The sequence below is a fragment of the Crinia signifera genome, chromosome 3, assembly GCF_055691185.1.
Source record: "Crinia signifera chromosome 3, ASM5569118v1, whole genome shotgun sequence".
NCBI lineage: Eukaryota > Metazoa > Chordata > Amphibia > Anura > Myobatrachidae > Crinia > Crinia signifera.
In genome coordinates, this window is record NC_139219.1 from 274,281,832 (window position 1) to 274,426,010 (window position 144,179).

A 144,179-nucleotide genomic window follows, 5' to 3' on the forward strand; every position below is an offset into this window, starting at 1 on the left:
GCAATTAAAAAGCACCAACATATTCAAAAGAGATGTACAGCATAGGTGGTTGCAGTTGCTTCACCTTCCAGTTTGGTTCCAAAAAAGCTGCCAGCAGTTCCAGAAGAGTAAGGTAAAAGCTGCTAGGAAATGGATTGAGTTTTGTGACCAACTTTACGAACCCTGGAATTGTCATGAGTGGTACACTGACCGGGGTGAAATATCAGGTACGATATGTCTGGATGAGAAAAAAGTGCAACATTCAAAAAGTTCTCATTTCGCACCAGACTGATTTAGCAGTGGTGGAACTTTTGTGTTGTGAGCCCAGGTTCAAAAATATAATTTGGACCCCCTTCTTCCACCCCAACCCAGGTTCACAGTATGCAACATGGCAGTGGGTGACAGGGAGAGGCAGAGGGTGGCAGGGAGAAACAGTGGGTGACAGGAAAATGGTGACAGGGATGGCAGTGGGCCTTTCAGTCCTCAGGGGGCCCCAATGCACTGCACCTGCTGCACCAATGGTAGTTGGCGTCTGTTTAGCACCTCTAAGTATTTAACATATACAAATATGGGGCAAGGGGAAATTACAAACAGCCTGTCATGCTTCAGCTAAAGGATGTTATATAGAGAGGGCCCAATGTTCAATATAAACACTAAATATCAACAGAATCGCCAACTGCCAGCCCCTACTATCCCATTCCAGGCTCTCCGCCACCCTCCCCGTACCCCCCCCCCCCCCCCCCCCAATCCTGCCCATCTCCCTGAAGCGGAGACGTGCAGAGATTCCTCCACCGAGTGCAGGGGACGTGTGTGCGTGTGAGACGCTTGGGAATCCCCATCGGATGGATCGCCTCTCCACCAGCATATGCCAGCGCAGGGAATCTGGCAATTCCCAGTGCTGAATGAGAGGCGCACCATCTGTAGCTCCTTCCTCTCATCCCAGTGTTTTAAAAATGTTATGTAAAATATAATTTCTGTTAAATATGAAGAGGAAAATCTTTCCTCGTACACTGAGTTGTGGTGCCCCAATTGATTGCTATCCAAGGTATGAGTCCCCAGCTAGCATAGGACAGAGAAGGTACAGCAAGCACAGCTGCATTTAATGTGTACCAGAAATACTGTACCTGCTACACAGGCACAGTAGGATAGTATGTTTTATTTTTGGGAAGGGATAGCAGATATGCCCCTGTAATGTTGTTTTACTGTTAAACAGTGTTTTTAATAGATGACTCACAGTGATACATGAGGTGACCAGGGATAGAATGCATTAGTTAAAGCTATGAATGGCTGGAACTGTTTTAATGGGCATTATTAGTAAAAGTCCTATTATGAGATATATACAGTATACAGAGCAATACATTTATTTTTGGTGCTGATCCTGTTGGCAGCTGTACTGCTGAGCGAGATTAAGCTCAAATTAATTTGTTGCATATTTTTCATTCTCCATGGAGTGTATTAGTCCTCCGCACTTTGTGGCTCCGGCCAGACAGTTTTAATGGGGTGTGTAGTTTACTCATGGGGCTGGCCGATGGTGAATTCAAGCTCTGCAGCAGGACTGGGACCTGTTACCTGTCTTTTGCTGCTAGTAAGGTTAGCGAGCTGACAGCAGGGATCCGTAGTCAGGAGTTGGCTGTGCTGTCCGCCTCTCCGCAGCAAAGGTACCGGAGAAACACTTCCCACAAGATTATTTAACCCATGACTTCAAGTACAAAACGGGGGCTACAAGAAATATTTCTGCAGTTTTTATTTCCGATGAGGGTCCGGGATATGGGTAATCTGCTTGGATGAGCAGAGCATGGTACTGAGGCAGAGGAGCAAGGCAATCATATGGGCCCCTCCAAGGGTCACCAAGCTGTTCAGCAGTCTCTTTTAACTCCCTTGTGTTAATATGAATAAATTTGGCCTATTGGCATTCAACATGCCTTCCAAGCATGACAATGCTGCTTTTTGGGACCTGTTCTGCTATCCCACCCGAGGGCCACAATGTAGTCTCCTGCCCAGCAGCTTCCAGTGCATGGACATGCCTCCAATGTACCAAAATGGGAGTGTGGCTTGAGGATGAGGCATTTCCCACCAGGGCTTTAAATGGTCCTGCAGAGATGGTGGAACTCCTTTCCCTCTATTACCTAATTACTCCCCTTTCCCCCATAAGGCAGAGCCAGAGCCAGTGGTAGGGTTTTGGCAACCCCCTGCAAACTATAAATGCTTTACTGTGTAGTGCCATGGTGGAGGTTAAACTCGTTCCACCTCACCAGAAAAGTTGTCAGGTATGCTAAAAATGATCATGGCTTCCATATTCTTCCTTATTTGATACTAGCTTGCTCGGGTTAGATTGATCATTTCTAATCCAGAGGTGAAAATATTGTGTTGTACAGTAATTCCACTGTAGTCAGGACTAACCGAGGCAGCATTCACCACCAGAGGCCCAGGCTTTGCTTTGAATAAGGCCATGCTTAGGTTCTCTGGAATGGAGAAGGTTTAGCATGCTGTCTCCTTTGGGTGGAAAGGAAGTAGAGCAGGAAGATGGGAGCCGTACATCGGGAGAGGGACTGACCACCTGGGAGTGCCTACTTGATACACAGTGCCATTGCTTGCCTGTGCCTATTGCAAACCATGGAAGCCTACATGTAAAGATTTGGGGAGTTGCCCCAACACCTGTAGCTAAGGAGACAACCGTCATGATGAGGCCATGTGTACTGGAAAATAATATAAAGTAAGTGCTTAAGACCACCAACTATATTCTGACATCAAAATATGGTATACAGTTTCCACTGTTTGTACAGGATACATATGATATCCTGGAGTTTAGGATGCCAGAGTCTAAATATCGACCCCAGCATCCCACTATGGAGAAAACCATGTAACAGCCTAACCATAACCCTCTCACCCTGCAGCCAGCCCATAACTCTTCCGGGTAGTGCTTAAACCTATCCCTGTAGCCCACAACCTAAACCTAATCCCCTCACCCCACAGCCTAACCTAAACCCCCTAAGTGCCTAACCCCCCACCGGCAGCCTAATCCTATCCTTCACTTCCCCACAGTCTAATGCTAAATCTCATCCCCCAGTAGTGCCTACACCTAACTCCACCATCCCCGGCTTCCTGATACTGCTCCCCACATGCTCACCGATTGTGATGCTGGCATCAGCATCCTGATCCTGTTCAAGGATCCAGTGCCAGTCTTCTGATGGAAGTCGGGATGCTGGCATCAGTACAGAAAATGCATCCTGTACTGTACGTGTCTAAAATACCTGAAAATGATTTGTGTGAGTTGGTATGGATCATTATTTATCATCATGCTTGATATGGGGCCAGGGATGGGACCTATATATTTGTCAGGTGACAGTGCCAACAGTGATCACACTAATATATGTTTGTGATTAGGATAATGTAGGTTTTTATAGGACAGTTCCTTTACATTACAAATTCTCTTTCTGCTGCATTCTATACACAGAGAGATGTATGGGGGGAACACAGCTCCATTAGCTGCAAATACTGACTAGTAGTGTGCACCCTCCATTTATATTGGGAATGATTTTGCTTCGTCACATTTGGGTTTCTGAAAGCAGCTGTTTTAAAGGCATGTAAGACGTTTACTGTAACTGCAGGGATTAGAGAATGAAAGTGTTTTCCTTTGGCCATCTGAATTGTGTTGGGAGTTATATTCAGTGTAGGGGTAGATGAATCATAGGAGGAAAATCAATGCCCTTTTTATGCTCCTTCTGCAGAATAAATCCATCTATTTTGTGACAAATCATTGTTTGCATTTTTTTTTTTTAAAGTACAGATTAATTCCCCATTCACATCGCAACAAATTACTGTGTATAAGCCAGTTTGACCTGGTAATTAGTGCGATGTGAAAGGGGTTACTATGTCCCAAAAATGGGAAGTAACACAGCAAAACAAACCAGTTCATTGCCCTGTTGCTTGGCGGTGTGAACGGGTTAAACGGGTCAAGCGACCCATTTCTCGTTCACACTATGGAGGAGGCAGCGCTTGGAGCAGCACCAGCTCTAAGGACTCCCCGCTGCACCACCGGATGACATCAGCGAACTGGCAATAATGCCGGTTTGCTGTGGGGTTGTGAACATCCCAAAATGCAGGTATGCGCCGGGACTGACCCGTTTCAAAGTCCAGGTGCGAACCGGCATTTTGCAATGTGAAAGCAGCATTATAGAGGATTGCCCAGTGCTGGAGACAGAGTATAACAAGGCAAAATCTTATTTATTTATTTATTTATTTATTAACAGTTTCTTATATGGCGCACACATATTCCACAGCGCTTTACAGAAGACAGTTGAACAGTCACATCAGTCCCTGCCCCAGTGGAGCTTACGATCTATATTCCCTATCACATGTACACGCACACAGACATTCTAGGGTTAATTTTTGTTGGTAGCCAATTGAGTACCAGTATATTTTTGGATTGTGGGAGGAAACCAGAATACTTGAAGTAAACCCACGCACACACGTGGAGAATATACAAACTCCACACAGTTAGAGCCATGGCGAGTATCGAACCCATGACCTCAGCGCTGTGAGGCAGTGATGCTAACCATTACACCGTCCGTGATGCCCGTCTTCATCACAGTATGGAAATAGATTTACATTATAGAAGTGGGGAGGCTCCAGAGAGGTAAAAGGAAAGAAATATTTTTTTTTGCTGTTTAAGTTTTGGATAACAAAGGCTGGAGATTTGTACAGTACAGGTTATGGTAATTGAATGTATGCATTAAATGCAGTTCAAATGTGTGTTTGCTGCCTTAAACAGCTCCATTTGTCAGATTCAGTTCATGGGCATAAGAAAGTGCAGATAGGATCTATCGGAACAATATGGCAACCATTAATGTTTCAGTGGCTGTAATTTAATCCCGATGGGGAAGCTGCAAAATATGCCTCTCAAAGGCTGAACCAGATGTTTCCACAACCCAGAAATGGGGGATGGATGAAAAGGATCCCGAAACCATGAAACTTCATTCTCAAGGGAGAGAGATAAATATTCGGTTTGGCCTTGTCAAAAACATTTGGATGTCTGCCTCTCAACATGAAACCACCAGGTGACGACTGAAACGTCAGCCATCTTGGATCTGGAGGGCTCACTTGACCTGTTGTTATCTACACATATTATTTTGCTCATATGAATAAGATAAACATCTGATGTCATTTAGCAGCACCTGCAAAGTCACAGTAGACAATAATGAAAACCATGTATTATTAATAGAGCGATTCAGATTTATTTTGAAGTAGTTAATTATTAATGATATACTTTTATCCTCGTCTTCCTCTATCGCCCCCCAAAAAAATTACCTTATGAGAACAATTTTTGTGGCGTTACATATGGTTAAATAAACAAAATAGATTATAAAGGCTGGCATTTTAGAATTTGAAAGTAATATGTTTTTTAAGGTTTTGCAAGCTAAAACTAGCCTCAAACTGTTCTCTCCTCAGAAGGTGGTAATTAACCATTGTTATTAAAGTTAATGAGGAAAATATTAGGAACTTATGTGTGACATGCACGCACCCAACTATCAATTGTTTTATAGTTTTATGTATATATATATATATATATATATATAGATATATATAGATCTATATATATATATATATATATATATATATATATAGGGGTCGAGAGGACCGGCACTTGGTGAAACCAATGGAGCAACAGTTAGGGTGCCTTCCACATCAGGGGCATATAGAAGCGATTTTCAAAAAAATGAAAACAGGAGGCGGCACTCAAAGAAAACGTGATCAACTTATATTAAAGCATACATGTGCAAAAAATGGTCAGCATACATGCTGACCATTTTTTGCACATGTATGCTTTAATATAAGTTGATCACGTTTTCTTTGAGTGCCGCCTCCTGTTTTCATTTTTTTGAAAATCGCTTCTATATCTATATATATATATATATATATATATATATATATATATATATATATATATGCCCCTGGCAGCATAAAAGGGGTCGATCCTAGGATGCAGTTTAAATCCCGGCGGTCGGGATTCCGGCGTTCAAAATCCTGAACGCCGAAATCCCGAACGCCGAAATCCCGAACGCCGAAATCCCGACACTTTCTCCCCGCGTGGGTGTCCACGACACCCTCGGAGGGAGAATAAATTAGTGTGCCGAGCGTAGCGAGGCAGCGGGCCCGCTGCGTGGCGAGTGCAGCGAGCCCGCAAGGGGGGGGCGATCCACGTCCCCCCCTTGTCGGGATTTTGGCGTTCGGGATTCCGGCGTCGGGATTTTGACCGCCGGGATCCCAACCGCCGGCTTTTCATGACAAATCCGTCGATCCTATTTTGTGTAAATGAATAATTCGCTGGTGCGAATCACCACGGCAACTGGGCGAACTTTAGGGTGTGATGAATTCGCCTAAAATCGCTCGCACATCCATAGAGCGAATTCGGTACAGCGGAGGATGAGTGATCGGCGTAATTCAGGTGCTGTTTTCAACATTCAAACGCATGAAAAAAGCACCCGAATGGCACCTCGCAACCTTCCGACCTAATAGGATCCACCCCAAATGCTTTTGTATTTGAGAAGTACATTTTGAGCTGAATTGAAGGTTAAAAGATATGAATGATGTTACATTTCGATGTTGTACTGGTGCCTATGGAAAGTCCTGCAGAGTTTGGTTGGTGGTCTATTGATTTGTGCTTCTGCTGTGATTTTCATTTGTAATTGAGCAAACTTAGCCAGGTTTTGTGTTTAGTAAATTACTGAGATGCAGTTTTAGAAAAAAACTCTAATCTCGAATGGACTTGAATCGACACGAATGATAGTAAATTTAACCCTTATTACAACAATTTGATTTAACTCTGCAATTTAACATGGACTCAAATAGATGTTCTCAGCATAATATTTGGCCAACAATATGAGCCAATCTACCACGGCCAGGTGACCTAATCAGATGGGTAAATAACATTTCTAATACCCCTTTCACACTGCAGCTCTAAAACATTATATTGACCCCCCCTTGCCAGCGCTCCCCCCCCTCCCCTGGTACTAAGCAGTGCTTCCGCCACTGCCCCCCCCCCCCCCCATGTCCTGGTACTAAGCAGCGCTTCCCCTGCTGCCTACTCCCCTGGTAATAAGCAGCGCTTCCCCCGCTGTCCCCCCCCTCCCCTGGTGCTAAGCAGCACTTCCCCCCACCCCCTCTCCTGGTACTTAGCAGCACTTTCCCCGCTGCCCACCCCTCCCCCGGTACTTGGCAGCGTGCAGGGATCCAGCAGCGGGGTTCATGCTGGGGAGGCAGCGGGGTCCGTTAGGTGAATGGGCAGTGTGCGGCGGGGTCCAATAGGCAAATGGGAAGTCAGCGGCGGGGTCCCTGCTGCGGGTGGGAACTAGTAGGTGCTGGATGCACACAATATTGTATTGTATTCACCCAGATTAAGTTTGTAGGGTTGTAGGGTTCAGGGTTTATTTTTTGCTGTGTTTAAACTGTAATGCTGTTTTCAGCCTTATTTCCCTTTAAATGTAATGTAAGCATATTTATCTGCATTTTTGCACTATTAGGTTGTCATAAGAGAACAGCCACAAATGATAGTGGATAACAGTTGTTGTGTGGTTCATGCTGTGAAAGTGAATGTCAGGAGATGTGTTCCTCCTACGGTGATCTGGGCTCAGTGCTGACTCACAGAACATGTTTTCTGAGGGCTTGTGTCAGCTCTGACCTACATTCGTTATTATCCTTATGCTCACTGTAATGTAACATTCAGGAACTGGGGGAACTCAAATAATTTGGGAACCACTTAGACCTTCTTTCCTCACCCTCAGTTTCATTTTATTAGAAATCCTTACAGTGTTCTCATTAGCCAGATGGCTTTCCTGTAATCATTTTACCAATTGTCTCCATGTCTCTGCTAGAAAATACTTGCTCTGTATTCAAATTACCCTTGTCATACACACTCTGAATACAGCTGACCTCCAATCATCATGCACTTAACGTCACAGGTTTTCCAACCTCTGGTGAAAACAGTTGGCATGTGGATTCAATGTAGTAACAGGTTGGGAAAGCAAAAATCATTGTCCAATATTGGCAAGGGGATATGTTGAAAACAGGCAACTATAAAGATGGTGTGGTATAAAATTTCAACAATCAGAATGCCGACACCAGAATGACGACATGATCTGGATCAGTTCAGCTATGAATGTTGACTTTCAGACCATACATGCCCTATACCAAAGGTGGCCAACTCCAGTCCTCAGGAGCTACCAACAGTAAAAGATTTCCAGATCACAGAATCAAGTAAAGCAATTAGCTTCACCAATGGATCTTTAAAAATGTGTTAGTGAGTAATGAATGCACCTGTGCACCAACTAGGTGGTATGGAAAACATGAACTGTTGGTAGCTCTCGAAGATTGGAGTGGCCTACCCTTGGCCTATACAGTATTAAGTGATTAGAATGTGGACAAACTGGTCTTCTAGACCAGTGGTTCTCAAACTCGGCCCTCAGGACCTCACACAGTTCACGTTTTCCAGGTCACCCGACAGGTACACAGGTGCAGTCATTACAGACTGACACATTTTAAAAGATTCCCAGGTGGAGCTAATTATTTTACTTGTTTCTGTGAGGAGATCTGCAGAACATGCACTGTGTGGGGTCCTGGGGACCGACTTTGAGAACCTGTGTTCTAGATCTACCAACATTAAGGATTTCCAGACCACCTAGCTGGTGCACAGGCGTAGTCGTCACAAACTGTCACATTGTTAAACATGTCCTGCATTTATTTCTAAACTGACACATTCTACAGATCCACAGATGACCTGGAAACATGGACTGTTGGTACAGTAGATCCCGAGGAACGGTTTAGCCACCCATGGTGTAATGTATCAGTAGAACAAGTTAAAACATCTCTGAAGTACAATCGATTATGATCAAACTTATTGATGGCTAGATTGCTAAGTAAAGGGTTACAATAATCAAGATAAAAGGATTATGAAGCCATTTATTATTTTTTACTTACACATGTACTCCAGCATGCAGTATTCCTTTAGTTCAACAAAGCACTCATTAACTGCAAGGCTGAATTACCCATTAAAAGTGCAGACTGGCTGCAAATTACACAGAGACATGCTAAAATATTAATTTATTGAAGTGTTGGCTGTATTATTTTAATTTTCTCATTACCCTAACTAATATTGCATTGCCTCTCTTAAGTATTGCGCCGGAAGGAGCACATTTTTACATTGCTTTCATCTCTAGCACTGAGACAGTTAAGCGTCCGCTAAATACATCACGGTACAGCTGTGTCGCTATCTGACAAAACCAATTCTTAAAGTGAAAACAACAAGAGAAAAAATCCTAAATCCTTGCACCGGTCCTAGCCAGACTTAATAACGCCTTGAGGATTTTGGCTGCATGAACACAAAAGGACAAGTGGTTAAAACTCCGGCTAGGCTTCTTTTATGATTAGGAGAATTAATGGAATCCTTTCAGGGGATTGAGAGACAAAATCTGACTTGTAAAGACAGCAGTCCGCACAATCTCTCATAGGAAGAAGACAAAAACAATCATATGCCTGCCAAGTTAATACAAGATCCCATCTTCACAATCTGTTCTACATGGGGGGAAAAGGGAGTATTGCTGGGACCTCCCATGTACGGGACATATTCTGGTTTAAGGGATGTCATGGGTTTCCAACACCAATTCCCATAATCCTTTATATGCTGGGGGAGATCGCCAGCATGCAGGACAATAAGGGAATGGCTTACAAAAGATTTACTAGCTGTGAGACATTAGCATAATTTTATTTAGTTTCTACTCAACCTAGTACATGTGTTTTTACAATTAGAGGCCAACTTTGTGTTTTCACCTCTAATCTCCATTCAAGGAGATTGTCAGGGGGCACACATTATTAAGTCTTTCTCTCTGTCTGTTTATTAACGGCAAGCTGTTGTAATAAAGCTTTGGCGTATTCAATATACCACTACAAAGAAAGTAATGCTGGATTTAAATACTATATTACATAATATGAGGATCCTGATCCCTGTCGTCATCTCTAATAAGTCTGCTTAAAATGTAATGCTAATTTTATTTGATAATTAATGGCAAGATAATGAATGGTGTGCAAAATCCTAACGAGAATCTGGTTCTGCAAATAAATGCTTATATATGGGGTTTAATAGCTATTTGTAAATACTGTGTTTCATGCTCTAGTCTACTATGTAAATTGCTCTCATTCCTAGTATTATTATTAATAGTACCGGTTATTTATATAGCGCACACATATTCCACAGCGCTTTACAGAGTATAGTTGACCATTCACATCAGTCCCTGCCCCAGCGGAGCTTACAATCTATATTCCCTACCACATGTACATGCACACACAGACATTCTAGGGTTAAGTTTTTTTGGGAGTATATTTTTGGATTGTGGGAGGAAACAGGAGTACCCGGAGGAAACTCACGCAAGTACGGGGAGAATATACAAACTGCGCACAGTTAGGGCCATGGTGGGAATCAAACCCATGACCTCAGTGCTGTGAGGTAGTAATGCTAACAATTACAATTATGCTTGCTGCCATAGTATCATCAGATTGCAGCAGGAAATTGTTACTTTTGGCAACAAAGCTCTGGTGTCAGCACAAGTAATGCTGCCCATACATCTGGCCAATAAATCGAATGATTGCATGCATTTTTAAGCTGACATTCGACGCGATGCGCAGGCACGCATCGATAGATATTATGAGCTGCACATAATATTTATCGAATTGCATGAGCAATCGCATGTGGTTTTTAACCACATGCGATTGCTCGAATGCAATCAGTGGCGGGTTCAGGGAGCTGTGCCGGGATGGGTACCGGAGCGATGGCGGGGAGCCGGAACCTTAATGCTGGGGACCGGAGGGACTCAGCAGCAGCAGGGGAGGCATGGCGGTTTTGTAGCGTGGAGCTTTCAGGCGGCAGGACGTGGCAGCAGATGAGAGAGAGTTCTCTCAGCCAATCAGCAGCCGCCTGAATGTGAGGCCGCTGATTGGCTGAGAGAGCGCTCTCTCAGCAGCCTCAGCCAATCAGAGGGCCGTCCCAGTGTTTCAAAGTCAACTGCTGCCACTGACAAGTCCCGCCGCTTGAAAGCTCCACCACTATGGTTCCCTACTCTGGTCCCGCCTACACAGCCGACACACCACCCCTCCAGCACCCGATGTAAATCACACTTTTCTGGTGCTTCCGGTGCATGGGCAATAGGCACATTCTGTGGACAGAAGTCACTGGATACATATATGGCTGACTGCCAGACACTGCTGCACAGGGTATGGCACACGATCTTTGGTTGGAGGGCCTAAAATCTCTCCAAAGGGTGCAGCAAAACAGAGATGAAGGGAATCAGTGCTCCACCTTCCCTAACTTCAGGCTAACTAGCACACTGATTCATATTTTGGTTGTTTATTGTTTATTTATTTTCATGTACTTACTGTATATAGTGCCAGTATATTCTTTTGCGTTTCATAATTGTGAACAAAACAGTAACAAACCAAAACTGGACAATATCACAGAGATAACGGGGCCCTGATTGCAAGCTTACAATTTAGAGGTTACCTCTGATTTCTGAATGCTGCTGCTCCTGACCAGTACAACAATCTCCTACATACAATTAGATTAGATTAGGCACAGCCCACCAATGCATAAAGTGTCCCTTTTAAAACTATCACCCCCTTGCCTTTGCTAACATCTCCCACACACTTGGGTTTTTCGGCACCCTATACCGTAAGCTCACTGCTCTCACCACCACCAGACACCAATACCAACTTTCCAGAACCTCAGGTGAACATGTGGAGGTGGTGTCGTAGAAGTTCAACATCTGTCGTTTGCATTAAGTTCAGCAAGTATGCTTCTCTTAGAGTCATCCTTAATTTTATGATAGACATATGCACCCCCACAGTCTGGGGCCCCTAAGCAGCTACAGAAAGCTGCCTTAAGGTAGAGCCAGCCCCGCACACGTACCACCCTATTTATCTCTGCTCCTGGCCTCTAAGGTACAAGCTCCCACACGCGTGTTATCCTTCCTAACACTGCATGTCTGACGCACCTGTTACCTGAGCCCATGATCCTGGACACTGACCCCCCTCATACGAGTGTGACTTACCGCTGTGCTCACTGTTTTGTCAATAGTCACCTCCCACATGCAGGGCCGGTGCAAGGCACCGGAACGCCCCAGGCGAGTCGGGGTGGGGGCGCCCCGGTGCCGGGGGGAGGGGGGGTGGTACCTGTGGAAAAAACTTGCGTCCCCGGCGTCCCTGCAGTGCTGGGGCGGTCAGGGGTGTCCGTGCCGCTGGGGTACCTGTGGCGCCGTCATGTGTATAAAGCTGGCTGCGGCCGTCAGGGTCCCTGCCGTGAATAGAAAATAACTAGCGCTTCCCGCGCCGCCGCGCGCATAGCGCTAGTTATTTTCTATTCACTACAGGGACCCCGCCGGCCGCAGCCAGCTTTATACACATGACAGCGCCGCAGGTACCCCGGCGGCATGGACACCCCTGACCGCCCCAGCACTGCAGGGACGCCGGGGCCGCAAGTTTTTTACACATTTTGCTGGGGGTGAGGTGCGAACTGCCGCCCTCCAGGTGCCGGCGCAATAGGCAAATGCCTAGAGCTGCCTAGTGGTGGCGCCGGCCCTGCCCACATGCAGCTATTATGGATATACAACAGACCTGAACCCTTGTACGATAATTCTCCCATGCATCTACCTTGGCCTATCTGCTCTGTGTTTATTACATGAGGTGGCAAATCTTTATTTCTGAAAATATCCCCCTTTAATCATTTCCATTTTTGTTTTAATGAACAGGATTTTTTTTTTTAATCTCGAATGAGCACTAGGCTCTATTTATTACATAAGGTGGGAAATCCGCTCTTCTAGTTCAGCACAAAAGACACTTTATTAAGTAATTGTGAATGAACAGAGAGGCAGAGAGGAATGCATTCTTCCTTTTCTCAATATTAGCCCGACGATATCATTTGCATAAGTCCTTCCCCAAACATTCATTGTGTGCAATGTAAATAGCCCTCACTGAATGCACAATCTATACGTTATTTCTTTATGAGGTGTTTTAATCTATTTCTAAATTTCCATTTTAGATGGAATCATTAGATGATGTTGAACCTTAGCTATAGTCCCCATGTGCAGGACTTATAGGAGCATGGGACTCTGACCCATAGAGATTGCCATCAAGAGCTCATTCTGCTTCACTCTGGATAACGGGTACCCTTACCAAGCCGATCGGTGTATCACCTTACTATGTGTGTGCGTGTGGGTGTGTATGTATGTGTGTGACAAAACGTAACAAAAACTAAACATTATCAACAAAAATGAAGCAGGCGCTAGACATCTACATACTGAACTAAACCCATAAGTCCTCTGAATGCCGCAGCCTCTACTGCAAATTCAATATATATATATATATATATATATATATATATATATATATATATATATATATATATATATATATATATATATATATATATAGAATCCAAATGAAACTGGCACTCCCGGGCTTAGGTGTAGGCCAAAGTGGCTTGCCCCGGTGCCTGCAATAAGGAACCTTGCAGTTCCGTTGATACACTTCCAGACAAAGGGCACTCGAGGACTTCAAAGATGGTGAAAACAAAGGACTGGTTTATTTCTCAGTCATAGGTAATGTCAACGTTTCGGGGTCTCCCCCGTCGTCAGGACAGAAAAGGTCACCTGTAGTGCCAGCACACCTCAAATCAATTCCAAATATCACGGTGCCTTCCCTTGGTATCCCCGGCTTTGGGAATCCACATGTAGTCTGCGTGTTGGGGCGGCACCAGTAAGCATCAATAAACTCACATCCACGGAGTATTAAAGGTCAACGTTTCGAGGATTGATTGATGATGATGGAATAAAATCTTTGAAACGTTGACCTTCAATACTCCATGGATGTGAGTTTATTGATGCTTACGAGTGCCGCCCTACACGCAGACTATATATATATATATATATATATATATATATATATATATATATATATATATATATATATATACACACGCATATACATACAATATATTGATAGATTCGGACACATGAGGAGACTGTGCTGATTAATGTGACACCAGCGGGATTGGACTGGCTCACAGGGGTACAGGGTAGACTACTTGCAGGACACCTATTGGGATTCTCAATATCATGATACCAGGGTTGGTTTTTTTGACCACCGATATCCACACCACTGGTATATTGTATGTACCCCCTCTGTACTATCCCTATTCCAATAACATATTTTACAAATATTTCTGTACTTAGAATATGTACTGGCAACTGACTTATTATGATCTATTATATTTGTGCCATAGAGTAAGTATCCATCCCCTAGTCAAGCACAGGGTGGCGTTTTGTGTAATCATATAAAACAACCTACTGATTCAGTATGACATAATAACAAAGAAACAATAACTCAGAAACAAAATCACTGCAGCACCGTCTATCAGCATTGGAAGCCATGGGCAGAGCAATGTACTGGGGCCCCGACTCACCCACTCATGGAAATTAATGACAATATACCACTACTGTAATCTCGCTTCATCTCTCCACATGATTTGTATGATTGGTGGATAGCTTCAGCCATCCACCACTCAGCATGCTGGCAGCCACTCACTGATTGGCTGCAGGCTGGAAGGCAGGTAGGAAGAGGATGCTGCTTGGCTGTTTTGATTGTGTGTCATTCACAATCTCAGCAGCTGGTCAGCATTCTCTGTCTCCCAAGAAGCTCTGTAGGCAACATTCCACCCTGCTCAAAGGCGCCTAAAATCTGTACCCTGGTAAACAAAAAAAAAAAGGTGGGATGGCCTTATGGGTAGGGGCAATGCTTTGCTGCCATAACCTCCATTTCATCACTCCTGGTGTTCTGAGGATACAGGCTGCCCACCGGAGACCAGTGTGTGTGCAGTGACCAGTGTGTGTGCAGTGTGACAGGATTAGCATTACAGTATGGCCCTTATTCAGATCTGATCGCAGTACAAATTTGTTCTCAAAATGGGCAAAACCATGTGCACTGCAGGTGGGGCAGTTGTAACATGTGCAAAGAGAGTTAGATTTGTGTGAGTTATTTTGTTTCTGTGCAGGGTAAATACTGGCTGCATTATTTTTACACTGCAATTTATATTTCCGTTTCAACACACCCCACCCAAATGTTCCGTTTCAACACACCCCACCCAACTGTAACTCTCTCTATACATGTTACATCTGCCCCACCTGCAGTGCACATGGTTTTGCCCATTTTGAGAACAAATTTGTACTGCGATCAGATCTGAATAAGGGCCATAGGGCCTTATTCTAGTTCACTCTTTCTGACAAAATCCTTCTTAGATGGACAAAACCATGTGCACTGCAGGTGGGGCAGATGTAACTTGTGCAGAGAGAATAGATTTGGGTGGGTTTTACTTCAAAGTGAGTGTAAAAATAAAGCAGTCGCTATTTTCCGTGCACAGAAACAAAATAACTCAACCAAAGCTAAATCTCTCTGCACATGTTACATCTGCCCCCCTGCAGTGCACATGGTTTTGTCCATCTAAGAAGGATTTTGTCAGAAAGAGTGAACTGCAATAAGGCCCATAGTGCAGCACCGGCTCCTGTCACTGAAGAGGAGTTAGAACTATGGTGTTAGTCCTCGGTGTAACACCTTGGTGAGTGACAGCCCACATCTTCCTTGTGATGCCACTGAATGTAAGCTTGCTAGGGCCTTTACTATGTGCACATTGTTCGTCTCCGACCATAGTTAGCCTAAAAATGTACATTTCACATTATTGGGCTTTAAGAGTTTCCCTTCCTGTCCCAACCATAGTACTCACAGCATGGTGAACTGACCGCTGATGTCCCGGCTCTTAATTCCAACAAATGCCAAAGTACAGTAATAGCAGAATTATATGGGGAAACCTCTGCGATACAGCCTGTATTGCCACAAAACTGCTTCAAATTGTATAAAATGTAAGCATGTAAGTGGGTAATTCAATTAATGCTCACGCCTGCATCCCAAAGCTCTCACCTAGAGAGCGACCAGAAGCTATTCTATTGTTTTATACACCATCACTTAAAGCCGATTTCTGCTTGCACCCTTCTGAGGAGTAAGCAGAATATACCCTGTATAGGGCTTTTGTGCATCTTATGTGCAGCACGCCCAGCTCCTGAGAACCGTAACTGCAGGTTAGCATGGTAGAAGCGACTTTCCACTACGAATTCCCTGAAGTTAGGGCTTGGGAATACACCTGTCGCAACCGAAGCGAGGCTGGTTATCCAAACAATTGAATAGCTCCAGTAACTTAAGATTTGACATAAAAGTGTGCAAAACACTACTTAACTTCCCCCCTAAGATTTATAGCACAGAACCATTCATTTAAAGATTATCTGCACAATGTTTTCCAGAACAATTACACGTGTAGCTTAGATTTGTTTGATTGTTATTTGGTCCATGTTATTTTGCATAGTTCCATCAAGCTAGTACAAACAATCAAAGTTCATGTATATTGTTTTGCATACGCTGCAAATACATGTTACTGAGCATAAAATAAACACCGCATCCTGTGTATTATACAAAGGCTCCATGTCCGGATGTGTACACAGCATAATGCAAAACACTTTGCTGGACACTGGTGTTTGCTGTTTTGTTTATTGAAAGAACATTTATGCGTTACTTGGAGTGTAACAAATACATTTCGTTGCATATATTTTAATATACATTAATATGGATCATTTCCCATCTTCCTGTAGCCATCTCTATTCTGCCTGTGCTAATATCACATGTACAGTACTTTTATAGGTAACATTTTTGGAGAGTTTACATTTAAGTTTATGTTGTTTATACTTAACAAAGAACATGTACTTTCTTTTGTTTCTTATATATTTATTGTGGTACCCTTTTTGGTTAAAAAACACAAATAAATTTAAACCATTCTCTCACACACCCACTGACATATTAACTCACACACTCCTCACACACACAGACACACACACACTTTTTTTCTCAAACACACTCTAATGGGGACTACACATGGCGCAATTTCAGGGCATTTTCTAAGCAGGACAGGACGGCACTCTGGGACGGCACTCTGGGACGGCACTCTGGGACTTGGTAAGCTGCGAGCCAGAATGAGGGCCATAATCTTTTTCTCATTCACATACTCCTAGACACACGCTCTCTCACACTGACACAAACTATTCTTTCTACACATTCTGACTCTCCTCATACACACCGACTCACATTCACATATACCTAGACACACACACACACACTCTCTCACACTGACACATACTATTCTTTCTACACACACTCCGACTCGCCTCATACATACAATCTCTCTCACATTCACATATACCTAGACACACTCTCTCACACTAACACATACTATTCTTTCTACACACACTCCGACTCGCCTCATACATACAATCTCTCTCACATTCACATATACCTAGACACACACTCTCTCACACTGACACAAACTATTCTTTCTACACACACTCCGACTCGCCTCATACATACAATCTCTCTCTCTCATAAATGCAGCAACCCGTGATATTGGGCCTAATTCAGGACTGATCACAGTACAAATTTGTTCTCAAAATGGGCAAAGCCATGCATACTGCAGGTGGGGCAGATGTAACATGTGCAGAGAGATTTAAGGGCAGGCTGCTGACGATTTTGACTAAGCTATTTTGGCTTAGTGCACTGAGCGATTGCTTTGCCTGCGCTGCCTATTCTGCTGGGTAATAGCGATGCCACGGGACCACGCATCAATATTGCCTGCAGTGTACACACAGCTTAGCTGCAAAGGCAGGCGCTGGTCCACTGAGCTTTGGGTTGCATCGGATGTGTGATCCAGACCGCACTTCCACCCCAATGCCATGTCGATGCCACCCAATGCCGTGTTGCCATCCCCCGCCGGCACTTAGACTGCGGTCATATTTTCTCACCTGAAACCACAGTTACAGGCATGCACAAAAGTGCAGAAATCAACATTCTACAACCCAAGCTGAATTAGGCCCCATATCAACCTTTGAAACCTAAGGAGCAAGTTATTGCTAACATGCCCATTCCAAAACTATTCTGGATGCCAAGTATGGACTGCAACAGATTATCTGCCATAAATTTTTTTGTTTCTATGTCCCATTTCCATGCCCAGGCCTGACAGATGCTGGAGGGTACATTATCTCTCTCCAAGGTTTGATACATCCCTTTCCCCCTTAAGAAGTGATTGTACTAAGGCTGGAATGGCTGAAACCTGTCTATTCTGACTGCTACTTGTGGGGCCCAGTCAGCTTATGGCCTGGCACTGCTCTTCTCAATTCAACAAAGATAAACTCAGCTATTGTATTAACTTTACAAGAAAGGATTTTCCCTAAATGAAGAAATCCTTTTATTTATTAGTTAATGCATGGCCTCCCTACTCCACATTCTAGGAAATACATTTTTTGGCTTTGCTCTTCTCTTGGATATGACATGAAACAGTCCTGAGGATACAATACTGTTGAATCTAGTATTGATCTGTTAATTCTAAGGTCAACATAAATAACATGTTGTTAATAAAATAGATGAAGAAGCACTGAGAGTATCATTCCAATGTAGAAAGACAAGATATAAGCGATAATTTGCATATATCTAGAGAGCGCCACAGTTGGATGAATTTAATACAAATTTATTAATATAAAATAACACACAATAAAATTGTACAGACAATATAAGCTCATAAAAATACAAAAAAGTAAAAATAATCGATATATTCGCACACACTCCTATTGACGATTTCAAGGGCTGTAATAGACAGCTGATTGTCCTTTAAATTGATCCCTAAATGGATTTGGGGAATTATAAATGTCAGTGGCTTACTCAGAGTATTTATCAATGATTAACCGACCTCAGATCCTTTGAAATTTGAACAGCCGAGAGAAATATTCAGTTGTGCTGTGTATATTCAACAGACAGCTCCAGCACCCCTGTCAGCGGTCGCCGCCTGTTGACAACCCGCTGATGAGATGTTTCACAGGGGGCGAGCCGTCCGTCTCCGGCAAACAGCGCGGATGGAAGTTTGCTGTACTGCCGGGAATCACAGAAGTCAGGACACAGTGCAAACACTCACCCAGGTTGCGGTGGCTTGAATTACCGGTCAGACGCCGGCTGCTTGTTGAAGATAGCAACACACTGGGGAGGTCACTCTGGAACGGCTTGGAAATTTTTAAGGCAGGTTGAGGTAGATTGTTAAGCGGTTGCTCTGAGTCGGCTACACGGAGTGCCAGCTGGTAAAAATCCCTTTAAGGGAATACCCTCAGACATTTGACCCTAGAAAAATTAGATCACATTATTCTAGCGTGTACAAAACTAGATGATTGATTTTAAAAAAAGCATGTTTTACTGGATGTATGCATTGCATAAGGTTCTAAAAATGAAACGAGGTGCTGTTGCCCATGGCAACCAATCAGATTCTGTCTTTCATTTTCTAGGATGCAATATAGAAATGGTACACAAAAACTGATTGGCTGTTATGTAGATTGTAAGCTTGCGAGCAGGGCCCTCCTACATTTTGACTGTCTGTATATACCCTGTTTGTTGTATCACTGTCTCCTTTGTAAAGCGCAACGGAATATGCTGCGCTATATAAGAAACTGTTAATAAATAAATAAAATAAATATGGGCAACATCATCTCTGTTCATTTTTAGAAGCTGTAGTAAATGTATCTCTAATTTCGATTACATCTATAAATTCAGTAAAACCTGGATTGCTTAAGTTTTAGCAGGGCTAGTACTGTTTGTAGGCCTAATGTTTACACCATTGTGTAATTAGTAAGGGCCAAGAGCCATTTATTGCAGTGCCTCAGACACAGATCATCGCTCAGTAAACAAGATGGTTGCTGCTCAGTGAATACGCTCAGTAAACAAGATGGTTGCTGCTCAGTGAATACGCTCAGTAAACAAGATGGTTGCTGCTCAGTGAATAGCACAGCATTGAATATCTTTGCAGGTCCTTGGGAAAGAAGAAGGGACAGGCACAAACCCCACAGGACCGGAGGAGCTAATTATGTCCTGAAATGAAGTGTATGCCATTAAATAGATGGCATCTTTGGACTATTGATTGCAGTTCACAGGGAAATCTCAGCTTGTCGTGTCGAAAGGTTAATGTAATTACATGGTCGGGTGGTGGGATCAGCTACAGCTGGGGACATGGGCTAGCTGAACGCTTAGTCCAAGACATATAAAGTTGTCAAAACATAAATAATTTATCATGGCTTTCTATGGAGAATCTTCTCTTGCGGTTAATCATCTCCACTTTACAATACCGGTTCCAGCTTAGCACATAGCTGATTAGCACTTAATGCTGTCATGGTGTTCATGGCCTTCCTTATCCTTATGGGTTTTTCCTTTGGATATTACAGCTGTGATATTGAACAATGCATGCAGTGCAAAATTATATTGCTGATTTTAATTATTTAATTGCCCAAATATATGTACACTATTTATCATTTAAAGCAGTGGTTCCCAACCTGGGGTACTAGTACCCCTGGGGGTACTTTGCAGACCTAAATAAAAAGGAGCTTCCCGATGTTGGAAAAAATCTCCCATTGCCATTGAGACAAACCATGTTGCATCACTTTTGGTTCTGACGGCAGCATCATTAGCATCTCCACTTGCTTTTGCCTGATCCACTGGGAGCTACCCGCGACTGCCCTCAGACATCAGCGATCTGACACGGTGGAGGAAACAGTGGCTTTAATTCTACAGGTGTTAGTGGGAACCCCGGACACAGCCAGTGGCCAGACACAGAGGGAACAGATTCCTGACCGCACACTACTCCTCCGCTACTCCTTAATATCAGTACACAAATACCACTCACTCCCACTTCACTCAGAAGTTCTTTGGATATTTCAAATTGAGAGGTGTACTCATAATTAAAAAGCCTAATCAAGGGGTACGGGAGAGAAAAAAGGTTGGGAACCACTGATTTAAAGTACTGTATTTACCCTTGGACATTACTGTTCTTGCGCATACTGTATATGCATTAGCACATGCATAATATCGCTAGTGTTTTGGGGAAATACTAGCAAATCCCTCATACCTTGCGGAAGCCTAAACCTATCATTAGCCACATTTTACTGTTATTTTATCTTTTTATACATTTTGTGTGTTACAATAAATACTTGGAAAAGAAAGAAACCTTTATGGACGTATCATTCCGCCACATACCGTGAGTACTGGTACGCAGTCTTTTCAGCTCCACAAAGATACCTTTTTGTGTGTTACTATACCATAACTCATGTGAGTTTGGTAAGCATCCTTCCTTTAGAAAATATATATGGGAAATATGTATTAATTCAGATTCACCCATTGCATGTGTATCCTTGTTCTTCATTTACATATATTCATCGTGATTCAATCTACGACTCACAACGACTGATATTGGGAAGATCATCCTGAGACAAAAGGACAACGCTGAGAGGGCAGTATTATTTTTATTCCCTACACTCCTAGGTGTCCAAAAAGGGGAGCGCCCGTTTGCTAAGCGTTAATCCATATTTTGTAAAGAATACAGAAGCATCCGATACGATGACCACTGACGTTATATTGTTTACTTCTTTCCTCCTTTCTTTGTATGGTGAGTGACTGCACATTTTTCTCATTCAAAAAAAGTGGTCTGACCAAGCAGAATATTGGTACAGTATGTTCCAAACCACTAGCAATCTGGATCTGAACCCTGACAGCTAAGCCCGTGTATATATGTCATTTTTATTGTAAAAGTGACAAAGTCATGCAGGAAGGCCTTGGCTTAGGGCTATTAAACCGTCCGTAGATGGATGAGAAACAAACAGGCCATTGTTGTTAAAAAGAAAAAATGCAAGTAGTGATTATCGTCCATTCACCCCCAGAATTCATGTACATGACAATAGTTTCAAAAGATTTGCAGACCTAATAATGAAAGAATGGAGTTAGTGCAGCAGACTAAGTTTTGGTAGATTCCAGCATGGCTTATTTTTGATTATAGACATTTAAATACAGGTAGGCATGTGATGAAAGATACATATTTTAAACAATGTGGTTGCTACCTTCATCATGTGGCAAAATGCTTAATCATACTGGTGCAGCCACATTGGTAAGTGGACGATGGTCATCTGATAACTGCCAGTAAATGACCTGCTTGAGTTAGATTGGACCACTGTTAGGTACAGCGCTACTTTTCATATTTGGAGTAATTGGAAGATATTGCTGGGTGTGTGACCATATATACATACAGTAGTTGTTCTAGTCTATGAAAGTTTCAGTTGTTTCAGATCAATAGCAACAATGGCAGGTATTCAATGTCATTTCTCGTGATGTGCAACGAATCCTGTTTAGGTTTTGCTGCACATTCGCAGGGTCCCGGAGGGCTGGAACATTTGTGGCCAGCCCTTCCTGTCACCCTATTCAACGCCACAGGGGCTCGCTCCCCCTGATGGCGATTTTTAAGTAGCCGGGGGGTGGCGGCAGACAGGGAGATGGAAGACCTCTCTGTCTGCACCGGAAAGTGTGGGGGGGGAGGGGGGCGGGGAGGGGAAGGAGGGCTCCCGGGGACACAGGCAGCAGAAGAAGATGTTTAATTCCAATTATGGCAAAATCATGCTGAAAGCAGTTCTCCATCCTAGCATTGAATATACTCTCTGCGAATTCCAGTGCAAACCCCATTGAAATACACCAGTGAATTGCAGCGAGCATGAAACGGAGAACTGGCCGGCATTCACTGTTTGCTTTCGGCGAACAGTAAACATTGAATAAGGTGAATCAGATTTTCAGTAAAAAAAATTCACTGCAAGGAGTGAAGACAACCCGATTCGCCGGAAAAAAACAGGGAATCGGGAGCATTGAATACTGCCCAATGTCTTTGCTTGGAACTGATAGCATTATATCATTGATGTACTGTAGTAATACGTTCTACATGTCAGCAAGGGTTTGATCTTGTCCAAGTCGCTGGTAACTAGTACGTGGTAAAACATTGGATTGTGCTGGAATTCCTGTGAAAATATGGAGGGGATACGCTGTCTACCATCCCAAGTAAAAGGAAATAGATGTTGACTGGGGTATCCACTTTTGTTTGAGATTTGTTCCACAAAAGTTATTATGTCAGGTACTGCTGGAGCTACAGGTGCGGACTTTGTTTAGTCTCTGATTGTCAGTTTCTCCGACCCATTCCAGCTACATCAGATAGGGCTTTGTGCTTCACGGAACATTCCGTCTTGTAGCACAGCCTACACAGTCTCCCAATTTCCCTCAAGCCACCAGGATAACTGCCATAATGCCTACGTGTGCCACTTGATGTCCTGCGGCTTTCTGACACCCAGAATGGTAAGCTGTGGGGGCTGCAGAAGGAGTGGAAAATTGGTGGTGGTGGTGGTGGGGGGAAGAGGGGGTGGTGGTGCGTATTCTGGCAGTCCTGGGCCCCACAATTTATGATGATAACCCTCCGCAAAGTCAATATGATCATCTGTGAATCCTTAGTCTAGTCTAAACAACCCATCTCATTTGTTCCAACAAGTATAAGGTCAATCATCTGCCTTTCCCTGCTCATTCGTTTCTGGTTCCAAACATTTACAGCCATTTGCGTGCCATTGTTTTTTAGGGTTTTAATCTCTTTTCCATGAAGTGTAATACATGCACATAAGACAGCTGGTTATTCTTTCAGTGCAGGGTTTCCAGTTAATCTAGCCACTTCTTCCTTGGTTGCACATAAAGCCTGTGCACACATAGATAATACATTAGCACATTATACTTGTTCAGCCATTGTCATTTTACGTAAATCAATATTTACAACAGCATTTTTGTAATATATATTTATTTGCTTCACGCAAACATGGGGTCCAATGTCCGTATCTTGACATCCACAATGGTAAGGTTACACCCTTAACTTGTGGTGCTTATGGAATAGCCTACAAGCCATTGATGTGAGGTCAGGGTAGGCAGGGGAGGCAGAGCACATAGACCAGGGACTGTCAGGGACAGACCAGAGGTGAGGTAGCTATAATACTAGCCAGTGCCTTCCCAGCTATTGACCCTACACCAGTGGTGGGCAGTAAGTGGCCCTCCAGCTGTTGATGAACTACACATCCCAGCATGCCTTGCAGCAGTTTCAGCATGACCAAAACTAAGGCAAGGCATGCTGGGAGTTGTAGTTTATCAACAGCTGGAGGGCCACTTATTGTCTACCCCTGCCCTACACACATCACTGCTGCATGCTGTGCACAAAATAATACCAGGTCGGTTTAGCCTTTGAAATGATAGCCACTTTACGAAAAGAAGAAGAAAAAGAAGAAGGAAGGAGAAATAATTATAGTTGAATTAATTCCTTAAGGTAGGTTACAAGATAATCAGATTTTTACCATGGGGTGTTGTTCCAGGGAGCCCTTTTTAGCTGTATAGTGTGGGTGTGGTATGTTGTACCGGCAGTCGGGATCCTGACAGTCATTATCTCGACTGGCTGGACTCAGACAGCGTGGCTTCGCTTGCCACCTATTATCCCTCTATGGAGGTCATGGACCCTACGAGGGAAAATAGCCTCCGGGAACCCGGACGTCTGTGTTTTAAAAGTTGGGATCCCGACGTTGGGTTAATGACTGTCGGGATTCCGACTATCGGGACCCCGTCCGGCACCCGTATAGTGCCTGGACTTTGGTTAGACACAGGTACTCGATTTTAATCCCAAGCGAGGCTAAAGTCAGACTATATTGACACTAATCAACCTAGAATTCTGGGTGGTGGCCACTGCAGAGGCGGATTTTCCACAAAGCACCCTAGGCACACGCCTTGGGCCCAATGCGTGTCATCATGACATCACACAGACCTGCCCGCACTCCCAAATTTCCTTTAATAGGATAAAAGATGGTTTCTTCCACTGTATGTGGGCAGTCGGTTTACTTTAAATGTGACACAGGTATTGAGCATACAGCCTACTTAAGATTTGTTTGCACTGTCAATGTTTAAGCATTTATCGGTAGAGTGTGCACGCACCAAGGTACTCGATAGATGCCACCTGCAATCAGCAGCAAAAATAGAATGTTATGGATTGTTTGAGGGTAGAGGGCCACTAATTGGTATCTTGCCTAGCGCCGCATGAGGTCTAAATCAGCCTCTGTGATCATATACAGATGGAGCCCCTCTCTTCTTTGCCGGTGCTCGCCAGAACATCCCCACTGGTGAAGAGGGACTCCATCAGCATGGGACACGCGTGCATCTCACAGGCACACGCTTCCAAGGATCTCGGCAGTGGGACCCTGCCCTTCTCCACTTCAGGGAGATGGGCAGGGTTAGGGGGGGTGCGGGGAAGTAGGAGCAGGTGTCGGCAACTGGTGGCGGGGACCCGGGGGAGCTGCGTCAGAACGGGGCACGCAAGCATCTCATGCACTCGCGTCCCCTTCCGATGCCTGGCGAGGATGGAGGACGCTCCATCTGTACCCATATAAGGTAACAATAAGTAACAATCTAACTGCACTTACATTTTATTGAGGCCATGGTCATTGATAACTTCCTGTGGCTATTTTTGCACAGAATTCTATTTTAGGTTAAATAGCCTTGACAACAAACAGATCTATTGTCTGGTCCCCCAGTGTAAAACAAAAGCAACTTGTTCACCAAAGATAAACAATGACTTGCAACACATACTGTAAATGTTTTTAATATTTAACATGTTATAAAATATTTGGTACTTGTTTCCTAGCAAAGGCCACTCCGATTTGCATCGGGGTGGTCGTGTCGGAAAAATCGCGGCGGTCGCATCGCATGCGACCAAATCGCATGCAACCGACGCGATTTTCACCACGCTTCGGGCTCGGTGGCTCGCTGCGCTCGCCATACTTTATATTCTCAACTCCACGCCGACGTGGATAGTGGGGGTATGAAAAGGTCGGAGGACGCGTACCGCCGCCCCTCGCGGGCTCGCTGCGCTCGCCACGCTTCGGGTTGGCGTCAATCGTGGGGTGACGACGGGCCCATATACAATGTGAAATGGGTCATATTGGCCCATTTCACATTGTTTCCTATGTAAAATGGACTTAATCAAGTCCATCTCATCTTATGCCATTATAATGGCACAAGACCGACGCGATGCTCCCGATTTCAATGTTAAAAATAATTTAACATTGAAGCCTATGGCAAAATCGCGGGCATCGCGTCGGTCGCGTTGGGGGTAATATTAATGCACGCGACCGATGCGATGCCCCCGATTTTGCCTTTGCTGGCAAAATGGACCTGATTTTAAAGGAAATCGGGTCCATCGCGGGCATCGTGTACCTTAACTTTAAGGTACACGATGCCCACGATTGTGGCCGTTCTAGGAAACAAGTACCAAATATTTTCTCAATCAGACACTATGAATAGCAAAGTCTTAAACAATAACAATTTGTTTTTATCCATAAATGTATCCAAAATTAAAATAAAATGTTAATAATACCCCTTTCACACGGTATATTGACAATTTTTTAGCCTTTTAAAACGGTTAGAGCTGCAGTGTGAAAGCACCAGTCTGCATTTACAGGTTACAAATAACCGGAATTTGCAAGCTGGTAAAAAGCAGAGTCCTACACGGTTTAAAGCCGTTTTTTACGCAGTGTCAATGGCTCTGAATCGGTATATAGGGCTCAGGCAGTAGCTATAAGAGCGCAGTGCATATGTAATTAGCAGCTCATTACATATGCACATATGTAATGATTGCAGTGCATATGTAATGAGCTGCTCATGACTTGCGCATATGTAATGAGCGGCTCACTCATATGCGCTGCACTCATTACATATGCACTACACTGTCTTATAGCTACTGTCTGTCCTGCTTTCACACTGCAAACCTGCTTGAGACCCGGGATTTATGTGCAGTATGAAAGGGATTTAAAACGGTAATATAACGTTTTAAATACCGTTTCAAAATACCGGGTCTCAAACGTTTAGGCAATGTGAAAGCAGCATAATAGAATATATACAGCAATATTTTTTGTCTAAAGGCTGTTGAAATAACTAATAGAACATTCTTTTTTCGCACAGGAACAAAGTACTCAAGTGATGTCAGGGTCTGCAGATCCTCCAAATATTGGCTTGTCAATGGTAAATGGGAATGTCGGCTGAATGTAGCAGTGTGGTTAAACAAAGTTATGGTTGGTTTATGGAACAGTTTGTAGTTGTTTTTTGGAGACTTATGAATTTATTTAATAAAGAAAAGAGTTTTCATTTATATCTTACTATTTTAAGCCACTAGGGAAAGATAATTGTACCCATCAGATTCTGTCATTTTGCAAACACAGCCTTATTGGTTGGTAGTTTAGCTATCTTCCCCTGTGTATTTTTATTAGAACAATGCAGTGGACACATTTGATACATCCCCCCCCCCCCCCCTATTTTTTCTTAAAATTATGCTTTACCCCTATCAACAAGACGATATTTGCTTTTATTTTCTAAATTGTAATAGAATAACTAGATAAATCCACTTGAAATTACCGTGTCAAACATTTTTCGCCCGCTAATTTGCCGCTCAATACGGGCCCTTTTCTTGTGTGAAAGGGTCAACCCAGGTCAAATTACTGGGTAAAAACCAGTGTCAACTACCTGGGAATTTCGAACCGAGTTGACTCTTTCACACAAGAAAAGAACCCGTGTTGAACGATAAATTAGCGGGTAGAAATGTTTGACCCAATCATTTGCTTTTCTGTGTGAAAGGGGTCTATGTCTAACCCTACCCCATCAACAGCGCTTGAAAATCCATTTTCTCCTAAATTTTGGTCATATACCGCATTTGACTTTTGCATGGCAGATGTCCTCATAATTGTTCTCTATTGTGTTTTTCACAACATTGTGTTTTCCCTGTCGGTCTCCTTCTTGGAAAGGTTCTTTTTTTTTTTAAACTAAACAATTGATATATTTTCACTGACACATCCACCACCAGCGATATAAGTAGCTGCATTCTTTGCAGACAAGACCGCAGCCATAATTAGCATTTAGTACAGCTCGCGAAAAACAGGATAAAACGCTTTTTAGTAACTATATTGTTCTTGTCATGCTTACATAAGGTTTGCAAATTCATTATTGCCATTATGTTACAGTAGATGTGTTCCGGATTCAGTTTGTAGTGTCTCTATAAAATGGCTATATTGTTCTATGAAGAGAATGTACACTGCACACTCAACATAATAAGAGAAAATGACTGTGCATCAACGATCTATTGTACTCATGTTATTCTTCAAGCTTCTTTAGTTATTAAGAGTGTTTAACCCCCTCCTCCAAAACTCATTCCCAGCACAGCGAGACGCAGGCTGAGCTGTGCTCAGACAGAAGCAGAGAATTAAACAAATTGCATTGTTATTTTTCTGTATTCTCTATAATTCAATGCGCGATAAATGAAAAATAGCTTTCCCAAATATCAGCCGCAGACATAGGCCCTTATTCTGATCGGTGCGGATATTCCCGCATTCTTACGGAGCGGTCCGCACGCCACGGCGTTTTGCCGCGTGCGGCCATCGTCCGTAGAAACGCCCACGTGTCCTCCGCATTCGGACGGACTCACTCTTTAAGAACAGGGCGTGTTTACGGACGACATACAAACCATGCGTGTGCGGGAGAAACACTCCGATTCTGCACGGTATTACAGAGTATTACAGAGTATGCTCGGAAATACCGCATCCGAACGGGAGCCAAGCGGTGCTACCGCCCGTAAGCGGAGTATTTACGCCAAACAACCCACTATTATGTCAATTCTGCAATGCATCACACTGGCATTGACTGTGACATGAATATAAATAAATGTGTTTACTTTACCCAAACTGTGTGGTTTCATGAGTACATGTCGAATACACATGTGTATTGATAGTATTAATATTCTGTCATGTCCATTGTTAGCAGTTTGAAAGTGTCTGACAAGTACAGCATATGTGGGGGACTAGTAAGGTTTCCTTGAAGCAGCAATGGTTTCAATTAAAGCACTGACAAGCGGCCTATTAGTCAGTAATGAGTAAAAGAGTAGATTCTAGTGGGTTCAGGTGTTAATGGTTGTAGTCATTAGGCGTACGTTCGCCTACCGCATGAACGAGTGGTGTCCGCAAAGCAATAGTACACTTGTGGACACCGCACATTTCTACCCTTTTTGATCGCGTGCATTCGGAGTGGTTTCCGAATGTACGCCCCCCAACATAAGTGTACTCCCCCGTGTCCGCCCATGTTTCCGCCCCGTTTTGCCCACTTTGAAACTACGCCCATGTGTCATTCCGCATGACGCCCATAATACGCCCCTATTTCCCGAATGATAGCGGTGAACAGTTCTGGACGGGATTTGGCCGAACTGGTACCGAGTCAAGGCGTGGCACATGCGCGTTGCGTTCTCCACGCATGCGCAGACGCCGTAAAGACGCGATCCGAAAGTATGCGGTAAAGTCCGCGTCAATCAGAATAAGGGCCATAATTTCCTGCACGCACTTTATCAAGCGCTTCTATGGTTTGGGATCTCTTACGCTTTTTCACATTTACATGATTTCCTTACTAGTCTGTAAACTCTTTAATGAGACACAATGTAATGATGTTCGATACGACTTGCATTGGACAGCGAGTTTATATTTATATTTTAATAATATAAACTTTTGTGCATCATATTGGCATCTACAAAACAGACGCTGCCAGCAAAGTATGTTTTATCTTCAATAGTCCAAAAGATGTAATACTATACAAAATTGTAGTATTTAGTGAAACGCAACACAAATGTAAAATGTGGGATTCGTGGCGCAGTGAATTCCATAATTGTTCTGTGATTAGTAGCAAAGGGCCAGTGGAACCAAGATTCATGATGTGTTTCATAAAGCACTAGGTTACGCATTTCACAAGGGAAAAAGGCGGACCGTGGAGGCTTGTCTACTCCACAAGGGAAAAAGGTGGACCGTGGAGGCTGGTCTACTCCACAAGGAAAAAAGGCGAACCGTGGATGCTGGTCTACACTCATGGGAGTCTAGGAGAGCACCCAGACATTCCTGGAAATTAGGCACCTATGGTTAGGCCAAAGCTTGGTGTAATTCCCAGTAATGATAACAGTTGCTGTACTTAACAATGATGAACTTAAAAAGGAGTTAGGCTAATTATTCCTGTTCCGCTCTTTTTGGCCCATAATTCCCTGCACCTTCTCAGCTGTGCTGGCTATGTATTGTGCTGCTGTTACCCAAATACCAGGCAAAATAATGCATTTCTGCTTTACTTTTAACATCTAAACTAAAGGCCCACACACATTGGGCGACTCTGAACTAAAAGCCGCCCAGTGTGTACGGGGCAGCCTTGAGCGGTGAGCGCTGATATGTGCTCTTGCATCATCGCTGGCCTCACTGCTCATTTGCTGGTATTACTAGCAGATGAGTGACAGGGTGGATGGCTTTCCATAGCATCCAGCTATGGAAAGTTGTCCACCCACGGGAAAATTGCTAAAACGGGCGAAAAACACTCAGTGTGTATGCACTGTAACTTGCCTTCAAAAGAAAAAAAAGAAAATGAAAGTAAAGATAATACTTTAGAAAAAGTTTGTTTCACTTGCACTCCCATCTAGATCACTCGTCACTTAAGTCTTTTAGAATTGAATGTATTTTCTCGGAATAGATCTGCATTTATGAAGAAATGCACTTAACTGGTGACATACACTATAAATGACCATTCTCTACCGCTCTATTATTATAAACATATAACAGGCTACTAAGAAATATAAATGTGCTGATTTACCAGCAAAAACACAACGCTCCAACTCATGAATTCAGTAACTACTTTATTTTTATTTTTTTTTGTTTGTTTTATTTTGTCCAGAATGCAAACATTTGCATTAACTTTGCTATTTTACAATTTTACAAACTAGGTATAAAAAGACCATAAATAAAGAAGATAAGTTATGCGTACCTAAATTTCAGGGAAGAGGAACCAGTTACTCTTCCCCACGCCCAAAAAAAAAAAGCACAAAAAAATATTACAAATGAAACAAAATAGAAAAACGTAACAAGTCTAAACAATGTATGAACAAAGGAAAAAAATGCTCTGTTAGAACGATTTTTGTCTTAAATTTTTTTCCATTTTTTTTTTTTTTTTAGTATAAGCTAAATTAAAATTCATCATTTGCAGTGACACAAAAAAATATAAATGTCCCTTTTTGTTTTAATATTTCTGGTTAACATTTGGTAGGATTAGGTACACGTTAGCAAGTGAAAAATACTGCTAATGCTCAACTATATCATTCAATAACATTTCCACTCATAACTGTGCCCGAGACCTCCTAAGGCTCCATTATAAGCATGAAATGACTGGATCCAATCGGAATTCGGGTATTGCTAGGTATACAATGCTTGCAATTATATAGAATTTTTGGCAGTAACACATCAATACTGATTAATATGCTTATCACTCTTTGTCTGCAGCTTGTATGCAAGGTCGTGATGTATGTTGGACTATCTTAGGAGATATTAGGGTCTACTGCTGAGTCTGTAATGCTATATAGGCCGAGTCTACCATATCCGAAAATCCAAACTTAAAAATCGAATATTTTGAGTGTGGCTGAGATTTTAATAGATTTGGGTGAGATTTAATAGGATGAGAGATTCAGAAAGTGAGAGATTTGGTAAGAAATCTCCAGGTTTTTTAAAGCGGCAATCATTTACACTGCAAAATCAGTTTGATTTGATTTTGCAGTGTAAATGATTGCCGCTTTAAAAAAACTGGAGATTTCTTACCAAATCTCTCACTTTCTGAATCTCTCATCCTATTAAATCTCACCCTTGGTTTCTGAAACTTACAAATATTTAACAAAATGACGTTCAGGCCGTGTGTATTAGGTGTATAAGAAACATAAATGCGTTAAGTGTCTACATTTGGGTTCCATCCACAAGATACGTCATTATGATACGCAAATATTCCAAAATCTGGAAAAATCAGAAATCCAAAATACATCTGGTCCCAAGCATTTCAGACATGGTAGACTCAACCTGTAACAATATTTTATCCATAATGCCCTCTCAGTAATCCGGAGTAAAGAACAACTGCTGTTTTTACATAATTTACAAGACTTTTCAACATCTGTGTTACAGAATGGAAGAAACCTGATCTGATTTTGTGACATGCTCGCTACCCTGGCCTACACACTTATCAAAATCCATTACAGCTGGCAGCAATTTAATTAATACCATCATTGTTGATAATATTCTTAGCATCACTGGTTGTAACAGCTCACACATGGGGTCTCTATAGGGAGGGCAATAGGCTCTGGTGATAAAACTCACTAAAGTAGTCTTGTTGGCAACAAGAGTTCCTGCTGTTCCCATACCCTCATTGTGGTCAGTCTGACAGCACAGAGGTGCATCATGATGTCGGACGAACACAAAGGGTTAATCACATAAACATAAGTGTATATATATATATATATATATATATATATATATATATATATATATATATATATATATATATATATATACTTAAATGGCAGCTCTGTCTGGTTGTCACTGTTACCAGTAAGATGCTGAAACAGATGTATTGCATATATATATATATATATATATATATATATATATATATATATATATTTGTTTCTGGAAAGGAATGTCATATTACATTGGAGGCCGTTACAGAGGAGGAGCAGGCCTTGATCGGAGTGCATCAGCATTCGTTACCTTATGGATAGCCCATAAGTCCCATTGGCGCATTGTTACGGTTGTAGTTTGGCATACATTAACTCCTTAGTGATCTGCCTCATGTATGCTCTGGCCATTGTCCTGCTGTCTTTAGTATTCAGTGTAACAAAAGAAACCTTCGTCTTGGGTCAGCATCTGAAGTGCCTTTATTCCCTTTATTGGAGAAAATAAAATGGAGAATGCCTGGCCTCAGTAACACCATTTACTGAAGGCAAACACAAAATGCTGGCCTGAAAACATGGCATCAATAGTAAACATCAAATGATTTCCATTGTCCTTATAGTGTGGCCTCTCACGAGGCAGGTTTTTGTTGGGCATGAAGTACACAGGAAGACCTGCTGGAACTTTTTTTTTTTCCTTGCTGGAGTAATAGCAGCTGTGTCTGTGACATAGGAAGTCTGCGGAAGCCTCTCTGAAGTTTGAAAAAAAAAAATCATTTTGGCTTCAGTTCAGTTGTGTCTGTGGACCGTGAGCTCACCATGGATAAGTGTAGGAAGCAGGAGTGCGGTTCTCTGAGGGAGGAAAGAAGGCAAATCTTCAGACGGCTACCATTTACAGGACAAATACAATATTTCTGCATTCCATAAAGGATTCTATGCTTAATTCAATTATGACTAGCCAAGTAATCTATGAAAAGCATCAAACTACTGATGTTAGAATGTTCAATAATTCATATCACCCACCATCAACTGCTCTGATTGTTGGTTCTGATCAAATAAAAGTCCTCCCTAACTTGTGCTAAATCTTAAAAACATGAAAGTGGCGGGAAAAGAAATCACTTGCTGTGCTGCTTGTATACTGAACCCTAGAGCAAGCCATGGGACTGGGGCCTAGTAATGCTATGCCAACAGAAATAAATACGCACCTTTATATGCTTTCCTACATTGGTGCCATTAGGTAGTAGAAACACACATCCGGCAGAACCAAGGACATTCCTGATACCATTTTCCAATCCAGCACATGACCGCAGGATCCTTAAATCTGCCAAAGACACTCAGGATCCAGCTCCCAATGGTTCGTTCTGCTCACAACAATTGTCTGTATCTCCAGCAATAGAAGACATGGTTATTTCATTTGCCCGCACCTACTGAGTAATGTTTGCACCCATTCCAAAAAAAGATGTCCATGTGACATGCAAAAACAATCCACAATGAGATGACTGAAGCCTTGTACATCATATGAATCCAGCAACATGAGCGCCCAGTCCTTTTTCAATGGATGCCTGTATCCTCCTGATGCATGGTCTACTGTAAGTGTGGCACAAATGACTAATTTGTTTTTGTGTTGAATGGGTTTCACCTCACACCTTTGATAATTAAAGTCTCTGTCCAATGGGGTGAGGCTAATAAAAAAAAGTGCAGTTCATCAATTAAAGTGCATGGATGAGGTAAACTAATTTTTTTTCAAGAGTTCTGAGCGTGTAACTTTGTCCCGTTACTTCAAACAGGAACCATCCGGCCTTGCATCTGTTGCATCTGGGTCCTCATTCCCTGGACGCTGCTCAGGATCTTGTTCTGGTGTGCAGGGGAAGTGATACCAATCCGGGTTAGGTCACTAAACAGAACATACAAAAGGGAAAAGTTGTTAAAAGGCCGGTATACCATTATAGGCCACCAATAATAAAGCATGAATCCCAACATATCTCACTAGATGCTTTTCTAGTAAAGTTATCCTTACAGACCCTAGGACAGGGTGTCCCCAGCACTCTAGGAGATGCTGAGTTGCCCCCAGGATCATCTCGTATTCTTAACAGATGCCGTGCGCATGTCCCGCTGTCCCCAAGTTTTCACCCCTGCAGGACACTGAGGCTTGCGGTTGATATGGCAGGATAGCCCCTGAAAACAAGGTTGGTCTGGACAAATGCTGGACAGTTGGGAGATATGATATACCTGTGTGCCACCTTATAAACCGGGGGCACTGAAGTGCAGCATATTAAATGTACTACCCTCGGATCACCCAACATGCTCCATCAATGACCAGCAGACCATCCATAGTGTCATCTCTACAAATGAATACTGTTTACCCATTATACTGCTTCTCTCTCACCCGCCATGCTGACCCCTGCTAGTCCCATGCTCTGGATGGAATATGGAGGTGGATACCTGGGGGACAGGACCTGTCTCAAAGGCCGTAGGTGGAGGACACAACCACTGTGATGTCCGTGGGAAAGGAGCGATGGAGGAGCCATTTTAGAATAGGGCATGACGAGGCACCCCCTCTTAACAGCCATGTGGTAATGCTACAGAATAGTGTGTATACTCACTCTTGGTTCACAAGGACGACTGCTTCCAAGTTGGTGTACCCAGCTGCTGTGAAGTTATCTTTGTATCTGTCCATTTTAATGGCCTGCAGCCAATCCACCAAAGAGACCACCTGGGACCATTCGGGTGAACTGGGGTCTAGAAGAGCAGTGTTTGTTCTGCAGGAGAGGTAAAAATACTAGTTAAATAAATATTACATGCATAATTTGCAGCTGTTATAATATTCCACCACAGGTGATAGCATTCCTGATATGTGGGGATAATAATGTATACCGCCTCAAGAATATAGGTATTGGTGAGTAGACATGGGGCTGTACTCCTACTATGGAAATCCTGGGTGGACTTGTGCGAGCAAAGCCTTCTACACATTCCCATTATACAGTGTATGAGTTATGTTCTAATCAGCCTTCCTGTACTTATACAGCTTATATGGAGCTCACGCAGCCCAATCAACTAGATCCTCGCCAAGTTCTCTAAGAGCAGACAAAGCCCAGCTTGCAGGGGAGATAATCCGCTCTTTAATCAACATGTTCCTGAACAGTCCATACGATGGAATTGTCTAGAATAAGGGGGTCTTTGATGCTGGGTTTGAGGAATGTTATTCTCCGCCATTCACTCTATGCTGGACCTTTGGGGTAATTGCTTTAGCAGATTCACTGCCATGATTAGTAACATATCCTGTAGCTGATGCACATAAAGGCCAGACAACTGCTGTGGGTTTTTCACTCATACAGAGCAAGAAATCAGGTTCTCTTTTAAGTGCAAGCTAGAAACACAATGAGCGCAGAACATATTTTATGTTGGAAAGAGGAAAAAGTCAAGTGTGCAAGTGTCTACACGCTTTAAGCAGTAGCGTAACACAAAATTACAGTTCAGTAAGCCCTGACACACACTGGCTGGCACCTAACTGATATTAGCCCTTTGTACACCACAATCTAACTCATGGATCAAGTTTCAGAAACGCTTAATATACAGTGTTCCCTCTCTCTCTCTTTTTTTAACCCATCTTAGCGGTATTGTATGGAATCACAGAGCTAGTTGGCGCATGGACAGTAGCTTGGAAGCATATAGGGCCTAATTCAGTTCATCTCGCAAAAGCAAAATCTCTCTTTAATGGGCAAAAGCATGTGCACTGCAGGTGGGGGAGATGTAACAGGTGCAGAGAGTTACATTTGGGTGGGGTGTGTTCAAACTGAAATCTGAATTGCAGTGTAAGCCAGTATTTACCCTGCACAGAAACAATATAACTCACCCAAATCTAACTCCCTGCACATGTTACATCAGCCCCACCTGCAGTGCACGTGGTTTTGTCCATTAAAGAAAGACTTTGCTTTTGCAAAACCAACCTGAATCACCCCCATAATTCTATACAATAGGGCCAATCATTTGTTCGCTGTGAGCCTCCTCTGTGACCGCCCAGAAGAATTTCACTTCTTCTCAAGTATCTAATCAATATCTATAAACACAGATACTTAAAAGTCATTTTAGTGTGGTTACAAATGTAAACTGATCGGAGTCTGATTCAGGGTCAAGAGAAGGGAGGGATTAAACAGTTCCTGTTATACTTCACTACTACTTGAATAATTTAACAGGCTGAAGTGCTGATTGACTGTGTGATGGGATCTCCCCATTGGGACTTAGAATGTAAAATGCATCATTATGGCTAGAGAGTATTAATTAATAAGCCCTGTTCCTGTACTGTTGTTCTGCTGAGTACGGTGCAGTATCAGGCAGCTGTAGAATTGCTGTACACCAACCTTGAGCCTTCCAATCCTGTCTTCTTTAAACTGTTCGGGTTTCGGATGAGCTTGTCTAGCATGCTAACAATCTGTCCAAACTTTGGCCGGTCACTGCGTTCCTTCTGCCAGCAGTCCAGCATGAGCTGATGCAGGGCAATGGGACAGTCCATGGGCGGAGGAAGACGATACCCTTCTTCTATGGCTTTGATAACCTTAAATAGAAGTTAGAGAAATATATTGCAGTTACAATATATGTATGTTAGGTTGGCACAAATAAGTCGGTGTTGAGTTTATATGTTCTCTCAGTGTGTCAGTTGGTAAGCCATGTGCTCCAGTTTTCTTTTGTACTCCAAAGACATACTGTTAACCCTAGTGCGTCTTGATTGGTAGGGAATGTAGAGAGTAAGCTCCATTGAAAATTATTGTAAATGAATATCTTTACAGTGTTGCACAATGGCCCTTATTCAGATCTGATCGCAGTTCAAATGTGTTCTCAAAATGGGCAAAACCGTGTGCACTGCAGGTGGGGCAGATGTAACATGTGCAGAGAGAGTTTAATTTGGGTGGGGTGTGTTGAAACTGAAATCTAAATTGCAGTGTAAAAATAATGCAGCCAGTATTTACCCTGTACAGAAACAAAATAACTCACACAAATCTAACTCTCTCTATACATGTTACATCTGCCCCACCTGCAGTGCACATGGTTTTGCCCGTTTTGAGAACAAATTTGTACTGCGATCAGATCTGAATAAGGGCCAATATGTATATGATAAATACATAACAAAATTAATAGAATGCTCTCTGGTAAAACAACTGATTTCATGTGCACGGTGCATGGGCTGAGATAGCTCAGTGAAGTACAGCAATCAATTTAAATGGCACTAAAAGAGTGCAGTCACTAATTTATCTGGTGATAAAGCTCAAATTGTCTGGACTATCCCTTTCTGTCTTATGTTTCAGGATGTGTCGGACCAGCTGACCCTCTTATTATATATCCTAGGCTATCCCTCCTTTTAGCAGGCATGAGAGCATCGTATTTCCAGACGCACCTGGATAGGGTCTGCCCGCTTGACGACTTCTCAGCATGAGAGAATGGGGTAAAAATATCTCCAATGTGCCTTCCAGGACAGAGGAAACCTTTACACAATGCAGATTCCAGATATACTATGGGATCCCACTTTGAATGTTCTACTCAAGGAAACCAAGAGAGTCTAAATCTTGCATCTTCTTCCTTCTTATTGTGCATGCATAAAACACAATGCTAGCTATTTCCCTTGCAACTATTCTTAGGTTTCAGTGGGTCACCCAGAGACAGCTGTCTGAATGTGATCCCTTATGAGGCTATACAGATGGTACACTTAAAAAAAAAGATATGCATAATTTAAAGAGGGCCATTTAGTGAATTATTTTTTTAATGTCCCCTAGAGACAGTCATGTTATTGGCGCAAGAGATAATTACAACAAGCTCACAGTGCTTTACAATGCAGCTTTTATCAGTGGTGTGTTAATGACACATCAAGTAATGCCGTAATATTATTAATCCTGTCTAAAGCTTAGGGTTTTTGCAGTGATGTCATATCATCAAGCCATAGGTATCCCTGTTGTGACATCACTAGCAGAACAACCAATTAAAAGCTCCAATCAGGGATTCACACACATACAACAGCTGTCATTTAATTTTAGGTCTCTTGTTCATACACAAACAGCAAAATGAGAGGACGTTAAAGTATATCTTAATTTGTAGACTTGTGCTGCGATCTGGCATAGAAAAAATACTTACATCTTGATTGGACATGTCCCAATAAGGCCTCTCGCCGTACGACATGACTTCCCACATGACGATTCCATAGCTCCATACATCACTGGACGATGTGAATTTCCTATACGCGATCGCCTCCGGTGCAGTCCATCGGATTGGGATTTTTCCTCCCTGCAAAATGCACAGAAGGCTCAGCGGAGAAAGCACCAGGCATGCCGATAACCCTACTTGGTCACATGACTGGCTTAGTCACTCTTCCTTTTTGCAAATAAAACTTTACAATATTTTTGTCACCTAATTACATAGCCTTGATCCTTTACTGTGCAATTATGTATGATTATTGAATTTATAGTGCATTTCTCCATCAGGACTCCTAGGTGCTTTACATGTAAAGGTAACATGTAAAACAATGAAGGTGAGGCAGAACTACAATAATTACTATAAGGAAATACAACATATGCAGCACAATTATAAATCTAACATAGAGCAAGACAAAATACTAAACAATATCATTATTCATTTCCAAATCATTCATCCTAGGCAACAACGGGTAAGGCAGCCATCTTGGAAACACTATATGGTTCAAGCAGCAAGATTAGCAATACATAAATGCACATCGGATACAGAGAGCGCACCAAATAGCTAGATTAGGAGTCCCTTATATCTGACATCCTACCCACATCAGGTGGTCGAGTATATTACAGACTGCATGGCGAACAGAAAATAACAGCTCTGCAATCTATAGGTTCCCCATGTCAGACTGTGTAAATCTCTCTCCAGATTCCCTGCTTAGGATTCTTGTCTTGGAAGCAGAAATGTAAATCCAGAAAGTGTGGAAAATCGGCTTAGATTTACCATGGTGCAGAGAGCCAGGAGTTTGGGTAAAACAAGAAGTACATCGTGTTCCTTACTCAGTATTTCATTACATATTGCTCCTTGGTAGGAAACCTACCAAGCTGTACATTATAATTAGACCCTTAAGGGACAGATGTATCAAGCTTCAAAAAGTGGAGAGTAATAAACAACCAGCCAATCAGCATCTACCTTTCATTTTTCAAACCCAGCTTGTAACATGGCAGTTAGGAGCTGATTGGCTGGTTGTTTATCACTCTCCATTTGATCACATGTTGATGCTTGATACATCTGGCCCTTAAACAGCTATCATGGCTAGTACGGAGGACTACACCCTATCAAATTGTTCTTCCTTTTAACATGGGCTATGTAATGAAAATAAATATGTCTTGTGGTGTATTTCTCACCTCAACACATACTGACAGCTGCAGGCCTAATCAATTGCGCATCTAGTCTGTCTTACAGAAAGGTGACTGCAAGTGACAGATATGGCCTGTGGTCAAGCTGTCACTATGCCATTTATTTATTAACAGACTATGTTGTATAACTTAAGCCAAGTGCCTCAGCAGCGGTGACTTATGCTGCACTTCAGCAGTGAAGGTGTTACAGATCATATGCAACAAGATCCGTGCTGGTATGCCTTCAATTAATGGAACAGCCAACAAGGGCTTGGCTTCCTTAGCAGGCCTCAGTGCCTGGTTAACTTTGTAAAGGAACTCCTTGATTTTTATCTTTGCTGGATTCACTTGGCTGAGATCCTGCCACTGATACACCTAATTGTTGTGGTAATGCACAAAGTGTGTTCCCTTCCCACACCGTCCCCCTCCTTCTCCTGAGTACTTTTTTGTTCGACTTTCAAGCTGTTTATGTAAACTGCAAGTTATGGAGACCATGGAATGCGGCATGGAAACAAGGTTCTGCACATTGTATATATATGAGGCCAGATGCATTGCCGATGATATACCCCAAGATATCTCTGCAGATGTGCATGAGACCCAGCTAATGCTAATTGTAACATTCATGTGAGCCTATGCCCTAGTTGGCGGCTTTCTGGCTGCAACTGAAGATGTGGGAGGGGGGGCGTGGTCTGATATAGTGGGCGTGGAAAGGGTGTGATGTAATGAACAGGCTGCAAGTGGGTGCTTGGTATAATGACTGCATCATCATAGTCATGCCCCCCCCCCCCCGGTATGCAATGTTGAAGTTACCGGCATTGTGCAGTGGGAGGTGTGGCTACATTGATGCAATTCAGCATGAATTCAGTCATTGGACACCCGGCACAACAACTTTAATCAACTGGGTGACTGCAGCAAGTATGACCTACGCTATGTTTATGTTGAGTACAAAATTAATTAAGACCAAAGGAAACTTAACAATGCTGTAATATATTATATAGAGCTACAGATGTAGCCACGCTGACTGGGGGAGATTTACGAAGATTGGAGTTCTATTTCACATGGGATGTTGCTATGGGCAACCAATCAGAATCTACATATGTATTTAGCACCTTCTAGAAGATAATCAATATTATCTGATTGATTGCCCACAGCAACATCCCATGTCAAAGAGAACTTCCATCTCTGTAAATTTCCCCCATCGTTGCCCAATCGCCACTGCTTGCTCTTGCTTGCGGCGCCAAATTTGCACACGTGGCGCGGAATTGCCACACTGCTATATTGCCGCTTAATGTGTTTCCATGAGTCGTGGGAGCAAATTAGATGCATGAGTTGAACTTAGCGATTGGAGCGGCAACGATGAGCGTGGCCACATCTGTATGCGGTTGATAATCCAAACACCGCTGGTGATGCTGCTCAGAAGGATTAGACTAGATGTCCCTGCTTACCCTGGTTGTATATGCTGCCTCAGGATCATCCTCCAGAACACGGGACATGCCAAAGTCAGAGACTTTACACACCAGGTTGCTATTGACCAGTATATTCCGAGCAGCCAGATCCCGGTGTACATAACTCATGTCCGAGAGATATTTCATGCCGGATCCAATACCACGCAGCATTCCTACCAGTTGGATCACCGTGAACCTGCCGTCATTCTTCTGAAAGAAAAGCTCCAAATTAGTTATACGATACATACAGTAGAGCGCAGAGACAAGTAGGTTGGTCCAGGGTCTGCTGCTGTCTAACAGATCAGATACGCGGGAAGAGACATTGCTTCTCACTTATCAAGTAGACTAAAGCTTGTGGGTGAAATGTAATAGGACGAGAGATTCAGAAAGTGAGAGATTTGGTTAGAAATCTCCAGGTTTTTTTTAAAAGCGGCAATCATTTACACTGCAAAATCACACTGGTTTTGCAGTGTAAATGATTGCCGCTTGAAAAAAAAATCCTGGAGATTTCTCACCAAATCTCTCACTTTCTGATTCTCTCATCCTATTAAATCTCACCCTATATGTATGGACTTTAGTTCTGCTCTAGAAATGGTAACCACAAACTGCACCTTACCAATGCCTGAGACATGTCACCATTTTTATTATATATTCAAATGTATTTATTAAATCACCCATACCACCCCCCATGAAGCGGCAGAGTGAAATGAATAAACGGGGCAATATGGAGCTGCCAGCTCTCTTGAACAACCCCATTAGACTACGTGACAGCTTCCCTTTGAAGATAATTCACATGTTAAAGCTTTACGAGGAGCAACTATTTGTATAGCAGACTGTATAATGGGGCTTTAATCACACGCTTCTTGCTTTGCTGTTATTAATTCAATGCTACACTACAACCGAGGTGTTTTCAAGATGGTCAGCTTAGGCCAAGTTTAGGCAAGTTGTAACACGTAAGGAAACTGGACCATAAACCATAATTGCTTTTTACCAGAATGTGCCATAAAAATTGTCTGGTTTGTGTAACTATTAACTAAACACAGTTAAATGAAGTGGCAGCCTCATCACAGATGCTGCATAACACTGAAAATAGTCCTGTAGCACCAGCATGCTAATGCCTGGGGCCTGTGGCATGATGGGTAACTAGTATAAATGGCAGCACTTCGGTCAGCAGCTGGCGTAAAACAACTAGCATGCATGCAAGCCAAGTGAATCCTTAAATGTATGTTATGCACACAGGACAATCAACTCACCCGAAGGAATGCGTCCAAAGAGCCGTTTTCCATGTATTCTGTGATAATCATGACTGGCTTACCTGTTGTTTAAAGACAAGATTGCAACACCATTAATAACTGGAATAAACTGGGATATACAACAATTAACAATGAATATCTTACATATGCTAAATATTGCGCATTACCTGGCTTTGAATTATTGTCTTTAACTATTTTCTTCCCTTTAACTAAAATTACCATTTTATTGCATTCCTGGCCTAGTATATGAAGCATGGATCGCATGAGGAGTTCATCGTAGGTGTCTGTTTCTTTGCATAATTACAATCTAAATGTGTATGGAAATGTAAGCACTTTCCTGTCTTACAGCCCTATTTTTCATGCAACACATTTTTCCCCTTCTCTTGCTGCTATTAGAGCAAGCAGGCATATTTTAATGCCATGCATGCGAGGACTTTATTCAGATTTTATGGTTTCATAAGTCACCGAGATGGTAATAAGACACTGCTGGAATCTAAATCAGAAGCTTGCAACATCTAGGAAAAATTAGGAGCAGCGTTTTACCGCACACGCACCATTCCCACCTCCCAACGAACAGTACTAAAATCAGCCACGGAGCCCGTTATCCGTGCCCCCGCCCGCAACTCATTGCCATGCTGCCGCAGTCAACCAACATGAGGGCTAACGGAAAGCTGGAAATATTTAAGCAGATGGGAATCATAAAAAAGTGGAATTCATTAGCTGCTAAGGAGAACTGGAAAGCAGCGTCTCACATAAAAACGGAAAATTAACAAGGGGAAGGAAAACACAGTGTACGGCAAACGTTTGTCGGCTGCACTGTGCAATTGCACAAGCTTCTGCCACAGCAGATGACTGCAAATGAGATTTAATGAAAGCTGCTTCGACCAATATGTGCCATCCGTTGCCACTTGTGAGTCCTATGCTACGGGAAAACGTGCCAGTGAAGGTTAAGCTTCAGACTTTGTTTTCCTTCTGTCCAAAAAAAAGAGAGGAGTTGCTGCCATCTGCTTCATGCCTATACAGCCCTGCAATATTTCCCTATGCAGCAAGGATGCTCTGCGTACATCTCAGATACCCGCGCCACCCTCGCCTATGGAGAGGGTATCAGAGTCACCAAAGCCATTTCCCTCTGACATCAGGATGGATGGCTTGGTCTAGGCTGAGCTCCCGCTCCTCTAGGTATATGTGTAGTTGTTCCATCTGTCATTTCACATAGAGATTTTGTATCTGTGACGGGATGATCTATTATGCTGCTGAATATACACAGGAAACCGAAGGAGGTTCCACAGGACAGGCACCTATAAATATTGCAGAAAAGAGCTGCACGTCAGTTTGATGTAATACATCATTCTCGACAGCGATACCTGGGGAAATAATACAGCACTCGCTAGGATCATGTGACGGTCTGAAGGCCTGCCGACTGCTACACCTAGCGGCATGCACTGCAGGCCATAGACAGGTGGCAGATGGCTTCGTATGAGAATAGCAAAGTGTCAATTGTGTATGACTGCACAAACAAACATTCCTAATATCAATGCAGCTTTACCAGCATGCCTTGCTACAGTTTTGCAACTTGGCCATGTTAAAAGTGTTGCAGGGCATGCTGGATACATAGTTCAACTACAGCTGGACGGGCAAATGTTCCCCATCCCTGCAATAAATGGATGGGGATGGATAGATAGATAGGGATGCACAACACTTACATTTAGTGACTACGCCTTCCAGATGAATTATATTTGGGTGATCGAACTGGCCCATTATACTGGCCTCGCTGAGAAAGTCCCTCCTCTGTTTATCCGTGTAACCAGCTTTCAGTGTCTTGATAGCCACATAAATTTCCCTTTTAGCTGGGACCTTGAGACGGCCACTGCACACTTCTCCAAACTCGCCTGTTAAGACACAAAGTTGATTTAGAATACCAGTAACACAGTTTTATAGTCTGCTCAGTCTTAACAATAAATAATTCATCAAAACTTGTCACTTCCAGGTTCCTCCACTCACCTACGCCAATTACTTTCTCAATCTTGATACAAGAAGCATCAATCTCCTTTGCAAATTCACGGACTGCCTGGTTAGGATCCTCATACGTAAATGGGTCAACGTAGGTTTTCACGCCTAGAGAAGATAAGATGAAAACTACTGTGGAATAAGTCACCAAAACAAATTCGGGCCTCATCAGAAAAGCAATGTAATGCCATATTTCAAATGAAAGATTACGAATAACTCAGAGATCAAGTATAAATGAAATGACTTTTCATGAGTCTATATATAAATCATGTCACTTTTATTTTATTTATATTATCATATTTTCAAACTGCTGAAATTTTAAAATCGTTACCTTGATTTAAATGCTTCTCTTCGTCAGCTTCCTGCTTGGCTTTGCTGTACTTGCTCCGCCTGAAGGGGTGAAACACAAAGTGATCAGGACCCCATGCACCTCGCTGCAAACTACAAGACACCATTTAGTGAACTCTATGTTCTTCCATTAACCCTTTGAGTGCCAAAATCTCTGTGAGATGTGTGCAAAATATCCGCAAAAAAAAAAAAAAAATGCCAGCGTCGCTCACATTTGTTATATAAATTCGAATAGAAAAATATTGCTTAAACAAACATTTTGTTCCTATATAAGATAAACATTACAGGTCATCATGATGAATAAAAATGTTTGCTTGCCAATTTTCACACCTATTTTGCCAAATTCACTCGGCACTCGTAGGGTTAAAGTCTCTATGGCTGGGAGCGGTTATCATGACAAGCATACAATATAATATTCTGTAACCTTTTGCTTCCTCATACCAAATGTTAGAAATATTTCAAGACAGAAAGCGGCAACGTAAGTAAATGCACGCGTTCCCAATGTTATTAAATACGCTTTTTGTTTCTTCCTTTTTGCTTTAGGAATGTTCCAGCCTGTACGGATTCTAACAACATTTTAGACAGGCGCTTAAACAGAAGAAGGTTTGGTATGAATAGAAGTCAGTAATTATACTGTATCTAAGGGGCTTTGTCTAAAGAACACAAGGTTGCTGATAAATCACTAATTGAAGGCTGTGAGCATTTAATGATAGCTTCCCAGTGCACATCGGCCACCTGTGTGACCCTTTAAAGACTGTGCTAGGGACACTGCCAGCTGACATTGCTCTCATCATTGTGGGCTCTTCATTAAGCATCAGCGCGATCCACGGGGAAAGCTGCCACTCTGCTACTGACATCCGACCGGTTCATCTCATAATTAAGATTCATAATGGCAGTGCTCATCAACCGAAAATGATTTGATGAACGGGAATAAATGAATGGAGACAAAGGCGACCTGTGGCTCCCATCGTGCAATTGAACTTGTTATAGGGAAGAGAGATAGTAGCATTTCAAGTTCGGCAACTGCTGGGGAGTCACTGTCTGCAAGAGCCTTAGCTAGAAAATGCCAAGAGAGAGCAGCAGTACTCCACCCTCCTCCACATAATAGCCAACAGGTGAGAGGGTCAACCCAGAGGTAACTTTTCCCACAGGACTGTTCTATACACAAGAGACTGGTATGTGTCTGCATTGTGAAATCGCAGCCTTGTGTGAGAAGCCTTCCTCATGCATCATCATCATGTACACACAATGAAAGAAGGTGCACGTATAAGCCAGGTCAACTTTGATCAGCCCTGCAGTGACCCTGATGGATGACAAGGGATCATCTGATCTGGTAGATGTATGAAGCAGTGATAAGGGAGGAGTTATGAGCCAGAGGGGAAGTGGCCCATGGCAACCAATCAGCACTGAAGTAACATCTATAATTTGCATAATATAAAATTATACAGAGCAGCTGATTGGTTGCCACTTCTCCTCTGGTTCATTTTTCCTCCCTTATCACGGCTTCATACTGTACATCTACCCCTCAGAACTGCCTCCTTCTAATGGTGTCTATTAGATAATTAAACAAAAAAGATATTTCCACACCCCACAGAGTCAGTTCATATACTGCTCAGGAGGATTTCCGCTGCTTACATTAAATGGTATGCAGGAGATTCACATCCAGCAGAATAATGTGCCCTGGATGTCAAAATACGGCAATTCATATAAAACAATATTTGTCTGTAATTAGTCTAAACAAACCAAAAAGACAGAACTGGTTTGCTGCAGTACTGCGCCATTTACTAGACTGCACGTGAGCACAGGCCTGGCACACAAAAAGTTAATATAAGGCAAGAAACTTGCACCCTTTAATGCCAGACTGCTTGACTAAAAAACAGCTTCCAGAAAAACTCCCTTAAGAAAGCAGCTTTGGTGTTCTGGGGCGCCAAGCTGCCATGAGACACCATCTGCCTTCTTCTCTGTCAGCAGCTTACATAACCTCATTAAAGTGAACAGGAATAAATGCTAAGAAGTGTCCAGCAGGGTAATGACACAGTGCTAGCAACTGTAACCTGGATTCTGGTCAACTTCTAGCAAGGCCCTGTCCAGTATAACATCCAATTATACCGACGTCTCTATGACCAGCTCTATTGGTCAGTTTTTAGAAAACGTGAAGGTAAAAAATAGTGTTCTGTATACCGCACATGGAATGCACAAGTCTTATTAGACAGATTATGAGCTCACTATGGGACAGATGCACTAAGCTTCAAAAAGTGATAAAATGGAGAGTGATAAAGAACCAACCAATCAGCTCCTGCCTGACATTTTTCAAACACAGTCTGTGACCAGGCAGGTAGGAGCTGATTGGCTGATTGTTTATCACTCTCCATTTTATCACTTTTGAAGCAAATGCACGTAGGACAGAGAGGGTACTGTGTACAGATTTATAGTACACCCCAGCAGGCTGCACACTCATCAGAATGTCCTCTATACATTGTGCTATGAATGTTTTGGCGGAATGTGTTTCATCCTTTCAGACAAACATTCCTGTACGCTGACAATCACAACATGACCCACAGATTACAATCATTGCCATTTCCTTCAATGTTGTTACATTTAACAAAATGAAATATTTAACACCGTAACCCTGGAGGTTTGGTTTAACTTTGCCTAAAGCTGTTTGGCTTTACAACAGGAATCCACACAGTATGCAATATTATATTAATCGGATGAGGAATATCTGTGCGAATCCGCATTAGGAGCCACGAGTCTGCCATTTGTGCACGTCCCTGGCTGTGTCACACTCAGCTCTGCGCCTAACATGAAAGGAAAAATCAAGAAAAGCCCAAATAGTCGCCGTTTTATTTTCGGATAAAGTGATTCGCTGAGGGCCAATTCTTTGTTGTTAGCTGGAGATCGAGATGTGCTGACAATCTCCTACATTAATAAATTGTACGAGTGTCTTTCACACATGAGAAGTTACAATCTCACACAGCAAGAGTGACCCTGAGAGAGGTTGGATATTATGTATTCCGGCTGCGCTAGGTGTCTTGCTTACGAAAGACATCAAAGGCGGACGTGTCTCATACTCGTCTCTATCTATAAACGCTGTGAAGATGGAGACACAAATGTCCTGAAATAGGAAGCTCAGGAATTATTAGAAGTTATTTTCCATCTGAAGCAGGTTTCCAGCTGCAGACATTGTGCTAAATGGCAGTCTGCTTCTACTGCTGCTTTCGTGCTGGGGCGAAGAAAGCTCTTGGTAGGGGTTTGTATTGTGAATGCTGTGTTTAGATGCTAATCAGAGACTTTCTCTTTGTTTTAGGTTTGAACTCTATCCAGGAGAGGAAGGTGCTAAGTTTGGTCTGCATTAACCCTCTACGTGTCAAGTGAATTTGTCAAAATAGGTGTGGAAATTGGCAAATAAGCATTTTTTATTCATCAGAATGACCTGTAATGTTTACCTTATATAGGAAAAATATATGTTTTTTTTTTTACACAACATTTTATATTTGAATTTACATAACAAATGTGAGCGACGCTGGCATTTTTAGCGGATTTTTGGCACATGAGATGTTGGTTCTCAAAGGATTAAGCGATCTTTGTATCCCTTCGGGGAAAAAAATGTTTCTCAAAAACGTCTTAAATATGACCTTTTTTTTTATTCAAAAGAAAAATAAATATTCCGGTTCAACTAGTTTGGCTGATAGAATATAATAATAGATTATAACATTACCAAGCTTCTATTGGCAGCAGTTGCTGAGCTCTTAATTATCTTATTTATTCTCCTATAGTTGTGGGCCTAATTGCTGTATGTTACTGGCAGCCTCTCGCGGGGTGCAGGATATAATCCATTCTGAGCTAATATATATCTATGTACGTAGGGAGTTAGGTTTTAAAAAATAATGTTGTTTTCACTTGGAAAGCAAACACAATAAAAAATGCAGGATTTTTGTTGTAGTTTTGCGACTTGCTGTTTTCATCGCCATCTCTGAAGATTTTCCCAACAGAGCATCGTGTGAATAATTTAACAGTATTTTTAAACGCCACTATTCATTTTAAAGGCTGAAATCAGCGATGTAGGCCACCTACCTTCTGCTTATGACAAAGGCAGCGATGAGAATGACCACAAGGACAATGCTTCCCGCCACAGACACCAGCAGCACAGTGGGACTGGCTCCCTCACCAATCATAGGAGATGGAACTATGCAGAGAGAATAGAACACATTAATGTCACACAGACCGAATCACATTGAGGCTTGCAGATCTCTTATTTGTAGATGGGCAGCAATTGTCTTTACAAATGCAGTAATGACAGATTTCATGGACTTTCAGAGAGTTGTAGTTGGTATAGGTGTAATAAAGGCAGCAAAGACAAACATGTCATATTTAACATATGGTAACCAAAATATTTTTTATATTTGAAAATAATAATACAGCTTTCACACTGCCTAAACGTTTTAAAAACCGGTATTTTGAAATGGAATTTAAAACGGGTCTGAGCCTTTACATTGCAGTAGATTACCGTTTTAAATACCGTTTAACCCCTTCCTGACAGAGCCTGTTTTTGCCTTCCTGACAGAGCCCTTTTTTTCAATTCTGACATGTCTCACTTAAGTGGGGATAACTTTTTTTTGCTTTTACTTATCCCAGTGATTTTGAGATTGTTTTTTCGTGACACATTGTACTTCAAGTTAGTGGTAAATTTTCGTCGATACAGTCTGTGTTTTTTTGTGAAAAATACCAAAATATCGTGAAAAAATGGAAAATTTAGCGATTTGCAAAATGTTAAATTTTCTGCTTGTGAGACAAATAATCTTACCACTCAAAATAGTGAATAACTAACATAGACCATATGTCTACTTTATGTTGACATCATTATTTCAACTTCCTTTTAATTTTTTGGGACACTAGGAGGCTTACAATATGAATAGCAAATTCTCAAATTTTCAAGAAAATTTCAAACACTGATTTTTTTAGGGACCAGTTCAGTTCTGATGTGACTTTGAGGGACTTGTATGTGAGACACCCCCATAAATGATGCCATTTCAAAAACTGCACCCCTCACAGTATTCAAAACAGCATTTTGGAAGTTTGTTAACCCTTTAGGTGTTTCACAGGAATTAAAACAAAGTGTAGGTGAAATTTCAAAATTTCTTTTTTTTTGCAGATTTGCAATTTTAATACATTTTTCTAAGGAACACAGTACATTTTACTAGAGAAATGTGACTAAAAATTGATTCCCCCAATTCTTTTGTTTTCATAAATATCCTATATGTGGCCCTAGTGTGCACGGTGACCAAACCACAGGCTTCATAATAGAAGGAGCACCTACTTGATTTTGGAGCCTCCTTTTTATGAGATTATTTTTTAGGCACCATGTAGGTTTCTAGGCACCATAACATGCTAAAAGTTAGGAACCCCCCCACAAGTGACCCCATTTTGCAAACTACACCCCTCAGGGAATTCAGCTAGGGGTATAGTGTACATTTCAAACCCGCAGGGGTTTCACCAATTGTGGTACAACTGGGCAGTGAAAATGAAAAATTATTTTTTTTACACAAAAATGCAGTTCTGGCTCCAAATTTGTCATTTTCAGAAGGTATGAAGGAGAAAAAGCACCCCAAAATCTGTGCCCCAATTTCTCCCGAGTACAGCAATGCCTCACATGTGACCAAAAAATACCAGTTGGGTGCATGGCAGGACTCAAAAGGGAAGGAGTGATTTTTGGATTTTGCAGCTCAGATTCTGGTGGAATTTTGGTGGGTGCTATGTCGCATTAGCAAGACCCCCCAAGCACCAATACAGTGGAACCCCCCCACAAGTCACCCCATTTTGCAAACTACACCCCTCAGGGAATTCATCTAGGGGTATAGTGTACATTTCAAACCCCCAGGGGTTTCACCAATTTTGATACAAGTGGGCAGTGAAAATGAAAAATTACATTTTTTTACACAAAAATGCAGTTCTGGCTCAAAATTTTTCATTTTCAGAAGGTATGAAGGAGAAAAAGCACCCCAAAATCTGTGCCCCAATTTCTCCCGAGTACGGCAATGCCTCACATGTGACCAAAAAATACCAGTTGGGTGCATGGCAGGACTCAGAAGGGAAGGAGTGATTTTTGGATTTTGCAGCTCAGATTCTGGTGGAATGAATGGTGGGTGCTATGTTGCACCAATACAGTGGAACCCCCCCACAAGTCACCCCATTTTGCAAAGTACACCCCTCAGGGAATTCATCTAGGGGTATAGTGTACATTTCAAACCCCCAGGGGTTTCACCAATTTTGATACAAGTGGGCAGTGAAAATGAAAAATTACATTTTTTTACACAAAAATGCAGTTCTGGCTCACAATTTTTCATTTTCAGAAGGTATGAAGGAGAAAAAGCACCCCAAAATATGTGCCCCAATTTCTTCCGAGTACGGCAATGCCTCACATGTGACCAAAAAATACCAGTTGGGTGCATGGCAGGACTCAGAACGGAAGGAGTGATTTTTGGATTTTGCGGCTCAGATTCTGGTGGAATTTTGGTGGGTGCTATGTCGCATTAGCAAGACCCCCCAAGCACCAATACAGTGGAACCCCCCCACAAGTCACCCCATTTTGAAAACTACACCCCTCAGGGAATTCATCTAGGGGTATAGTGTACATTTAAAACCCCCAGGGGTTTCACCAATTTTGATACAAGTGGGCAGTGAAAAAGAAAAATTACATTTTTTACACAAAAATGCAGTTCTGGCTCAAAATTTTTCATTTTCAGAAGGTATGAAGGAGAAAAAGCACCCCAAAATCTGTGCCCCAATTTCTCCCGAGTACGGCAATGCCTCACATGTGACCAAAAAATACCAGTTGGGTGCATGGCAGGACTCAGAAGGGAAGGAGTGATTTTTGGATTTTGCAGCTCAGATTCTGGTGGAATTTTGGTGGGTGCTATGTCGCATTAGCAAGACCCCCCAAGCACCAATACAGTGGAACCCCCCCACAAGTCACCCCATTTTGAAAACTACACCCCTCAGGGAATTCATCTAGGGGTATAGTGTACATTTCAAACCCCCAGGGGTTTCACCAATTTTGATACAAGTGGGCAGTGAAAATGAAAAATTACATTTTTTTACACAAAAATGCAGTTCTGGCTCAAAATTTTTCATTTTCAGAAGGTATGAAGGAGAAAAAGCACCCCAAAATATGTGCCCCAATTTCTTCCGAGTACGGCAATGCCTCACATGTGACCAAAAAATACCAGTTGGGTGCATGGCAGGACTCAGAACGGAAGGAGTGATTTTTGGATTTTGTGGCTCAGATTCTGGTGGAATTTTGGTGGGTGCTATGTCGCATTAGCAAGACCCCCCAAGCACCAATACAGTGGAACCCCCCACAAGTCACCCCATTTTGCAAACTACACCCCTCAGGGAATTCATCTAGGGGTATAGTGTACATTTCAAACCCCCAGGGGTTTCACCAATTTTGATACAAGTGGGCAGTGAACATGAAAAATTACATTTTTTACACAAAAATGCAGTTCTGGCTCAAAATTTTTCATTTTCAGAAGATATGAAGGAGAAAAATCACCCCAAAATCTGTGCCCCAATTTCTCCCGAGTACGGCAATGCCTCACATGTGACCAAAAAATACCAGTTGGGTGCATGGCAGGACTCAAAAGGGAAGGAGTGATTTTTGGATTTTGCAGCTCAGATTCTGGTGGAATTTTGGTGGGTGCTATGTCGCATTAGCAAGACCCCCCAAGCACCAATACAGTAGAACCCCCCCACAAGTGACCCCATTTTGCAAACTACACCCCTCAGGGAATTCATCTAGGGGTATAGTGTACATTTAAAACCCCCAGGGGTTTCACCAATTTTGATACAAGTGGGCAGTGAAAAAGAAAAATTACATTTTTTACACAAAAATGCAGTTCTGGCTCAAAATTTTTCATTTTCAGAAGGTATGAAGGAGAAAAAGCACCCCAAAATCTGTGCCCCAATTTCTCCCGAGTACGGCAATGCCTCACATGTGACCAAAAAATACCAGTTGGGTGCATGGCAGGACTCAGAAGGGAAGGAGTGATTTTTGGATTTTGCAGCACAGATTCTGGTGGAATGAATGGTGGGTGCTATGTTGCACCAATACAGTGGAACCCCCCCACAAGTCACCCCATTTTGCAAACTACACCCCTCAGGGAATTCATCTAGGGGTATAGTGTACATTTCAAACCCCCAGGGGTTTCACCAATTTTGATACAAGTGGGCAGTGAAAATGAAAAATTACATTTTTTTACACAAAAATGCAGTTCTGGCTCAAAATATTTCATTTTCACAAGGAATGAAGGAGACAAAGCACCCCAAAATCTGTGCCCCAATTTCTCCCGAGTACGGCAATGCCTCATGTGTGACCAAAAAGTGGCAGGACTCAGAAGGGAAGGAGTGATATTTGGAGTTTGCAGCACAAATTCTGGTGGAATTTTGGTGGGTGCTATGTCGCATTAGCAAGACCCCCCAAGCACCAATACAGTGGAACCCCCCCACAAGTCACCCCATTTTGAAAACTACACCCCTCAGGGAATTCATCTAGGGGTATAGTGTACATTTAAAACCCCCAGGGGTTTCACCAATTTTGATACAAGTGGGCAGTGAAAAAGAAAAATTACATTTTTTACACAAAAATGCAGTTCTGGCTCAAAATTTTTCATTTTCAGAAGGTATGAAGGAGAAAAAGCACCCCAAAATCTGTGCCCCAATATCTCCCGAGTACGGCAATGCCTCACATGTGACCAAAAAATACCAGTTGGGTGCATGGCAGGACTCAGAAGGGAAGGAGTGATTTTTGGATTTTGCGGCTCAGATTCTGGTGGAATGAATGGTGGGTGCTATGTGGCATTAGCAAGACCCCCGAAGCACGGTGAAATTATGAACCTAATATTCCATAGATGTGTGGTATAATTTAAAACACTCCTTTATACATAGGCCGGGTTTGTCGGGGCAAGTGTCACACTGGAAAATAGTTTGCTTTCTTATTCCCTTTTTATAGCAAACTTTGCACCTTTTTTGTGTCCTGCCCTTTTTTCCAGTGGAGGGGATTTCATCAGGAAAATGCTGCCCTGGTACAATACGGGGGCCAGTACTAGAAGTACTGGGGCCCTCTGCCTGCTGGTTCCCAAATATTAGGCCCTTTATGACTTCCTCTTGAAAGTGCATAAATGTCCCCCTCTGGCCGGTAGAACGGAATAGCACGTAAGCGTTATACAGTGCCATCTGGATGATATACACGGCCACCTTCTTGTACCAGATTTTTGTTTTCCGCAGGGCACTGTACGGCTTCAGTACCTGATCTGAAAGATCCACTCCGCCCATGTACCTATTGTAATCCAGGATACAATTAGGTTTTGAGGTGTGGGTACTGGTACCTCGTACAGGGACGGAGGTGGTACTGTCTCCGTGAATTGTTGTCAGTATAAGGACATCCCTCTTGTCCTTATATTTGACCAACAACATATTTTCGGTGCATATTCCCCTGCTTTCACCCCTTCTCATTACTTGGGCAATGTGCGTTTTTGGGAGGCCTCTTTGGTTCTTGCGCACAGTACCGCAAGCTGCTGTACCTCTTGAACCAAGGGCCTTAAACAGGGGGATGCTAGTGTAAAAGTTATCCACATAGAGGTGATAACCTTTATCCAGGAAGGGGTGCACTAAATCCCAGACAATTTTCCCACTAACACCTACGAGGGAGGGGGGGCATTCTGGCGGTTGAATTCTTGAATCCTTCCCTTCATAAACCCTAAACCTGTGGGTGTACCCTGAGGTGCTTTCACACAGCTTATACATTTTTATGCCATACCTTGCCCTCTTACTGGGAAGGTACTGGCGGAATTTAACCCTTCCTTTAAAATGTATAAGGGACTCGTCGATACAAATAAATTTTTCAGGGATGTACACCTCTTCAAATTTGGCACTGAAATGATCAATGACCGGCCTGACTTTGAATAGCCGGTCAAAGGTGGGATCATCTCTGGGTGGGCACTGTGCATTATCGGTGTAATGTATGAATTTAAGAATTGTCTCAAATCGAGTCCGGGGCATGGCCATACGGTAAAATGGAGTACTGTACAGAACATCTGTACTCCAATATTGCCTAATTTCTGGCTTTTTTACTATGCCCATATGAAACACCAGACCCCAAAACGTCATCATCTCTACTGCATCTACAGGGGTCCACCTAGCAAATGATGACGTGGGGTTTTGAGCAATAAACTGCTGGGCATATAAATTAGTTTGGTCCACCATTAAATTTATAAAATCATCAGAGAAAAATAATTTGAAAAAGTCAATTTCTCTGAGACCTGTGGAATCAAATTGGATTCCTGGCATGCCCAAAAACTCAGGAACCTGGGGCTCAAAATTGTCTGGTGGTGGGGTCCATACTAGATCAATTATTGGGGGGGGAATCTCAGCTGATCTACGGGGGCGTCTTTGAGGGGGTCCCTCATCAGCAGAGGAGGAAGAGGAGCTTAAGGCAAATCCTTCAAATTCCCCGCTTGCATCACTGCCTGTGTCAGAGTCAGAAGCAAGCATGGCATATGCCTCCTCCACTGAATACATTCTCCTGGATGATTGGGAGGACATTTGGGAGGACATTTGGGAGGACATTTGGGATGCCATTTTTATTTTTGTGTTACCGGTAGTGAAATGTTTCAACACGTGTATAGTGTAGGGGGGGGCACAAACTTTATTTCAATCCGGGGGGTATGTAGTGTGTAGTGTGTATGTGGTGCAGAAAAAAAAAAAAATGCTTTATACCAATAAAAAAAAAAAAAATGAAGGGGTTAAAAAAAAAAAAAAATGAAGGGGTTAAAAAAAAAAAAAGGAAGGGGTTAAAAAAAAAAAAGGTCCTGCGCCAAAAATTGAGCACAGATGTTGGTCAGTAACGTCTGTCACTGAACAGCGCTCAAAGGCAACAGGAATTTGATCAAAAAAAAAAAAAAAATAGATCAACCCTGTGCCGAAAGAGATGATCAGTGATGTACGTCACTGATCAGCGCACAGCGGCCACAGGACACCCACAAAATCACAGTGTGTGTAAAAAAAAAAATTAAAAAAATACCCCACAGCACACACACAAAAAAAAAAGGTGATCAGTGATGCGACACTGATTACCAGTGAGGTGCAGCAGGTGCACAACCTTTGGTGCAACTGACAGGTATATATAAAAAAAAAAACCTCTGTACCCCCAAAAAAGTTGCTGATCACCTCAGATATAGTGATCAGCACAAAAGGCGGGGACAGCAGACACAAAATTTAGCACTCTCTATCACTATCTCTCTCTATCTCTCTATCTCTCACTATCTAACACTATCTAACACTCTATGACACTGCAGCAGCAGCACTCACAGGTATATCTATATATAAAAAAAAACCTGCGCCCCCAAAAAGTTACTGATCAGTTAATTTATACTGATCAGCACAAAAGGAGGGGGCAGCAGTCAGTTATATAAAAAATAGTAGCACAATCTGTCACTATCTCTCTCTATCTCTCTCTATCTCTCTCTCTCTATCTCTCTCTATCTCTCTATAACTATCACACTGCAGCAGCACAAAATATAGCACTCTGTCAGTAGGCCTCTCTCTCTATCTCTCTCTCTATCTCTCTCTCTCTATCTATAACTATATCACACTGCAGCAGCACAAAATATAGCACTCTCTGACACTATCTCTCTCTCTATCTCTCTCTATCTCTCTCTATCTCTCTCTATCTCTCTCTCTCTATCTCTCTCTATCTCTCTCTATCTATCTCTATCTATCTCTCTCTATCTATCTCTCTATCTATCTAGCTAATACTAATACAGTGCAGCAGCACAATATCACAGTATGGCACAATTATTGCACAGGATCCAGGAAGCAATCAGCAGCGATCAGGTAAGTATTGCAGCAAGTATTTCTGGTCAGTATGGCGGCAGGGGGGTACGGTGACCGCACTGCACGCTTTCCAGACCGGAATGGCGTCTGCAGTGCAGTCACCGTTAGTTTAAATCTCCCTCCTTGGCTGTGATTGGTCCGTCGGTCCGACGGACCAATCACGGCCTTTGGGGGCGGGCGGGGTGAGGTGGGGTGACACCAGTGTCACCCTTACACCCCGCGGTGATTGGTGCTGTACTTTACAGCACCAATCACCTCTGATCCCGTGTCACCGGCGAACGTTATTCGCCGGTGACACAGGAAAACGCTGTGAATGGCTGTTCACACTGAACAGCCAATCACAGCGATCGCCGACGGGGGGGCGGCATCGCAGCCCCCCCGGGGCATGCACGGACATGTCTGCTGTCAGGGACAGCAGACATGTTGAAACTGTCACCGCGTCTATAGACGCGGTGACAGTTTAAATCCATGACGTACATTTACGCCATGTGTCGGGAAGTGCTTCCCGACCATGACGTAAATGTACGTCAAATGTCGGGAAGGGGTTAAATACCATTCACATCAGTCAACCCGTTTAATCCCCTGAAGACGTTTCAAGGCAGAATGCAGGATACAGCCTATCACAGGTCTGGAATCTGTTGTTTTTACTAAATACCGTTTCAGAGCCATTCTCACTGCATAAAAAACGGCTCTGAAACATGTAGGACTCTGCTTTTTAAACGTTTTGAAATACTGGTTATCTTTAACCGGTAAATGATCTCTGGCACTTTCCCCCTCAGCCTTAAACATTTTAAAATGGAAAAAAAAACGGCAATATACCGTTTCACAAGTGCGGTGTGAAAGGGGTATAAGAAACACCGTAGAAAAAAGATCTTACCAGTATTTGTAGTGAATTCGAAGGGTCCACTGAAATCGCCATATCCCGCCGCGGTCCGAGCACGGACATGGAACACATAGGCGGTGAGGGGATTAAGGCCCTTTATGTCAGCACTACGTGAGCCGGTCTTTACAATGCGATAACTGCGCTCATTTTGGTCCTGTGCATGAGAAAATACATATATTCTATTACTAATCTGTAACAGTACAGCAATACAAATGCACAGTATTCATTATAAGGCAGTATTCGCTATAAAACAATTGGCATCCAGGCACCGACTCAATAAGCCACCAGCCTCCATAATATTCCTACGTTATCTTTGTGTACATTAAAAGTGATCACATTAATGTAACAACTAGTGAAAATCGTTTGTGAAAACATCACATAGAAACCCAGCCTGGGGAATCTAGCAGGCAATTGAATAACCTCTAGATTCTGTAAAATAAGCTTGTGATATGTGGGAACAAGTATAACATATTGAATAACCAGTGGCATTATACATTGCATATTTACCTTCTCATAATATTTGACTTCATACTCTAGGATGACACCATTGGCGCGGTCCGGTTCCGGCCAGATTAGAGAGACGCTGTGTCTGGTGATCTCCTTTGGCTGTATCTGGGTCACCGTAGAAGGAGCTGAGGAGGACAAGTTTATCATTTTTGTTTAAAACAATGGACTGCTACATTTAGTAACTGATTCAGGTCAATGTATCAGAAGGCAACACACCACTATTATCAACTCCACCCTTTGCTGCAAACAAATATAATTGTGCTTCCTTGCTGCTAAAAACAGCAATGCAGATTTATGTTAATAATAGAGGAATTACATTAATTAAGAAATATAAAACCTTCCACCTCCTGCATTCACAGGGTGCCTCCCTGATGACTTGTGCAATTTAGGATGTGGCCAATCTCCTACTTAATTTGCAACTATGTAAAATGTCATTTTGGGATCGGAGAAACACCCTTCATTTTAGAATTAGTTTTTTTATTTTTTTATTTCATAACCCAACATATTTTTTTCATAAAGACTGAGGAACCAGACCTGGTACATCACGTTGACTCATTAGCAACAAAGTCTAATGAATCAGCAACTAGCCCTGACACCCAGATGACTCCAGTACTGGGAGGGCTGGATGGTGCTAGTAAATAAGAAGATATAATGGCACAAAGTAATGACAGGTTCTAGTGACAGAGCATGTTATTGTAATAAGTTCTTATACAGCAATGACAATCCGCGCACACAGCACTGCTTATAGCACCACAATAGGTCACTGCCCATGACAAATTAGGCTATTACTTGTGATGAGCCATAAGAAGACGATAAAGAGAACAGAGGACAGAGAAATAAGACTGGGTTTGGCCAATTAATCACTCATACAATTTTACAATTAAGATTAAATTACTTTCAAGACAAGCTATATAGCAAGCAGCTCTTAATTCCTTTAAATGCGGAGAACAAATCCCATTCTGTCAGAGCAGTCCTGTGATCTCTATAAAGGGCATTTCATAATGTACTATGAAAACATATTTATTATTATACATGGTATTTCTTACATTGATCGCTGTTACATTACTGGAGTTTTATATTTATACAGCACCTGCCCATTTCCTCTTCTAGATTATAAAACAGCGCTGTTAAACTATTTGACACCTTGTTATAATTAGACTCTGATGGGTAAATTTACTAAGATGGGGTTTCTATTGAAGATGGGATATTGCCCAGAGCAACCAATTAGCTTTTACTTGTTATTTATTTAGCACCTTCTAGAAGATACTATACAGAATCTGATTGGTTGCTATGAGAACCATCCCATCTTCAATAGAACTCCCATCTTTGTAAATTGACCCCATAATGTCCACCATAAAAAAAAACGGAAGGTGGGGTATATCTATGAAGCTTGGAGAACATTATTTGCAAGGTGATAATGCTTCAGCCAATCACTTTCTTACTATCAATTTGCATATTGGAGCTGATTGGCTGGTGCATTATCGCCTTGCACATAACATACTTTATAGGGGTAATTTCCATTTCTCCAAGCTCTATACATTTACCCCTGTGTCTTTTAGCTAATTTTTAGATTAAACTTCTAATAGGGGACACAATCCTAGATTGATTGACCAGCCTGCAATTATCCTACCACCTGTTGGTCTTCTTGGGGCAATTTAGCCGTTGTTCAGTTTAGCCTGCAGTAAATGTTTAGGGGCTGCAGGTTTTGTTTGAAGCAAACATATATGTAAGAGTTCAAAGCTCAGAGGTTAGTGTCTCACAGTGAGCAGGTCCAGATCCTATGTTCACTTCCGCAGCCTGGCTATTAAACACCTATCAGTTTTACTGGTTCCATCAATGTGTTCGACAACATACCCACTGGCAATACAGGGCCAGCTACAAAGACCTGCTTCCCTCGCTCCCAGGTGTTATAAAATGTGTTTCCTGAACACAGATTGCAGTTAAGCAGAACAGGCCTGGGCCCTGGGCTGAAGTCTCCAATGAAGACAAGAGATGCTTGGGAGGAAATAAACAGCTGCAATTAAAGTTCCCCAGCCTCTAGGCAATTACAAGAGAAACAAGTCTTTGTGCACAAGAACCTGTAACCTGACCTGGACTTGCAAAGCATCAAGTTCTCTGTGAGTTCAAACCAAACAACTTTCCACATGTGACATGTTTGATCAACAATGCCAAAATACTCGGAATCGGTTAGCGTTTGTGAATTCGGTTTATCTAATTTTATGGAGAAATGTTTTCCATATAGCAAAACGGCTTGCATGCACAGCAGCCACAGATGACCGATTCCGAAAACACTGATGCCATTACCATGGTAAACTGTAAAATTATGCATTACGCCTCCAAGCAATCATCTTCTGCAAAATTTCAGCATAAAGTATCCCACTGACTGTACATAATTCTCTGACTTCTAGTCCTGAGTACAAGCACAAGTGCAACATAGAAAGCAAACAAACAAAACATTGTACAGAACTGCAACATACAACACAAAATCTAAGATAACAAATAAATAAAACATTCAAGATAACTTCAGCATTCAAAAGAAAATCTAAAAAATAAACATAACATACTACATGATTAACATACAAGACCAGTTGAATACTGACCCGCGAACAATCAGCACTGTTCGCTGTCACAGCTCGCTAAAGAGCATTCAATACGGCCCAATGGAGGGAATTGAAATTAAAATCTAGGTACCTAAATAGGTAAAAGTATATATCTGTAAAAAGTATATATCTGTAAAATTTTAAGCCATTTTCTAATAAACTTCCAGTAAAAAGATTACCCCCATCTGCAAGCCTAAAAATAAAAAAACCGACCCACTCATAAAAGCACTCCAATATACCTGTCCAATACCTTCCACCACAATACCCAACATTTTGATTATTTGTTTATACCCCAAAAATTCAATATCATTACTGGCCTATTAAAAATAATTCAAAAGTGCCTAATTAGTCATTGGGTATCCCAGGGCTTCTGAAATTTGAAAGAGTGATTTTCCCCAAACGTATCACCTGCTCAGAGGTGGTGAAGTGAAATTCGCCATAAACCTATGGAGAATAATCGCTGAAAATATCTGGCGGGCAATTGAATAGCACCGTATCACAGATTGTGATGTGTTATCGTGGCTAATGGAATTCCCAACCCAAAATCAGATATAACAAACAAGCAAAAGGTAACATTTTACAGAACTTTACAAGACAGTAGTACAGTATTCCCCCCTACATTACGGGGAATATAATTAAAGAACAGTGATTAGACACGAGGAATTTCCCAGTATACATGATCTTTTCTTTTCATCTATTCAGGTGAATCACAGGTTTGTCCAGACTAGGTTTATTTCATTATTTTTTAATAAAAAGGACAAATCCTTTACCAAACACACATCCCTACATAGTAGGAGCCACCTATGTCTCTATTGTTGTCTTTGCTAATATGTGTACATGCCTGTTCCACAGTGTGTAATCCTTTCCTAAGCAACGTCACTCTCCATTTCACAGGGAGATATAGCTGAGATCCATAAGCACATTCCACAAAGATTGTTTGTACAGTCGCTGCTAGTCTTGCTCTGTTTTTCCTGACTTCCAACAACATTTCCAAAAAACAAGTTTCCCTTAGGGTGTATTTAACCCTTGAGTCGCCTCATAACACATTGAAAACCACAATGACGCAGGCTGGAATGCTGGCTGTGGATTTCAATCATGTAAATGGAGATTTAACACTCTCTAAATGCATCTCTTTGTATCACGGCCACATACATGTGAAGTGCTGGTTTTGAAGTTGTTGCAAGAGGAAGCGATTAATTAATGACGAGGGAATAGCACCACATTGCCGCCTAGCCCTTGAAAAAAAGTTATTAAAGTAAAAAGTAGATGTTAAAAGCAAGACAGGAAAACACACAGAAGTGCCATCCATCATCTTGTTGAAACACAAGCCCTGACTGTGTGTTTGATTAGTTTGGTGTCTTCCTGATTTTTTAACATTACTCAAACACCGGCTCTGTGCCCCTTCTGTTTCCCTAATCAATCATGAGGCATCAGTAGAAGGGATGGATCTGTCTCCAGGGAAGGGAAAGTACATTTCTGGAGGGTGAAAAGAGGCAGCACACACACTGGGAAACACACAAGAGTTAATGCTGTGTTATGCACAGCAACAGGGTTAGTTAAAGGGCTCTGACGGACAGGCATCCGAGACGTGGGCTGGATCTGAAGTGCATCCTCTACAGCAGGATGACCGTCAGTTTATTGCATGGTTTCTTACAATAATTATTTATAAATGAGGGAAAATAATAATAATAATAATTGTCTTAATTTCTGAGATCCACAAATCTCCCGGAAGAGTGAATAAATTATTTTTGTCTATTCTGGAACATGGTTCTTCCAGAAAATGTTCCGCTAATTATTTTAGACCCCCGTCCCTCTCTCACGCTATCCTCAAGCTGCCTCTTGTTACACCAAGGACACATGGGGAGAAACAGCTGCAACTTGCCAATACCATAGCCCAAAATATTGAAGTAGTCACTTCAGAGACTCTCAAACAGTAGGGGTCAGGGCTATCTGTCCCGCGTAACAAGGCTTTCTTTTCTTTGAAAGGAGCAGGTGATAATATTACTTTCACAATCCTACATTGGTGGCCCGGCTAAATAATACTTATTCAGATGCTGTCCATAGATCCCCCAAAAGTGTAAAGGAGTCACAGATACAACTGAATGCAATCCTGGAATATCTCTGGGAATGACCACAAATAGTCTACCTAACAGGCTATAAATTCCACAAGTGACTGGTGTTAACTACAAGTCAACACAGGCAGTGGCCGGCAGTATCTGGATCTCAATCCTGAACATATAAACTTCACTGCTTTAAAAGAAGTTAATATATTGAATCATGAAAAACAAATGTTTCATTGTAAACTGCAGAGAACAGGATATCCCAGAGCTGGAAAAGCAGAACCCAATGATTCCAATTTCAGTGTATATAACCCATAACACCACAGTGTTGGTAAACTGAGAGATGCGGACAGACGGTTCAGCCTTCGGGGCAAATAACTCCACCCAGACTATTATTATCTTGGCAGAGAACAGCAACATTAAACAGATAAAAGCAGTCAAACAAATAAGGGACATTAATGTAAATCTACCAACTGAACTCTCTGGAAGGAACCAACATGTAAACTGTTATAAAGTACAGAAGATGAATCAGCGGGGCTGCTGCAAAACTTGGCTTCTAAAAACAACTCATCTCTTTCTGAAACCTGTAAGGGATATGACATCATCATATACACCGCAATAGCTGTACAGGGTCATGCACCAATCAAAACACACCAGTGGGTGCATGTGTAAAGGGCAGGTAATTAGGGAAAGCGATTGTCTGTATACAGATTTATATTTTCATCAGACACCACACAGCACAATGGCTATGATCCGTGTGCTTGGCTTATTTCTAAAGAGGCCTCACTTTGAACAGCCACCAGCTGTTAAAAACTATCCGTCGCCTCTCTAAGGGAAAAGGCTTGTTCAATTTATTTACACACTTTCAGTGCTAATTGGTGTATCCTGTGTCCAGCAAGCTGTGATGTGATGGAGGGCAAGAGCAAGAGGGGACTCGTTTGGGTAACTGATCCCAAACGTATTTTGTTTATGTCTGTTGGCAAAGCCAAGATTGTTGAGTCCTTCAACAAAAAAAAAAAAAACCTGAAATGTGTTGGGAAGAGTAGAGCCCCCCCCCCCATGTAAATGGAGGGGAACCAGCGGACCAACAGAGAGACTCTTTCTTTCCACCCTTCAGCTGGTTTTCTTTTTTACATGTAATGGGTGATGGATTGTGATTACAATCCTCTATTTCACTCCACTATTTGTGCACACGCACTCCCCTGCTCTCTCTAAACACACAAATCAACTTTTTGGAAATGGATAGCTTAGCTCCGTAATTGTAATATTATTATTAAATTCTAAGGTTTCGCTCAGATGTGGTAGAGCAGCAGCAGTCCTGGCTGCAGAATACCATTCCAGGCACCCTACCAACCAGGAGCAAGGTCTATGGGACAGCAATGGTGCCGCACACAGAGCCCCCTGCGCTGTGTGCATTGGCACTGGTCGCAAACCCCTAATTAAGCCCATGTAAACCATCACACATACCTATGACATCTATGACAAGCACTACTTCTTATTCAATGTGCGTTTCAATATCTGTGTAGCGTTTGTACCATTCTGTATAAGTAAAGGCTAACACTGCTCCTCACCTCTGTGGAGGAATTCAAGTGTTGTACACACCAGTGGCCACTAGATGGAGCCTGAGGGAGCAATTGAAGTGTTGCTCTGTTCTGGCATGCACAGTCACTGACATCACTGTTATTTTGTGACGGGCTGGTATCCAGTATTTTATATCTACATGTTTTATATTCAGCACAAAACTTTACAATCACAAGGCACACATATTCTGTACAGATAGCAGCATCACAGGTAACCATCACATGACAGATTCCTAGGGATTTATTTACTAAGATGGGAGTTCTATTTCAGATTCTGATTGGTTGCTATGGGCAACCAATCAGAATCTATTTCTTATTTGTTTCGTACCTTCTGGAATATAATAGATCTGATTGGTTGTCCCTAGCAACATCCAATCTGAAATTGAACTCCCAGCTCAGGAAATAATCCCCTAAATGTACAAATATAATTTGTTTTTCAGTACATTTTCTATACTGCATTAGTCATGTTCCAGGTGTCAGTGATGGCTGATTTAGGTAAATATACAGAACAATAAAGGTGCAGGTTACTTTCAGCCATACAGACTTATAACGGCTTATTTACTGGAATAAAACTTTAGCAGAATAAGAAACCTTTTGAAATATGTTTGAATGCTGCATTGTAATGCGTTCCCATACTGTAGACAAATGGGCCTCAGTAACCAGTGAGGGACTGCGCACATCTCCCTGTGTGCCCCCTACCCCATGGAGCGCCTGTCCCAAAGCGCCACCATTCATACTTTGAATTTCTGTCATAATTTGAGCAAGAAAAATATCTCCGCTGATGGGTAAGGGAGCTACCCATGGATCATAACAAAACGAGGAACGATATAATTTGCATATTCAAATCAGCTCGCCTATTAATATAATACATGCCAGGAGGTTTTCACACAGCTCAAGCTGCTAAATGCTAGATGGTCCAGATTCCCAGCAGCCAGACATTCTCTGACACAGGGAGATTGTGTGTCCCAGGCCATTACGCTGGTGCCAATAAGTGCTAACACACCTCTGCCATCAACAGACCCAGCTCTGAACCTCTTTGGTCATATTTCCAGGACAATACTAATAGTTTATATTATTATATAAAGAACAGCGACACTTACCAGCTTGGTTAGTGGTCACGGTAACGGACACAGCTTGGTCTTGAGCAGGGTTCTGCTTGGACACTCCATTCACGGCCCAAATCTCGAACGTGTAGTTGGTGTGAGCCTGTAGGTCAGTGATGGACACTCTGGATGTCTTTAGGCCGTTCTGCAGGGGTGTGTAGTGAACTCCACTCCCGCATGGCCGGCAGCGAGTCAGATCAGCACCACACCTCTTACAGACCACATTATAGGAAACATCGGACCTTCCTCCTGTATTCTGAGGTGCAGTCCACTCCAAATTCACAGATGTCTCATTGACGTTGGATATCAGGTTTTGAGGGGCTGATGGGGGTCCTGTGGAACAAAGGTGTAGATGTTAGACAGAGAAGTAAAGTCTAAACCAGACCATTTCCTCTCAGATCAGCTATGCAGTAAGGAACAATGACATATAGACAGAGACGAGTGAGGGGGCAAAGGGTCCAGGAACACTATGTATACAGAGCTGTTTGCGGAATTGTTTGGGTAGGGTTAAAACTGTGGAACGTGTGGTTTCTAACACCATTGTGCCGTTCCCCATTCTCAGCAACACAGCGCTCGTGAGGGAACCTTTCCAAACTGTTATGTCCACTTTCACGTGGGAAAATGTGCCACATTGAATCAAGATCCTCAGAAAGCAAAAAGTCAGTAATTGGTATGTGGGACGAGGCCCAGGCAGCTTCTGAACACAGGGGCAGTCAAGCAGAAAACTAGGCACGCAGATGCTGGCAGGTCTGAGGAGAGAGATGGGTCAGGAAGATCCCCCTCCCTATATGAATAGAGATGGTATATGGAGAGGAGGGGGTGACAGTTGAACAGCACATCTTGGAGGAGACAGGCAAATGTCTACTGACGTTATCAGCGAGAATGAGCGGATGTAGAGGTGGCAGGTGGGTTTCAATCACTCTGCGGAGATGAGATCTATTCCACATTTGTGTGTTTTTCTAGCAAATACATTTCTAAACCACACGTAATAGAGTCAGGAAACAGAAGATGGAAATCTATATTACTGACCACATCTAAACCATTCAGATTTCATTCATTATTTCACTGATATAGGTAAATAGAATTAAAATTCAATTCATTTGTTTTAAATTCCTATTCCCAGAATCCTTTGCATCCATATAAAGAAAACTTGAAAAATCATTGGCCAAAAAAGCTTTACTGTCCACAATATCCGGAATTCTTTCAGAGAATTTAGCGTTTTTAGAACCATGTTCATATTTGTTATAGTAACACCGCACTCTGTTACCGTTTGAAACATACATAGCCCATCCAAAATGTTGCCTGGGTTAATGAATACAGATTCCAGATTGCCAGACCCTTCCGAGTTCTATTCTCATACTAATCACACCAAGACCTCAACTGACCTTCCCATTTCTCCTCCAGCAACCCTGAATGGCCAGTGGTCGTTCAGTGAGAATAGTAGCATTCCAAGGGCAACGGTTGAGGCTCCCAAATTCATGTACAAGATTCCTTGTATGTGCAGCCAAGCTGTGTTTTCAGTCAATCCTAAATTTTAATATTGTTTTCGTTTAGCTGGGAAACTTTGACGGTTTTCTGTTGGTTGGTTGGGCGAGTTAGGACTGGAGAGGGCGTGTGCTGTGGGCTCAGATTAACTGCAAGTGAAGCCTAGCAAGGAGTTTTGTATTATTATTATTTTGTTCTCGCACTTGATTGCAGAGGACTGTCATTCAGCAGCTAGGAGATGCCCTGAGCAAAATAATTATTGTCTTGCTCAAAATAACATGTAATGAGTACAACACGGAACAAACTCTTTAGGGTTTGAAGATTACAGCTCTTTGCATTTGCAGCCTATGGAAAAGGGATGAGCTGGGCTAAGTATAATTACGGCAGGTTATTATAAAAATACATTATCAGCTATCTGGCTTACAGGAAAACACAAACAGTGCAAAACCACTGAGTAATTTTTCTGCTCGATGCTAAAGATTATACTGCACTATAGGGCAGGCGTCTTCCTAGCCCAGATAAACAGTAATAGTCACTGGTAATGTCTAATGAATGGAAATGGTTTATGAGTCTCTGGACAACCTGGGGTGTGGATAAAACACTTTAAATTATCCAAGTTAAGATTTACAAGCCGGTAAATTAACATGTGGACATGGGTGAGTGAGAAGGAGTCATCGCAATGAGCAGGGTTGAGAAGACTTTCTGTCTTCGGTTTCAAAGCTTGCCAAGAACGTCAGGAAAGTAGTTGGCGATTGATAAATAAAGTAGCAGCCTGTGACAGTTGTAAAAACAAGATCCCTGCTCTCCATCCACATACAATAACCCCAGCCAGAATGTCTCAAGCATAGGAAGTGAGTAATGACCCTACATGGTAGACGGTGGAGATTGGCTGCCCGATGTACATGTAGAAGACAGCAAGGTGCAACCTGAAGATTCAGTTATCTAACACAACCATGACATCAAGGTTCATTCATTTAAAATCTCTTACTATAGGACTGGACCAATCCCGGAGCTTAATATCTCAATGTTACCCTACTATAAATGACAACCAGATCACTACATTTTAATAAGAAGCTTGGGGCAGCACAGTGGTGTAATACATAGATTTGCCACCTCAAAGTATTGTGGGTTTGGGTTTAGTTCTAAACAAGGCATACTGGTGTGGAGTTTGTATGTTCTCTCCATAATTGCACATGTTAACCGCTGAGTACTCTACTTTCCTGAAACAATTCCTAGTGTGTCTGTCGAAGCTAATGTGAATAACAAATATATTCTCTGTATAGCTCTGCATAATATTTGTTCTCTATATAAACATATGTTCATACATTCTAACATATATAGAAAGGTTTCCCCCAACTCCTCCACTAGTTACATCCAGTGAGGTATAAGTCCAGGCAAAATGTAATATCTATGTGCATGTGCAAGGCCCTGGAGCGAACACCTTTGATTCGCTCGGTGGGGGGAGGGGACTGGCGTTCGGCGGTGCAGTGTCTTGTTAGGCAGCGAATATACGCAGCCTATCTAACAGCTCTGAATGAGGCCCATTATTTCACGACTACTGCCATCCTTCACTTACTTATGAAGCAAGCTTTGAAATTACAAATATAACTTTGGATTGTCCTTATTATTATTATTATTTTTCTAGAGAATGGCTTAAAAGCAGTTTATCTACAACAAAAGCTGCGCACCAAATATAATGAACACAATACAGGTAGGGGGATAGTCCACCACAACAACAAACACGGGAGTAGATTCTGTGAAGGCTTCTAGAACCCTAAACCAATCATTTGTGAAGCATTGGAATGTGGTGGAAGACATTGCAACCTGTAATTAATCCACTGTTCCCTAGAGGCAAGCCCACTTCTCTAGAACACTGAAGTGCCATTCCCAATACAATTGCTGGTCTACATTTTTTACAAAGCGGATTCCTATTAAACCAATGACACTATAAACTCTCTTAAGGTCAGGATGGCTCACAAAGAGACAGCTGGTTCTTTTGGCCTTAAATTACGCTGTATGGCTTGCGTCTTGGGAAAGCAGGGAAGTTACGACAGATGTGCCACCAGTACTCTGCCAAGCTAATTAATTGTGTCCATCCGCTCAAGTGCTGACGGGGTGTACTCATGGTGATGATGGAAAAGGAACTACTGTGGTGGATTTCTTCTAACAACCACACTGAGACTGGCAGCCTCGTGCCTCAGTTCCCGCGTGTTATACAAAGGCATACAGCTACATTTATAACATTAAAAATATAAGAAATGACACTGAGTACTAAAGAGATAGAAGCCGTTAACACATCCTTATCAGATACAAATAAGTCTCAACAATGGATCTTTTTGGGTATTTCAGTTCAAGAACATAGGCTCCCTTTTGTCTCATTATGCTGTGTATAGACATATATAATAATGCACAAACATAATGCTTCACATGTAATTACACACTGCTGCCTGATTCCCGTGACAAGCAGCACAACACTCAGTATTCTCGCACAGCTAACCGTCATCTTCGTCTAGGATTTTGCTGCAGCGTTCTCTGAATCAGTTATGCCAGCACCCCTGGAGAAATTCCGAGGCACTGCAGATGCCCTGATAATTGCTTTTCTGTAGATCTGTACATGCTTAGAAGACGGCGGAACAAGAAATTCAGTTGAAGGTTAAAACCGACAGGAATGGCAGGGGACAACAGTTTAGGGTAACACTAGGAAACCAAAAGCCTGCACTGCAGATACTTCCAGCAGGGAAGAAAACGTACTCTGCATGAATAAACCCCACTGAAAGATGTTCACTATGCACGAGCCAGCCAAGGTATACTACGTTTTTATCCGTGACCTTGGGAGAGAATGAAGGATGGCCGATGCTTCTCAATCTGCCCTTACATTACAGCAAGCCAGATCCCGGCGGCAGCAGCAGAATTCACAGGCAGGTTCTACCAGTCATTTCATTAGGGTTCATTACGCAGATAACTGTCAGGATGCATTAGAGGAAGCAACCAAGATTAATAGGGCTGCAATGGCCATTTAAAAAACAATAAAGCCACTTGTGGGAATACCAGCCCGAGCAGCAAATCTGATCATAAAAAAAAAAAAAATATATATATATATATATATATATATATATATATATATATATATATACTGATCAATTCATGAACTAAATCTCCAATATTTATTAATATCAGTTAATTTAGTGTGTGCAGAGCCCCTACAATGTCTGTTTAAACAATGTGGTCACAAGCCATAGGGCACCCCAAAACTAGGAAAGGTGAGTGCTGATGTTTAGTGTATATATTATATATATACTATATATATATACACGTATCTGAGTAACGTAACTCACAGGGCTTGTGAGTGCCGTTACTCAGATATGTGCATATTGGTCGTTTCCCACGGCTGTATCGGGCACCCAAGCAATACAGCCCTGACTGGGGTCATCAGGAGTGCCAGCAGATCTCTACATTATATATATATAGAACAAGTTGGTCCGGCACATGCTTTTCCGGCACTCAGATGAAGCAATTGTATATATATATATATATATATATATATATATATATATATATATATATATAATTGTGCTAGTTGAAGCCTGGAGGGAAGGGAAGGTATTTTCTGCCCAAGTCATGCGCTTCAATACAAAACAAAGAATATACTGCCTGCAAGCACATGGCTTTTATTAAGTTAATTAAAGGGGCACAGTCAAAATATTTTGGGTATTCTGTACATTTGAATGCAATAGTGTTCTATCATCAATGTCTCTGCTTTGTTGATTTGAAATCAACAAAGAAAAGAAAGGTTGATTCATTTGCTAAACGTACTGAATAACTTGTTCTGGGCTTAATGCCTAGAATGGGGCTCATATGTGCAGAGAGGTAGAGACAGGTGACTTGTATGGTGCACAGCTAGCTGCAACCTTACATTTTCAAACCACCTCTTCAATTAAATATAACTACTGAACTGCTCAGTGTAACCTGGAAATGGCTGAAATTAATGATGAGACTAGGGGCGAGATGTACTAAGCCTTGAAAAGTGATAAAATGGAGAGTGATAAGCCACCAACCAATCAGCTCCTGCCTGTTATTTTTCAAACGCAGCCTGTGACATGGCAGGTAGGAGCTGATTGGCTGGTGGTTTATCACGCTCTATTTTATCACTTTTCAAGCTTAGTACATCCGGCCCTAGGGACTTTATGAGTATTTCAAACTAGTGCAATATGGAGGAAATTTAGTATGATGTGATTTTTATTTCACATGGGATGCCGGGCAACCAATCAGATCCTGTCTAATATCTTTTAGAGGGTGGTAAGTACATAAGAAGTAGATTCTGATTGGTTGCCCATAGAACATCCCTCCGCCCAAATATGTTGCTATATAAATGACAAAAGAAATCAAATTTTTGTACTGCTCCCAAATATGCCTCCTCCGCAAATTGCTGGTTCTAAATATAGCACTACAAACCATGCACTGGGTCATATGGCAAGGCTAACACCGTTAAGAGGTCATGTTGCCCATAGCAACCAAACAGATTCTGTCTATCATTTATCGATTGCATGCTAGAAAATGATCAAGGGCCAGATTCTCTAAGCTTCAAAAGTGATAAACTGGGGAGTGATAAACAGCCAGCCAATCAGCTCCTGTCTGACTTTCTTCAAACACAGTCTATGACATGGCAGGTAGGAGCTGATTGGCTGGCTGTTTATCACTCTTCAGTTTATCACTTTTGAAGCTTAGAGAATCTGGCCCCAAATCTGATAAATTTCTATTGGTAATATCAGCTTTAGTAAATGTACCCCATTATCTTTCTTCTGCACTGTGTTCAGGTCTGATCTTGGCATGTATTCATCATAGGGGCTACATAGGCAAGAGTTGCTCAATGCTAATGCAGTTACTTAAAAAGTGACACAAAAAGGGAAAAGTTACAGAGAAAAAACTGCTGTATTTCCTCAGAAAATCATTCACAGGTTTCTTAGTGCACACAGTGTATATTGCTGGCAACATCTGCCCCACGTAAATAAACACAATTATCTACTACCAACACTGCATTCTGTAACCAATTTCTACATCCTTTTCTTGTTGAAACATCAAAATTGTGAGTAAAGAAAAATAAAGTGATATACATTTATACAGCTCTCTGTACAGGGCCAGATGCACTGAGCTTTAAAAGTGATAAAATGGAGAGTGCTAAACAACCAACCAATCAGCTCCTGGCTGACATTAAAACACAGTCTGTGACATGGTAGGTAGGAGCTGATTGGCTGGCTGTTTATCACTCTCCATTTTATCAGTTTTGAAGCTTAGTGCATCTGGTCCACAATGTGTGAGGTCACTATGGCAGCCTCCATGTTCTGCATCAAAAACATAGGAAACCTTCCCTTGCAACACATGTTACACATAAGGCATTTTACATCCAATGTATGCACAGTTAAAAACACATGAAGATGTACATGACGGCTGTTATTTCAGGCCAGTGCTAAGCATTCCCAGACACGAGGAGACTAGTAGGTTTGGATTGTGAGACAGATCAGCTGCGAGTCTCAGGTATGATGACCATTTTTGCTGAGCACAAAATGCCTCCTAGGGATAATGCTAATATTCAGATAAATCAATGGCACTTGCTGGAGACTGTAAAACAGCTGATGTGTGATCACATATAATTCTATATGACAATGAGTCTCCTTATAGCGAGCCCTGGCAGAGAGGTCACAGGGCTGTGGGAACCATTTAGCTGTTCTCATTTTAGTGCAACATAAACCCACGCAGCACAATGGGTGGCACCTCCAAAAATGCCCTATACTTGTAAGGCAGCTGCTGTCAAGTATCTGCTAGATTTTACTTTGGTGTATATAATGACTGCACAGCAAAATAGGAGATAAGGGGCAAATGGCAAAATGAGAAACATGGCTGGACATTGGCTGGAGCACACTTTATTGTTCCTAACCAGTGATAACAAGATATCACTTGTTGCTAAATCTGCTCCTTTAATAGTAATCGCAGGAAAAGCTTATGCAAATCAATGTTGCAATTTCCATGGAATGTTACTGGCAAAAGGTACCATGTGGAAATGCATTAAACTCGCAGGACCGCTAAAAGCACACGTTAGTTGTCATGGATATTGACCCATTTTCCCAATCATACATGTGAAGGAGAAGTGAGGCATCATGTGACTTACGTGTGCAGGGCATAGAAGCCGGGTCAGTGTCCGCGCGGAAAAATCCACGATCGCAGGTGCAGGCTGTTGAGCCTTCTCGAAGGGCAAAGCTGTGAGGAGGACACTTGGAGCACACCAAATCTGATGAGACCGCCTTGTAATATCCAGCTTTGCAGGCTGCGGAAGAGAGAACATTGTATACAATAAGATTACGCATGATGTGCCACAAATTGGAATAAATTATATATCATTACACCATACTTGCTTACTTTTGAAAACTAGTTTCAGGGAGATTATAATCAGCAGTAGAATTTTGCACTGCGCCCCATTAAGGGTTGTGCCATTCTCCACCCAAAGGGAGTGTCTAGTTCCATATATGGAGAGATTGTGAACATGGAACCTAGAAGTGTGGGTGTGAACTGCTACATCTGTTAAAAAGATGTATATCCAAATGTAGATGATCCCCAAAGCAGTTAGTAAGAGCTACTATACTTGGTAATGTGCTGGGAAATGGTGCTGATGATTCAATGTAAACGTATCTATAGCTCATTCCTTTTTCCCCCAAAAATGTAACAGTGTAATGTGGGCTAGGTGACATGAGGAAGATTGCTACACTAATGAAGGAGAGAGGGAGATTGCTGCTATTTCAGGGAGTCTCCTGCAGAATGCAGGAGGGTAGGCAACTATGCATTACACTGGTCCCTTGCACGCCCATTGCACGCAGTGGACACAGTCACATGTAAGCTGGAAATGGTGGCATCTGCTGTGTTTAGGCAATGGATTCACCTCAGTCTGAGCGAGATGTACTAAGCCTTGTAAAGTGATAAAATGGAGGGTGATAAACCACAAGCCAATCAGCTACTACCTGTCATAATTCAAACACAGCCTGTGACATGGCAGGTAGGAGCTGATTGGCTGGTGGTTTATCACTCTCTATTTCATGGGTCCTCAAACTGCGGCCCTTCAGATGTTGTGAAACTACAAATCCCAGCATGCCTTGCCACAGTTTTGCTATAAGGGAGTGTTAAAACTGTGGCAAGGCATGATGGGATTTGTAGTTTCACAACATCTGGAGGGCCGCAGTTTGAGGACCCATGCTCTATTTTATCACTTTTCAAGCTTAGTACATCTGGCCCTCTGTCTGGTAACAGCAGCATCACCGAATATTGATCTATTGGTCAGTTGAGGCGACTTCTAACACCGTAACAAGAGACTGCTTATTGGCAGCATCTATTATTTATCCCAGAACATTTACTGAACTTTGCTTAGTGCCTCGCAAAGTGCTGATGACTTGCTAGGTGTTTGATTAGCTTCACTTGAAAAACAGACTCCAGGGATAAATTGATAAGAATCACAAACCACAGCTTGGCAGACAGATATGCTCAGGTCATGCTACTATCCCCACATCAAACACAGCCTCGTCCCCCTGCGCACAGAATGCAAACCCACTGGAAACTGGCTGTCACTCAGCCGTCACAGATAAACAAAGACAGCTTGTGTACAGCCAGCGCCTGTATGCGAGAAGGCCTCACTTTTCTCCTTTGGACTTGACAACATTTTAAATACGGCTGAATGAACACAGTCAGCCTCTGTGCATTTACCGCTGCATTGCATGTTCAGGGGAAACAAAATGCTGCCCATAAAATGAATACGCTGGATTTGAGAGCAGGGCTCGACATTGTCTCCTTCTAGAAAAACTAGGCCTTGCAAAGGTAATGAAAGGTACAATAGCAGCAAATAGTGAATTATGTTCATTTAAGTCTGTTCAAGAAAAAATGCAGCACTTCAAATAACCATGTGATGTGCAGATATAGAATATCAATGATATATTCAGAGGGAAACCGCTTTGTAACAAATTACTATAGGGCATACAATGTTACACTACATGACATTCTAGTTGGAGGTGGTCAGAACAAGGGTCTGAACGTTGACACAAGCATTAGGTCAACAATGGAAAGGCCGACAGCGCTGGCAGGCGATATTTAATGCCCTACCATCCACTAGGGCGTGGTGGGAGAATAAAATAGTGTGCCTGGAGCATGGCGAGCCATGCAAGGGGACGCGGTTCCCTTTAGACTGTGTCCATGTCGACAATCGGGACAAAAATGCATGTCGTCCTTTTGACCGACCTTCAGACCCTGTCGACCTTACCCACGTTGACCTATTTAAGGTGTTAATCCAATGCATGTCGACATAAAAAAAGAGCCAACACTCCACTCCAGCCTACACTGTAAAATCATTGCTATGCAATCACCCTCCAGCCTACCCTATAAAATCATTGCTATACAATCACCCTCCAGCCTACCCTATAAAATCATTGCTATACAATCACCCTCCAGCCTACCCTATAAAAGTATTGCTATACAATCACCCTCCAGCCTACACTGTAAAATCATTGCTATACAATCACCCTCCAGCCTACCCTATAAAATCATTGCTATACAATCACCCTCCAGCCTACACCGTAAAATCATTGCTATACAATCACCATCCAGCCTACCCTATAAAATCATTGCTATACAATCACCCTCCAGCCTACCCTATAAAATCATTGCTATACAATCACCCTCCAGCAGTGTTCCCTCTAAGCTGTGCGCACGTGCGCGCGCACACAACTCGATGAGCGTGCGCACAGACATTACAACAGAGCGCACAAAGCAGCAGTGGTCCCTTTTGCAGTTGTGGACTCAATTAATGTGTGTTCCACCCATTAACTACATTGTGTGTTGTGTTTTGAATGTTTAAATCTTCAATATCATTTTGAAGTAAAGTTAACACAAATGCTGAACGTCATTTTCCAGTTATATATAAGTGACGCACAAAAATTTAAATTTCCTTCCAAAGTTGCACAGCCAAAATCTTTTGCCGCACACAGCCTTCGTAAAATTAGAGGGAACATTGCCCTCCAGCCTACCCTATAAAAGTATTGCTATACAATCACCCTCCAGCCTACACTGTAAAATCATTGCTATACAATCACCCTCCAGCCTACACTGTAAAATCATTGCTATACAATCACCCTCCAGCCTACCCTATAAAATCATTGCTATACAATCACCCTCCAGCCTACCCTATAAAATCATTGCTATACAATCACCCTCCAGCCTACACCGTAAAATCATTGCTATACAATCACCATCCAGCCTACCCTATAAAATCATTGCTATACAATCACCCTCCAGCCTACCCTATAAAATCATTGCTATACAATCACCCTCCAGCCTACCCTATAAAAGTATTGCTATACAATCACCCTCCAGCCTACACTGTAAAATCATTGCTATACAATCACCCTCCAGCCTACCCTATACAATCATTGCTATACAATCACCCTCCAGCCTACCCTATACAATCATTGCTATACAATCACCCTCCAGCCTACCCTATAAAATCATTGCTATACAATTACCCTCCAGCCTACACTGTAAAATCATTGCTATACAATCACCCTCCAGCCTACCCTATAAAATCATTGCTATACAATCACCCTCCAGCCTACACCGTAAAATCATTGCTATACAATCCCCATCCAGCCTATCCTATAAAATCGTTGCTATACAATCACCCTCCAGCCTACCCTATAAAATCATTGCTATACAATCACCATCCAGCCTACCCTATAAAATCATTGCTATACAATCACCCTCCAGCCTACCCTATAAAATCATTGCTATACAATCACCCTCCAGCCTACCCTATAAAATCATTGCTATACAATCACCCTCCAGCCTACCCTATAAAATCATTGCTATACAATCACCCTCCAACCTACACTGTAAAATCATTGCTATACAATCACCATCCAGCCTACCCTATAAAATCATTGCTATACAATCACCCTCCAGCCTACCCTATAAAATCATTGCTATACAATCACCCTCCAGCCTACCCTATAAAATCATTGCTATACAATCACCCTCCAACCTACACTGTAAAATCATTGCTATACAATCACCCTCCAGCCTACCCTATAAAATCATTGCTATACAATCACCCTCCAGCCTACCCTGTAAAATCACCCAAGTCTCCTGGCATTGCAGTTGTAGAGCAGTGCAGAGAATAAATGACATTACTGTAAGTTGGTACATGTAATATATGTGTATATACAGGTCATGAGACTGGCATCAGAGGACTTTATGCCACTTACACTGTGACAGCCTAAATAAACACCCCTTGGCAACACAGTCGCTTGGAAATAAACATCTGGCAAGCCGGTCACCTGATTAGTAGACTCACAGGCTGTCTATTCTGAATTCTGTGTTACCTATGGAAACCCGGATAGACTTTTCTGCATGAGTTTTCGTAAGAGGTGAAGGTTATTCCCTATCTATGCACGTTTATTCTAACCAATAAAGGACCTATCCTTATGGAACTTGCTGGCCATGAGCCTGTTTGACAGGGACACTCATTAACTATGTGTGCCATGCCATTGTCCCCTTCATTGTGTCCTGTTCATACATTCTCACACAAATTCTCTATTCTCTGTGCCCCAAATTAAAGTCTTTGGTGCGTGCTTAATGCTGTCCTCTGTTTTGTCCCTTGGCTTTTCTGCTGAGGATTTGCTGGGTAAGATTGTGGGGGAATGAGGAGGAGGAAAAGGGTTATTGCAGAGCTTTAGGACCATCTTCTTTGTCCCCAGCTTAGTTCACATGTTCAATACAAGCCCCAAATTCAATATCTGTGGCATGGCTTTGATGAGTTTTCATCCCCTCTTTTTCATCACCCAACAAAAGCAGATCCACAACCGAGATGACACGGCAACACCACCGGGTTAAAGTCTAGGATCAAGACTGGTGAGAAAAAGAATTCTAGTACAACAGAAGGATTCTAGAGCACACAGTCCTGTCCATGTAGATCAGCCTAATAGGAATGCACACGCACACTTCCACTCACACCAGCTGACCTTTCAAACCCTATAGGAAATATACCTTGAATAGACCTTGAATTATATATGTGTATAATTGTTTTGCAATTGATTATAAATATATATATATATATATATATAATATATTTATATTATATATATATTATATATATATGAACAACTGCCAATGGTAGATTCAGGTTTTCAAAGGTCACATGATCTTTCAAAACAACATACTGATGTCTTATATGATATTACACAATTATGGAGAACTAAGCATTGACACTGAAACGGAAGGTCCCAGCATGCTTTGAAAGTCTGATGCTGGACATACAGTGTCAGATAAGATAATTGCCAGACAGTTTATTTTACAGCCCGACACCCAGCATATATCGATCACTGTGGATTGGTCATGGACAAGGGAGGCTCCAGAGCACTGGTCAAAATTTAAATAGGGGAGGCACAGCAACTGCCACCAACTGCCATTCCTAATTGACTCACTGGCTGTGGCTTCCCTATTTGAATTTTGGACTGTGCTGCAGCCCACCCTCTGAAGCCTCCCCTGGTCATAGCCACACATAATTTCATGAAGTATGCCCGGCATTAATAAAGATGTGAACGTGATTCTTTCTCATTAACAAAGCATCCCAACTGTTGCTTTTAGTATAAATTGGGGACCTTAGTATTTCCCAGTATTATACCAAAAGATGCGACATATGGCGAACACTGAAGTCTAGAAGCATTTCCTGTGACATCCATATTCTTACTATACTGGAGACACGGAAAGTCATGCCACTGGTTTGTGACAATATTTTACCAAACCAAGAAAATAAAAAGAGAATTCTGCAGAGAGGAAGCAGTGTCCTGTTACAAAAAGAAAAAAATATATAACATAACAGTGCCGGTTGCCCGGCTGCCTGTCTGCCAGGGCTTCAAGCTAATTAATTGGTTAACTACAGAGTGACAAGTGCTAATCCTGTTATCTAAATCCCTTCCCTTATATTTCCACCCCTGGGTAGAAGAACAAGATTCCTGTCCTGCTGATCAGCACATAAGATATATATATATATATATATATATATATATATATATATATATACCCCTTGATTTTCCTATAGCTGGCTATATATTCAGTCTTGACGATAGCCGGAACACTTTATTACAAAAGGCCCAATGACTTTGTGAAACACCAGTTTCCAATGCCTTGGATGGAAATGCAGTATACAGACTTACTGCAGGTTCTGAAGCCAACAGAACACACTGGGAGTTATACAGTTATGTGGCCTGTGCTAAACATTTAGGCATAACAGATGAGTATTACTTCTAATTCAAGGTTCATTGTTCGTGGTAAAATGTGTGTTACTAAATCTATTTATTTTTAAAATAAATGTCTTAATATTTTTAAATAATGCAGGTCCGAGTCTCTCATATCTGAAATTCCAAAATCCTAAATATTCAGATTTTTTGGGACTGTGACTAAGATAGAGGCACCTTTGTTTTCTGATGGTTCAATGTACACAAAATTCGATCACTTACGCAATTGTTAAAATATCGGATAAGGTTAAGATAGAGGTACCGCCAATCCTGTCAATTTTAAGAAAAAAAGCCACTTTTTTAAACCAGTTCGATAGACTTGACAGTATACACAAGACTTGCGCTAATACCATTATAGGGCTTCTTGATACATTTTCTAATAGCTAAAACATTACATGTACCCGCCATGGCCCTAACTGTACAGAGTTTGTATATTCTCCCAGTGCTTGCGTGGGTTTCCTCCGGGTACTCCGGTTTCCTCCCACAATCCAAAAATATACAGGTAGGCTAATTGGCTCCCAACAAATTAATCCTAGAATGTCTGTGTATGGGCGGGATGTATTAAAATACATCGCCGCCCATCGCGGCCCCCCCGCCGCGATGCCGCCGCATATGTACTAACATATGCGGCTGGCATCGCGATGCGGTGACGGAGGCCCCCCGCGATACCTGGAATGTGGTGCGCGGGGGGTCTCCGTCACCTCTCTGCCCCCTTCTGCATCCCTCACGCCGGGGACAGCTATGCAAGCTGTCCCCGGCGCCTCTTCCTCCCCCCTGCAGCCGGAAGGACGTCCGGCTGCGTCACTAGGGGGAGGAAGGTGTTACCTTCCGGGTCCAGGAGGACCTGGACCAGGTAAGAGAGGGAGGGGGAGAGGGGGGTCGGCGGGTTTTTCGGCGGAGGCGTCGGGCGGTGAAAAGAAGCCCATAGGCTTCTATAGGGTATCGCCACCCAAAGGTGGCGATACCCTACACTGCGGTGACGTGGCGGTCGGGTAATAGTACATAGGAAAATGCGGTAAAACGGGGGGTTTACCGCATTTTCCCTTTAATACATCTCGCCCTATGTGTGTACATGTGGTAGGGAATATAGATTGTAAGCTCCACTGGGGCAGGGACTGATGTGAATGTTCAAATATTCTCTGTAAAGTGCTGCGGAATATGTGTGCGCTATATAAGAAACTGGTAATAAATAAATAAATGTGCCATCTTGCCACGCCTAGAACTCTATGGTAAAACGAAATTGAATGGGAAGCTGTGACACTTTTGTTATGAGCATTGTATATTTTATTTAGGAGGGGAAGTTAACGTTCCCTGTGGTCCATCGTGATGTTTTGTGCCCATGTTAGTAGCACTGACCTCCTTATCCTTTACTTCACTTACTTCTCTCACTATGTTTCTCTTAGTATTATGCTTTACATGGTAGCCATGATGGATTAGAACATATCCTGCCCACCCAATGTTTGGACTGGCCCAAATGGGTGGTCTCCCACAATAAGAAAATAAAAAATTCAGGACATTTTCAAGGGGTTGTGACTTCTGCTGACATTTTTATGGAGACTGTGAAATACCTCAACCATTTGTTCGAACAGACCTTTACACTTGGAAGGAACCACAGCCTCTATATAACCCCCTCCTGTCCTCTTCTTTATGTTTAGGATTATAAGGTACATTTAATAAAGTTTCTATAAAAAAAATGTGCTGATGTTATTCATAACAACCAATCAGATTATTGTTACCATTTCTCTATTGCATTCTAAAAAATTATCAAACCTGATTGGTGGCCATGGGCAAACCTACACTTTAGAAGGTTTAGTAAATTTGAGTTCTGATTTTATAATTCCTCATTTTTTTTTTAACTAAATGGTGGCCACAAAATCAAAGTGCGTTTAAAAAAAAAAAAAATGACCATAAGTAACCCTAACATCATTCAGTGCTGCAGAAGCATTATAATGGGAATGCTGCCTTCAATGACCCGTGAGATGGAGTTCAATGTAGTTCTTTCATTGCAGATGGTCACGTTCACAAGCACATACAAAAAGTAGAAACATGCAGATACACTGATAAGAAGTATGAATTTCTCCATAGGAGGATAACTAAAGGACTAAGTAAAAACTGGAACTGGACCGAACCCCGGAGCAAGGGGTGCCTGTTCGGGGGTGTTCCATTCAGTGCCAGTGATGGCTTTAACCGGGACATGGGAAAGGGGAGATTACAGTTTCATGTTATAGTCTACAATATTCTGGTTTTTAAAGCATCGCCACACCATACAGGGAGGCTCTATTCTCTCTCTTCTTCTCTCCCTGCTGACAGGTGTCACAGGCATCCCCAACGGACAGGACAACACCCAGACAAGCTCTGGAATGCCAGAGATTGGAGAATGGAGCCTTTCCAGTTCGGCAACCTGGGGTCCTGTCCGGTACCGGTTTTTACCCATACCAGGATTACTACTCCATGCCAACATGACCAATGTCTCATCCACGAGCCATGTGACTGTACGCCCCCTGCAGCCACAACTGCCGCAAACTTGTGGCTAACTCTGAATGTAGTCCCATTAAACACAAAGGCCTGCCGAAGTTGATAATATTCAGCAGAGAAACGAAATGATGAAACACAGTGGAATCTCATCAGGTGCTGGGCCATACATCTGAACAAGCTGTAATTTTAGCCAACGCTGCTTAGTATTGATTATACATCTCATAGTACATTAAGATATGAGGGACTCCGGCATCGGCGGGGATTGCTCTCCTGTCGCTGCAGTAATGCTTCTACTTTGGATATAGCAGTGCTTGGAAAGGGATTTCCTCTCCTGAGCTGGGGCAGTCTGCCAGGACAGCACATAGGAGAATGGCTGACTCCTCGCAAGCTCATCACTTATGCACAGAGAGGGCTGGTAGGAGATGTTATCGCTCCATTCACTGTGTTATTAACGAGCTCTGTGTCCCCCTCAGTGTTGGGTGCTTTATAAATCAACCTTTGCACAGCCAGGCAGAAAATGAGGCAGCGGTTTCTCAGGCGTGTTACAAGGGGGCAGGGAACCCTGGGAGGATTTCATGTTACAATCTCTCCAAGGACATCAGCGAACCAGCACCAATCCTCAGCAACAGATTCCATATTACACAATGAGCCCGGGAGTGGATGGCTACATGCAGCTAATACCTTCCGGCACACTCTGGAAGGACAAGTCCATTTAATAATGTCTGTGATAAAGCAAATATTTACCCAATAAATGTAGATTTATTGGTTTCATTTTATTATTAGGACTGCAAAAGTTATCTCTGTAAATGATTCTGTGAACCCAGCGAATGATTTCTTTCCCCTTCTGAAATAAAAGTCAGTGAAAATTACTTTCAGCCGAAGATTGCCTAAAAGGGGGTGGGTGCTGATGTCATGTGACATGTCATGTGACCTCAGCCACCCACACCGAGCAGGCACCGGCCCACCTGCATTCCAAGGGGAAAGCCCAGTGTTTCCATAGGGAAGCCCATATACCGACTATGACAATACCTGCATTTTTATAGCTCCCAATTACCTCCCCAAATGGTCCTTTACGGTCAATTACTTTAAAAATCCCACTGCGGCATCCGGGTTACCTTGGAAAGTGCGCACTATGAATACGGTGCCGTCTGCAGACAGTCGCTCAGTCTCGTGAAGTTCCGCATTACATACAAACATGAATTAGGCCATAGTTAATTGAAAACATACATCCGCCACAGAATTAGGGTTACCACCTAGTCCCTTTAATTCCGGACACATGTTAATTACACAGGTTCTGTGGCAGTTTAAAATCAGGTGAAGTGGAGTCTTGAAGTCAGCCAGTCACAGAACCTGTGTAATTAATATGTGTCCGGAATTAAAGGGACTAGGTGGTAACCCTACACAGAATACTGCCTGTTACAACTAAATAAATAGCAATTAGGGGCCTGGTGACATCCCCCATACATCAGTAAAAGATTCTCTACCCATAGGTAAATGTAATATGATCAGGGGGAAGCAGAAACTTTATCACAAATTGGTTTGTGCATAGTGTCAGGGTTACATGGGCCTTCCCATGGGCTCGGTAATCTATTTCTTTCTAACAATCTGTCTTTTCCTCTCGATTTATTTTTTTAACCTAGTTGCTCTTTTTACTGCTCTGTGTGTCAGAGATCCAATATCCAGATATTTCCCTGCAAACTGTACACCAGGCTGGTCTATCACTGACCTCCACCCACCCTCCTTCCTGAGAGCTGTGGCTGTCCTGCAGGAACGTGTCTCACTCATTTCAATCACACAAAAAAAAAAATCTACTTCTGTATACCCAAAAGAGTGTCGCCTACACCTCTAAAATGACATATTATTTCATTTATGCAAATGAATGTTACCTATGATGTAAAATGTATTTTGAGTTTTTTTAGATTCAGCAGCAACAAAAGAATCTATCTGACAGCAATGAATAGGAAATTGCCCTTCCTATGCTGTAATTGCCCCCACCTGTGCAGTGGCAGAGTGGGTAAGTGGGAGGCGTTAGAATCTCGCGGTGTTCCATTTATAAAACACATTAACAGCCGAGAATGAAACACTTTGCACTTGTGCGATTTTGTTTTCTGCAACCAGACACAATTATAAACATGAAAAGAAAAACCCACAAGGGAAAGTACATATTGGTAGAAGAATAGTTAAAAAATATATATTTGGGGGGTTATTCAGTCGATATCCGATGTGCGAATTGCAGTGCGCATGTGTAGGCTAAAATAGCGACAAAAATAGCGAATGGATCTAATCGCCATCCCCTCGCAATTTGATGGACTGGAAGTTGGCGTTTGGGGGTGGTAACCGGACATTTTGTAGGAGTGGCCAAAAAACCCAGGTGTGACCAAGCATTTTAAGGGCGGGTCTGTGACATCAGTGCCGGCCGCGTTCAGCCTGTCTCTGCCGCAAAGTTGTGGAAACCTCAGACTGGAAAAATGATTTGAAGGTTTGTGAATTGTATATGGATGTGCAAAAGGATATCATATAGCGCAATTTTCCCAATTCACTTGCAAATTTACAAGGGCCGTGTCTTCTTTCTGTCTGGGCAGCGGCTAACTACTCGCAGTCGTCTGCAACTTTGTGATCAGATCTGAATCATGCTCTTAATTCCAAAATCCCAGAGCAACAATGTTAGTTTGCATTCGAGCTTTATACGTGCAGTTGTCAGCATGTACCATTATTCAGGGGTTTATTCTAGTTCATTCTTTCTGACAAAATCCTTCTTAGATGGACAAAACCATGTGCACTGCGGGTGGGGCAGATGTAACTTGTGCAGAGAGAATTAGATTTGGGTGGGGTTTTACTTCAAAGTGAGATCTATATTGCAGTGTAAAATCATGCAGTCAGTATTTTCCCTGCACAGAAACAAAATAACTCACCCAAATCTAATTCTCTCTGCACATGTTACATCTGCCCCCCTGCAGTGCACATGGTTTTGCCCATCTAAGAAGGATTTTGTCAGAAAGAATGAACTAGAATAACCCCCTCAGATCTGATCACAGTACATATTTGTTCTCAAAATGGGCACAACCATGTGCACTGCAGGTGGAGCAGATGTAACATGTGCAGAGAGAGTTAGATTTAGGTGGGGTGTGTTGAAACTGAAATCTAAATTGCAGTGTAAAAATAATGCAGCCAGCATTTACTCTGAACAGAAACAAAATAACCCAAATCTAACTCTCTATATACATGTTACATCTGCCCCACCTGCAGTGCACATGGTTTTGCCCATTTTGAGAACAAATTTGTACTGCAATCAGATCTAAATCAGGGCCCATGTGCAGATTCACAAGAGAGTGATTGACCACGCTGGCCGACTCAGTTACGAATCAGTGCAAAACAATTGCTTCATTCTCTCTAACCTAGCATCTTGTTCCCATGATCATCTTTAACATGCCGGCATGTATGCAAGAAATTTCTAGCTCTACCTTGGGGAGTTGGAAGGTGGAAAACAGCAAGAAACGCTTATCAGCAAGTAGCAGTAATAGGAAGAGCAACACAAACACAGAGGAAGGGAGTAGCTGTTGTGTTCCTACAACACAAACCACGTACTTAGCCTTCAGTATAAGAGCACGGAAAGGTTCCACAAAACATAATGGTGGCGCAGCACAGTTCCACCCTTCTGTTATTCTCTCCATTAAGGATTCAGGGCTGTGAATCACCGGACACCTTACATAATACTGAAGAGACAGAATGGCTGTGGCTCCTGAGTGTACAGAACATTCCTCAGAATATAACGGGGGGTACCACAACCTTATACTGTTCACGGATATATATGCCTGGGAAAAAAGAAACATTACAAACCATTCACTTTGCTAGCAGCGAACAATGTCACTCTTAAAAATATGATTTTGTGGCTGATTCTGAGTCACACAAAAAGTGGCTGCAGTTGCCTGATTTTTGGAATGATTGATTCACACCATGGCCCGACGGATGGGACACACTGCTTTGCCGCAAGCAGTGGCAACGACGAGTTGACTACCGTGAATACCATGCCTGCTGCTATGCCGGTGGCACTGTGTACAAACACCCGTGATCCATAAGATTGCATAGGTGCGTATGCCCTGAACAGGTTGCACATTGGCGCGACTAATCGCAATTGTGGGTTACACTAGTCGCAATCACAACTAGTGTGACCCATTAACAGCAACAGTTTGAAGTTTTTATATTCTCCCCATGCATGTGTGGGTTTCCTCTGGGTACTCCAGTTTTCTCCCAAAATCCAAAAATATACTGGTAGGTTAATTGGCTCCCGACAAAAAATTAACCCTACTGTACGTGTTTATAAATGTTTGGGGCAGACTAGATGGATCAAGTGGTTCTTATCTACCGCCACATTCTATGTTACCCTACAGTAATGCAGAAATCCATGGGACTAATGCAGGGGCTGGTGCAGCTACAAGCAGAAACTTGCGCTGCCCACTGATTTTATGCCAGCCACTTTAGCAGTCATATCTAGTATTGGCATAAGAGATCATGGCAGCTCTGTGTGCTTGCATTGTTCTGCCCTAAAACACCCAACGTCATGTAGTATTGTCCAACTTGGGCAGACATGCAAATATGCGTAAATTTGCATTCGCCATTTGTGTGCAACCACAGAGATCCGTCCAAATCAGATACAAAACTAAACTGTAAGAAACCGAACTGAGGATATAACATAACCCTTTCATCACCAGATAGGTCCTCACATTTCCAAGCTGAATACTCAAAGGGCAGACAATATTTATGCTGCAATGCCCCTTATTTTGATTACTCTCTAGGTCTTTGCTTCTTGGGAAGCTTGGAAGAAAAAAATACACATCTTCTTTTCCAAGCGAACAGATCATCTGGACCATTTCTTCCAGCATTAAATGCCAAAAATCTGCAGAAGGGGTGAAGGTGGCACAGCAAAGAGACGGGAGAGCCAAGAAACAGAAAGCAGATGGGATGATTAAAAAAATAGGCAGAGGAAAACAGTCAGAGTATTGATTCAGGGGAAGCATTGACATGCTAATTTATTTGCAATGGTCCTGCTCTTGTTTTGGTCCATTGCTGGCACACTCCAAAAAGGAGAAGGGGTTTCAATAGTCGATGAAGTCTGTTATTTTATTTATATAGATTTTTTTTTTCTTGCGCTGCTCGAGTCCAGGCTTAAACTTAAACGGGAAACAAATTGTATAAGGAGGGGCAGACTGGCCTGGGGGTGCCCGTGGGACACCGGAAAATCCCTTCTAAAGCAGCCACAAAGCAAAACTGCTGAAAGCTGGTAACATAATTCCTCTTTTATGACTTCTGGACGTTACACTTGTCTAGATTTTTTAACCTCTACAAGAAAAGTGAACCAGCAGCTCCACCCAATGTATAGCGCAGCGATGCGGTTCTGATGTGTGCTCTCCTTGGTGTAATACGGTATACGCTGCTGCTCATGTTGTTACCAAGTTAGCAGAGTAGATTGCAGGAAAGTCACACTTTGTTGTTTATTGTACAATGTAAATAATAAGTGTATAAATGACTTTATCATGCTGCAATGATCATCCCACGGATCTGCCATTGCACTTTTTTGCACTAAGAGGAAGATTGAGAGGCGCTCGCAGAAGGCGAGGGGTTTGCGCAATGGTCGGGGGTTTGCGCAAGCGCCAATATTCCGGCATGTGCAAACCCCTGAGCAGACAGCTATGGTAAGGTTCACATTTGCCGAGCCCTTTGCTCCATAGTGGTAATGGAGCAAATGGCCGCACGCGGCGGGTAGAGGAATGCTCAGTATTTTTGGGTGCACCCATGAAAACGCAGGGCCTACCCCTGCAGATGCAGGCACCTCAATGCCTGCTTGGGGCGGGCAGCTGGCGTCACATGACATGAGCGCCCGCCCCCAATTTGGCACATAGCAGGAGCTGGAAAAGTCAGTCCAGGCTGACTTTTGTAAGTTAATGGAGTGAGCATATATGTACGATTTCCTTATAACTCTGCAACAGGCCAAAAATGAGTATCTGGTTCAAGTCATGTGACGTGACAGCGCCTGCAAAGTGCATCTCAATTAGTTTACAATACTTTCTTATTGAAATTAATCTCAGCTTTTCACCTGGATGGCAAACTGAATTGTGCAAACACAAATATTACTGTCTCAGCTGATACAGGAATGATATTTACTTTCGCATACACTATGCTTGCATGCGTTTAACTTTCATTAGTACATCTTACTGAACATGCAGAATTTTAATGCTATTGCACACATTAACTATGGGGGTTATTCTGGTTCACTCGCAAATGCAAATTCACTCTCTAATGCACAAAACCATATGCGCTGCAGGCGGGGCTGATGTAACATGTGCAGAGAGAATTAGATTTGGGTGGGCAGAGTACTTCAAACTGATATCTATATTGCAGTTTAAAAATAAAGCAGCCAGTATTTACCCAGCACAGAAACAAAATAACACCAGCCCCACCTAAGAGAAGTTATAGACAACTTATACTGTGTCTTCTAGGGGTACTACTATCCCTTCCAGTAGTTATCACACATTGACATATTATGCGGTCCTTGTACAATATGCAAATGAGTGTTAATAAATAATTGCTAAATCATTTTACAGTCATATTAACAGCTGAGAAAGTTATGTAAGCAAAATAGGCCAACGTTAGATGTTGATGGTTTATTATCATACCATTGTATAGACCATGTCTGCACTATCAAACAATTTAAAGAACAGAGTGTCCCCCTGGTGGCACAGCTGCATTAACCCTCTTTCTGTCCATATTTCCACCAATGAACTGCTCGGCAACTAACAGCCAGGACTTCACGCTGATAGGAATAAAAAACTCTGATCGGCTTAGCGAGCATGTTTGGCGTCCTAATTACTGTTTATCCTGCAGTTAGCCTCTTATTAAAAAAGTGAATAAATGCAAACCCCCACGAGCCTCCCCCCCCCCCCACCCCAAAAAGAAAAAAAATATTCTCAGGAGGTGGGAGATAGAGATAAAGAGGAGAGACAAACCTTCGCTTCCTCACTCTACTTCGTTTTGAACTTCCAAAACAATAAAAGAACATAGATGAATGGAATATATTTGCATTTGATCACAAACCGATAGGCCTTCAGATAGTACAGAAAGAGGTTTTGGCCGCAACCCCTCTGTGATATGTTTGTAGTGGCGTGAGAGGAGGGGGCAAATGTGTGTTATGGACAAAGAATCATATATAATATGCAAATGCTAAATCCATGTCATGCAACGGAAGAATAGGAGAAGCTCCACAGACAGCTGAGAATCTCCATTCACCGGGCCGCAGAGAGTGGAGGAGTTGGAAGCATGTGGTGCTACATCCTAGACACGGTTTCCCAGGCAGTATTGGGCGTGAGGAGAGGACTTTTGTGAATATGCATAATGTATGTAGTTATGCTAATTATTATTTGAAAATTTGAATGTTATTCACCTGCTGCTCATTTAAAATGATGTACAAGGCAGGGGTCAGTTGGAAACTCGTATCTTGATCACTAGGTACAGTTATATTATCAGCAGGGTCTATCAACAAGTGAATCATTTAATTATGATGCATTAATGAGATGGAATGTCCTGGCCATTTGAGGCAACTTAAGTAAAGACTTTTTCTGTCTCCCCTGGGGCTATACCTCCACTCATGGTATCCTTCACCCTCTTCCCTAACTCTATATCACCTCTCTTAGTATCTGCCTCCTGACCCCTGATATACTGTCTCTTCATCTGATTGGCTGGTACTTTAACTCTCTTTCCACTTTATCTCTCTCAAGGCTTAGTACAGAGACCCCTTAGCAACTATGCCCCCTTTACTCAGGCACACTGCACCATCATCTACTTCCTTCTTTCCAGGACCCTTCTTGTCTTCCCTGGCACTATGTCCCCTCTACTGGCATCCTGCCACTTTTACCATGACACTTTGCCTATCATCTGGTCCCTTTCTCCTGGGACCCTTCCCTGGCACTATGAACCCTCGCTTGGCACCTTGCGTTTGGCACCTTGCCCTCTTTACTATGTTACAATTGACCCATCATCTATCCCTTTCTCTTGGGACGCTTTACTGTCCTCCCTGTCTCTCTGTCACCTTTTTCATGACACATTCCCCCTCAACTATGTCCCTTAATTTTGAGAATCTTTATTCTCTAGCCTAGCAAACTGTTCCTCTCCTGGGATCTGGAACCCTCTCCTGACTATCCTGAAAGCACAATAGAAGATTACCATCAAAATATTAAATTATGTATTAAGTTTTAAATTATTAGATTTATATTTTTAACTGGAAAAACACAGATTTTTTTTTTTGCATTTAAACATAACCCCCAAATTTAAAATCATTTCCAGTAGATATTTTATACACGACATGACATCACTAAGCACCAATCATAAATGATGACATCACTAATCACCAAATTTAAGTATATATTACATACATTTCTATACATTAATATCAATTGCGCATTCTATGTCCATTTTGGCCAAATTACTTATATGTATATGTATGGTTTATGATAATACACAAAAGCAAAACTATAGCTTTCCAATTAGATTATTGTGGCCAAGGTAGCTTGCTGCTAGATCAATGTGTTGCTGAAACCCCTATACCAAAATAGTGACTTTCAAAGGCCTTCAGGTTTGAGATTCCCTGGCCCTGACCCTTGTCCACTGAGACCCAGCAGGCCTTTGTCAAACTGAAGATCTTAATCAATCTTTGGCTGTGTCTAGGGAATGACAGGAGGAAGATAGATGAGGGATTGAATGACCTCAGGACCTCCTTCTTGTGTTCAGTCTGTTTGGGTCCAACCTCCTGTGGACAATCTTGGAACAACCTGCTAGCAGGGGTCACAACCTCCAGGCTGGTGTGTCTTTCTTATCCTTTCACTGGGACAATTCCTTTTTGCCAAATCTTTGCCCATGGCCTTTATCTTTCTAAGATCTAAGACCAACCTGCACACTGAAGTGGGAAATCCCAAGAGAATGCATGAATGCAAATAATTTAATATCAAGACGAGTAGCCCTGACATAAAGGAGTGTACACATTAGAAGAGACATAATGCACAGATGCACAAATGGTGGTCCAGATGCTGGTCTTCTGAGACAACATTCCAGCAACAAATCTCAAGTACAAAATAAAAGAAATCAGCCCTTGTATTAATAAAAGAATGATTGATGCTACGGGCCAATCAGAGAGGAGAAATAAACAAACACAATTTCTGTTAGAAACAGCCTCTCCTGACCAAAATTTTTTTTTTCTACACCGGTTGCTACCAAGCGTAGGTGTGAAATTAAGATCTCGCCATCTACTGATGTTTGTCTAGTTTATTTTATTCATAAGGCTACTAATGAGCTCTTCTTAATCAGCAGTTTCCACAGAACGCCATCTGACAAAGGTTTTGCAGCACGGATCAATTTGAGAATGGTGCCATAAATGCTTCACAGAGGAGCTGAACCCTAAGTAATTTGCTGAAAGACCTGCCCTAGGATTATGGTGCTCTGGTCCACAAAAGGGTGGCAAGACTTTAAAGCACTGCATAGTCCTTTCAATTAAAGGGATCATGGGCAACCTGTTGCTTCTTAGAAAGCACCACACACATTATATTTGCCAAAAGTAGGATTTATCTCTGTGTCAGACCTTTTCTCTTCGCACCATCAGTACCAGTGTGCTCTGCCAAATACCATTCCACAAGCTGCATCCTCCCTTTGCTACAGGGAACATGAAGAATATAGATTGTTCTCTCACAGGTCCAATGCTAGTTGCCATAAAACAAGCCCTTGTGTAAGAGTCTAGACTCTGGTCTAGGGTAACCGTGGAGCCAAGATACATATTACATTGAACAGAAGACAAGGCCTCTTTCAGGTGTATCACACACACAGGCTGCCACTGTGCTCAACACACAAACTTCAAATGCGTGAACGCTAATGCCGGCGTCGCAGTCAGTACCACTCCTCTTTCTAGTTCTATACATTTGTCATTTTTCCACACAGATGTACAGGTTGCCTACATTTGTATAGAAATCAATAAATCAAACACTGATCACATATTTCAATTATTGAAGTGCCGGCGGTCTGTGCTGATGTTCTAGATTCCTGATAAATGACATTTTGATTTTAAATAAGTAGTCATCGACAGTATGGTTATGAGAAATAGCCTTGTTCATTGTATTGGAGAGTAAATTAATATTGAGCCTGTTCCAAGAAGCAGTGTCATGGTCATTATAAGGATGTGTCCAAAGTGATAAATGGGACCTATAGCATCTTGCTTTGTTTAGTCCTTCCTTCATATGAGAATGGTTAATTCATAGTCATCTGTACACAGCCAGTATTTGAATATGTCTCCCTGCCTTCTGCCACACCATTTGTTCAAGTTACCCCCTGTGCCAGCCCTGCCACCTGGACCTCTTGGCCTTCTGTGTGCAGCCCTTCTGTCAACCGCCCTCTCTGGGGATCTGCTAATTAATCGCTTGTTTTATTCATCTTATGGCAGATTCAATTACAAAACTTAATACCATATGGAAAACTAAACTTGGTGCTCTTACCTTGACACCCGCCATTGCGTTCTTCATACCCAGCATTGCATAGACAGTTTCCGATAGGAACCAGCCACTCGCCATCAGCTCCACAGTACATCTTAGGCACATCTTTCTCCTCGGAGTTATTGACGCAAGAACCCCGAACTTCCACCAAAGACGAAGTATCAGATCCTGTAATGGTGTCAGGGAACTGGGCCAGGTTTCGGACAGTCAATGGACACTTCTTATAGAAAACCCGGACAGACACAAGGGCGATACAAGCTCCTACATCCTGAAAGGCCAGGTAGAAGCCCTTCTTGCTGAGTGGGCCTACATCTCTGACCTCAGTGTTGAGCTTCATGATTCGGTCTCCAATGTCTACTTGAGTGAAACTCTCATCAGCTGCTATTGTGTCAATTTTAACAAACTGGGTTTCACGGATATAACGTTCTTTGTCATTGTTGGATTCGTAGTAGTAGAGATTGAATGTCTCCTTGCATGTGCCCATGACTCCGGGCAAACTGTTACAGTCTCTTAGAGTGAATTTAATTTCAACATACACCCTTTGTGCCCCACTTCGGGGGATCCAGTCAGTCCTTAACCAGTTGTTCTGGCTAGATTCCATTACATTGCAAACTTGATAGGTTCTGATAGGAGTGTTCTTTTCATCCATAATGCTCACCTCCTCCCACTGCAATATAATAAATATTTAATATAATAAACGATTTAACATTTCAACCATATATCACTTAAACCATATACTTAACGCAACACAATCATATTATGATCACATAATGCCTATAGAACTTGGGACAGGCTTCAGAATTTTTTTTTTTTTTTTTTAGAAGGCCTAGGCTCATTGTAACCAGCAGCAATAATCATTGTTAGGCTCAAATAGGAAATTCGGTACTACATATATAAATGAAAACTAGCATTCACTTAGAGAGTAGCATTAGCAAATGTCATAAAACAAGGCACCGTCGGAGCAAAATTGATCAACTACCTCTATTATATTCCCTAACTCACAGCAAAAAAACAGATGTTTGCTCATCTAACAAAATTCTTCTCTTAGCGCCTCCTGTTGGTCACACAGTAGATGAGACCCATGAAAGGAAACCAACAAAAGTAAATTATATAAATATATTAACCAACTCAGAAACAGCCTCACATAAACTCCAAACCTGCAACTCTAGAATTGGAGACCCAAACTATGCAACCTAAAATCTGCTCAAACATAATCAATTAAATATGATGGCAAACCGTCCACACTTTGATTAGCTAAAATATATTTTAATAACAGCAGTTCACCTTCAGCAAAAAAAAAAAAAATGCTATGAATCTCTAATAGGAAGAGTAGACTTGTGTATTATGAACACAAGTGCGTCCTCCCGTACTGAGGATTTCTGACTGTCCGTGTACTATTAAATTTTTCACTAGAAGTATAAAAATAGCCTGCACACGTATGTAGGGTTTGGAGAAAACTGTCACGTCTGCAGGGAGACAGCAAAGTGGCAACAGAAATCAGCATCACTTAAGTATGACTGCAGCCTTGACAGTCTAGATATTACCAATAACACAAGGCATTAATATTATGTCAACTTATAATCCAATGTCAAACTTATATGTCTATTGCAAACAGCTTTACAGCAATAAATTCACCACTGCTGGGATGTCTTATATGGAAAAATCACTTATGTAATAGACATTTGTGACACACAAATGCTGAAGTATAAAATACTGTCATAAGTAATAATTGCACTCATACCTGTCGTGCACGGAATTAAAACAAATTGTATGGAAAATGGATTGTTCAGCACCAGCATTTATAAAACATTAACAAGAAGAAATTTGTGTTCTCTATAACTCAGTCCCTTTATTTGTACAAAAAGAAATGAAATAATAGAATTTACAAACGTAATGCACAACTGCTGTAGCCCATAGCAACAAACGAGATATTTGCTATCATTATTCCACCTTGCACTGGGCCATTTAAAGCCTTTCACCGATTGGGTGCTACGGGTTACTGCACACATTTACTGCACCCCATCTGTAAATCACCCCTATTATATTTTGACTGCTTCATAGATGAAATGATTTCACCATGTACCATGTCCCTGAAGGTCACACGGAGTTACCTCCAATGGCCATTTATCGTATTCTCCCAAATGTGTTGCCCCTAATGCATAGAGAATAGGACTTACTGCGTCTGCATCAAAGCCCCATAACCCACAGAAATGTAATATACTATAGAAACAAACAAGGGGCTGGAATAAGCTGCAGCACATACGCTGCTAACAGTCATCTAAATTCTATGCTGCTGAGATCTGCTCCAACCATTACAAGCACTGGGCTAGAGATCAGCTCAGAATCAATGGGAGAGCAGTTTAGTCACTGGGCCTGTTATTGTGTTGTCCCTTAGTTCTGAAAGATGTTTCTAATACGCAATCAGCCTATATTCTCTTGCAGTGATATGCACCACTGAGTCCTTTATGAGTCTATTTTCCATCTTCACCGGCTACAGGTAATGTATGCACCACCGGGAAGAACAATGCAAGTTCGGAGTGAGACAAGGTACTTTAGGGTCTCCTATTGTTTATAAGCAAATTGTTACTTTACAATCATGTGATTTGGAGATACCCAAAAGCTTTTCTGTTATCTCACATAAATACTGATATTGCTATTCCCATAGAGAGTAATTCATCCTTTGCAATCATTTAGCAAATCATGTATTATTATCAAACTATGACGATAGCTGTATGTAATATATTCCCACTGTTAGGATATATATATATATATATATATATATATATATATATATGTATATATATATATATATATATATATATATATGTATATATATATATATGTATATATATATATATATATATATATATATATATATATATATATATATATATATATATATACACTACTTCCCATTTTTCCTAACATCCAAAATCCAAAATACCATAGTGTACTTATAAATATTGCATTATGTTCAACCATACACATATTAGATGCTGGACAAATTTGAAGATATATCTTTCACCAGATAATTTGGCAATGCGTGCCTAAGCAAGTATTACATCATATATATATATATATATATATATATATATATATATATATATATATATTTGTAGAGTTATATTGCTGATTACAATTTCACAATCCCAAATGTTTGACAATTACCGCTTTCTAACACACTAGAAATATGGCAACGTCAAATAGTCACCTACAAATTCCCACAGCTCTATTGTAAATACCTTACAAATGACCGTCCCCTAGCCACTGCATTATGTTTCGGATTTCAGGTAAGCGTATAAATACTACCTTATATTTTACAAAGGGACAAAAACTTTACATTTTTTTCCTTTCTAGTCATTACCCAAGCCAGTGATGGTTACCCCACTAAAATCTAGAGTTTCAGCCCCACAAAAGGTAACTGATATGGTGGACTGTAGAGGTAATAAGCCACTCTGCACAATCAACCAAAAATGAGCCTCTCTGAGTCGGCATAAATAGCCAATCATCCAATTACAGTGTCCTAATTGTGCAAAATCAAGAACTTACCCCTCCTTCTAAAGGACTGGCTATCCAGCCAAGTTCTCCTTGTACAGACCTGGAATCCAAGAGGGTAACTGAAAAGAGAAGAGTGTGTATACCTGTGAGTGACATGTATGGGGAATGCTACACCATAGTCTATGAGCCCCATCTTGGAATGCTTGGTATATCCGTATATAGCAAATACTGTATCATTCATGCTATATTAGCCATTGTTCACACATGCCTGAATCACTAGTACTTCTTGCTCACACTGATATGTAATGTGTACATTATAGTAGGAATACACAGAGATTTGCTAGCCAACAACTCAATACCCAAGATAATGTTTATCTCTACACCATATACAATGCATTTGTGCACTCACGTGAAGCCATCATGTAATGCCATTTGTATGTACATCTCTGCCACAGCAGCAGGGAGCCGGACTAACCATCAAGTTAAGGGAGCTTAACTAACTCTCCTGGTTAACAATCTCACTTGTAATAAAACATTGCTGCAAAACTCAATTGGCACAGACCATATGGAGGAATAAATACAATATATGCACATTCCACCAGTCATACATACAGCTGTAGTAATACACTGCTACATTCAACTGTGTTATGTCCATTCCTTTTATTTCATTTTCATCATGGAGATAGATAGATAGATAGATAGATAGATAGATAGATAGATAGATAGATAGATAGATAGATAGATAGATAGATAATTGTACTCTCTTTCACTGGGTACTTTTAAATAGCACTCATTCATTTTATTTATATTTTAGACTATTTCACTATTTCAATGTGGGTCATTGATATGTGGTAAGTGACCTTCGCACTGCCTTCTGGATGATGAGGACGATGATGATGTAACTCCTGGGTGACATTATTCTACTATACTGAATATTGTACCTATTCCAAAATTCTGTTTATTTCAAGGAAAACCTTCCCAGAACCCAGACTCTGTAGCGCCATGATCTACATCCATCTAGGTTCTTGTAAGGTAGAATGGAGATACAAAGAGAACAATGGGGCTCAATTTATACAAAAACAGGGAATAAGGGGAGAGAGGGAGAAGGACGTGATCAGCATTCAAAGCCGCACAACTCCTTGTGTGTGTGTAATACTGAGTGTATGGGGGAACTTTATGGCAGGGGACAGAGATGTACACATCTGATCCACGGCACAGAGGCAGCAATATCTCAGCATCCACACACTGTATACATGACATACTCACAGGCAGATATAGAGGGGGCATACTAGAAGAGTGTGAGCTCTGCAGCAAGCCTGCAGTAACATAGGAAATCTATCCATATATTAGCAGCACACATACATGAGAGAAGAATGGTCGTAAATAGCATTGCACATATCGCCACCAGCCAGGGTACAGCCCAGTGAGGGCCTCGCACTGCGCTATGGCCATAGGGAAGAGACCAGCAGTGAGCGCAGAGATAGACGCATATGCGCAGCGCTATATACACCGCTCTGGCACACAGACGCGGAGACGCACCGCCCTGTGGCGCTTTTGTTACATGTAGTGCACAATCATGCCGTACATTGCGCTTATGCGCTACACAGAGAGACAGAAGGAATAGGAGAGCTATAGCACAAAGTTGCAATTGCCGTATGCAGAATGGATAGGAGTGTTCTCCAGTATAGTAATACACCATATTATATACACCCTATATACACTGCATGTACACCCCATATACACTGCATACACACTGCATATACACTGCATGCAGACCCCATATATACTACATATACACCCTATATACACTGCATGCACACCCCATATATACTGCATATACACCCTATATACACTACATGCACACCCCATTTACACTGCATACACACCCGTTATACACTGCATGCACACCCCATATATAGTGCATATACACCCTATATACACTGCATGCACACCCCATACATGCTGCATATACAGATATACACCCCATATACACTGCATGAACACCCCATATACACAGCACTAACCAGGGTCCTAATATACACCGGGCAGTGCTGCTAGGGCACCGGCAACCGTCCTATATACACCTGCAAGCTTTGCCAGGGCACCGTGCTATACACTACACCGGGCAGCGCTGGCAGAGCACCTTGGGAACCATCCCATACACCGGACAGCACTGCCATGGCACCGGACACCATCCTACATACACCAGGTGCCCTCCCATACACCGGACAGCACTGCCATGGCATCGGACAACATCCAACATACACCGGGCAGAGCTGCCAGAGATCGGGTACCATCCTATACACCGGGCACCGGCGTGACTACAGGCAGAAGTATCCAACATCCAGCTCGGTCCCCATTCCCGGGCAGCAGCAGCAGCAGCGTCCTCTGCAGGGAGCCGGTCCAGGAAGAAACTTTCACCCCTCCATCCTGTATAATAAGCATCCACATAGATCCACCTCGGTGCAGGTCAGAAGCCAGGGTCACCCCTCCAGCCCCCGGCAGAGGGGCGCTAAGTCACCCACCGCCAAGAGGTTCCAAAGCAGCAGCAGCATCGGGGTCCGAGCCTTACCTTCGCTGGCCGGGTAAATCCTGGATCCTGTCACTGCTGCACAGACCCCACAGAGCAGAGAGGACACGATGCAATGTAGAATAATCCCGGCCATGGTGGCCGCTGGCTGCGGGGGGTATAGCTGTGGAAGGATGAGGATGATGATTGCTGCCCGCACTCTGCCGGCTCCAGCACTACTCACTATCCCAGCGGAATCACTGCCTCAACTTTCAGTGCAGCAACAAGACATTGCCAGGGAGGCGGGTACCCGGCTCCCCGTCACTCAGGCCCACACTCACCAATCACAGGGCGGCGGGGGCGGGAATAGGGGCGTGATGACTGCGCCCCGCCCCACTTACCTGGACTGGCCCGTCAGTGCGAGAGAGCGGCGACAGACGGAGGGAGAGAGAGATATGCTGAAAAAGAGACTGACAGCTCTGCTGTAACTTATCCCGGAGACCTCTGCCTGGACAGTACAGTGCTGTGACCATTGCAGGGCTGTGTTACATGCTCTCGTATATGTGTGTGATAGTAGAAAGTTCCCAGAGAGGCAAGATGTACAGTGCTTGCCCTGAGCGTATTACACAAATGCTACCATTCTATGCATGACCCTTCTCATTCACCCTCCATCTGATCATACAGCATTTTACCCCCCAATCTGTACTCAGCATTCTGCTCCCCCCCCCAAATGCTACCATTCTATGCATGACCCTTCTCATTCACCCTCCATCTGATCATACAGCATTTTACCCCCCAATCTGTACTCAGCATTCTGCTCCCCCCCCCCCCCCCCCCCCCCCCCCCAGTCTATGCTACTACTGCCCAGCCTGCTGCTGCCCTTGCCATCCCTTCCCCGGCACCAGAGCTGCCACTGCTGCAAGAAATCATTTTACTATTACATATAACCCCCATCTGGCCTCAGTCTGCGGCTCCAGGGAACTGTGCGCTGTCTGTCATTCGTCTTGCAAATCCCAGAAATCGGTGACATATCGGCGACATAGATCTGTTTGTCGTATTTCCTATAAGAGAAGAGCTTTTTTTGTGTTTTTTTTTTTTTTTTTTTTTAAACACAATTTGCTCACAGCTGAACAAGAAACAGGTCTAATACTACTACTATGAACGAACCACTGCTATGAGCAGTAGATGTACAAGCACTTGTAAGAATAAAGATATTTCCAAGGCCTAAAGACCTTCCTTTTATTAGAGAGCGAAACAAAAATATTATTATTATTATTATTATTTATAATATTATCATTTTATTATTAGTATTTATTTACAGTTTCTTATATAGCGCAGCGGATTCCGTTGAGCTGTACTATAGTAGATTATTATTATTATTATTATTATTATTATTATTATTATTATTATAATTATAATAGAAATCTGTCTGAATCACTAACCCCACCTTCCACAGAAATATACATGAGGTCCAGCCTGGAACAAGAGCATTTCTCCATACAATAACAGGTTAGGTCACTGATGACTGTGATCACCACTGGACTGGGAGGTCCCCAGTTTGTAATACTATTATAATTCAGGATTTTGTGGAAACAGATCACCTGTCTTATTAAAATTGCAGATTTGATGACATCATCCTTTTCGTTTAGATTCATGCATATGAATTTTTTTTTATAGATGAGCCATCTCTTGTGTAAAGTACATGTCATTATTTTAGTGCTAAAAGTATGACAAAGCAATAACCTACATAATAACCACACATTCACCACTTGTTACTGATATTTGGCCTTTGCCTACTAGATACTGCTCCAGATAGTCTACATGGAGAGATGACTGATCCCTGCTTCTGCCCATGATTCCCCTACCTAGCGCTGCTGTGCAAATCGTCAGCCGTTTCTGCATTGCTTCTAGCGGGGAACGTTAACCCTTTGAGTGCCAAGTGAATTTGTCAAAATAGGTGCGAAAGCAAACAATTGTAATCATCATAATGACCTGTAATGTTTACCTTATATAGGAAATATATTTTCTTAAACAATGTTTTTTTTTTTTTTCATTTGAATTTATATAACAAACGTGAGAGACGCCAGTATTTTTAGCAGATATTTTGCACAACTCTCGCAGAGATTTTGGCATTCAAAGGGTTAATACGCACCAGATTTGCTCTGGCAGCGATATCATATAACCTCCTTTCTATGGAACAAGTCCCAGTATAACATGAGAGGGGAGGCTGGTGCTTGTAGTTCCACTACTTCTATTAATCAATCATGGTTTCAAAAATAACAAGTGTCTGGAAATGACTTATCGCAGAACATTTTGTACCTGTTCATGTAAATGTATTTTTCATGGACCATAAAATAAATGGGAACCTGCCTACATAATTTGCAGATACTGCTACAATATGACAGATTTACAGGTAGTGTAGAGAGTGATTTTACAGTCTGTCATTTCCAGTAGGTCTTTAAGAAGTGCTGGTGTTGTATTAACATACAGTATAGACAATCCCAAAGCTGGGATTGACTGGCTGATTATTTAGCCAATATTGTTGCTGCAATCTATAAGCCATCCATTGCCCCAGTTTGCATACTGTAATACAGAGATATTGCTTCATCTGGACTAAAATATTGCAGTGTAATGGAGAGTGTGACTATTTCCCTAGTACAATGTGCTGGCAGTATTTAAGGAATAATCTCCATGAAAGAACCAATATGCATGACTCCAGGCAGCTCTGCAAGCACAGTGCAATTGTCAGTGAAAAATGGATGGCTCTGTTAATGAATTTGGTTGTTAACAGTGTTTGCGGTGCAGAAAGTGGCAATTTAAAGTCCTTCCTACTTTCATGTGGCGAGCTGCAAGCTGAACAATGATTTAAACAGTGTCCTGGGACTTTCCACAAAAGGCTGAGTCTTTCCCAGTGAAGCAAGAGTGCCACCTAGTGCCCAATGTTTCACCTGTTTAATTTGGGATCTAGAATCATGAGAATTTCAAGTTCATCATATTATATTATTATCTGCCTTCTTTATATGGCACCACAAAGGGTGCATTATATCACTTATAAAAGAAGCAATATAGACAAGAAAAAATATGCAAAAGACAAAACATTGCGTGACATACGGTATAACCATCAGTGGTGGCTTCTACATGTTTTGGGTAGGAAGGCTGACACTACCCATCGCTGGAGAGGAGGAGAATGCGAGGAGACAGCTGGGTCCTGGCACCTGCGCAATGGAACTGGCAGGCACTGGGACCAGTGGATGCCCACAAGCAGCACTAAACTGCACATGCACATAACACAGGCTTCTATGGACTGTATCGGCTGCAGCCCATAGAAGCCGTAGGGTCTGCCCAAAAGGCAGAGGCTTATTGGAAACACAATCTCTGTGCACTGTACTTATGTGGTCACTATATGCCCTGTATATGTGCACTGTACTTATGTGTACAGTATGTGCCCTGTATGTGTGCACTGTACTTATGTGGTCACTATATGCCCTGTATATGTGCATTAGTACAGTGCACACATACTGTACACATAAGTACATTATGTGTACAGTATGTGTGCACTGTACTTATGTGGTCACTATATATCCTGTATGTGTGCACTGTATGTATGTGTTCACTATATACCCTGTATGTGTGCACTGTACGTAAGTGTTCACTATATGCCCTCTATATGTGCACTGTACTTATGTGGTCACTATATGCCCTGTATGTGTGCACTGTACATATGTGTTCACTATATGCCCTTTATGTGTGCACTGTACATATGTGTTCACTATACGCCCTTTATGTGTGCACTATACGTATGTGTTCACTATATACCCTGTATGTGTGCACTGTACATATGTGTTCACTATATTTCCCCCTATATGTGCACTGTACTTATGTGTACAGTATATGCCGTGTATGTGTGCACTGTACTTATGTGTACAGTATATGCCCTGTATGTGTGCACTGTACTTATGTGTACAGTATATGCCCTGTATGTGTGCACTGTACTTATGTGTACAGTATGTGCCCTGTATGTGTGCACTGTACTTATGTGTACAGAATGTGCCCTGTTTGTGTGCACTGTACTTATGTGTACAGTATATGCCCTGTATGTGTGCACTGTACTTATGTGTACAGTATGTGCCCTGTAATGTGCACTGTACTTATGTGTACAGTATGTGCCCTGTAAATGTGCACTGTACTTATGTGTACAGTATATGCCCTGTATGTGTGCACTGTACTTATGTGTACAGTATGTGCCCTGTAAATGTGCACTGTACTTATGTGTACAGTATATGCCCTGTATGTGTGCACTGTACTTATGTGTACAGTATGTGCCCTGTAAATGTGCACTGTACTTATGTGTACAGTATGTGCCCTGTAAATGTGCACTGTACTTATGTGTACAGTATATGCCCTGTATGTGTGCACTGTACTTATGTGTACAGTATGTGCCCTGTAAATGTGCACTGTACTTATGTGTACAGTATGTGCCCTGTAAATGTGCACTGTACTTATGTGTACAGTATATGCCCTGTATGTGTGCACTGTACTTATGTGTGCACTATCTTGCCCTGTTATGTTTGCACTTTACTGTTGTATGCATTCTGTATGGTGCTATGGCCACTTTCTGGTGCTCTATAAATAAAGCAGAATAATACAAATATAATAAGGGTTTTCTGTGATGGAACTATTTTATCATTTTGAATTTGTAATAACTAATTCCAGAAACAGGGAGAAATCATTGAATCCAGTTCAGAAAGGAATACAAATAAGCATTCAGCGCACGGAAACTACTATATGGTTTGTAACAATTTATAAGTTCAGGGGCCCATTTAAGAAGATCGCAAATACAGGGCGGCCATCAGGGCAACCATCAGGGGCCCCACAATTTCTGATGACAGTCCTGACTCAGCATATACAATGTGATCTGGGTGGAATATTACTACCTAGGATCACATTGTAATAGTGGTAGTACTAGTAGTCGAAGTAGTAATAGTACAGTAATTATAATACAAAATGAAACATGTGTAATACAAGTAATATGTCTCTAATATAATATGGAAAACATATTAGAGGTTTTCAAGGAGTAATGTGACCTAAATAAGAGCCTGTGACCTTGTCCTAATGTCCTGAGATTTTGCAGTAGTAAGTACTTTACCATTACATGTTTTATGCCAGCAATATTTAATATGGAAATTAATCTGGAGTATTTTTTTTTTTTTTTCGGAATGAGTATTATCCTAATAGAAAACAATGTGTAGCAATAATAAAAAAAGACACAACAGACAAGTGTGTCACACATTAACAGAGTTCTGTATGAGCAAGCTCCACCGTGTGTTTATCCAGCTCTGCTGCTGCTCATCATTGGCTGACTGTTTAGCCTTACTCACAGAATGCTGTTAAACATCATCTGTATTGTAAAACATTAAAGGTGGTTCAGAAAGTGGGTGTCATGGGCGAGTGCTTTCTCATTAACAATGAATCAGGAAAAAAATAAAGTTGTTAAAAATTGATTACATTCCCTACCTTGCTTTGATAATTGCTTACACAAATGTTTTGTGTATAACAAATACACAAACTGTAACGCAACATAAGAAATTCTGGAGGCACGGATCGCAGTAATAGGATCATTTTTACTGTGTGCCAGTGTAATCTATGTGGATGTGGTCGCCATGCACAACAGTGACTGATACATGCAGCTGCGGAGCTGCCAGGCTGACAGGATCGGTGAGGATTCTGTTCACTCAGCAAAACACAGAAAGGAAAAGGCTACAAAAATCTGTCCATTTAGTTGTGTGGAAGGACAACCCCCCCCCTCCACCCCTTCCCAACAAAAGCTGGGTACACACTTTCTAACCTGATGGGGCAGTACGGATGGTGTAATGGTTAGCATTACTGCCTCACAGCGCTGAGGTCATGGGTTTGATTCCCACCATGGCCCTAACTGTGCCGAGTTTGTATATTCTCCCTGTGCTTGCGTGGGTTTCCTCCGGGTACTCCCACAATCCAAAAATATACTGGTAGGTTAATTGACTCCCAACAAACTAACCGGTGGGAGAACACTGCCGATGCCGATATTGATGGACACTGTCCATCAATCTCGGCCACCGATAAAGACGCGCGGGGACGCGCACGGATGCCGATACAGCCCCCACACATACACCGATGTGAGGGCATTTGCTAAGCGACTTTGCAAAACTAAGCAAAATCGCTTAGAAAATGCCTTAATATCGGCATGTGTGTAGGCCGTATAAGTCTGAATATTTGATGTCCTTTTACATGTATTGTTGACTGTGTATTTTTGCTGTTACTTTCTCTTCATATGGGACATTATGTTTATTACAGATTGACAGAGCTTAGGGACAGGTCAAGACCAAAATGATTAGAAAAGATCTGTCTTTTCTTTTGTTAAGATGTAAATGCATGAAGTACTTGCCAACGCAGTAAAACAATGGTTCAATATAGTTTGTAATGCTCCTTTTCATTCTACTCATTAAGGTAAGTTGGGAATGGGGCCTAATAAAAAATGTAAACTATTAATGAGCCTAAGCCTCACCATTTGCTACCAACACATTCTGTCTACAGTATAAACAGGATGAGAAGCCCCAGGGCCGTTCATTAAAGTTACATTTCATTACAGCAGTCATTTGTCACAATTAAGCCTGAGTCTTTTTCTGCTCTAACTACCTGCAGTCCTTCAGTCCTTCATGTTGCCATATGTAAACGAGCCCAAGGAAAATCTGTAGTGCAGCAGTATTTCAGGATAGCACTGATCAATGTGTACCTGTATAACAGTGGTAGCACTGCATATGTAAATGATATGAATATCAGAGTACCTACAGGTATATATAATATGCGGAACTAGCAGAGCATGGCTTTATATATCTACACTACACTTACTGCAGTCGTTTTATTGACCCATAAGACCTTAAAGACCCCCTCCCACACTTTCAGATGGGACACAGGCCTGCAGTGGTGAAAACTAGAGTCTGTGTTAATTCACCCTTCTGTCTTTGTCAAGCCCACCTACTCATGTCCATCCATCTCCCTGCAAGATCATTGCTGTCAGTCAGGCACTGGGCCCAGCGGGACACCTTAGAAATGTGCACATAGTTACAGAGACTTAGCACACAGTGTGATGATGGAAGATGAGACAAGGTGCTGAATTGTATCCCTTTACTGTGCAAGTCTGCGACTGGGAGCTGGACGTACAATGAGAACCAGCTGATCCTCTGCACAATAAGGAGGAAGCTGGTCTGCCCACACTCATACCTCCCACACCTCTCCTTCTACATCTGGTCAGTGTGTGGCACTGCCGCTGGCATTCCTTACTGCAGCAATAGGCACACAATAGACAATGTATACTGTGGCACTAATGTATTTGTGCATATGTTTGTGTGTATATATATATATATATATATATATATATTTACAGTTACTTATATAGCGCAGCATATTCTGTTGAGCTTTACAATTGTATATATATATATATATATATATATATATATATATATATATATATATATAAATTGCGAGTAGCCGGCACTCAACTCCTTCAATAGAGTAATGGTAAAGCCACCTCAGACATGCTGAGGTGCTGCTTGCATCCTGTACTGGGGCCCACGGCACTCGGGACTTGAGTAACAACAAAACCAGGTAGCCTGTGACTTAGTTGAAGTTTCAGCCTTTATTAAGGCTTTTTTCAAAACATAGGTGCAGCAACTATACTGTGTATATTCTGTGCGGAATAAAGTAAAGAAATTTATAAATGAATTAATGTGCTGGATAAGACCTGATGTGTGAGGAATAGAATACAATATTAAAAATACAAGTGCCCGCTGTTACTAAACAAACTCTGTGACACTACAAACAATATAAGAAAAAAACTTGAAAAAAATACAATTATGACAGCGGGACATTGAAGTGCAAACATTGGGATGAATCTATAGAGTACAATAAATGAAAGAAAAAAAATGAATACCTGCACAATATATATGCTTACTTGAATAATATAATTACTTGAAAAAAACTTGATGAACCATGTGAGATAGTAACCCCTGTGTAAATTTGTTCGCTTACATACCGGTATTTAATGCATAATGTTCACAGGGGTTTCTATCTATGTCAGTTTCATTAGGTAATGTGCCTCAATAATTTGACCATATTTAATGCATTACTATTGCTTCTCTTGTACCAAGCCTACGATGGGACAATTGCCAGCACATGGTTTATCGAGTTTTTTTCAAGTAATTATATTATACATTATTATACAACAGTATTCAGCCATTTATCCAAGGAGGGGAAATGTGCTTTGCTGATTTCATTACATCTTTTCCATACACTTGTATTGTTCATATTGCTCCTGATTGTCTGAGGGCAGCAGCATATTTCTCACCCTCAGACCCGGGCGGGACACGGGAACATCCTAAAAAAAGGGACATTCCCACAGAAAGTGAGAGAGTTGGACTTGGGAGGTATGGTTTACCTGCTTGCTAAGCAGCAAATATACGGAAAGTAACAGGACTTTCCTATGTGGAAGCCGAGTCTTGTCCTCCCTGCAATATGTTCCAATTCTAGAAAACCCCTGCTGGACCTCCTTTGGATTACAATATTGCTACATCACTTGGACCATCTCTCCTATATTCCAACTGTTTTTCCATCAACTGGACTCTATATGGGACACCACCACCTGCTGAATATTGGAGCCTTCCATTCCGTGAGAATTGAACCATCTATTCCTCGAGACGGGAACTAAGACATCAGGCTGCCAGTCAGGTATATGGATACCTGCCATTCCAGTTAAACACATGAACCAAAGTGGGAAACTACAATCGTTCAATTAGGAGAGTAACACTGGGAACAAGTGAGACATCGTTCTAACATCTAATTTATCCAAAGTCCATGCACAAATTGATTATAGGGTGCCTTTATTCTTACTTTTATCTTTAGCATAATATTGCATGGAATTGTGTTTTTAATTTGTCTTAATATGTATATGATAGATTAAACATCATTTATTTATGTGATACCCAATTGGTCAAATTTGCATTTTATTTTTCTAAAATGAAGCGCTCTACCACCATCTTGTTTCTTTTTCCAAAAGTCGAGAAAACCTAGCTGTGAGCTTTTCTTATTTTTTTTTAAGCCACATACAGATATATATATATATATATATATATATATATATATATATATAGCAACCAAAAGTAGCAACCAAAAGTAGCAAGCAAAAGTACATACAACAAAGTGTTTTAGTCAACTTCAGTTGCTGTTAATACGAGAAAAGAACATAAACAGTTTGGATTTGTTCAAATGCAAAAAAGCAGAAGCTTTCCAAGCCAGTGAATGAAACATGTCCAGCATTTAATCCCATTACCAGCGATGTCATCTCTGGGTGGGAATTAGCCCCATGATTCCTCTCTCCGGTTACAGATGATGGATGAGGCATGGTTATTCAAAATTAAATTAGGATTCTTCCATTTCTTCCCTGAGCCTTCCTAGAGCTTTTATGACTAAATAACAGCCAATAAATGAGCTCTCCATTTACAAGAGTTCACCCGGCATTTAAACACATATGTTCCCAAAACCACATTTTCATTATAGAGTATCTCTTTCTAGTAAGGTCTTTCAGCACAGGTGTGGATGATTCTGATTGAACATTGCAGCGTGAGCATCAGGATTACATTATCCCCGGATCTGGAATGTCTGAGGCCCTGTATCCCCAACACTACTCCTCCTGCTCTGTATCAGGGACAGTTTATATGGGGCAATCTAGATGCATCGGGTGACATTTAATAGAATGTGATTTTTTAACACTTTCAAATTCCCCCATTATCTCACATTAAAATAATTTTTTTACGTGAATGTGCATATTTAATGAGGTGCGTATTCCGGGGGGAAAAGTGCGAATTTTAGGCATGAAAATGTGCGAATTTGAGGTAATGTGCGAATTTGTGTTTAGAAAAAAAAAAACGGTGTGAGGTCCTCCCTCCTGAGCATAACCAGCCCCGGGCTCATTGAGCCAGACCTGGTTTCAAAAATACGGGGGACAAAAAGCATAGGAGTCCCCCATATTTCTGAAATCAGCCCCGGACTGGTCCTGGTTCCAAAAATACGGGGGACAGCGGGGTGTGCCGGCATTCTTCTGCACAGCTAACACCTTCTGTAGTGCTGTCCCAGCGCTACAGAGGCTGGTAGCGTCTTGGGCTTATGCGTCTCCATGGAGACGCAAAGCTCAGCCAATCAGGGCTCCATGGAGATGCATTGGCCAACCACACTATCAGTCTCTGTAGCGCTGGGACAGCAGATATATCTCTATTACATACCTCCCAACTGTCACGATTCCGTCGGGACAGTCCCGATTTTCGGGTCCTGTCCCGACGTCCCACCCGCGGCAGGCATTGTCCCGCTGCGGGGGGGTGACAGTTGGGAGACCCCCCAATCTAGTAGAATAGACGCTGTGCGCATGCGCACAGCGTCTATTCTCGTATGAAAATGAGGTCGCGGCTAATTAGCATAAGCCGCGCCCTCATTTGCATACGCCCCGCCCCCTTTTCGGACGCTCGCGAGTGTCCCTATTTCCTCCGGCCAGAAGTTGGGAGGTATGCTATTAGTGTGTACCCAGCTTAACATCTCCATTCATGTTCACTTTCCAAACAAAGGACTGGTGGAGAAAGCAGATTTTTTTTTTAGGGGGGAGGAGTTGATTTCACTCTTTGGGCGAGAGTTATGCATTTTAGAAAGGGCTTCAACAGGAAGCAGGGCTAGAGGGGAGGAGCCAAAGTACTGCCTTGCCCCAGGTGACAAAAATCAGAGTTTCAGCCCTGGTGGAGAGAGATATACTACCAAGAAAATCAGCACCTGTAATTTTTTAAACAGCATGTAACACAGCAGTAAGCCCATGATTAGCCCATACTTTACCTCTCTTGATCACTCTCCAATGCATAATACATCTCCCCTAGAGCTTGTAAAATGGCATTTAGAAGCTGATTGGTCGGTAGTTTACTTTATCTCTCTCTCCCTCGAAGGCTTGATGCAGCTATACTGTTCAAATTCCAGCTGCGTCTGTGTCTTTCATTTATTTGCTATGTAAAGATCACTAACTAGCAGACAAAAAAACGTACAGAAAAAATGGAAGCAAAAACAAATGGTACATAATGAATATAAACAAGACATATAAGTCATTTTTTATATGCTATACAGGCTGAAAATTAGAATTACTGGAGTCTTAGATTTTAAATAAAATTTTAATTGATTAATAATTGAAATGTATAATATAAGTTACAATGCATGGTAACTTCCATACTCTTGTTTTTACATTCATCTCAGATCTAGTTATAGAGCAGATATATTGGCAGAAGGAGGAGATAATTCTCACTCTGCAGTTGCTGCATTTTCTTCAAAGAAAATCAGGGGAAAACACAGCGACTGATCTAATATTGTGCACCAGATGTGAGCAATTGTCCTCAGATGACTCAACGCATTTATTGAAACCTTCATCTGCCAATTTTTTTTTGTCTGCATTGATAAATGGACCCTGCCCCTCCACCTCTTTAGGTGGAAATAAATGTGTTGATTTGCAGAAGGAATCTATTACTCCGCCAGGCTGCTCCTGGGTTATGTGATAATGAGAAGGTTATCTCTGTTCTCTGCAAATATCTCTTGACACTAATGTTATGGAATGGAGTGGGTAAGAAATGTGCTCAGATAGTGCTGGCTTGTAGTAATGCTCTAATCATATGATCACTGATAAATGCAGGAAACAGTGAGAGGGAAATTCTCCCCTTTCCCAGCGGTTTATCCCCTCGTCCCAGAGGTGGCAGAAGCTTTGCTTTTACAGATGAGAGATACAGTAGCACTGTGATTGATGGGGCATCCAATACTGCTGCCCACGGGGAATTAATAACATATATAGGGGGGTATTCAATGTTTCCCAATTTTTTTCTATCCGTGGAAATATCGGGCCATCAGCATTCAATCCTGGCCGTTTTTGTCCGGTCACCCTGCTGCAGATTTGTCTCTTTAAAGAGCCAAATTTGCATTCACTGAAAATCGCCGCTTAACTTGCTAATTAGCGGTCATTTCCGGGGAAGAATACGTGGAATCGAGTTTTTTCCAATTTTCACACTGTTTTCCGAATTGTTTTTTAAAAATTAAAAAGATTGGTACTTGTTTCCTAGCACGGCCACAATCTTTGGGATCGTGTACCTTTAAGTTAAGGTACACGATCCCCGCGATGGACCCGATTTCTTTTGAAATCCGGTCCATTTTGCCGGCAAAGAAAAAATCGGGGGCATCGCGTCGGTCGGGACCATTAACATTGGTCCCAACGCGACCGACGCGATGCCCCCGATTTTGCCATAGGCTTCAATGTTAAAATATTTTTTAACATTGAAATCGGGAGCATCGCGTCGGTCTTGTGCCATTATAATGGCACAAGATGAGATGGACTTGATTAAGTCCATCTCACATAGTAAAAAATTTGAAAAATGTGAAATGGGCCAATATGACCCATTTCACATCATATATGGCCCCGTCGTCACCCCACAATATACGCCAACCTGAAGCATGGCGAGCGCAGTGAGTCCGCGAGGGGCGGCGGTGCGCGTCCTATATATTCTCAACTCCACGCCGACGTGGATAATAGGGGAATGAAAAGGTCGGAGGACGCGCACCGCAGCCCCTCGTGGGCTCGCTGCGCTCACCACGCTTCGGGTTGGCGTCTATCGTGGGGTGGGGTTTACGTTGTAAAATTTGGGGGTCTAGGGAATATTTCACATTGAATCCAACGACGCGATTTTTCCGACACGACCACCCCGATGGAAATCGGTGTGGCCGTGCTAGGAAACAAGTACCAAAAGATTGATTAGATGGAATGTGAATTCCATCTATTTTTCACAAAAACAGGATTAAGGGACAGATATACTAAACTTGAAAAGTGATAAAATGGAGAGTGATAAACCACCAGCCAATCAGCTGCTAACTGCCGTGTCACAGACTGTGTTTGAAATGTGATAGGTAGGAGCTGATTGGTTGGTGGTTTTTCACTCTCCATTTTATCACTTTTCAAGGCTTAGTACATCTCGCCCTAAGTGAGGTTTCCCATAGAAACCAGTTTCTAAATGTCCTTTATACACCGTGCTAGATAAATGATAACTAGAAGTTTACATCATCTCTCATCTTAACCAGTTCCAGTATTTATCATTTCAACTTTACTTTATATCAGTTGTTACTAAGTGGCTCATTTAATGTAAAGTAGAATATTATTTTTTATAAATAGTCTGTCAGGACATTAAAAGTAAAGTTTATTTTTACTGTAACCATATTTGACATAACGTAGTAATTACTAAGGGCATACAACTGAATTCTCGCTTTATGGAAAAGAAAAGGTGCTGAGCTACAGAGATGTGCGATGCTACATAAAGTCATTCATTAGGTGCTGAGCTACAGAGATGTGAGTCTGTCAATGACAGTTTATCACCATCTTAATTTATAGGCACAGTAGGTAGCTGCCCAGGGCACCACAATGCTACGGTCTTCGAGCAGGTCTCGAGCATTCTCAACACTTCCTTCTGGTCTGCAGCCAGACAGTGAATAACTGTCAGCATACTGATTGGTCAATTGTTGGAGCTATCCACCAATCAGAGTTCTGACAGCCATTCACTATGGAGGAATATGAAAATATGGCGCATCACTGAGGGGGCGTGTTATGATTTTTTTATAATTGGTTCCCATATATGGGTTGAGAGGGGCCCCAGTGCATCGCTTTGTCCAGGGCCACTATGCTGTTAAAAGGAACCAGAAAATAACTCTATATTGCAATCAGCTTCCATATCTACAGACAATCGCTTACAGTAGATCTCATGGTTATGCGGAGTGCAGAGATGATGTAAAGTCTCATCAATGGAGTATTTATTTGGCAAAGTTCATGGAGCTTCTACAATTTCATGTCAGTTTGGATTTTTTTTAAATTAGATCTATGGTTGAAATCTAAGAATTCATCCAACTTATAATGGACATCTGCTTTCCCTGAACCCCCGATATTGTATGCAGTCCCTATACACTAGTATGGGAAAACACATTTAACACACTCAGAAAATAGTAATTTGTGACTGCAGTAGCCTTTTCCATATTCAGATGATGTTACTTCCTGGAGCTAGTGGTGTCCCCAGGTGTGATATCTGGAGTGTTTGTGTGCATTTGGCACTTGCAAAAAGGGGTGTGCGCACAAAGAAATGCTTCCTGGAAAGACGTGTACAGATTGTCTGTAGTCTCCTCCACCGATGGCTCCTCTCTACTGCCAGACAGTACCTGCTACTGTCCGCGATTTCTGCTTTGGGGGAGAAAGGGGGTGTGGCTTGGCAGCCTTCTGTCTCTTTCTGGTCTCCCGGGTTCTAGGTGACACAATTGACCAGGTGAGCCATAATAGCAGAACAGCTCTGCTATTTTGGTGTCACCCAGTGTGGCCCGTATGCCCCAAGGGATGCTCTTTCCTATATGAAGGAGGTGTGGGTTGCAAATCCATTCCCTACAGCCCTGTGTTGCCTACAGCAGTTTGCATGCATGCCAACTGCCGCAGGATTTTATTGCAGAAAGGCCCTGCACATGCTGGCTGTGATCCAGCTGCATGTGCAGTCAATCAATAATCGGACAGCCTACAAATTTGCAGACGTCTGATCAGATCTGAATAACCCTCCAAGTTGGCTACTCAAACAACAGAGATCAAATGTGACAATGATAAATTTGACCCATAAGGACAGACTTCCATAAGGTATTCCGCAAACAAATATATTATGAAGATGAAGAATATCTTCAACGTATGAATAAGAAAACTCTGCAGGTTGTATTTAAAAACATGATGTATGTAGCATTGATCGAGAAAACATTTGTACTGATGACGATGTCGCCTGAATGTGGAAGGAACAGGACAATTACATTTGTGCAACAGCAGGATCATTATTTAAGTAATTCAGATGTTTATGTAGATCTGCTATTTACCCTTGCTGGGTACAAATTAGGTTTTATAGTTCCATTATTTTAGCTTTGCAAGTGTAAACAAACTTTTTCAGTACAATTAGCAGAATTGCCCAAGTGGACTCTATATGGGACCAAGTTAAGGACCCCTTACATTAGAACGATTTTGCCCGATGTTGTCCAATTTTGGTGTTTCAGGCCAATATAGCGTCTGAAAAGTGCCACATCATTTGTGTTTTCTGATCCCATCTGATGCGCGGTCCCGTGAGAGTCGGATGGGAGCCTCTAGATTGGTCGGACCGCACCTGTGATTTGTCGGAATCGGATGTAATCGGGTGGAAAATTTAGTGCTTTTGGCGCATGCGATATATCATATGCGATATATTGCAGAAAGTATAGTAAACATGCAATTTGGTCAGATAAATCTCATACAATTTATTGGACCAAATTGCATGCACACAATGATACCAAAGTACCAAATTTAATGCAATCACTCCCGGGAAGGTCCAGGGGGAGTTCAAGTGAAAATGCATCCAATTTCAGCATCAGATCTATCATTCTAATGTAAGGGGCCCTTTATTCTGTAACAATCTGCTGTCAGACTCAGAGGTTGAAACATAGTGGCTAATTCAGTATGCCTCACTGTCCAGGGGTGTACTCTGATCTGATCGCTGGGCTGATAATTTTCAGAGCCCTGTGACCAAGTGCTCAGTGATGACCAGCCAGAGTGAAATCTCACCCTGTGCAAGCCTGTTAAGTGATGTGCAAGGCTTGCCAAAATTATGCCGATCGGCGATCAGCAGCTAATCCATAAGTAAGATCCTCATCATCAAATCATATTTCCACTGTGTGCAGTCTGTGTGTAGCCCAGCTCTAAAGATTAAAATGCAGGCCTTTTCTTAACACTCCTAGAAAATGGCCATTTACCACCCCCAAATGCCGGCTTCTGTCAATCAAGTGAATACAGTCAGCAATATTTATTTATTTATTTATTACTTATTTACAGTTTCTTATATAGCACAGCATATTCCGTTGCGCTTTACAAAAACAAAGTAAAAGGGGTTAAACGCAGGATGGCCTTGTGCATGTGTGCTATGAGCCACAGGCATGCGCAGTCTAACAATTATCACCTGCCCTGCAATTAAAATCAATATTTACATATTGGTAAATACAGTCAGTAAGTGATGACTTCCTGCTTGTCTGCACAGACTTCCTCCAACCACACTTACAGCCTCTTCTGATGACTAGTCACCTAGCTGTTTGTCCCTTGGAATAAATTATTGGACGCCATCCTTTTTTGCAACCTATATGTGTAAATCTGATCCTGAATTATCGGTTGCCGGACGGGGTCCCGTCAGTCGGGATCCCGACAGGCATTTACCCAACATCGGGATTCCGACTGTCAAAACACCGACAGCCGGGGTACCGACCTGCTACTTTCCCTCGTGGGGTCCATGACCCCCATAGAGGGAGAATAGAATAGGTGGTGAGCGTAGCGAGCTACCGTGCCCGCAGCTAGACGAGCGCAGCGAGCCATCGTGCCCGCAAGTGGCTTAGTTGCGTTAGGACAGTCGGGATCCCGGGCTAATGACTGTCGGGATCCCGACTGTCGGACCCCTGTACCACACCCGAATTATCAGGCCTGTGTTTGGCTGGATTTTAAGGGCTCCATTTATAAATGATTGGGTATTTTACCCAATAATTATAATTTCTTGTTGCCACTATTCACAGCAATAATAAATTAACTACTGCTGCCATTTATTAAAGAATTCATGCTGGGACAGGGACTCCCTGCTACTGCACATGTGTGCTCTTCTGCCCATAGATGCCGGTGAGGTGAGTCTCCTCCTTGTTGCGAAGTGTAGTCTATAGGCTACAATGACTAATACAATCTTCAGATGGAGGAAACTATAGAGGCCAAGCTCCAGATTGCATCTCATTTGTAGCTTGGCAATTGGCGGTGGCCATTTTGGGAAGGCTATAAGGACAGTGTTAATGGGGGTAGAGGTGACAGACCCCAGCATTGTGAATGACGGCCATAAGAAGGGGGTAATCAGATATCTAGATGTTATGAATCTCTGAGATGGGATGAGAACTTTGATATAAATATATAATATGCACACACATTATGAACACATAAATACAGCCTACAATAAGTAGTTCATCGATGTGTAATCACATAAGCACATGTTTATTATAACATATGAAAGCATGGGCATCTAAAGCTGGTTACACAAGACTCAGGTCAAGCACCAGGTTCCATCTGACCACACTTGTGAGTGACCCAGAGATGTCATTGTGTGAAAGTTGATCAGGCACATCAGTATTTATCTTCTGGCCTCATCGCCCATGATACCATGTAATAATGCTCCTGATATTGAGAAGATCACTATCAGTGGCTGCAGAGGTGGGGCTGCAGCCTGGCCCAACATGCAAATACGGGAACCTTACCAACTGCCAGTGAGTCCTGGCCGAGTGGTGATATTTGCCAGTGTTTGGGGTGGCAGTTGGTGTGACTTCTCTCTGGAGCCAACAGTGATCATTATCATTATTGTGGCAGACTAATGTTCTATTTGTGTTACCCTTGCACATATTTATTACATTCATATCACATATAGGGGTAGAAGTATGAAGCAGTGATAAGGGAGGAGAAGTGATAAAGTGCATGGTACTTTATTACCGTCCAATCAGCTCCTAATTGATCTTTTTTAAACCAAGCCTGTAAGTTAACAGTTAGAAGCTGATTGGCCAGTGATAAAGTACCAGGCACTTTATCACTTCTCCCTTATCACTGCTTCATACATCTACCCCATAGTCACCCTCCAAACGGATGAATATGACAAGACCGCACATTGGGTAATCCCCTAACAATGAGCAGGTACCATAGGGAGTAGGAAGGAAAGCACCTGAATGATTTTCTGCCTGTAAAGGGGGGGGGGGGGGGGGGGTGTGGATCATTTTTAAAAGTAATGCCACTGTCTGGGATGGATTCAGATCAGATGTGTTTTTTTTATATTGTATTGTGGTAGAGGACCAAATCTAATTATTTATGGTGAATGTGACCACTACACTCTGTACACCACTACATAAGTTACCATAAGTATGACAGGTAGGCACACATTTCTTAATCTAATATTTTTTTCCAAATTTATCAATAAAAAAACTTCTGAACAACAAATTCTGCTTCTCTAGGGATCTGTAATTCAAGAAAATTTGGGAACCTCTGAGTTTGAATATGTAAATTTTTTTATTCACAAATATGAACTCTTATTTAGAATTCTCATAGCTCATTTTTTGATACCCTGATATCATATTTGAATATAGAACAAGTTAATTTTTAGGCAAAAATGCAACAAAACCAGTTTTTGCCTACATTATTAAAAGTATTGAATAAATGTATTTTAAAATATGTAGATTTCTATGTGGTTTGATGTATGAGTTTGTATGGTTTGATGGGGCAGTACGGATGGTGTAATGGTTAGCATTACTGCTTCACAGCGCTGAGGTCATGGGTTCGATTTCCACCATGGCCCTAACTGTGTGGAGTTTGTATATTCTCCCTGTACTTTTGTGGGTTTCCTCCGGGTACTCTGGTTTCCTCCCACAATCCAAAAATTTACTGGTAGGTTATTTGGCTCCTAACAAAATTAACCCTAGAATGAATGTGTGTCTGTGTACATGTGGTAGGGAATATAGATTGTAAGCTCCACTGGGGCAGGAAGTGATGTGAATGTTCAAATATTCTCTGTGAAGCGCTGCGGAATATGTGTGCGCTATATAAGAAACTGGTAATAAATAAATAATAAGTATGAGAATAGCTAGGGCACAGTTACTAATGGTGACAGGAGCTGACCAGGAGACATGTGGACATATGTCATTGCTGTCATGTACAATTTTTGTCATATCTCATATTTATGTGTTCCGCATCCTGCAAATACCACATCTCATAATAATAATGGGGCAGATGTATTAAGCCTGGTGAAGAGATAAAGTGGAGATAAAGTAGAAGGTGGTGATAACGCACCAGCCAATCAGCTACAGTATGTTTGAAAAATTACAGTTCGGAGTTGATTGGCAGGTGCATTACCACCATATTATCTCTTCACCAGGCTTAATACATCTGCCCCATAATTCCTTATTAAATATCGTATACTTAATAATTACACTCATGTTACTAATATTATTAGTACCAGATATACCATAAAACAGAGCTGTGAACAATATAATGAAAATCTAAACCATATAAGCATTTACAGTTTATTGGCATCACTGGTCCCTTTAGATTGTAAGCTCTTGGAGCATTGCCTTCAGCTATTGATACAGTATGTTATATATGTGTATGTAACAATTTCAGAGTTTCAGCTGAAACAGTATCAGATGGGTCCTTGTTAGGGGCGGGGAAGTACAGCACATTTATAATCACCTGGGTCGTCAGTGCGTTTCCTGAGGGCCACCTCGTTAATCCCAAATGAAAGTTTTATGCGGGGTACACACCAGGACGACCCGCTCACGATGCACATCGTGAGCGGGTCGTCAGTGTCTCGTCCGACCCGCTCACGATGACGCGGGAGGGCACGACCCGCTCACGATGTGCACCGTGAGCGGGTCCGATCCGATGGCGACCCGCACCCGGTTCTATGGTCGTCATTGAGATCCTACCTGCAGCAGGTAGGATCTCAATAACGACCGACCGACCCGCGGGACCGCGCATCGGATCGGAATCGCTCCACACCAGGTCAGAAAAGGGCCCAATCAGCACACAATCTACATCCGATTGATCGGAATTGGATCTAGATTGTGCTGATCGGGCCCTAGTCGTCCTGGTGTGTACCTAGCATAAGAAGTCGCAGTGGATATTTCTTTAACACCAGCTTAATTATCCATGGGTGACTATGTTGACTTTATTTTCTGAAGGGCATTGTACATATTTGCTTTTCCCTCCAGTCACAAAAGGATTTAAGTTTTCCCAAAGAGATTAAAAGGGTAGAGAGGACTCCACAAAATAGATGCAACCAGTGGGGTCCTTTAGAAACGACATAATTCCCTTGAAAATACTTGAACATTCCATAACACTCTCCAGCCCTCTATTCCTCATCTGTATACAATTGTTAATCATTATTTGTAACGTTGCAATTAACCCAGTTGGTAACATGTAATAACTACCCTTTTCTGATCAGTAGTATTAATCCATTGAAACAATTCAGACCTACAGACACACCTAGAATAGTGGTGAGTGTATACTATAGCATATAGGAGAATGTGCCTGCTTTACTACAGGAAGACAAGTGTGGCTGTGATTTCACAGCTCAACACACCCAGCAGGTGGTAATGGGGGCACTTTATCACTGCAGTGTTACCTTGCTGTGGACAGAGCTGTTTGTTCTTTTGTTTATTGATTATTCTAATTGCTTTGAAAAATAGCTGCAAGGAAAGGTTTATCTTACTTTCTAAATGGCCTTGTTTGCACGCTAACAGTTAAATTCAACTTATTATTATTATTATAAGTAGTAGTAGTAGTAATAGTAGTATTATTATTATTATTATTATTATTATTATTATTATTCGTAGTAGTAGTAGTAGTAGTAGTAGTAGTAGTATTAGTAGTACAGTATTATAAATTGTTATGTCAAAAACAGACACAAATACCACAGGAAGTGTAACATTTATACGACAGCAGCAGTTGTTACAATGTATTAGAAAGAATTTAAAAATAAACTAACCTTTAAATATACACATACAGTATATACTGTGATTATAATATACAGGTAGAACAAAGCAATAAACAATGTAGACATTTATTATTCAATTCACATTACACATTGTGCTTTTTACACCAAATTTCAGATTTTGCAATGTGGTTTCTTGTTGTTCTTTTTATCAATTTATTATTGTATTCATATTTTTGTTATCTAAATTGATTGAATTAATTAATTAATGAATTAAACAATTAAATGTTATGGGTATATTGCGTACAAAACTCAATAATGGTACAACTTCCCTATAGAATGGATGTGTATCGACTTATACGTGTATATACAGTATCATGTACAGGGGTGCCAAAATGAGGGAATGGGTATAAAATCCTTGGCCTCCTTTGCTGGGATGATGGTGATGGATATGCAGAACATGAGGAAGGACTTCCTAAGAAGTGGCCACATTGTTTCTCAGAGCCTCCCTGACCATATTCTGGTGGTCTATACCCCATGTAAGTGTTACACCAAGCAGCAGTACGGTGTAGTAATAGAGATACATAACTACAGCCTACAATAAGTAGTTCATTCATCTGTAATCACAAAAGCACATATTTATTACAATACATGAAAGTATGGGCATCTAAAGCTGGTTACACAAGGATGCATCTCAGGTCAAGCACCAGGTTCCATCTGACCACACTTGTGAGTGACCCATTCAGAGATGTCATTGTGTGAAAGTTGACCAGGCACATCAGTATTTACCTTCTGGCCTCATCGCCCATGATACCATGTAATAAACCTCCTGATATTGAGAAGATCACTATCAGTGGCTGCAGAGGTGGGGCTGCATCATGGTCCAAAATGCAAATATGGGAACCTCACTAACTGCCAGTGAGTCCTGGCCGAGTGGTGATATTTGCCAGTGTTTGGGGTGGCAGTTGGTGTGAATTCTCTCTGGAGCCAACCGTGATCATTATCATTATTGTGGCAGACTAATGTTCTATTTGTGTTACCCTTGCACATATTTATTACATTCATATCACATACAGTCACCCTCTAAACTGATGGAGATGACAAGTCCGCACATTGGAGTGAGGGTGGCGTTAGGTGCAGCTCAAGTCTTGCGGGTTGTTGCAGCTTATGCCATTATTTTTATTAACTTTACTATAGTTTTTATAGTGCTGCCACCATTTATTTTAATTGCTGCAGTTTTATGCATTTGGTCTGGAAACAGTAACAATTACCAGAAGAGCTGCAGTGCATGCAGACCTGGCGCTGCCACCTTGCGGTACCCCAGTGGCATTGTACACTCTAGAAATAACTGCTTTTTGACACAGTAGGAAGTGAAGGTGGCATAGGCCTTGTGGCGCCATGTAAATAAAGGATAATAATAATAATACTCGAAGTATGACTGTGGCATTGTCTGTGACTTTATAGCCCAGCTTCCCACGGCCAGACCAGTGCAGACATGGAAATGCAATTACTGCTAGCACAGGTTATGAGCTGTGGTTGCTATGTCCTTAAGTTAAAAGCAGAGCCTGATTAATGACAGGGTAGCTCCTCACATAGCTACATCATCATTATTATTATTATTATATTTTATTTATAAGGCACCACATGTGTTTTGCAGCACCAGACTAGCCAGCAGCGGCAGCATAGACCAGGGAGCTGACACTCACTGTATATGCTGTACACCCAGCCATTGCAGCAGGGACCAGGGAGGACTGGCATCATTATATACTCGCTCCTGCCTATAGCATCGAGTTTGTACAGCCGGCAAGTATAATGCATGTACTCAGGGCAGGTGACAGGGGAGGTCAACGGGGACACTTGTACCGGGCCCCAAGCTTGGAGGGGCCTCAAGGCTCTGAGGGGATGTAAACATGGCTAGTTTATAAATGTGCTGCCTGCCCACCTGGCTTCTTGGAAGGAAACTTACATGGATCCCAATCCAGTAACCCCTCCTCAGTCTGGTCACCTGTCCGGCTACCAGTGACATCACACAACACAGCTAACCATAGGACGAACCAATGCTGCACTCTCCCATCTGCCCTGCCCAATTATATTGCATAGTGAATATTAATTAGCATTTTTTTTACTAATAATAAAAACACATTTAATGTTATTAAAATCTGGGTGTGTCGTTGGGGGGGCCCCAGAGATATCAGTGTACCGGGCCCCAGAGGATAAGATTAGAGTGTGGGCTTCATTGTCTGTAGTGGGGAAGAAGGAGGACAGTGTGGGATAGTTGCAGTGGAAGGATGATGTAAGAAGGGGGGGGGGCAGCAGAGGGGGGATGGGAGGAATTACCATGTCGGATTTCCTCCATTTTGGAGGTGAAGAAGGAGGCAAAGTCAGTGGCAGTTAAGGAAGATGGGAGGGGAGGAGGAAGGGTAAAAGGAGGGTTCAAACATTTCAAATTGGGACTGGAGGACTAAGAGGAGATGATTGGAAAAATTATTGCTTGGCGACAGAGAGGGCAGAGCTGTAGGAGGAGAGAATAAACTTGAAATGGAGGAGGCCCGCCAGAAAGTGAGATTTCCCCCAGAAGCATTCAGCAGAATGTACACATTTTTGTAAGAATCGTGGTAGTTTGGTGTGCCAGGGTTGGGGTTTAGAGTGGTGGAGGGGGCCAGAGGAGAGGGGGGCACAGAATAAAGAGCAGACTTTATGGAAGAGTTATTAAAGGGGCTGCCTGGTGGGGTCAAGTCATGGTGGAAAGAGGAGAAAGGAAAGTCTTGAGGGAGGACAGGTTAGCTGGTCAAGAAACCCAAGAATGCACCTGGCGATGGTAGGTCTGGGAATGGAGAATAGAGGGGAAGATGAGAGGGTATGGGGCACTTTTTCTTATGTGGGTTATCTGTGTAGCATAATGGGAACTGCAGGCACTGCAGTATGTTTAAATGATCTGCGTTGTTTGGAATATTTACTGATTACATTTTCAAAAACATCACCAATATATCATATTGCATGGTAGAAGCCCCCACAGGTTTGTTGCCCCGAGGCCCCACAAACCTTAATTTAGCCCCATTAACAACCAGTGTATGCAAGGGTATGTACACTGCTCAAAAATAAAGGGAACACTTAAACAACACAATGTAACTCCAAGTCAATCAAACTTCTGTGAAATCAAACATCCACTTAGGAAACAACACTGATCGACAATTGATGCTATGGACTGTCCCACCCGCTCCTCAGACCTAAATCCAATTGAGCACATCTGGGACACCATGTCTCTCTCCATCCAACAACGCCACGTTGCACCACAGACTGTCCAGGAGTTGGCGGATGCTTTAGTACAGGTCTGGGATGAGATCCCTCAGGAGACCATCCGCCAACTCATCAGGAGCATGCCCAGGCGTTGTAGGGAAGTCATACAGGCACGTGGAGGCCACACACACTACTGAGCCTCATTTTGACTTGTTTTAAGGATATTACATCAAAGCCTGTAGTGTGTTTTTCCACTTGAATTTTGAGTGGGACTCCAAATCTAGCCATCCATGGGTTAATAAATTTGATTTCCATTGATAATTTTTGTGTGATTTTGTTGTCAGCACATTCAACTATGTAGAGAACAAAGTATTTAATAAGAATAGTTCATTCATTCAGATCCAGGATGTGTTATGTTAGTGTTCCCTTTATTTTTTTGAGCAGTGTATAAGCTATGATGTCATTTATTTGGTGATTTAGGCACTTACTAAACATTTTCCTGTATGGCAACTGCCTAGGTTTTTTAGAACAGTGGTTTCCAACGCTAGTCCTTAAGTACCCCCAACAGTTCACATTTTTCAGGTCCCACCTGTGGATTTTAAAAATGTGACAGTTGGTGATATACAGTGCACCAGCTGGGTGACTTGGAAACCTGAACAGTTAGGGATACTTGAGGACCGAGGGTGGGAACCACTGGTCTAGTGGTAGTGTTGGCCCTAAATGCTTCAGATTTTAGGGGTGTGATTAAAGAATAAGAAAACTCCGATGCAGTGTTTTTGCCTATGGGCTGCAGGGCTGCAGCCCCCCAGGTAAAAGCCGCCACTGTAGGGAAGACTGCACTGGCCTGTGCCTGTCACCTGTATTATTCAGGCTTCGGGACCAAGATTCCTCTTCTATGGGCTGTTGCCGAAGCAGCCCATAGAATCTGGCTGCATGCGCATTACAGAGGTTTGTACTGCGCATGTGCTAGTCCCGGCACCTGTACTATGAAGACAGCTTGATGGGGACCGGGAGGAGTGGCAGGAGCTGCAGGAGGGGGTGCCTGCATCGCAGTCAGCGGCAGCCCCCTCCTGCCAAAAGGTACGAGCCGCCACTGCTCAGATGCAAATACTATGAATCAATGTAAATATAAAAGATAACTCCAAAACACAGCCATCATCCTGTTATATTTATGATATTTAGTAATAAACACCCCTCCCAAATAATCATGTCACACTGCTCATTGCACTTTATGTGGCAGATTTAACAACAAGTGATATTTTTGTAATTACTTGTTACATATGATAAATGGCGCTCTGTCAAGGAACAAGTAATTGGTGGCCCCAAGCTGTGTTAGCAGTAAGCAAGTGAAGGGTTCTTGGTACCGGAATACTGGGGCTTTGAGATATCTACAGCTCATAAGACACTGGTGCACTGTGGACATGAGTTGAGGTGACTCTGATCAGAGGCACGGAGTATAACCCCACCGATGGTTTTCACCAGGGACTTCCTCAAGGCAATATGGACTTTGCTGCAATTGGTGAACAGGTCGCTGCCCTATGTCAGAGTTCCACTCCTAACTGTGCCACTACTTGGGTATGCGTACTGATGAGTCAGTAGAGGTCACTTGGAGTCAGCTTGGGAACCGATGGTCTGAATTGGCTTGGGAGCAGATGGTTTGTGTCAGCCTGGGAGGCAATAGTCTGCGGTGGCCTGGAAGCCAATGGTCTGTGTCGATCTAAAAAGCCGAGGGACTGGATCAGCCTGGGAGCTGAGGGTTTGTGTCAACCTGGGAGTCGAGGACCGTGTCGGCCTGGGAGCCCACGAATATATAGGTCAGATGACCCTGGCGGCGTTCATTCAGCCGCACGTCAGCATGGAATGCCAGGATGTATGCCGGATCACAGCAAGAAGGTGACAGGGAACAATGTGACAGCAGAACACCACACCAGCCCGTGGCACCGCCGGCGATGCCAGCAACTGATCTGCAACAAATCGCAGACCAACGCGCGGGTAAGAAGCGCGTGCCAGTGCTACATGACACTGACAATTAAATTGGCTACACATTAGGCAATATGTCAACATATTGTGCACATTGGGTAGTGTGTATGCATGCTCTCCTGTTTGCTAACATCCGGATCCCAATAGCTGACATCATTCTGGTGAATGTGGTCCTGAACAATGTAGCGCTATATAATTCAGTGTATATGGCTGACCATCATCTCCCTCCATCTATTGTGCTGTCGGCCGCGATCCACTGATCATCTAATGTGGACCTAGCATTAGGAGCTGATTTGCTGGAGCACTATTTATCATTAATAATAAGTGGTAACAAAAATATTGTTAAATCTGTCCCATTATTTTTCAATAACTTCAAAATCTATAAAGATGAAACGTCAACTCAGCCTGTTATCTAGAAAGTATGTGTCTGCCTTTTATCTATTTACTATTGCTTGATTGTTATTCATGACCGTTTTCTAATATCTTGCTAATATCAATATTCCCACGATATTCCCACAATCTACATACAAAACTCTCCTGTTTTTATAGTAATAATGGATAACCTATCTTATTCTTTGTTTCACATTGTTGTTGTGCATTATGCAGGTTACACATCTGTTAACAAGCTAGGGTGCGCTGATAAGGGTTGGTTGTAATGGTTATCTCTAAATTGCTCTGTAATTGTTCTGTACTACCCGGGGTGTATTAATATATGTTTTATAGACAAACAATCATGAATAGGGAAGTAACACTAAAATAGCAACACTTGGTAGATCAGTGGATACACTCACACTGTGACACACATGATAGTTGTCTTATAATACATTGGCAATCTCTATTTACCTTGATTATCAGTATTGTTCATATGCTAATGAGCTTGCCAAGCATTCCACATTCCTCCAACGGCTGGAACAATGTGTATTTCCGGAGCAAGGCTCAATCAGCTGTATCTTGACACAAAATGTAAAGGGGCCTACACACGGGGAGATGTTGCTGAGCGATCTGAGCTATGTAGGTCGCTCAGCACATAGCGCTGCACAGCAATGTGAAAGCAATGCGTGCTGAGCGATCTGTCAGGGCCAGTGTTCTCAGGTGAGAACATTGGCCCAGACCGGCGATGTCACTAGATTTATCCTCCATACTAGATCTTAATCCAGCATGCCGCGCATCGCTCTTGCCAGTTTCTAAGCGATCTTTATTTTTTTAATACACCGTGAAAAACACCATAGATATATTTAATCATTGCTTTTACATAAGGTTATAGAGACATCAATCAAGGGTTTGTTTTTGACTACTTTGTCCCCAAAACGACTAGCCGTCTCATGTTATAAATGATCGAGAACCGCTATACATTGTTTAGTGACAGCTCTTTAGCAACAAGTAGATTTTGTCAATAACTTTGGATCATCATCAACTTCATGCTCCACAAAGCACAATGGGGGAAATTCAGGGCCGCCGACAGGGGGGGTGCTGTGGGTACAGCTGTCCCGGGCCCTGGCCTCTGGAGGGACCTGGGCAGCTGCCTACAGTGGCACAATGACACCCCCCCCACCCTTGTGGCCGCACACCGCCGCGGATAAGTAATGGTACTCGGGGGGGCAGGTAATGGTACTGAGGGGGGGGGGGGCAGACTGAAGGTCAGTCCCGGGCCCCAAGATTCATAGTGGCGGCCCTGGGGAAATTTACTAAAATGGGAGTAGTACTTCACATGGGATGTTGCTATGGGCAACCAATCAGAATCTATTTCTTATTTGTTTAGCACCCTCTAGAAGATAGTAGACAGGATCTGATTGGTTGCCCATAGCCACATCCCATGTGAAACAGAACTCCCATCTGAATAAATCCCCCCTAATGTTGGCCAGCAAATAAATCTCATGAATTCTAATTAAACATAACAACAAAACATTTAAGTGCAAATTATACAAGTACATGTGTAAGTAAAACATCTACAGGTACAAGCTTGTCATAAAAGTATAACTCAAACAAATAAAACCAAAAGGATATAAGTATTTCAGGTACATTCATGATGCATACATGCAGGGGTGGATTGGTCATAGAGGAAGATTTCCGGTAGGCAAGGGCATAACTACCATAGGTGCAGGGGGTGCCGCTGCTTTGGGGCCCATCTTCCTTGTGTAAATTACATATGTTATATGCATTTATCACTATAGGTTGGTACATAGGGCCCCTTACAAACTTTTGCTATGGGGCCTACAAATATCTAGTTACACCCCTGCCAGTAGGCCAGAGCATATGTGATGCCACCTGTCAGCCATTGACTTTTTCTTTTTTAAGATGTGGCCCTGCCCAAAGTAGTGTCCCTGTTCCCCTCTTGTCTTCCACATAAGCAGCCTTTGTCGGTTCATAGAGTAGAATACCCGATGCTGCAAATGCTCATCTAAGGCAGGCGCTATATGGGGATGTAACAATTTATGGGGTGATTTTTGCGCTCCACTGAGGAGTGATATTTGTGAAATTCAGGGAATTATGGCAATGAGTTGTTTGTGTGCCCGATGGATGTTTCGGGGTCTGTGGTCAGTCGCAGTTTGAGTTTGCTGTGTAAATGATTGCTGCTTTAAAAAAACTGGAGATTTCTTACCAAATCTCTCACTTTCTGATTCTCTCACCCTATTAAATCTCACCCCATTTCCTTGATTTGTGAGCCAAGGGACACTCTGCAGCCCATAGAGATGAGCATAGTTTCCCAGGGCAGGCATGGGGCCGACTGTGGCCCTGTTACGGTGCTTCATGTACTAGAATGAGCACAAGATATTGAACCCGTTACCAGCTCAGCCGTATCCGACAACTTCTGTCTACTGCTCCTATGAAATCGCTGCCATGTATATCTTATGTTTATACAAATGTACATGCTGACGTGGTAATCCTTGATTCTGGTGAATCATCCCAAAGCTCGATGGTGTTATCATTTACAGCACATTTGCCAAACATAAACATTAAGGACCTACCTATGCGATACAGAACGCAGAACATGCTGGCAGCTGCAGCCCAACATCTATGGGGCATCCTAAGTTTTACCAGAAATACAGTATTACAAATCATTTCTGCAATCGTCCATATATGTGTAAACCTGGGGGTGTACCATTGCTCCGGGCAAAGCCCTGCAGACATTAGCTTCACAGAAGAGGTTCCAAATGAAGGAACAAATCTGATAATCAAACACATCTCTGCTGAATCTGCCAGCGCTTTCAGAACGCAGCGCAGCCAACGTCTGAGTAAACCTCTAATCATGACATTAAAGAGAGGCAGCGGCAGCAGTGACTGAGTATTGCTAGGGAACTGCATGTCTGTATCTACATAGAAAAACACCAACTGCTAGCACCGTGAATCACACAATATAATGCGAGATACAAGGACAACAGAATTATACAGTGAGCTTTACATCATGTTGTGTGGCTTTGTCCGCTGAAAAGTTAACAGTGGTTTTTAATTTGAAATCACAGGTGGCATCCTGCCTCTCATCTGGCCGTCACCATTGTGTTTGCTAATAACACCTCTGCCTCTCCTGCTACAGAGAGACAATGGGATAGGAGGTGAGTTCTAAATGAGGATGTCACAGTTTTCTAAAAGAGTTAATTTAAGGTCACACTTGCTCCAAGTTCCCTTTGGTAGAGAATTAGCAGCATTTACTGTACACATAAACTAACAGTTCGAGTTGTTAGAATTATTTGGGGGAAGGATGTCTACTATACAAGGTGTATCAGTCACAGGAACAATGTACTTCCGGGAGTCATCATCGGCTCAGTTTATTTAATGATCAATTGTATATTGTGGAGTCTACAAACACTTTGTCACTGTGGACAGATTAATGTATGACGTGAAGACATACATGCGTTTATGTGGCCATAGAATCTTAGCAAAATTGGGTTGGGTTCATTACTTCGACCACAGGAAGGTCATTCATTCATCAGGTCGACCACTGAAGGATGACAGGCCTTAGGTCGAAACCCCTAAAATGTCAACATGGGCCTAGGTCAACAGGGTCATTAGGTCGACACAAACATTAGGGCGACATGGGGAAGGTCGACAGCCAACATGTGGGTTTTCACATTTTTTTGTACCGAATGTCGACACAGTCGCCATGGACACTGTATTGGTGCAACGCATCCCCTCACATGGCTCACTGCGCTTGCCATGCTTTGGGCACGGTGCCTCGGTATGCCCTTCCACGCCCTAGTGTATAGTAGGGCATGAAATATCACCTGTCAGCACAAATGAGAAAAACCCATGCCTACCTTTTGACTGTCGACCTTCCCCATGTCCACCTAATGCTTGTGTCTACCTAATGACCCTGTCTACCTAAACCCATGTCAACCTTTTGAGGGTGTCAACCTAAGGTCTGTCGACCTTCAGTGGTCAAATTAATGAATGTCGACCTTCCTGCAGTCGACCTAGTGGGCGTATACCAGAAAAATGATACAAGTTTGATGCAAGAATTATAAAGTAAAACATTGATGCGTTAATGACATTCACACTATTGTGCTTGCATTTGTTCTTGTATATAGGCCGGTCCACGGTAGTCTCAAGAAATCAAGTAGGGCACACAGCCAAGAATTCCCCTCAGAGGGAACATATCAGCACTTTAAGCAGAAATAATCATTGATACAATCAGTTAATAGGTTAATAGCTTGTCTCATGTTTGTCTCGCTATCTTGGTTTCAGAGCTCTCAAGGTGTTTTGAGAAGGCTCTGATGTCACAAGGTTAGCACGGAACTGAAGGACAGTGAATCGCTGGAGCAGTAATTCTGTCATCTATCAGCTGAAATTGGAGGTCCCGAATTGCTACACAGAAACCTAGCAGCCATTCAAGCATCAGAACGTTCCTGATGATGCTCGTTACAGTTATACAGTTAAGCATTATAATAGAATGTGTGATGGGAATAAGTGATGTAGTGACTGTCCTCTCTCACACTCAGAACTGATCTTCCCACACTGAGCTACAACTGGAATCAGTGGCGTAACTAGATATTCGTAGGCCCCATTGCAACACTTTGTAAGGGCCCCCTATTTAGCAACTGATGGTGATAAATGTATGCAAAACATATTACTTATACAGTAAAGATGGGCCCCCTTAAGCTCTGGGCCCCATAGCAGCTGCACCCCTTGCACCTAGGGTAGTTACGGCCTTGACTGGAATTGTGCAAACTCTTTACAATGGTTTAAAGCTTTCTTATTATGTTGCAGTGGCTGCAGGTTCAGAATTAATGACTGACTCTTCTTAGCGTGTGTCAAACTGTTTTTATTACTATTTATTTTTATTTAAAAAAAAATGCAGTTTAACTGTTATCTGTTTATCACAGGGGCCAGCCACAATTTTTTACTGAGGTGACGCTTCCATGTTTGTCAGCGATCCCTCCCTAGAACAAGAAGGTAGGCCTGATAATTATGTTGGGGAGAGATATGAAACAACTCTGTAACTGTCCTAATTTTCGTGGGACATTCCTGTTGTTTACTTGTCATATTTGATGGAAGTTATAGCAAAACATACATACGTGGTGTAATATATGAAATGGTGCACTAGCAGAATAAAATATAAGAAATTTACACAGTGGCATATCTAGAAATTTTTCTCCCCCCTGCCCCAAAAAAATCCCCCCCCCCCCCCCCCCAAGAAGGGGCTCGGTGATGGACCGCTGACCCAGGCAGCAGTGAGCGCTGAGCGGGTCCCCGTCCTGTGCATATGTAATATGTCATTACATTTGCACAGGGCTGGGACCCGCTCATTCATTATGCACTGCACTGGGTCCCCGCTCATTAGATATGTACAGGGCGGGACCAGCTCAGTGCTCACTGCTGCCTGGGTCGCCCGTCAGTTCAGCCAGTGGCGTCCACCACAGACCCTGCTGGTGCCGCTCCCCCAAGCCACCACAGGGCCTGCCACATATGTAGCTACGCCACTGAATATACACTTAAAGAAACAAATGAATGGTAATGATATTTTATGTTGTTATATAGTCAAGCCTCTTCATCCTGATGACAAGAGAAACAGTTAAACACAAATATTGCCCTTCAGTACTACTAGAATCAATGTACAGATTACATTACATTGCACAGGGAGCAGGGCAAACGGCAGCAAAACTATGCAATGTATAATACTATCTCAGATATTAATTAATCAACAAAAGCAAATATACCTTACTTACAGTGGTGTAAATAGCGCAAGGCAGCCCCCGCTGCCGCTTTGGGGAGTGTGCTGCATCGGGTTCGCTGAGGCCCATCACGCAAATGTCTGGACTGCACCCTACCAACGCTGGTTTGATGCCCCAAAAAACATTGTGTTGCTGCTTCATGGACACTTAGACTGCATTCAAGTTTTTCTGAATGCGAATGCAGTTTAAATTCTCGTGAGGGTGTGCATGTGCAGAAGTGGCGAAATTGCAGACTAGCACTTCTAGCACTCTAACAACTGAAGCTCTATTAGGCCCATAGGCTGTAAGTAGGAAGTTACTTATGATAAGATGGTGACAGCTGAATATGTCACTGATGAGAAAAAGGCGACAGCTGATAGTAGTGTAATTATCACACAATAAAGCCATCCTAACATATAGAGTAACAAAGTAATATAGTAATTTAGGCTGAAAAAAAGACATCAGTCCATCGAGTCTAACCTATGTATCTAGTCTTAAGGCCCCCATACATTAGTCCGACTTGTCCTAAGGACTTAATTGTCCTGGCAGCTCCCCGTGAGGGATCAAATGCGATTAGGCACTTCATGTGCCAAGTTCTGCATGTGATTTATCACATGCATCTCCTGGGGAGCTGCAGGCGGAGGTAGGGGGGCGGCAGATGCTGGTGAGGGGACCAGGAAGCGGGGGATGGCAGCAGGGAAGGGTGCCCGTGAACAGTGAGCCGAGCGGAGGGAGCAGGGGGGGAGGGCAGCGCAGGGAACTGAGCTGGGCAGGGGGAGCAGCTGCCAGGCAGCATGCTAGTGCCAGTGGCGGGAGTAGTGTAGCATTTACAAAAAAAAAAAGCCCATAGAAATGAATGAGCAGCCAATGATTGGCCGAGAGAGGTCTCAGCCAATCAATGGCTGCCTATTCATTTGTATGGGCTTTTTTATGTTTTTTATTTTAAGTGCTCCACTGCTCCTGCTGCTGGCACTGCTCAGCAGCGTCTTCCCCTGCCCGGCTCCCTGGTTCCCTGCACCCCCCCTGCTCCCTCCACCCGGCTATCTACTAGCCGGCATCCCCCGCCAACTGCCGTCCCCCGCCCAAATCTTAATTTGCAACCTGTCCGACCTTTTGACTCTGATCCGAGGCACCGGTTGGAGGGGATAGGTACATGTGTGATTTGGGCAGATTTCACAGCCCGATTCATCCGAATTGGGTGAAATCCTGCCCAAATCGCATAGTGTATGGGGGCCTTTAGTCATGACTCGACTAAGTCATAAGTATATGATTCCCTTAATGTCCAAGAATTTATCCAGTTTTAGTTTAAACTCATTTATTGTGCTCTGTTACCACATTATCTGGCAAAGAGTTCAGGAATTTCACTGCTCTTACGGCAAAGAAAACCCTTCTTAACCCTGTACGGAATTTATCCTCCTCAAGCCTCAGTGCATGACCGCGTGTCCTAACAAGACCGCGTGTCTTGTTATGGAATAATTCTTCTCCTAGTATCATATGATTTCCAATCCTGTATTTGAACATACAATCATATCGTCTCTCAACCTCCGTTTTTCCAGTATATACATATTCAGCCTGGATAGCCTGTCTTTATATTCTATATTCCTGTTTGCTTTTGCTGCAGCACTTGAGTAGTGTGCACTATTACCCAACCTGTCATCTATGATGACCCCTAAATGCTTTCCCAATGCAGAGCTCCCCATAATAACTTAATTTAACCTATAACTAGCATTTTTGCTACCATAATGAATTACTTTAATTTATGTACGTTATATGGCATCTTCCACCTATCTGACCACTTTTCTAGTTTAATGCAGTAATTTTGCAGTGCTTCCACATCCCCTTTTGAGTTCATTTCCTTACTCAGTTTTGTACCATCTGCGAAAATTGCAATTTTACTTTCTAGGCCCTCACCTAGATGGTGTATGAATATATTAAACAAGGTGGGACCCAATAGTGATTCTTGCGTGACTCCACTTTAGACCTTTCACCATCTGGAATGTTTACCATTTACCACTGTACTGAGCAATTAATGGCACTTATCTATTGGTTTGTTGTGTTTTTAATACCCAGTGCCACATCACCAATGTACATAAGGAATATAAAGGTTAGGACGTGGCTTGATCGCTACCAACAAAAAAAGTGCACAAGGACAAAAATAAATAAGAAAATAAAAAGGCATTTAATGGAAGGGGTGGTAGGAGGTTTGACTTTGATAGCAAATATGCTGTATAGGAGCAGTGGGGAGTAAAATCACATTGGAGCGCTTTCTTTCCGTACATACAGGAACAAAGGCATGCTACAATCTTAACATGCTGCTTTAAATGGGTTGGGATCATTTGGGCTACAGAATGATGGTTGACAGTCATTAGGTCGACACCACTAGGTCGACATGGGAAAAGGTCAACATGGGTCTATGTCAACGTGGGAAAAGGTCTACATAATTATAGGTCGAAAGGTCATTAGTTCGACAGGTCGTTAGTTCGACAGGTCATTAGTTCGACAATGTCTAGGTCGACAGTCAAAAGGTCGACATGGGGTTTTTCACAGTTTTTCTACCTAAATGTCAACACAGTCTACATGGACACAGTTTAAAGTGCACCCCCTTGCATCGCTCGCTACGCTCGCATGCGTCGGGCATGGTGCCTTGCTCGGCACACTATTTTATTCTCCCACCACACCCTAGTGGATGGTAGGGCATGAAATACCGCCTGCCGGCACATGTTGGCACAAAAAACAGTGAAAAACCCATGTCGACCTTTTGACTGTCGACCTAGACACTGTCGAACTAACGACCTGACCTGTCAAACTAATGACCCTTTCGAACTAGAACCATGTCAACCTTTTCCCATGTCGATCTAGACCCATGTCGACCTTTTCCCATGTCGACCTAATGGTGTTGACCTAATGACTGTCGACCATCATGCTGTAGACCAAATGACCGCATCCCCTTTAAATATGGAGACAAGAATGAACTCCATCTTCTATAAGACTAGACTTACCACCCATGTTATGGCAAAATACAGAGAGGTGAGGGGGGTATGTTGCTGGCCAAACCCAGGAAGCACTTCTCCCACCCAGGAACTGACCAAGGCTCTTCCTACAACCTCGGGCCAGGGTAAAGATGACAGTTTTTTGTGCATACTAGATAAAAATACACTTTACCTATATGGAGGTTTATCTGCAATGGGAAACCTCGGCAGTAAAGTATCCTCCCTGGGCTTGAAAGGGAGGGGTAATACTGAGTAAGAAAAGACAGTCGTTTCAACCATGATCAATTAGTTTTCTTCAAGGGCCACTGAAGAAGACCAATTGATTGTGGTTGAGGCGGATGCGGTGGTGTGGAGGAGACTGTGGACAGCGGTAGGAGGAGAACTGTGGTCGTCGGCGGCTGCTGTGGCCTTGGTTGCGTTGGCCGCTGTCATTTCAACTCTCTCGCAGAGTGGGCACTCCTGATTGGCCACTGGTTCGAAAGCTACACTTTTAAAAGACAATGGCGATGTTCTTCAGCCAGTGCTTAAAATGTATACCAGCCCACTTCCAGTACAGTATATATATATATATATATATATATATATGGATGGCAGTTGTGGGTTGGCGCCCCTTAGTGAGACCTTTGGTAATTAGATCTGTATAGCCTTTAGTCAGAATTCCAAACACATGAAAGTAAAGTCCAAGATTCGTATAAATTTATTAAAATGTCTCTGGTTCCACACTACAATGGTGGTTAGATCAGACCATAAAAAGTTCAGTGGTATATTTTATAACAGCACTATAGACGATCCTAACGCGTTTCGTCCCTACACAGGACTTCATCAGGGGTTCGCTATAAACATAAACATACATATATTCATATTATAACATCTTACATAACAATTTGTACATCTACTGTTTTAATAACAACTTAAAAAATGGAGGGACTTTACTTATTTAAAAATCATTTTTACAATGTTGTAGGCAAAAATTATCAGAATAAAACAATTGATATTTTGTTATTTAACGGAAAAATAGAGAAAACAGGTGATGAGAAGAAAAACGAAGAAAAAAACGAAAAAAAGGAAGAATTCTGGTTCCCAAGAGGTTTAGAGAGAACCCCGGCAGCTGCTTCAAGGATTTGACTGAGTGCCTGCATACTCCTGCTATATATATATATATATATATATAGGTTGCAGAGTCTGGCACTCTCACGGTCTTAACAGCAAAGAAGACACAACACAGCAATGGTGGGTCAACGTTTCGGAAGTCGGTTTACTTCCTTTTTCAAGACAAGGTGCAATACAAAATACAAACATGCGTGTCATACCTATAAGTGTACCTGGAGGGGTTGGTCTCATCACGTGCGGCGCTGGTCCGCCCTCGACCGCACCTCCGGCCCGGCATCTCCCAGGGGCGCATGGCTATGACGTCAGTCCCAGCTGGGAGCTTCTCAGTGCATCAGAGAGTGGGGGAGTGGCTGGGCAGCGTCACTGTTTCCTGAGCAACCAAACAAAACAAAAGCAGTGCATAAGAACAAGCTGTGATATACGTGGCTGTAAAGAGTAAAGTATATAAACAGTGCATAAATAAGGCTAAAGGTAACGGGTGAATATGAGCATGGGATACAAAATGAAAGTATGCATGATATCCAAATATATTAAAATGCATAAGCAATATAGTCGACAATGTAAAGTCGACATATGCGCTCCAACTAGAGAGCAGTCGACATGCCTGTGTCGACAGGTGCAGAAAAAGGCAAATCTGCGCAAAAAAAATGCGCAAACATGGACAAAAAAGCTGTCCATAGATATGAGATATAAATGTCCAGGGGACCTCGGGAGAAAGAACAGTTAAAGAAACATATTAAACGAGAAATGTTCATTCAACCCCTTAGGGCTCACAGTGTCCAATGTATGAATCCATCGGGTCTCCAATTGTAAGAGCCTCTTGCCCCGATCTCCTCCTCGAATGTCAAAAGGCACATGATCAATAATAGTATGGCGGAATTGGGCCAGATTATGCTTAGCAGCAGCAAAATGTTTAGCCACTGGCTGGTCAGATTCTTTCTTGCTGTTGAGGGCAGCTCTGATGGAGTGACGATGCATGGCCATCCGCTCTTTAAAAGAACGGATGGTCTTGCCCACATAGCATAAGCCACAAGGGCATTTTATAAGATACACAACATAAGTGCTAGAGCACGTGAGAGGGTATCTGATGGAGAATCTTTTCCCAGATAAGGGGTGTGTAAATGTCCTGCCAGTGATCATATGGCTGCAGGTAATGCAGCCAAGACATTTGAAGCAGCCATCAGGTCTGCTCTGTTTAGGTGGATTTCTCTTAGTGACGTCAGTGCGTACGAGCATGTCCCTGAGGTTGCGTCCACGATTGTAACATGGCATAATTCTGGTATTCTTCAAATTTTTAAGGTCGCGATCATTTTGGACCATGGGCCAAAGATGTTTGGAATTCTTCTTGATAGTCTGGTCTCCAGTATCGAACATCCTCACCCAGTGTATCCGGTCATCATTACTCACAATGGTATTCTTCTTTTGTAGTAAGGTGGCCCTGGGTATGCTCTTCAATTTTTCTGTGGCAGCATGTAATAGAGGTTTGGGATATCCTCTATGTTGAAATTTCTCACACATTTTATTAATGTTCTGTTCCAGTTGTTGGTCAGAACTGGTAATGCGTTTAGTTCTTATAAGTTGTGAGAACGGAAGACTTCTGATGGTCGCTGCAGGATGGAAACTCTGGGCAGAGAGTAGACTGTTGCGATCTGTCGGCTTTGAATATAGATCTGTACTCAAAGTCTCGCCATTATTAATGATGGTGACGTCCAGAAAATGAATTTCACTTTGGCTCATGGACATGGTGAACTTGATAGGACAGTCGCGTTGGTTAATGTCATCGATATGATTAATGAGTTCAGTGTCTGACCCTTGCCACAGGAGTAAGATATCATCGATGAATCTGCAGTAGAAGAATATCTTCGATTTCACAGATGATTGAAAGAACAGTTCCTGCTCAATGGTGAACATATATGAGTTAGCGTACGAGGGTGCGACAGGAGAACCCATCGCACACCCCGTACGCTGCTGGAAAAACTCCCCATTGAATAGGAAATAATTCCTGGTGAGGGTGAGTTTGAGTAGATCCATCATGAGCTGGATAGAAGGACCACCATAGTTGTCACTGGCTCCTAAGAGATTTTGCATGGCTTGGATACCTTCAGGGTGGGGAATACTGGTGTAAAGGCTCGTGATGTCAAGAGTGCAGAGCCAAAGATTCGTGGGTAAAGCAGGCAAATTTTGTAGCTTGACGAGCAGATCAGAGGTGTCACGCAAATAGGTGCTCTGTTCTTGAACACAAGGCTGTATAAAGTGGTCTAAGAACTGTGCCACTTTAGAATAAACAGAGTCACTAGCCGAGATTATCGGTCTCCCCGGTGGTCTAATGGGATTCTTATGAATCTTCGGGAGACAGTAGATAATGGGTACTCTCGGAAATTCAATAATGAGTGCCTCAGCAGTGTCTATCGGTATCAGATGATTGGTGGCCGCCTCACGTAGGATGGTGTCAAGTTCTTTGTTGTACTGAACAGTAGGGTCACCAGGTAATTTATCATAGACACTGTTGTTGTTAAGTTGGGAATACACCTCATTGATGTAGTCATCAAGTTTTAGCAAAACTGTACCGCCCCCTTTATCAGCTGGAATGATGAAGACGTTATCAAGATTTTTAAGTTTTTTAATGGCCTGCCATTCTTCTGCTGATAGATTGGATCTAGTCAGTTTACGTGTGTCATGGATTTGAGAACACACATTGTAGTCCATGGTTTTGATGAAGCTGTTAATTGAAGGGTTAGGGCACGGTGGGTCGAATGTTGATTTCTTTTTGAAAGCAGAGTATTTAGAATCAGAAGGGGGATTAGCAGTTTTATCTTTGAAGAAGTCACGTAATTTGAGCTGTCGGTGGAATCTGGCTAAGTCGACCTTCCAACGAAAGTCGTCGAATCTGTTGGTAGGGATAAAGGAAAACCCCTTATTTAAGACCGAAATTTCGGCTGTAGTAAGAGTAATATCGGCCAAATTGAAGATTACGTTCTCTTCTTGCTGCCCTTGTTGGTTTTCGATCCGCTTGTACTGGCCTCCTCTTCTAGTGGGTCTCCGTCTCGCTCGCGCCCGGCGCGAGTCTTTACTCCTAAAGGGGGCTTGGTGGAATATTTGGCGGAGGAGTCTCCAGTATCACTGTTGGAGGAATAGGTGTCACTATTATTTGGCCGATTCTTTTGGTGAACTTGCGGGCATATGGATTGGGACCCCTTTCAGTATTATTGCCAGTGAGCCATCCATAAACTTTATATTCATCATAATCACGGTTTACCGTGTCGAATTTCTTCTTTTTGAAGGCTGTTAATTCTTTTTTATATGAGGCAACAAGTTTGTCTAATTTATCAAGCCAGTTCTGGGATGTGTCTGACTGGAGTTGGGGTATCTGCGTCTCTTCAAAGGCTGCTAGCTTAGTCTTGGTCAGGGTTAATTCCTTCGCAGATTCTTCTATGACCAGGGTCATAAGGTCGAAAGAGCAGTTGTTGAGAACTGCTACCCACCGTCGGCAGAACTCATCATTGTATCTGCCTATGGTGGGTATGTTCTTAACGCGAAAGCCTCGCGGAATTTTACGATCGCGGTAATATTCTGATAGCGTGATGCCATGCATCAGAAAGTCCACTTCGCGCTTTTTAAGCTTTAGCAGATTGTTGAATATCTCATCATTAGATGTCGACTCCACTGTGTCAGCAAATCTTTCTTTAAAGAGCACAGCTTCTGATTCGCTGTCTGAGAAGCGAAGTCTCTCTCCCAACGGTAACTGGATTCTATTGCCGGTATTTCTGCCCTGCCGGTCAGGTGCCGCTGCAGGTGCCGCCATGGCTGTAATACAATCCGTTACAAACAGCGTGGGTGGTGGAGACGTGAAGGGTTAAAACCACACTCGCTATACCTTATGTCCCTTAAGCAGGGAAATAGCGAGGGAGAATGTCCTTAGTAGCAAAGCACATTGATCTGTAACTTCAGTCACACAAGCGGGTGACAAATAAAGGTTAGGACGGTGCCATGCAGGATGACGGTTTCCTGTGTTGAAGAAGCCGGCTCCGTATGTAGCTTGCAGAGGGCAGGCACTCAGTCAAATCAGGCTGGTAAATGCGCCGGGGTGCCGGAGGGAAGATGAATAGGTTGCAGAGTCTGGCACTCTCACGGTCTTAACAGCAAAGAAGACACAACACAGCAATGGTGGGTCAACGTTTCGGAAGTCGGTTTACTTCCTTTTTCAAGACAAGGTGCAATACAAAATACAAACATGCGTGTCATACCTATAAGTGTACCTGGAGGGGTTGGTCTCATCACGTGCGGCGCTGGTCCGCCCTCGACCGCACCTCCGGCCCGGCATCTCCCAGGGGCGCATGGCTATGACGTCAGTCCCAGCTGGGAGCTTCTCAGTGCATCAGAGAGTGGGGGAGTGGCTGGGCAGCGTCACTGTTTCCTGAGCAACCAAACAAAACAAAAGCAGTGCATAAGAACAAGCTGTGATATACGTGGCTGTAAAGAGTAAAGTATATAAACAGTGCATAAATAAGGCTAAAGGTAACGGGTGAATATGAGCATGGGATACAAAATGAAAGTATGCATGATATCCAAATATATTAAAATGCATAAGCAAGCCATGCAAAATCTCTTAGGAGCCAGTGACAACTATGGTGGTCCTTCTATCCAGCTCATGATGGATCTACTCAAACTCACCCTCACCAGGAATTATTTCCTATTCAATGGGGAGTTTTTCCAGCAGCGTACGGGGTGTGCGATGGGTTCTCCTGTCGCACCCTCGTACGCTAACTCATATATGTTCACCATTGAGCAGGAACTGTTCTTTCAATCATCTGTGAAATCGAAGATATTCTTCTACTGCAGATTCATCGATGATATCTTACTCCTGTGGCAAGGGTCAGACACTGAACTCATTAATCATATCGATGACATTAACCAACGCGACTGTCCTATCAAGTTCACCATGTCCATGAGCCAAAGTGAAATTCATTTTCTGGACGTCACCATCATTAATAATGGCGAGACTTTGAGTACAGATCTATATTCAAAGCCGACAGATCGCAACAGTCTACTCTCTGCCCAGAGTTTCCATCCTGCAGCGACCATCAGAAGTCTTCCGTTCTCACAACTTATAAGAACTAAACGCATTACCAGTTCTGACCAACAACTGGAACAGAACATTAATAAAATGTGTGAGAAATTTCAACATAGAGGATATCCCAAACCTCTATTACATGCTGCCACAGAAAAATTGAAGAGCATACCCAGGGCCACCTTACTACAAAAGAAGAATACCATTGTGAGTAATGATGACCGGATACACTGGGTGAGGATGTTCGATACTGGAGACCAGACTATCAAGAAGAATTCCAAACATCTTTGGCCCATGGTCCAAAATGATCGCGACCTTAAAAATTTGAAGAATACCAGAATTATGCCATGTTACAATCGTGGACGCAACCTCAGGGACATGCTCGTACGCACTGACGTCACTAAGAGAAATCCACCTAAACAGAGCAGACCTGATGGCTGCTTCAAATGTCTTGGCTGCATTACCTGCAGCCATATGATCACTGGCAGGACATTTACACACCCCTTATCTGGGAAAAGATTCTCCATCAGATACCCTCTCACGTGCTCTAGCACTTATGTTGTGTATCTTATAAAATGCCCTTGTGGCTTATGCTATGTGGGCAAGACCATCCGTTCTTTTAAAGAGCGGATGGCCATGCATCGTCACTCCATCAGAGCTGCCCTCAACAGCAAGAAAGAATCTGACCAGCCAGTGGCTAAACATTTTGCTGCTGCTAAGCATAATCTGGCCCAATTCCGCCATACTATTATTGATCATGTGCCTTTTGACATTCGAGGAGGAGATCGGGGCAAGAGGCTCATACAATTGGAGACCCGATGGATTCATACATTGGACACTGTGAGCCCTAAGGGGTTGAATGAACATTTCTCGTTTAATATGTTTCTTTAACTGTTCTTTCTCCCGAGGTCCCCTGGACATTTATATCTCATATCTATGGACAGCTTTTTTGTCCATGTTTGCGCATTTTTTTTGCGCAGATTTGCCTTTTTCTGCACCTGTCGACACAGGCATGTCGACTGCTCTCTAGTTGGAGCGCATATGTCGACTTTACATTGTCGACTATATTGCTTATGCATTTTAATATATTTGGATATCATGCATACTTTCATTTTGTATCCCATGCTCATATTCACCCGTTACCTTTAGCCTTATTTATGCACTGTTTATATACTTTACTCTTTACAGCCACGTATATCACAGCTTGTTCTTATGCACTGCTTTTGTTTTGTTTGGTTGCTCAGGAAACAGTGACGCTGCCCAGCCACTCCCCCACTCTCTGATGCACTGAGAAGCTCCCAGCTGGGACTGACGTCATAGCCATGCGCCCCTGGGAGATGCCGGGCCGGAGGTGCGGTCGAGGGCGGACCAGCGCCGCACGTGATGAGACCAACCCCTCCAGGTACACTTATAGGTATGACACGCATGTTTGTATTTTGTATTGCACCTTGTCTTGAAAAAGGAAGTAAACCGACTTCCGAAACGTTGACCCACCATTGCTGTGTTGTGTCTTCTTTGCTGTTAAGACCGTGAGAGTGCCAGACTCTGCAACCTATTCATCTTCCCTCCGGCACCCCGGCGCATTTACCAGCCTGATTTGACTGAGTGCCTGCCCTCTGCAAGCTATATATATATATATATATATATATATATATATATTCCACTATGCTTGCACAGTACAGGACCTGAGTGCTTGTCCTGTACTGTGTGTGTGCTGCAGCAGCGTCCTCCCATTCCCCAGGCACTGCGGCATGACTTGGTAAAGCATATCCCCACCACTATTCTTAACTGGGAATAGAGATGAGAGTGGAAGCCCCCTCCTCCTGTCCTCAGTCCCACCTTAACCATGGCCCACGGAACAGCCACATAGCATATTAATGAATTTGACTCATAAAGCAAATGAAGAAGGCAGTGGCATCGCCCTCCACAGTGTGGGCCTCTACAACACTGTGTATCCGGCATAATGGTCAGACCAGCCCTGTCTGGAGGGTGCCGGCACTGCATTACTGTTAGACCGAGTACACTGCAGACAGTAATACCAGACCAAAAACAAACAATACAGGATGGCTGGTGGCAACACTAGCTCCAGGTGTACACCCCCGCAGCTATGTTCTTTTTTTTAGTCTAACTTTATTAGCAGGTGAACACTGATGACATCTACAGGTAGAATAACACAGTTTAGAATAGTGGCTTTTATATCCAAATCACTGATGTCTAAAAGACTATCATTATTCATTTTCAGTGGCATCTCCCAAGAGCATTTAGTGGTAGTTATACAGTACATTTCATAAATGAGGTCCAATGAAAGTGAAAGCATAGAGGAGTGCAAAAGGTACTGTAATCTGATTTATCCAATTTACAGATCTCCTTACATCCCCTCAATTGATTATTAAAAGATTAAGGCAGAACAACCATTATAATACTATAAAGTGGTCATGATCTCTGGATGAACGGCTGAGCAATAATAAAATATAAGCCAGCTGCATGTGACTTTCTCATGCCTGCCAAAGAGGTGTGTGCACAGGCTAAATAAGCTCAATAATATACAAAACAAAACAAAACACAGTATACATCAATTTAAAAAGCAATATGAAAAAAAACAATTATTTTCCAAATATTTTGTTTATTTTCAGTGGAAGGTGCACTATCAGTAAAAGCAAATTTGGATAATGTTAAACCATTGTATAAAATAGAGGAAACATCTCATTTCCACAGATGGCGAGACTCTGGTCCTATGTTTATAACAGAATTCCTTCACCGTTACTTACTAACATCAGGAAAGCTCTATAAAAATGCTGTGTTGGTTAACAACCTGGCTGCCTGCCTCTCATGTGGAATCTAAACTAGACACAAACGGTATACGAGACTGTGAGAGTCATCTAGACCAAGCTAGGCTCTGGGCCTGATTCTGCTCGGATCAGGGCCATCTTAACAGCAGTGTGGGCCCCTGGGCAAAGCAATGCACTGGGGCCCTTTCCCATTCTCCCCTCCTAGGGGTTGGGGTTGCTATCAGCATGGGTGGCAGGGGGTGCTCTATCTTCCACTCAACATGTAGGACCTGGAGCAGTAATTTCTGCTAATTACTCCTTTACTGCACAGGTGGTGGGAGGGAGAACACTAAGTGTGGAAGGGGGCACTAAGCTGAATGAAGGGTCCCTTGTAAATGACTTCCAGGGAGGTAGGGGGGTTTTATACACAGGGGAGGGTTGGATAATGGTGTGGGCTTAATATTCGTCATTTTCCGGTGGAAGGGCAGCTTGTTTGACTGCAGATATCTCCATTATCTGGAAATAGATTCTTAGCCTTCAATAGTATAAAAACCTAGAGTCCCAACTTTCAGGAGGTGCTGGGGACTTGGGGATCAGAGATCAGGAGCCAGAGCAATCCGTTGACAAAAATATAAAACTGTACACCAGGCGTTTGGATCTGGAGCAGGGACTGGCTGCTGGAAGGCTGATATCTCTGGTTCTGGGCATAATAGAGACAAGCCGCTAGAGTCGGCAGAAAGGGGAGAGTCTCAGAAAAACTCATCTTGGATACAGTGTACAGTTCTGGGCAACGCTCCATAACAAAGACCTAGAAAGGGTTCAGAGAAGGGAAACAAAATTCAAAAATTCAAATTGACTAAGATGGGAGTTCTATTTCTCATGGTATGTTGCTATGGGCAACCATTCAAATACTATCTATTATCTTATAGAAGGTGCTAAATAAATAAGAAGTAGATTCTGATTGGTTGCCCATAGCAACATACCATGTGAAATAGAACAGTCGTCTTAGTAAATTTCCCCCATTGAGTTATTAGGAAAGGTTAGCCAGGTTAGGTATGGTTACATTAGAAAAGAGGCGTCTAAGGGGAGATATGATTACTATATACAAATACATTAACGGTCAATACAGAGATGTTTACCCTGAGGTCTGTACACAGGACTCCTGGTTACCCCCTAAGGTTAGAGGAGAAGAAGTTTCAAAACCCAGCACAAGGGTTTCTTGACAGTAAGTGCAGTTAAGATATGGAATAGACTGCCAGGAAAGGTTGTGATGGCGGACTCAATTGATATGTAGCACATTTGTAGCGTAAAAGAGTATCTAGGGTTACAACCAGAGGTGGCTGCAGCTCAGTTCAAAATTTAAATAGAGGAGACATAGCAACTGCCACCAACTGCAATTCCAAACTGACTTACTGGCAGTTGGTGTGGCTCCCCTCTTTGAATTTTGAACTGTGCTGCAGCCTCTCTTCAGTAGTCGTCACTGATTACAACCGTTAATTAATATGTATAGTAGTGACTTTTCCAGGTCTAGGTCCAGGTCTAGGTCATTTGGATGTTTACCTATTGCCATGCATGTGCATTTTTCTTGTAATTATTGAATAATGTAACTTTAATATTTTGGTACTTTATACAGTAACATTTTATTTGGTAAAACCACCAAAATGTTTAGTAGTTGACCCAGAGAGACTGTTATCTTGAATCATGAAGGATTTTAGGATTGAAACATATTGGTGGTTGCTTCATCTGTATCATTTACAAATATAGTATAGGGACCAAAGGAGATCCAATAGAGGTTGAACTTGATGGAATTGTGTCTTTTTTTTACCTCATCAACTTTGTAACTATGAGAAGAGGGCACACAGGATTCCCTTCCATGCATGAGGACATTATTGTGATGGTAGATCAGTGTCAGGAGATGTTATTCTGTTAGTGGAATGCCTTCTTGCCTGGTGCACAGGTGTAGTCATTATTAACTGTCACATTTTCAAACATGTGCTGTATTCATTTCTTACCGAAACACTCTACAGATCCACAGGTGGCCTGGAAAACATGGACTGTTGGTAGATATCGAGAACCGGTTTGGCCACCCCTGCTTTAAGCCATTTCATTTTACATGTCTTACTTTTAGA

At 42.4% G+C, this 144,179-nt stretch overlaps 1 protein-coding gene across 4 annotated transcripts; it reads right to left on the reverse strand.

Moving 5' to 3' along the window:
• Positions 1–32,416: 32,416 nt before the first annotated feature.
• EPHA4 (EPH receptor A4) lies at positions 32,417–98,401 on the reverse strand. 4 transcript variants are annotated; one of them, XM_083178066.1, is made up of 18 exons: positions 98,188–98,401; positions 95,667–95,734; positions 92,121–92,784; positions 72,963–73,118; positions 65,312–65,647; positions 57,972–58,096; positions 57,459–57,618; positions 48,767–48,878; positions 44,676–44,734; positions 44,339–44,473; positions 44,041–44,226; positions 42,338–42,399; positions 41,085–41,291; positions 38,411–38,560; positions 36,649–36,842; positions 34,894–35,049; positions 33,496–34,184; positions 32,417–33,142 (listed from the first exon to the last, which is right to left on the reverse strand). In XM_083178066.1, the coding sequence occupies exons 1-17, from the start codon at positions 98,279–98,281 to the stop codon at positions 34,070–34,072; spliced, it is 2,979 nt and encodes a 992-aa protein (XP_083034192.1). In that variant the 5' UTR covers positions 98,282–98,401; the 3' UTR covers positions 32,417–33,142; positions 33,496–34,069. The 4 variants fall into 4 exon arrangements, with proteins under 4 accessions (XP_083034192.1, XP_083034194.1, XP_083034191.1 ...); XM_083178068.1 differs by having other exon boundaries at positions 32,418–33,142; positions 44,339–44,452; XM_083178065.1 differs by having other exon boundaries at positions 32,418–33,142; positions 41,085–41,294.
• Between the last annotated feature and the right edge of the window lie 45,778 nt (positions 98,402–144,179).

Coding starts and splice junctions, on each gene's coding strand:
- EPHA4 (XM_083178065.1), bottom strand. CDS start 98,281: ATGGCCGGGATTATTCTACATTGCATCGTGTCCTCTCTGCTCTGTGGG. Junction 95,735..98,187: donor GATTTACCCGGCCAGCGAAG/GTAAGGCTCGGA, acceptor TTCTCTTTTCAG/TTACCCTCTTGGATTCCAGG. Junction 34,185..34,893: donor GTCGTCCTTGTGAACCAAGA/GTGAGTATACAC, acceptor TGTTCTGTTTAG/TGACCTAACCCGGATTGGTA.